General features: G+C 51.5%; 8 protein-coding genes across 18 annotated transcripts in view; 3 read left to right on the forward strand and 5 right to left on the reverse strand.

Moving 5' to 3' along the window:
* TMUB2 (transmembrane and ubiquitin like domain containing 2) overlaps positions 1–2,868 on the reverse strand; it is a gene marked incomplete at its 3' end in the record, with an annotated part of 3,883 nt that extends 1,015 nt beyond the window's left edge. The window contains exons 1-2 of one of the 5 annotated variants that reach the window (XM_079797983.1): positions 2,788–2,868; positions 1–46 (exon numbers count right to left, since the gene is read on the reverse strand). The exon at positions 1–46 is cut by the window's left edge and continues 521 nt beyond it. In XM_079797983.1, the coding sequence (XP_079654109.1) occupies positions 1–21 (21 nt within the window). In that variant the 5' untranslated portion in view covers positions 22–46; positions 2,788–2,868. The other 4 variants (XM_079797984.1, XM_079797986.1, XM_079797982.1 and 1 more) reach the window with 4 other exon arrangements.
* Positions 2,869–6,270: 3,402 nt separating this feature from the next.
* Positions 6,271–12,664, reverse strand: ASB16 (ankyrin repeat and SOCS box containing 16; the record flags this gene model as incomplete). The annotated part of the gene is made up of 5 exons (XM_079797011.1): positions 6,271–6,456; positions 6,943–7,056; positions 7,403–7,895; positions 9,840–10,107; positions 12,364–12,664. The coding sequence occupies 5 exons, from the start codon at positions 12,662–12,664 to the stop codon at positions 6,271–6,273; spliced, it is 1,362 nt and encodes a 453-aa protein (XP_079653137.1).
* Positions 12,665–17,007: 4,343 nt separating this feature from the next.
* HROB (homologous recombination factor with OB-fold) lies at positions 17,008–30,717 on the reverse strand. Its single transcript, XM_079798698.1, has 10 exons — positions 30,493–30,717; positions 29,514–29,564; positions 25,608–26,756; positions 24,066–24,149; positions 22,946–23,086; positions 22,247–22,355; positions 22,024–22,109; positions 21,538–21,663; positions 20,118–20,235; positions 17,008–17,751 (listed from the first exon to the last, which is right to left on the reverse strand). The coding sequence occupies exons 1-10, from the start codon at positions 30,493–30,495 to the stop codon at positions 17,660–17,662; spliced, it is 1,959 nt and encodes a 652-aa protein (XP_079654824.1). The 5' UTR covers positions 30,496–30,717; the 3' UTR covers positions 17,008–17,659.
* A 13,031-nt stretch (positions 30,718–43,748) lies between these two features.
* Positions 43,749–79,629, forward strand: HDAC5 (histone deacetylase 5). Of its 4 annotated transcripts, XM_079797679.1 has the most exons (26): positions 43,749–43,893; positions 49,270–49,483; positions 56,423–56,497; positions 66,623–67,123; positions 67,228–67,342; positions 67,604–67,734; positions 67,847–67,993; positions 68,081–68,193; positions 68,502–68,633; positions 68,833–69,055; positions 69,989–70,200; positions 70,461–70,763; positions 71,455–71,620; positions 72,447–72,580; positions 72,931–73,051; positions 73,550–73,599; positions 73,759–73,866; positions 74,285–74,340; positions 74,479–74,566; positions 75,706–75,825; positions 76,080–76,177; positions 76,345–76,463; positions 76,980–77,113; positions 77,381–77,465; positions 77,600–77,765; positions 77,845–79,628. In XM_079797679.1, exons 2-26 carry the CDS (start codon positions 49,462–49,464, stop codon positions 77,882–77,884), a joined length of 3,459 nt encoding a protein of 1,152 aa, XP_079653805.1. In that variant the 5' UTR covers positions 43,749–43,893; positions 49,270–49,461; the 3' UTR covers positions 77,885–79,628. The 4 variants fall into 4 exon arrangements, with proteins under 4 accessions (XP_079653805.1, XP_079653804.1, XP_079653807.1 ...); XM_079797678.1 differs by lacking the exon at positions 43,749–43,893 and having other exon boundaries at positions 49,405–49,483; positions 77,845–79,629; XM_079797681.1 differs by lacking the exons at positions 43,749–43,893; positions 49,270–49,483 and having other exon boundaries at positions 54,740–56,497; positions 66,623–66,882; positions 66,985–67,123; positions 77,845–79,629.
* Positions 79,630–79,824: 195 nt separating this feature from the next.
* G6PC3 (glucose-6-phosphatase catalytic subunit 3) lies at positions 79,825–84,944 on the reverse strand. 2 transcript variants are annotated; one of them, XM_079796957.1, is made up of 6 exons: positions 84,522–84,894; positions 82,110–82,216; positions 81,631–81,721; positions 81,031–81,149; positions 80,751–80,892; positions 79,825–80,522 (listed from the first exon to the last, which is right to left on the reverse strand). In XM_079796957.1, exons 1-6 carry the CDS (start codon positions 84,737–84,739, stop codon positions 80,159–80,161), a joined length of 1,041 nt encoding a protein of 346 aa, XP_079653083.1. In that variant the 5' UTR covers positions 84,740–84,894; the 3' UTR covers positions 79,825–80,158. The 2 variants fall into 2 exon arrangements, with proteins under 2 accessions (XP_079653083.1, XP_079653084.1); XM_079796958.1 differs by lacking the exon at positions 81,031–81,149 and having other exon boundaries at positions 80,351–80,522; positions 84,522–84,944.
* Positions 83,647–108,918, forward strand: LSM12 (LSM12 homolog). 2 transcript variants are annotated; one of them, XM_079796959.1, is made up of 6 exons: positions 83,647–83,766; positions 86,414–86,680; positions 88,716–88,849; positions 102,575–102,684; positions 104,302–104,428; positions 105,222–108,918. In XM_079796959.1, the coding sequence occupies exons 2-6, from the start codon at positions 86,455–86,457 to the stop codon at positions 105,312–105,314; spliced, it is 690 nt and encodes a 229-aa protein (XP_079653085.1). In that variant the 5' UTR covers positions 83,647–83,766; positions 86,414–86,454; the 3' UTR covers positions 105,315–108,918. The 2 variants fall into 2 exon arrangements, with proteins under 2 accessions (XP_079653085.1, XP_079653086.1); XM_079796960.1 differs by lacking the exon at positions 83,647–83,766 and having other exon boundaries at positions 86,457–86,680.
* A 9,705-nt stretch (positions 108,919–118,623) lies between these two features.
* On the forward strand, positions 118,624–122,714 carry TMEM101 (transmembrane protein 101). 2 transcript variants are annotated; one of them, XM_079798730.1, is made up of 4 exons: positions 118,624–119,420; positions 119,705–119,885; positions 120,613–120,759; positions 121,696–122,714. In XM_079798730.1, exons 1-4 carry the CDS (start codon positions 119,284–119,286, stop codon positions 122,002–122,004), a joined length of 774 nt encoding a protein of 257 aa, XP_079654856.1. In that variant the 5' UTR covers positions 118,624–119,283; the 3' UTR covers positions 122,005–122,714. The 2 variants fall into 2 exon arrangements, with proteins under 2 accessions (XP_079654856.1, XP_079654857.1); XM_079798731.1 differs by having other exon boundaries at positions 118,625–119,295.
* Positions 122,715–123,919: 1,205 nt separating this feature from the next.
* On the reverse strand, positions 123,920–127,985 carry NAGS (N-acetylglutamate synthase). The gene is made up of 7 exons (XM_079798825.1): positions 127,526–127,985; positions 126,726–127,000; positions 126,400–126,613; positions 125,991–126,171; positions 125,283–125,454; positions 125,024–125,206; positions 123,920–124,313 (listed from the first exon to the last, which is right to left on the reverse strand). Exons 1-7 carry the CDS (start codon positions 127,949–127,951, stop codon positions 124,160–124,162), a joined length of 1,605 nt encoding a protein of 534 aa, XP_079654951.1. The 5' UTR covers positions 127,952–127,985; the 3' UTR covers positions 123,920–124,159.
* Positions 127,986–137,233: the final 9,248 nt, after the last annotated feature.

The following is a 137,233-nucleotide window of genomic DNA, read 5'->3' on the forward strand; positions in this document are numbered from 1 at the left end:
GGTGACATCAGAGAGTCCCATGGCCTGGCTGCTGACGGGGTCCACACTGCAGGAACAAAGGGGGATAACATCAGCAGGGCCTGTGGGGTTGCAACCAGGTTTCTTTTTATTTTTTTAAATCCTCATCCAAGGATATTTTTCCACTAATTTTTAGAGCAAGTGGATGAGAGGGAATGACAGAAACATCGATGTGAGAGAAACACATGAATTGGTTACCTCCTGCATGTGCCCCAACCAGGGCCCAGGCCAGGGAGGAGCCTACAACCAAGGTACATGCCCTGGACTGGAATCGAACTCGGGACTCTTTGGTCCGCAGGCCGACGCTCTATCCACTGAGCCAAATTGGCTAGAGCGTAATCCGGTTTCTAGTTTGTTTCGCTTCTAACTAACCCAGCCCTGAAAGAAAATGGAGTTCATTGTCCTGCAGAAGGGGAAACCTTCCTAACACTGAACTCCCAACCTAAAGCTAAGGACTTACCCTTTATCTCTATTGTGAAACTCAAGTTCCACACCCTTCCTCTCTCACAATCCAACCATCCAATGAACATGGATCATAAGGAAAACCTTACAGCTTTGTTACTGCTGCAATTGCTTGTTGCTTTTTTGGTAGCTGGGGAAAACATTTGCTTCTTTGAGCCCTGAGTTTCTCTAGGACTTCTACCACTTAGTCAAGCAACTGTGCCTCTTTGAAGAGCCTCCAAGGTGGCCTCAGAGAGACCAAATAGCCTTTATTTTATTTTGGAGCCCCTTTGGAGGCATACTGCAACCACTCTTGCCAGATTGTCTCATTTAAAACCCCATCTCAAAAAAAAAAAAGGAAATAAAAGAACCTATCTCATGGTCACATATCTAGGTCCAGACATCAAGAGCCAAAGAAAATCAATTTATCATCAAAAGCAGAGTCAGCCCAAACAACATGGCTCAGTGGTTGAGTGTCAATCCAGGAATCAGGTGGTCACGGTCAGGGCACATGCCCAGGTTGCGGGCTCGATACCCAGTAAGAGCATGTAGGAGGCAGCCGATCAATGATTCTCTCATCATTGATGTTTCTCTCTCTCTCCCTTCCTCCCTCTGAAATCAATAAAAACATATTTAAACAAAAAAAAACCATAGTCAGATCTCCCCAAAGGGACAAAAGAGTCAGAAAACCTCACAGGCCCTATAGAGGTTATCAGCAAACACTATACAGCAGGCATTGTGTCTGCGTCCTAGGAATGTTTTCTGACAAGCTCTGGGGAGCAAAGTAGGACAGACATCAGACATACCACCCTATTGGATCACTATAGGCTCACAACTAAAAAAACCACTACCAGAGTAGAACAGATTTGGAAAGCTCCCAAAATAGCTGTCACAATCCATACCTCCATCTCTTTTCATATTGTGTAGGTTCTCCCTCAGCAGTTTCTTAGAAAGGCAAGGATCACGACTTGCTCCTTGGAGTACCTACTCTTTCCCTTGGAGGATCTGCTGCTTTCACCGTTGTCCCTGGGAAAATCCAGTCTAATGACTATCATTACCAGACTATTCTCACAGCAACTATAAAACTCATATGCATCTATCTGTCCATCTCTCTCTACTAGACTCCTGGAAGACAAGGATCACATGTATTTCTCTATGTGCTGTAGTGCCCATCATGTCATAGGAGTTGCTCCAAAAATATGTGTGGAATGTATCAACATCTGCCCAGTTTCCACATTCTTACTTATACATGAGCTCTGGAGTCCTGGAAAAACCCACTAATTTATAATCCTGGTCTTGCCCCTTACTAGCTCTGTAATTTCAGACAACTTTCTCAGAACGTCAGCTTTCTCATAAGTAAAATGGGGTTAAAAACAGTACCTACCTGCCCTGGCTGGGTGGCTCAGTTGGTTGGAGCGTCGTCCCTTACACCAAAAGGTTGTGGGTTCGATTCCCTATCAGGGCACATAACTAGGTTGCAGGTTTGATCTCTGGTTGGGCCGCGTAGGGGAGGCAACCCATCGGTGTTCCTCTCGATGTTTCTTTCTCTTTCCCTTCCTCTCTCTCTAAAAATCAATAAAAACATATCCTCAGGTGAGGATTATTTTTAAAAAACCTGATCCCATTATTGCCCTGCTAAAAACAGTACCTACCTCATAAAGTTGTTTTAAAGATGACGGGAAATTATCGAAGCAAAATACTTAGAGTGCCTGGCACATTGCAATTGTTCAATAAATAAATGGTAGTAATTATTTATCACTCCCACAACTAACCCCTGATGGTGAGAAGGTTAATGTCATTAACACCGATTTACAGAAAAGGAAACTGTGGCGAAGAGGCTAAAAAGACAGGCACTGACACCGGAAACTTTCGTGGGCAGGGGGCCGGGCAAGACCCCAGGCCTTCTGCCTCAGCGGCCTTCTCTCTCTCCCCTCAGCCTGTGAGCGACCCTGACGGGGCGGTGAGGGGGCGTCCCCTGCCTTTTCTCGAAGCGAAGGCTCCGCGTTTGGGCGGTCCTATTCTCGCGGCACTGGAGAGGGTTCCGTGGGCCCACCCGAGCCGAAAGGTCGCCTGGTCCCAGCCGCCGAGCCCAAGCCCACGTCTCCCAGCCGGTGAGGGGTAAAATCGGGTGAGTGGGTCACAAACCTTCCACACCCCTCAAACTTCGGGGCGGGGCCGGGGGGCTGGGGGCGGGGCTTGTGTACGCGGGGAGTCATGGGAAATTAAGAAGGGATTGGACCGGTACTATGCCTGGATAGGGAAAGAGGACCTCACCTGAAACGGCCAGACCAAGTATTTTGACTTCTCTAGGACGGCCGATGGACTCACCTTTCCGTAGGGGCCGGGGAAGGGACTGGCTACCCCCGATTCTGTCCAGGGTCCAGTCTCTTCCGGCTTTTCCCGGAAGCTGTTAGAACCAGAGACAGGAAGTCCCGCCTCCTCGCCTTGCACTGATGACGCAAACGCTACGTAAGGCGGGCTGGCGTAAACGTATTCTTTAAAAGGGACAGGTTTCTCAGCGGAAGGAGAGGCGGAGTCATTGTTAGCGGGATCTGGGCCCTCCCGGGGCAGGACCACGCCCAGTGGGCGGAGTCCGAGGAGCCCTGGGTTGAGGGGTGGGGTCAGGAGGGAGTTGGGGGCGGTGCTTGATAGGGGGCGTGGTTCCGGGTCTGGAAGATTGAGCCGGCTGGCACCGCTGGGCGGAACCGAGCAGCACTTCCCTCTTTCCAATCTTGTTCTTCCGGCCCTGCTCCTAGCCTCCCTGTCTGATAGGATTTATTACTGTTCCGGGTTAGCGGGATCTGTAAGGTCTGGCCTCTCTGAGCTCCAAGAATTCAGGGCTAGTCGGGAGACAAACTGGGAGACTAGTTACTATCCGGTGCTCCGAGAATGCGGCCTCAGGTAGCGTGGGACTTGGGTAAATTATGCAAGAAAGCATTTCAAAGAAGACACAGATTCAGGGGCGGTTTAGAACATAAGAAATGCAGGAGCCCAAGAAAAGGTTCAGCTTCCAAGAACTTATCCAGATTTTTGCAATTAAATTTTTTTCTAAAGACGTGCTGGGTTGTTTTCTGGTAAACAATTTATTAAAGTATAAATAATGCAAACAGGGGCAAACTCATAAGCGAAGAGCTCAGGTAATTTTCGCCAACAGAACACACCGGTGGAACTAGCATTTGGATCAAGAAATAGAAAATGGCCCGCCTGTGTGGCTCAATGGTTGATCTTCAATCTAGGAACCAGGAGGTCACGGTTTGATTCCCAGAGTACATGCCCCGGTTGGGGGCTCCATCCCAGTAGGGGGCGTACAGGAGGCAGCTGATCTCTCTCTCCCGCTCCCTTCCTCTCAGAAATAAATAAAAATATAATTTTTAAAAATACTCCTGCCATTAAAAAAATTTCCCCCAACCTAGTGGAATATCATATTACTGTTTTAATATGCACTGTAGAGACACCAAATCAACACTGGTAATAAAACAGATGTTATTCTTTCTCTCACAGATCAAGGGAATAAAATCTTTTAGCTGCAGTACATTTTCCAATATTTTGCCTTTTAGTTGTGTTTATGACTTGGTGTTTTCATTAAGCTTTTTCTGTATCCATATCTATTAATCTTTTCTTTTGTGCTTTTGCCCTACCCCCAAATAATATACATCTTCACATGTATCTTTTGTTTTATTTAAACAGATATCTTGTAGTTGTAGCTGTGAGAGGGTGGACAGTTCAGCATCCTCCCCTGAGAAGGAGGCTCCCAGCGTGGGCCCAGGACTAAAGAGGATTTCATTCTCTCCTCTTGGGCCTTTGGCTCTGTGAAATTAAAGCGAAAATGTCAAGAAAGGAAAGATTGTTGCTCTACATAAGGAGGTAAAAGCCTGCCTTTGTGTTGGTCAAAGGGCATCTCTGCAGATACAACTCGACATAGGAGGGGAGCCTGGGTAACAGCTGCAGGAAGCCAACTCCAGGTCCTGGCTTGTCTTTACCACATGACTCCAAATGGGAATGGCACTGGGGATCCCAGGGTCCCTCGGCAAAAGGACCGGGAGCCCCTCCTCAGTTCCCTCCCACAGTGGGTGCTTTAGGCTCAGGGGCTGGGATGGGGTCTTGTTGCTATCACAAGAGTAACAGCTGCTCAGTGCAGAAAATTTGGGAACCATGGACGAGGACAAAGTGGGGGAAATAAACATGGAGTGATAGGTATCTCAGTCTCATTCAAAAACCTAACAACAACTGGTGGACATTGAAATTGGTTCTCAAAAGAACTGTTGGTCCAGAAAGAAACTTACTACAGACTGATTCATTTGCCTGTCAGCATACCTATTATTGCTCGTCTCACATTTGGTTCTTATAAGTATATTTCTAGTAACACATGATCTCACTCATCTAGGGGAAATGATGAACAACATAGACTGATGAACAAGAACAGACCCAGAAACAAGGAGGCATCAATCGGACTGTCGGGCCTCAGAGGGAGGGGAGGGGAGGGTGGGGGTAGGGGGGAGAGATCAACCAAAGGACTTGTGTGCATGCATACAAGCCTAACCAATGGTTAAGGGCAACAGGGGGGTGGGGGCATCCGTGGGGAGGGCTGGGGGATGGGAATGGGGGGGATGAGGACAAATATGTGACACCTTAATCAATAAAGAAATTTAAAAAAAAAAGAAATTAAAAAAAATCCTAACAACATTCACACATGGTACTGTGCACGAATCATTTATTTGCTCTCATAAAAACTAGCTTGGCTTGAACAGCTTCCTCTTAAAGATGAATGGTGGTACATTTGACTCTGGAAACCAGAAGAGGAAATGGGGGGGGGGGGGCGGGGGACAACTGGTGGCTGGTCCTCTTGTCACACACCCTCAGAGATCACAAGTGTGGTGACCACTGTTTCAGACACCATGCATCACTGGGGTGTGGGGGGAGCACAATGCAACCATAAATGGGTCCCAGGCATCATGTATCTATTCCTCCAACAACCATTTACTGAAATACCTGTTCAAGCCTAGTTGAGATGGACACAGGCTCTTAAATAGGTATGATACCACCAGCCAGTGTGGCTCAGTGGTTGAGCATCAACCTATGAACCAGGAGGTCATGGTTTGATTCCCGGTCAGGGCATATGCCTGGGTCACGGGCTTGATCCCCATTGTGGGGTGTGCAGGAGGCAGCCAATCAATGATTCTCTTTTATCATTGATGTTTCTCTCTCTGTCTCTCTTTCTTCCTTTCTGAAATCAATAAAAAAAAATTTTTTTAAAATAGATATGATACCAAGGAAGGCTACCTGCTAGGTTGATCAAATAGTACTATTGAGCTGTCTTGAGGATATCAGCTTCAATCAGGGAAAGAAAAAAAAAAAATGTGGGGAGGGTATATCAAGGAGGATAGGGAACAAAGGATTTCAAGAGCATGGGTTTCAAGACCAGTCAGTGAGGTTTTCCCTTCAAATGACAATGACCATTTGGGCAGAGGCAGTACAACTAGAGGCAGAGTCTGTCATTCTTTACAGGAAACTGATTTCAAAATACATTGGTGGCAGAAGATGAGGGGTTACAACAATGATCATCACCTCCTGGCTTATGGCATCATCCACTTAGGCAAAGATGAGATGGATGAGGTCTGAGTCTGCAGACATTTCCAGCCAAGAGGGGAGCTGAGGCTCAGGTAAGGTTGGTCAGCAGCTGTCTCGGGAGTCAGTGGAGGGATGTGGAGTATAAACAGGCCCAGGGTCTGGTCGTCCAGGGTTGGGGTGGGCGGGGGGAGTAAGGTGGATGGAGACAGCAGGACAAGCTGTGGCAGCAGCCTGGCACGGTGCTCACTGGATGCGCCCCTCCACACGCAGCAGCAGGTAGTCCCTGAGGAGCTGGGGCAGCGGGAGGCGGTCGGCAGCCTGGCGGCAGCGGTTGCCCAGCTGAGCACGCACAGCCAGCCGGGCCAGGTGCTGCAGCCGCCGGGGCTGGTTCACCATCGCCAGGGCCGAGCCGTAGAAGGCTTCATGCTCCTAGGCCGTGAGTGGAACAGGGTCAGATGGCCCAGTACCCTTAACTCTGCCCTTCCAACTGGGGGCTACCTAGTGGTAGGGCTCTAGGGTTTTGCAACATGTAAAATTTGATGCATCCTGAAGGACTCAGATTCAGAGCCAGAGAGGCCCTGCAGGGATCATGGGAGTTGGAACCACACTGCAGAGCCCTGTCTATACCATGTCTGCACCCATCCCCGCTCCAAAGATGCTGGCACAGTGCACACGGAGTCAGGGATGCCTAAGAAATGTCTGCGCGGATGCAGGTAAGAGCCTGGAGAGGGGTGTGGAGTTAGAGGTTGTTCTGAGCTGCTAGGGGGTAGAGGGAACCTAGAATTCAGGGGTTTCACTCTGCCTGGCCTCCTCCAGCCCAGGAAGCCCATTCTGGAGGGATACGCCTAGGGCCCAGCCTTTCTTTCCATCTCCCCCAGAGCCCAGGCTGGATCTGTGCCCCTGGGGGGGACGCACCTGCCACAGCTCCGGGAGTACTGCCTCCACCCAGGTGTCACAGGATGGAACACAAGGGTAGGCATTAAGTAGGACTTCTAGTGCCCGAGGGAGGTTGGCACAGAGTTTCAGCATCTAGGAATCAAAAGAGGGTCTCAGGGGCACCATGCCCCTCCCAACCAGGGGCAGATGCAAATCCAGAGACAATGTCCGAGCCTCTCATACTTTCCCACGCTCAGTTCACCTTGCTCCACGACCTCCCGGCCCCAGCTAGCTTCCTTGGGACCCCTTTTCTCCTTTGCATATCTTCCCCCAGAGCCCTCACTGGTCTTTTCCAAGATGGGGACAGACCTCTGGCCACAAAAGGTGGGCTCTCAGTCTCTTGGCCCCCGCTCGTCCCCTGCGGTGGGGCAATTCCACAGGCACAATCCCCCCCCCCCCCCCCAACTGGGCCCTCCTCTCACAGGCTCTCCCTACGCACCTCAGGGTGCACTGGCTGGGCCCCGTAGTCCAGCAGTGCCCCGAAGAGGCCCTCGGGCTCCCAGTCGGGGGTGTCCTGGACAGCCTGCAGCACGCAGTCCATGGGTGTGTGGCCCGCTGCGTTGGAGACTCCAGCGCAGGCGCCATGGCGCAGCAGCAGCTCGGCCAGGGCCGCGCAGCCGTTGGCACAGGCGTTGTGCAGGGGCGTGTGGCGCTTGCGGCCGGCCGCCCGGGCATCAGCCCCGGCTTCCAGGAGCTGGCGCGCCACAGCCTGGCGCTTCCGGCCATCGCTGGGGCCCTCGGCCCCGGCGCAGGCGGCGTTCAGCGCGGTCTCGCCCTGGCTGGTGCGCAGGCCCACGTCGGCTCCGTGTGCCAAGTACAGAGCCACGTGCCCCTCCAGGCCGCGGGCCGCCGCCACGTGCAGGGGTGTCATCTCGCTGTCCCTCGCAGCCACGTTTACGGTAGCTCCGGCCTCCAGCAGCAGCTTGGCGCACCTGGGGGCAGGGCACAAGGTCCCAAGGCAAATCCTGAGGGACCAAGGCCGGGCCGGGCCGGAGAAGCCCTCTGTCACCCCTTACCCCCTTTCTTCCCACCCCCTGCACCCGAAGGCGGGCCAGGTGTCCACCCTCAGGCTCACAGAAGGCCCCACGGAAGTCACCAGGAGCATCTTCAGTTTTCACGTGAAAAAGCAGCCCAGAGAGAACACAGAGCAGCCGAGGACACACAGCCTGTTGGTGGCTCCCTGGGCGCTAGTCCTCACGGCCTCAGACAGTCCCTCCCCAGTCTCACCTGAAGCCCCCGTCCCACCGGGAGCTCAAGGCCTGGCTCTGAGTCATTGGCGAGTGGAGAGCGCACATACACAAAACTGAAAGCCCACTACTGTGTACACCGTGAAACACAGAACATTAATGAGTGTGAGTCAAAAAGAAAAAGGAGAAATCCTAATATTTTCTTCCTGCCTCCAAACCGGAAGACCACCCTTCCAGACCAGCCACACCCACTCCAACAAAAGAAGGCACTTGGGGACCCACCTACCCTGCTTTACTCTAAAGAAAACAAATAGCCCGGCCTGTGTGGCTCAATGGTTAAGTGTCAACCTCTAAAGCAGGGGGTCACAGTTCGATTCCCGGTCAGGGCACATGCCCGGGTTGTGGGCTTGATCCCCAGTGCAGGGTGTGCAAAGGTAGCCGATCTATGATTCTCTCTCATCATTGATGTTTCTCTCTCTCCTTCTCCCTTCCTCTCTGAAATCAATGAAAATATATTTAAAAACAAACAAACAAACAGAACCAGACAACAGAAAGCAAATTTTAGGAAGCGCAGATTTTTTAGTAGTCTAGTTCCTGGAAAAAATCATAGGCCAGAACACCATACAGGCAAATATTCATTATTAACCACTGTGGGGTAAGCCAAATACACAATAAACAATGATGAAACCAAACTAAGAGTAATTTAGCATTAAAAAGCCTGAATGGCAGCCACTGGAAGTCAGGAGCAGATCCATCAACTCCAATGAAACCCTGAGGACCAAATGTCCTCCCCCCAAATACCCAGAATTCCAGCTCTCCTTCAGTGCGCGTGTTCAGTAGGCACTTTGCTCAGTGGCCAAGAGCAAACAGTCATCCATAACTACCGAATTTATTTCCTCGGTAAGTTTCATCATGGGCTAAATTTTGTTTCCAAATACTAAATTTAAATAACACTGAAAAGCTCACTCGGTAGGTAGGATTTCAGTAAGTGAAACTGTTTTTCACTTCATTTAAAAGGATAAAGTCTACTGGAAAGAGTACCACGTGCCCATAAGAACTCAAGAAAGAGCTCGAAAATTTGCATCACTCTGGACCCATCACTGATCTAGAGCTAAGCAGAAGAGCTCCCAGCATGTGGGCTATGGAGTGTCTCCTAGGAGCCCTTGAGGGGTTTTATTATTATTATTATTATTATTATTAATTTCAGACAGGAAGGGAGAGGGAGAGAGAGAGAGAGAAACATCAATGATGAGAGAGAATCATTGATGGGCTGCCTCCTGCACGCACCCAACTGGGGATGGAGCCTGCAACCCGGGCATGTGCCCTTGACCGGAATCGAATCTGGGACCCTTCAGTCCACAGGCCGATGCCCTATTCACTGAGCCAAACTGGCCAGGGCTAGATCTTTCTTGATGCCTACCTCAAAACAGGTAGGAATTTGGCTACAGTGGGTTCAGAAGGAATAAGAGAGACTGTAGTTGGAACAGTGTTGTCCCAAGAAGCAACAGGGCTTCTGCCTTCAGGGCGTAGCTGATGTGATCTTGGACAAGTCACTACACCTTTTTGAGGCTGTTTTCTCATCTGTAGAATGAGACCTGTCTCCAGGCCGTGAGCTTCACACACATACACACACACACACACACACACACACACACCCTCCCCAAACCATCTCAAGCCCTGAGAACCTACTGTAAGGACTCGGGCGCTGTACAGAGGTGCAAGGGGGTTGTGCCTTCCTCAGACAACACATTGGCTTTGGCACCGAAGGCCAGCAGCAGCCGCACACAGTCGGAGTGGGCTTGGGCACATGCCTCGTGCAAGGCAGCCCGGCCCCCAACCCGGGCATCCAGCTCAGCTCCCTGACGGATGAGGTGGCGGGCACAGTCGGTATAGCCTCGGGCCGCAGCAATCGTGAGGGGCACTGTCTGCTTGGTCTTGGGGGTCAGTATCCAGAACCCTGTGGAGAGCAGACAGTATTGGGGGGCGGGGGTGGTGAGACCCGGAAGCAGGGCAGGCTGCGGTGAACAGCTGATGCCAGTTTTCCTTCTGTGCCCCTGGCTGAGCACAATCTCTGTGCCAGGTTGTACCTGTGGAGAGGGGCTCACTCAAGCCCTGATTTGGGAGTAAATCAGAACAGCCTTTTAGAACAGTTTGTCAATCTGTAACAACGCATAGTATGTGTGTCATAGAAAAAAATTAATTGCTCTTTAAAACCATAAGGGCAACTGCCCTGGCCGGTTTGGCTCAGTGGATAGAGCGTTGGCCTGCGAACTGAAAGGTCCCAGGTTCGATTCTGGTCAAGGGCACATGCCCGAGTTGCGGGCTCGATCCCCAGTGGGGGGCTTGTGGGAGGCAGCCCATCAGTGATTCTCTCTCATCATGGATGTTTCTATCTCTCTCTCCCTCTTCCTTCCTCTCTGAAATCAATAAAAATGTATTAAAAAAACAAAACAAAACAACTGCAATGAACCAATTTCCATATAAGGTCACATTCTAAGGTACTGGTGTTAAGACTTTAATATCATATAAATTAAAAAAAAAACACACATAAGGGCAACTAAGGAGGGTGAATTCTGTTAAGGGAACATCTGGGTCTTTGAGCTGCTGATGGAGTTCTTGCCTCGTTTGGTCCACTTGGGGCTCTGGCATTGGGGATGGGGACAGCTATGAACAGGAGGTCCTGGAGCTGAGCCTGGGAGTGGCCAATGAGCAGAGCTGGAGGAGCCATGAGCTTGGGGTTCTACGACACGACACTTCTGGGTGGGGAGGGTGGGGATGAAAGTGAGGGTAGAAGCAAGGGGGGAGGGGCTGGGAGAATGAGAGGTGGGGGTGGGGGAAGGAGGAGCGGGAGAGAGTTTGTTCATGGGACTGGTGTTGGATCCAAATTGTAGAAATGGCCAAGGACCTGTCTAAAGGACATAGATGCCTAATATCCAACAGTAAGTTACTATGCATTATGGTGAAGTAAGTCCTGGGTGTCCCGACGCTTGGATAAAGCATGTTTTATTTATTATTAGAATTTAAATAAGGCCAAGTGCCATTTGAGGGATGATGGACATGCTGCAGGATGAGACAGGGATGCCCTGCGCAGGGTCACATCTCTATTAGTTGAAGCCAAACAGGAATTTGGAGCCTGTGGTGACTGTGAGAACATATGCTCTCCAAGGATTTTGAACCCCAAATCCATGGGTGGGGTTGGAGGCAATATCTCTTTTTTTTATTTTAATTTTCTTTCTTTTTTTTTCTTCTATTGATTTGAGAGAAACATCAATTTGTTGTTCCATTTATTTATGCATTCATTGGTTTATTCTTGTATGTGCCCTGACCGGGGATTGAACCCAAAATATTGGCATATGGGGACAAGGCTCTAACCAACTGAGCTACCCTGCCAGGATGGAGGCAATCTCTTGTCAATCAAACAGGGCAATCTCAATTGAGATATTTGGTTTACAGGGGACAAACCCTTTGGTCAGAATAGATCCTAAGGAAATCAGCTGGCAAGTACACAAAGATGTTCATGATTTGCTATTTAAAATAGCCTTTAAAAAAAGGAACCCAGCCCGGCTGGTGTGGCTCAGTGGTTAAGCACCTATGAACCATTTGATTCCCGGTTGTGGGCTCAATTCCCAGTAGGGGGCGTGCAGGGGGCAACCGATCAATGATTCTCTCTCATCATTGATGTTTCTATCTCTTTCTCTCCCTCTCTCTTCCTCTCTGAAATCAATAAAAAATATTTTTAAAAATCATTAAAAACATATTTTTTAAAAAAGGAACCGATTCTCTCCAATCTATTTGGGGGCTAGTTATATAAATCATGGCATACCCATACAGGAGAATTTATGCCCCTATATAAAATATCATGCTGACTTATGGTTACTGACATGTAACATGAAAAAATCAGGTTAAAAAATAGCATATGGATTATAATTTCATTTTGTGGAAGAAAAAAATATTCATGTGTGAATATATATTCATAAAAAATTGCATAAGAATATAATTGTATTCTTATGTAATTAATGTGTTAATATAACTTTAATTCTGATAAAACATACAAACCACTAACCATGCCTCATCGCTGTTTAGCAGGGAACTAGAACGGGCAGTGGGAAAGGATAGCATAGTTTATGGTCTGGAGGGAGGGGTTGGGGCTCTCCCCCTCTCCCCACCCCCCCTCCCTCTTTCTCCCCTTCTGCCCACACCTGCTGCTCCCTACCCTGTTCAGGCGACCAGGCCAGCTGGTTGCTCACAGTCTCCACAATCATGTTGGCGGTGTCTTCATCTTGGAACAGGGCTTGGACCTGCTGCAGGTTGCCGGAGAACAGGGCGTTGTGGACCGCTGGGTCTCGGCAGGAGCGGCGAGGCCTAGCCAGTCGGGCCAGAGAACTTGGGGGGCACCTTTGGCTCCGGCAGAGCTGGGCTGCTGCCCTGCGCCTGTCCTCCCACTCCAGCCACTCTCGCTGCAGGCGGAGAGAGCGCAGCGTGGCGGAGGTAAAGGGGAAGGTCTCTTCTGCCATGGGAAGGGGCCAGGGGTCTGGTTAGCGGCAGGTGGGCAGAGCCAGTGACTACCACCCTTGTTGTGAGGAGCCACCCTGCCCCTCCCCCGTGGCCCAGAGAGAGCAGCAGCTGAGACTATAAATAGGCCCTCGGATCTCTGGTAAACACGGTTTGCCCAGAGTCCTGATCCTGGTGCAGAGGTGTTGGGCCAGCCCCTGCCCCTGCTGATACCCAGCAAGCCCTCAAACGAGGCCATCCCTGTACCCCAGGGTCCACATCCTCCCATCTCTTAGGAGTGAGCACCTTGGGTTGGCAAGGTCTGAGGTGAGAGCTAAGACAGCTGTGAGCCTCTCTCCACCCTTCTAGCGGGGACAACATGGTCTATAGAAACTACCTTCAGTGAGTCCCCCACCCACCCAGCTCCTAAAAGGGCTCACATGCCTGCCTAAGGGCCAAGGGCTTGACCTTGCAACTCTGGGGACTCAGACCCATGAGACCTTTAAGCCAGGGGCCTATTCACTCTCAGGAGGAAGTGGCTGTGCTTCCAGGAGCCTCTAGGGGGAGGAATGAGGCCATGAAATAACATCAGCGGATGTGGTGGCAAAGCCAGGCAAGCGGGATGCCAGTGCCTGCATCAGAAGCCTAGCCCCATCCTGCCTCGGCTGCAGGGGCTAGTCTGTCTTCCTCAGACTGTAGGCTCCTCTGGCTCCTCGGCCCCTGCACTTCCTCCGCTCCCTGGTTCTGCAGCAGCCCTTGCTCAGTTATCTCTGACTTCTTCCTCTCCCTGGTCCCCTCGCACAGAGAGGTCCCAGCTCCCGTCCTCACATTTTCAGTCGCCGTCTCAATGTCTTTAACCTGGGCCAGCCCAGCCTCCTACCAGGTGTTTCTTCCTCTGGCCACCCCCCCTCTGCTTCACTGCCTGAAAGGAACGATCTAATTAAAATGGTTAATTCCTAGCTTGAAAACTTCTGCCGACTTCTAACACCTCCCCTCTCCAACTAAGCCCCGGTTCCTTGGTTTGGCCTCACATCACATAGCATTCTCATCCTGGCTCCTCACCCTTCCCTGCCATTCCCTCTTCTTGGAATTCTCTTCTGACTCTTTCCTTAAAGTCCACCTCAAAGGTCACCCGCTCTGGGGGACATCGCTGCAGCAGCGCCAGGTCCCCCACTCTTCCGGTTCCGGCCACTCCCAACCCATGCACTTTGTGAAGCACCTGTCCCAGTGCACTGCAGAGGGGAGGCTGCCGTGCTGGATGTGGGCTCCAGAGGAGGCTCTGAATTTATATATTCAGTTAGGTTTCTGGTCCCAGCAGGGCCTGGCACACAGTAGGTCTTGACATGGTGTTTAGGGGCCCTTGGCACAGAGCAGGCTGGCCTCTTGTGTGTAGTGCATTGACTGAGGGCCCTGTTCTCTGCCAGAGCAAACACTCATCAGCCTGCCCAAGTGGGTGGCAGCAGCCGGGGCTGTTTCCGGCGCTGCCTTTATCCTGCTGTTCACCCACTCTGGCCTCAGCTTCTTGGTGGTGTTCCAGAGTGAGGGATCCCAGAGGAGGAATGAGATCATGCGCAGCGAGGGCTCAGCGATCCTCAGAGAAAGGCGCCTCTATAAACACAGCAGTGATTAACCCTGTTGGCACCCATTCAGCGTTTTAATTGCCCCACCAACTGCCCGGACTGAGCACCCACAGCTGGGTTCCCAGGGTTGGGAGTTGGCAAGGCCAGGTGGGGCCAAGAGGGGCCAAGGTGGGGTGGGCGTCCCCTCCCATGTGAGGTGCACAACAGTCATGGCGTGTGGGGCCCATGATCGTGCTGACCTTCCCAGCCTCTCTGTAACCTTCTTGTCACCCAGGCCTGGAGGTGCTCTGGCTACAGCTCAGTCCCCAGAGACACCATGTGTTCTGTCTCCTGTCCCTCGCCTTAACTTCCTAAGGGCAGAAAAATTGTCCTTAGGGTTAACTTCCCAAGACCTATACTTCAACCCACACATGAGCTCACAGGGAGCCCAGTTCCTCTGGCAAGGAGCAGGGCCAGGTGACTGGACACCCAGCCTGCCTTCTCGGAGCTCAGAACCTGTGGGGAGATGAAGCGCACCAAGAGAAACCAGGACCTCAGCCAGGACTGCGAGGGCAGGGGGCTGAACGGGGAAGGGCACTGCAGCCAGGGGTAGGGGGTGGTTTAGGTGCATGGAGACCACAGATCTCAGCTACAAAGGCAGAGCTGGGAGTTAGCAGTGGGTAGAAGAGAAAGAAGGGCAGGTAGGAGGACCAAATGGGAGTGCGAAGGGGCAAGGGTGCTGGTGGATTAGTCCTTTCTTGCTCCTGGGCTTAGAACACAAAAGCCTTCCAGAACAGGGCCCGAGTGCAACCAGCAGCTAACTGAGCATGGAGTTCTTAAAGCACTTGTTCACTTCAGTCTTGAGGTGGGATCCATGGGATCAGCCTCTTTGGGAAAAGGGAGATTAACACCTTCCCCCAGAACAGCACCACGCCCATCAGAGGTCCCTGACTCACAGCTGCTTAGTGAAGACAGGTGGAAACAGGGGAGGCTGGTGGTCAAACTGAGGTGTGTTTTTTTTTTTAATATATATTTTTATTGATTTCAGACAGGGCGATAGAAACATCAATGATAAGAGAGAATCGTTGATTGGCTGCCTCCTGCACACACCCTACTGGGGATCGAGCCCACAACCTGGGCATGAGCCCTGACCAGAATCGAACTATGACCACCTGGTTCAAAGGTTGATGGTCAACCACTGAGCCACACTGGCTGGGCCAAATTGGGGTCTTTAACCCACACCCCCTTACCCATGAGTTGAGAGAAGCATCCTTTCTTCCCTTTATTTCAGGAAAGGAAAACAAAGTTGGCAACTTGGTACCATTAGGCCTTTTACACCGCACCCATGTCCCTTGTGCAGCTCTGGCCTAAAAGGTGGTATAGAGAAGCTACAGTGACCAAGAGTTGCTTGACAAAATAAATAAAGTAGTATTAGGTTATAACCCAAAGCTTAGAATAAATACCCATGAGTCCATACTGATGCCAATGAATGAATAAAAAATGAGGGACAGGTCATTTCAAAGAGAGCTTATGGGACCAAAGCAGGAGCTCTTAATGCTGTGACCTAAGATTGAAGTTCTCCACAGGATGTACCAGACACTCAATGGTGCTATGTTTTCCTGAGGAGATACAAAATTTAGCTACTCATATCAGTGAGTACTGATGTGGGAAAGTAAATAAATGTTTTCCAAGTTTAAAAGAAAAAGAGGGAGAACAGGCCAATCACCCATGCAGAGGAATTCCAAATAATCTATGTGAATATTCTTCCCTTCCGGAGGTCAAGTATAACTCCTCAGGCCTTGTGTGGACCGCACAGTGACTTCCTTCCAAAGAGGACAGAACGGAGAGGGAGAAGGAAGAAGGTAACTTTACAGCGGACAAACCTGACAGACCCTACCTCAGCCAGGTGATCAAGGCCAACATCCACCCTTGCCATGATGTGAATAGCACATTACCTCTGTGGTCTTCCTCCAAAAACATATAACACCAGTCTAATCATAAAAAAAATCAGGCAAATTCCCGTAGAGGGGCACCCTATAACATGCCTGAGCCGCTCTCCTCAAAGCTGTCAAGGCCAAAAAACAAGGAAAGTCTAAGACACAGCCACAGCCGAGAAGAGCCTAAAGCAGGGGTAGGGAACCTTTCTTCTGCCAAGGGCCATTTGGATATTTGTAACATCATTCCCGAGCCATACAATATTATCAACTTAAAAATTAGCCTATGGCCCTCGCTGGTTTGGCTCAGTGGACAGAGTGTCGGTCTGCGGACCAAAGGGTCCAAGGTTCGATTCCAGTGTGGGCTCCATCCCCAGTACAGGGCGTGCAGGAGGCAGCCAATCAATGATTCGCTCTAATCATTGATGTTTTTCTCTCTCTCTCCCTCTCCCTCTCCCTCTCCCTTCCTCTCTGAAATCAATAAAAATATATTTAAAAAAAATTAGCCTACGTTTGGTCAAACATTTAATTAACTCACCCCTAATGCCTTGGCAGGGCCAGGCCAAATGATTTTGAGGGCCTCAGGGCCAGAAGTTCCCCACCCCGGGCCTAAAGAGACATGGTGACTAAATGTAATGCGGGATCCTGGAACAGAGTCAGGACATCAGGAGAAAATTGACTAAATCTGAATACAGTATGGAGTTCAGTTAATAATAATATTTCAGTACTGATTCTTTGTGACAAAGCTACCAAACTAATGTCTGATGATAATAATACGGGAAACTGGGTGTGGGGTATTATGGGAACTCCCTGTAATATCTTTGCAATGATTCTATAAATCTAAAACTGTCTAAAAGAAAGTTTATTAAAAAAAAAAAAGAGAGAGAAAACGAGTAGCCTAGCTCTGCTTGGTCAAAGCACCACTGGCAGAGTGAACAGGGCAAGGAGCAGTGAGGATGGCAGGGAGAGAGGCAGGTGAAGCAGGCAGCTGCTTTATTTCAGAACAAGATACCGTAGCCACACCCCTTCCCCCGCACCTGTGAACCTTGGACACAGGTAAGCTGGGCAGCTATAGGTCTCCAGAGACAAAGCAGAGGGAAGTCTGAGTGTGTTCCTTCCCTGTCCACAGGGACAGATCGCCACTGCTGTGGTGTGGCTCCGCTCAGCTCCTCAGCTGTACAGAGACTAACGAGTAAAGGGACCAAGCAGGTCCAACGTCCTGCAAAGTGAAGATGAGGTGGGAGGGCGACACACCTTCCCTGTTGGCAGGACAACGATGCGCCCAGGGCCTGGAAGACAACAGGACAGGAGAGCCAGTCTTGGCCCGGGTTCTGGTACGCCAACGAAGACCAAAGTGACGACAGTGCAGATTCCAAGGGACAAGGGTGTTCTTAGGGAAGGCATCCAGGGTGGGAGCGACCACTGAAGTCCCGAGCTTTGCCAATCTCCTTTCATGCCGGTCTTCCTCTCCTTGGGCATGATCAGACACAACCAGAGCCTTGCCTGGTGCTCAGAGGCTGCCTGCTCATGGTGGGTGCCCTGCCTTCGGGCAGTCCCAAGTGCTGGCTCCACAGAAGAAGTCCTCAGGGAGCTCACTCAGGAGTCCATCCAGGTCATCTGCAGGGGGTTGGAGAGGATGAGAAGACTGATAAGTCCAAGGATCTTGCCATTTAGGAGGACCTGGACCTGGCAGCACAGTTAGGAGGTGGCTCTCCCTGGGCAGTGGTGTCTGGGCCAATAGGCCTAAGGCTGACCTGACCTCCATCTTCCCTCTGTTCCCCACATACCCACAAATGGCAAGAGGCAGGGGCCCATTCTGCTGAGAAAAAGGCTCCCCTTGGGCCTCAGTGGTTCCTCTTTTTTTTTTTTTTTTAATTTTAAATTTATTGATTTGAGAGAGAAATATTGATTTGTTGTTTCACTTATTTATGCATTCATTGGTTGATTCTTGTATATGCTCTGACCGGGGACCGAACCCGCAACTTTGGCATATCAGGATGACTCTATAACCAACTGAGTTACCCAGCCAGGGCTGGTGCCTCTACTTCCATCCAGAGGCACAATGCCTGAACGGAAAGGCTTCCGAGGTCTCCTGGTGCAACCCTCTTACTGGACAGAGGGAGGAACAAGGCTGGGAAAAGCCATCAGATGTGTTCAGAATCACAGTTCATTCAACTGGCTTCTCTTCTGGAGAGTGGAGATAATATTATCCCGTCCCCCAAAGTGCCTCTGAGGAGGTAGGGAATAAAAGTAACTGTTCTTGCCAAACCGGTTTGGCTCAATGGATAGAGCGTCGGCCTGTGAACTGAAAGGTCCCAGGTTCAATTCCGGTCAGGGGCATGTGCCTTGGTTGCGGGCACATCCCCAGTGGGGGGTGTGCAGGAGGCAGCTGATCTATGTTTCTCTCTCATCGATGTTTCTGGCTCTCTATCCCTCTCCCTTCCTCTCTGTAAAAAATCAATAAAATATATTAAAAAAAAAAAAAGTAACTGTTCTTGACTAGTCCTCAGGTGGGGTGTTGTGAATGAGAATTTGGAAACTGAGCTGACCTCAATAATCGCTGTTGCTCCTATGATGGTTAGTAATAGCAGCTAACACTTAGTGCTTGCTCTGTGCTAGGCACAGGGTCCCATATGTTACACTCATCACTTCATTCACATCACACAGTACCCCTTCTCAGGGCATCACGTGGTAGTTCCTGTTTTAATCCCCTTTACCTGAAAGGACAGGGGTTAAAGAGGTCAAACTGCTTGCTCAGGGTGAGCATACTTAGGCTCCATCTGATGCCATAGTCACAGCTTTCAATAGAAACTCCTGCTTCCTGGACGGGATCAGGCAGCCGTAGGAGGAAGTCAGACTGGAAGCTGCACCGGCAGAGCCCAGCTGCCAGTCTGGCAGAGAGCACACGATAAACACTGCTGCTAGGACAGTCCGTTTGGGCACTTACACTTTAATTAAGTGACAGCATTGTTCTCAGAGAAGCAGGACTGGAATTTGATTATAACAAAAAAGTTGCCCCTCACTAGCTACATTATGACTATTTGAAGGAACACTATGTTAAATGAAGAGAAATGAATAGTCAGGAAACTGGGAATCAGAGTAAGAATTAGTATTTGTGTCTCCGAGCTTGGCCAGCCACCACTAGCAGCTGCCTGCTCAGGTCTGCCCTTAGAGTGGAGATGTGATACCAGCTGCAATACTCTACAGGCAACCTCCTCACTCTTATTCCATGACCACCAGAAACCTGATGGTGGTCTGGTCTGTCATCAAGCTTACTTACAAGGATAGAATGCAAGTTTCCAGAGAAGTCTCCAGTATAAGGAATACTTTTTCATAGGCTATAAGTAAATGGGCTTTGTTTTATCCATTGGTCTACTGTGAATTTGGTGAATGTGGAGACAGCTACCCAGAATCCCATGAGTTCTGGGGACAGACAGGGTTAAATTTATGGAATAAAAAAGCTAAGGACCAGATCGGGACTGTGCTGGCTTCATCTGGGTGATGCTGCCTCCTAAGGAGCAAGCTGGTCTCCCCCTAAGACATCTGTGTTTGGACCTCTCAAATCTGTATCCTGGTCCCACCCTAACCACATGGATGTGGGACTCCTCAGCACGGCCTGGAGAGCCTCTAACCTTACGATGGGGAAACCTGCCTCTGTGGTCTGGCCATCAGCCCACAAAAGACTCAAGGGTGGCACAAGGATGGTGCCAGTCCACCTCCTCCTTGTGGCTAACAGTACATGGCCTGGAAATGGGGGGTGACCAGTGGGTAACACTCTATTTGCTGGATGTGGCCCCTATCACACTGTTAATTATTTTGTGGCCTCCAGGTTTGCCAGAGCAGGCACCACATCTGATTTCTATAAGATTCCATAAGAGCCAAAGATTAATGGGAGGAACCAGATGCAGCCAGAAGAATCTGGCTGAGCAATGCAAGAGGAATAGGAGAATGTCTTCTGCTCCCGGGCTGGCTGATTGTCTTACCTGCTTCTGCGAGTACTTCTTGTGGGAATGCCCCTGCCTCTGGACTCTGTGCTGTTCTGAGGTCTTTCCCAGGCTTTGCAGGCTCATGCTGGAGGCTGCCATGGAAGCTACCTGGATCCTGGGGACACAGGATCTGGTTACCAATGCCCGGGCCCCTGAAACCCCTCTGGTTAGTACTATCTCCACGCAGACAACCTCAAAGGAATAGGTGGGGGCTTAGGAAAGACGGGACAAAGGAGTGTGCCTGAAACAACAGGCATCCAAAACAGGATAATTAAAAACACAAAACAGAAACAAAAAACCTTTCTGGCTGATTTTCTTTCCTAATTCTATTTTTATCTGATATTTTAGGGAATCTATATAACTGGAGCAGAAAGTAAAAGGGTCATTCAGAAATATGTTGAGCAGTTAGCCTGGGATTAAGTATTAGCTGTTAATCCCCAAACTAACTAATATATGGACAGGTAATTAAAACTTGTAACTAAATCATTAACCATGGTTAGCTCTTGGGAATGGGAGTGGAGAGGTTCAATTTCATGTTTTGCTTTATTCTGTACCATTTCGATTTTTTTCAGTGAGTATGGATGACTTTACATTTAAAAGAAAAATAAAGATTTTTTTGAAGTGAGGTGGAAGGTTAAACAGAAAGTTGAGGGAAATGGAAGTTGCAAGTTAGAACTAAGGGTGTAACTTGACTAGAAGCCACTGGTTCTAACCCACTCCTTTTACAGATGAAGCAACAGCAGGGGAGAAGATAGGACTTGCCAAGGTCACATTACAAATTACCAGCAGAGTGGGGACATGACCCAGGTCTCCTGACCCCTAGGCCAGGCCATGACACCAGCCCAGGATCCCAGGAAGGATGGGAGTGGCCACAGAGGAGATGCTGTGTGCCAATCAAGGCCAGGCTCTGTACTCACACCCTGGAGCAGAGCTGTCTGGAAGCCCAGTCTCCCTCAGTTCCCAAAGGGGTGTCCCCACCTGAGTTGTGTGTGGGTATCCCCACACTTAGCAAAGGGAAGATGCAGAGCAAGTGCTGGCTCACCGGACAGGCCACTTGCAGCTCACTGTTCTCTGCACTGCCACCTATAGTAGATCTGTCCCTCAGTCACTTACTGAGGGCCACCTCCCCTCCCCCCTCCCCCCGCCCGCCCATGGACCCTCAACTTGTTAGTTCTCAAGTGATTCCAGCCTCTCCAATGTTCAAGTCTGCCATTAGTCTCTCAGGGATCACTAAGAAGCCAGCTATTCTTCTAGGTCCTGTTACGGTGCCATCTGGCAGGCAGCTGAACCAGGGACAGGAGGAGATGGCCCTGTCCCTAAAGGCATCTCTTTAGCTCAGGGTGGAGGAAGGGAAGAAATCAGAAGACCCACGCAGAAAGTGGCTCTATCAGGCCCCATTCCATCCCGCTCTTCTTACCTTGGGGAAGGGCTGAGATGACCTGAGGAAGCTCCCATCCCCAGAATCTGGGCTATAAATATGGACCAGGTTGTTGGGCGTCACATTGAGGTAGTGGTTTCGGAGCGAAGGAGAAAACACTCCAATCTGGAGGCAAGGAAGAGGAAGGTCAGTGCCCTGATGAAGCACTAGATGCTGCCAGACAGCCACCCGGTCCCACTTATTTCTCCCTTGGTAGTTAGTCTTTGCACCAGGATCACACAAATCATCCTGCCCCAGCCCTGAGGTCAGAGCAGAACCACTTACCACACCCTCCTCCCCCAACAGCACAAACCCCATCCCATCCACCCCCAAAGAATGGGGTTGTGTCTTTACTCAGCTCCAGTAAGCCCGGGTCAGCACCAGCCCAACAACTCCTTGCCTAGGTCCTGGGCGGGAAGAGAGCCACACAGACAGCTTGGGGGGGCCTCCTCGAAGGCAGGAGGGGTGGAGAACAGCTCCCCATACCTGCTTTAGCAGCAGCACTGAGCCAGGCTTCAGCTCATTCTGGCGTGTCTCAAGCAGCAACCTATGCACCGTGCCCTGCATCTCTCCTGCAAATACATGGCCCATCAGTCTCGGGGTCAAGGGCAGCACAGAGACTGGTTGGGCCCTGGCTGGGAAGTGGGCTGCTCACTATTTCAATTTTCTCATCTACAAATGGAGACACTCCCAGGACCAAACTCCTCACCCGTGGGGTCCTTGAAAACCACACTGGCGTCCATCGTGCTCCGAGTCAGGGACTTGATCATCACTGCCATGTTGGGGACCTTGTTCCTGGGAAGCTGCTTCAGGGCTGCCTGGTTGCAAGGAGAGGCATTTGCTGAGCCAGCCATGTCCCAGTTGTAAGATTCCCAAGTGTGCCAGGGCAAACTGGAGGGTGGCGGGGGGAGGGGACAGAATACAGGTGGGGTGATGATCTTCCCTGGTGGAGGGCAAAGAAGCAGTTTAAAGGGCTCATTTCATCTCCCTCTGGCAGACCTTCATTTCTCTCCCCGCCTCCTTTTTTCATGTCTATGTATTTATGTAGAGCTCTATCATGGTAGGCCATGGGCAAGGATATGTTAGCACATGTACTAACATGTGTCTGCATGTGACCCTTGACCTCTGGGGAGCAGTGTGCTTACCACTCCCCTCAATCCAGGGCCTGACTGTGCAGAGACATGCCCCTAATGCACTCTCTCCTTCTGCTTGTGCCCAACACTGTGATGATAGTGGAAAGGTAGGTGAATGAAAGATAACAACTAAAGGGACTTCATGCTGCCATTCAGAAAAAGGCCTGGGGTAAGAGGAGCAAACAGAAGCCCCTTCGTAAGGTGGAGCAGCGCAGAAGGTTGGTGAAAAAGACAAAAATGGTCTTCCTTTCGTGTCTCAGCACCCAGGACCTTACCTTCCGCAGCACCATGACGATGCTGTAGGTACAGAGGAAGCAGGCGGGGTCTCTCTCATCCAGGCCCAGAGCAGATTTCATGGTCAGCCAGGGCCCTCGCCCGAAATCCTCTTCCACTGATGTCTGGGAACTAGTAACAATCTGGCACCACAAAGCAGAGGGGGAGCCTGCATGAATGGGTCCACCTTGCTACAGACCTCAGTTGAGACAGGATGGAGGGGTGGAAGAGGAAGGGCGCGTTCCCTGTAGCATGGTGGCCAAATGTCTTCTTTTGTATATCTCCCAGGTCAGATAACGGTATGTGAAATCTTGTGTATATCACAATAATATCATACTTAGACGCAATAGCAGAGGCACGCTTCCTTTTCTTTTATATTAAATCAGGTCCTGATTTTAGTTACATTGAAGCAAAAGGCTATCCATGCTTGTCTCTTGTATTAGACGTGAGAAGTCTCAGGGCTAGAGAACCCCACATACTTTTATAGGCTTGTAGAGCGCCCAGCGTATTTTATTTGGGATGCCTCTGGCTTTAACAATTAGCCTTCGTGATCAAAAAATGCTTTGATTCAGATGAGAATTTATTGCTTTGGATCTGAAATGGGCTGGCTGATCTGTGGAGCTGCAGCAAAGAGAAAAACTACCATAGAGAATCAGAAGCAAAAGTGAGTCTGAGGGCAGGGCAGGCCAACCAAAATGCCAGGGAGGAGGGAGGCTGAGTCTCACCTGCCAAAAGGGAACCCGCTGGAGGCAAGATGAAGGCAGATCCTTCTCAACTTAATTCTCAGAAACCCGAGAAGTGTTCCTGAGATACAATTTCCTAACACTTATTCCATGCTTCTCCCGAGAAAAGATGGAGTTAGCTGGGCTTTTCTTTCTTAGATGGGAAAGAAAGCTGGCTCATGGCATCGGCTATTACCCGGTTGGCATCAGGATAGGCTTCACCTTGTGCCAGTAAAATTGCCACCTCCCCAAACTGCCTTTCCCAGCTCCCCTTTCGCGTGTGACCCTAGGGGACAGGCCTCGCAGCATCAGCTCTGATTCTCAACTCCTCAAAGGTGCAGGGATGTCCCTCACTCTTAAATGATGCCCAAGAAGTTAACATTTGCACGGAATTAGTTACCTCTGTCTGGAATTTAGCCAGAGCACCATGAGTCGGAGTCTGGGGCGTGGAAACCATGATCTCCTCCAGGTTTTTCCCGCTGTACTACAAGGGGAGAGAGAAGACGGTGAAAGCAAGCTCAGCAGCTGTTATTTACAAGTGGAGCTTCTTGTCTGGGTTACATAATGAGTTCAGGAAACTATCAGGGACAATTAACACAGATTACATCTCTCCTAACAAAGTCTCAGGAGTCTCATTGGCAGCTCAAAAAAGACGCTTTGGGGATAGTTTTGGGAATGTGAGGAAGATGGAGCTGGCCCAGGAGCAAAACCCAGAGCTTCCTGAAGGGGGCACTGACCTGAATAGAGAGGCCTGTGATATGCAAAAGGCCAGCTTTCCCCAACTCCCTTCTCAGGGACCTAATCCTTCCCTGCAGAGATCCAACCCAGGAGGAATGTATATGGCCTCCTTGGATTTCTCTAGGAAAGAGAAACTAACAGGTAGAAACTGTTTCAAACGCCTTTAACATGCTAGGGAAGGGATGCACCTACCATGACCAGACCAGATCCTAATGGTCTAGGATCTGATGGGTCTTGTCCCCCCACCACTGCTGAAATCCAAACCATCAGCACAGCCCAGCTTCCCCACGTGGATCCCACACGCCAGTCACAATGAACTGCTCCATGGCTTCCCGAGAGCATCCTGCTCTCATGCCTCTGGACCTTTGCACATGCTCTTCCTGTCTTCCCACTGAAATGTCCTCCAGAGCCCAGCCTTCTGACACACAAACCTACTTGTCCACCCAAAGCCCACTCAGAAAGCCCAAGGAACCCAGTCTCTCTTAGCACCCAGAGAATGGCCTCTACTCACACTGTGCATTTTATGTATAATTGTTTGTTTGCACTTCTTTCTTCCCCTAGAAGAAGCTCCTCAGGACAGGAACCATTGCTATTTTAATCTGTATTCTGAGTTTCAAGCAAATTGCCCAACTTAGCAAATATAAGTGAGGGAATATTCCTTTCTCAGTGCTAGCAAACAGTAGTTACTCAACAAACGTATGAAAATTGTGAAGTTCTCACCCAACTGGCGTGGCTCAGTGGCCCACCTATTAACCAGGAGGTCACGGTCAATTCCCGGTCAGGGCATATGCGGGGTTGTGAGCTCGATCCCCAGTGTGGGGCATGCAAGAGGCAATCAATGATTCTCTCTCATCATTGATGTTTCTATCTCTCCCTCTCCCTTCCTCTCAGAAATCAATAAAAATATTTTAAAAAAGAAAATAAAATTGTGAAGTTCTCAGAGCCTTATGCACCCCTATCATGTGTGGTTTATCAAGCATTCAATTCCTCCTTCTTTTGATTCTGCCACAGATTTGAAGACCCTCCTCCCTCTGCCCACCCTTCCTTCTTTTCTCCCTCCCTCCCTCCCTCCCCCCCCCCCCCCACCAGGAGTGAAGATATTCTGGAACTGGACAGCACTGCAACTCTGCTTCTTTCCTTTGCGCTCCTTCCCCCCAACATCCTGGACGGCTCTGACTTCAGCCAGAGAGAAGCTGTCACTCACTTGGTGAGGTAGGATCCCTGCTGGGCCAGGGAAGCGGCGTGTTTTGGCTCGGGTGGTAGTGCGCGTGGGCTGCTGGGGAGTCCGGTTGGCAGCAGTGACCAGCTGTACCAGGTGGTTGGTGACTATGGGTGTCTGCAGAGCTGCTTGGGGACCCTTGGGGGTGCTGACAGGAGACTCAATTGAAGACAGTGGAGCTCGGGGTTGTGAGGGCCCCCGAGGGAAAAATCCAGAGCCAGTCCTTGAGAGAGTAGAACAGCTTGAGTTGGGAGTTCGTGGAAAATTAGGTTTGCCACTTAAGTGGGCATTTGGAGATTGGAATGGCTGACTGGGGACACGATTTTGAGGGCTGCTCTGAACAGGCCTCCCAGGAGCTTGGAGAGGCTGGAGTCCTCGAACTGGAGAAGCTTTAGGGCAGACTTCCCAGTGGGTTTGCTGAGCGGGAAGTGTTGAGACAGTTGGGATAGGCAGGTTACCCACGGCACCAGTCCTCAAGTGGGGCTGCGGAGTCCTACAGCAGACGACAGGATCTGGAGGCTGACCCTGGGCTGATGTGATACCAGTTATGTGGGTGGCAGGCATGGGGCCCTTTTGGCAAGATCTGCTCAGATCAGCTACCCGGGCCTTTTTAGTCCATGTTGAGCCTTCCTGCTGCCCGGTGGGCAGGAGTCCTGTTGCCTCACGGTTAACTCCAAGTTCCAGCTCCATGCCAGGCCCTTCCAGCTCCATGCTTGCCAGGACCTCATCAAATTCATCTTGCTCCGGTGCCTCAAAGCCGCCTATCACCTGCTGTTTGCTCTCAAAGGAAAGCAGGGGGTGTGAGGCCGAGGACTGTGGTCTTGCTGGTTCTTTGAGCACTTCTGTCAGGGTCACTCTTCTCTGATTGCTAGTCCAGCTGCTGGAAGTGGAGGCAGGCCTTAGGCGGGCTGTTCCTGTGGAAGCTGGAGCCCTGCTGGAGGTAGGAAGGCGGAGTCCCAGGGCTGGTAGGTCCACAGCCTCTGAGGAAGCAGGGGGGCATGATGGCAGCTGCCCAGAAGACCGTGCCTGCACAGTGTCTTGTGGCCTGGAAGAGACGGGTCTGAGGCACCCAGCATTCATAGGCCCTGAGCCAGCAAATTGGCTCTCTGCATCTTTCACAGCAGACAAGAAATCCTACGAAGAAGCAGAGACAGGGAGAAATCAAGAAACACTGCTTTTACTGTTTCAGGCACGTGGTGTGTATATATGTGCAGAGACACAAAAGCAAGAAACCAAAGCATGAAAGGCAATAGTGGAGTCTCTCACCACGCTTCATCTTGCCCATGAGTGCCCTACCTCCAGGCTTCTACCAGAAACACTCACAGGCTAAGTCTTCAGGTAGCTTTACTCTCTTTATTCAGTCTTGAGTGGGGGTTGGGAAGTGGGGGGTGGGCAGTGGTGGCAGTTGGGGGAGCACCAACGAGTCAAACAAATCCCCCAAGGTCACAAGGAGTCTAGCTTTCTGCTATCCAGTCTGTGAAATAGGGATGTGTCCAGCTGGTCATGCTGCTTGTCCTTACCCCCCCGCCCCACCCTCCCCACCCTCCCAACTCCCACACACACACACCACGGCCTTCAGTAAGCCAGAGAGGCCTAATAGGCAGCAGTTAAATATAGCTTTACAGGCAAGTTAAATTAAGTATGGGTTCCAGTTGGGAAGCAAGGTGAGATTGACATCTTCAAGAGCAACAGACCTGTTCCGAGGGTGTTTCTGAGTCAGAACTGCTGATTTAACGGACAGGAAGGTCCCCACCGCCCCCACCCCCTGCTGCGCACTGGATTGTCTGGCTAGAGAAAGGTGTTTTCCTGCTTTGTGTATTATCAGGAGAGTAGCATTCTCCAACAACACTACCTTGGGATTTAACAATAATATTAATAACATTAGAATTACTGTAGCAGTAAAATACTGATGACCTCGGGGGTTGATGGATCTCTTTTCCCAGGAAGACGTGATGTTATTTGCCTTGGGAAGGGGAAAAGGATCTGGTCATGGATCAGAAACTTGAGTTGTCCGAGTTCTTCACTCTTAATTTCACTACCGGCCTAGCAGTCCTACCATCACCCGGTAAGACTCAAAAGGGTCAATTTAACAGTCACCTTTTCAGCCTGTAATCACACATCTCTAAAGCTAAAAGACAAAGTCAAGGACGCATCTTCTTGACAAAGCTGGAAGTTTTGAATTATTTGTAAAAATAACTGTCAAGTCCCCAAGTGATAATAAAAACATCTAACATTTGAAATCTCACTAGGTGTCAGGTACCATGTAAATATTTTACCAGAATGTTCTCAATGAATTCTACATGGGCCCTATGAATAGGTACTGTTATTAGTCCTGGTTTTTGGATACAGAAACTAAGACTCAGAGCGGCTAAGTAACTTCACAGAACCACAACTAGAACCTCTATGTGCCCCTGTCACTATGTCCTAGGGCCTCAATGAATGATCTTTTTTAAAAATTTTTTTTTTTTTTTTAGAAAGAGAGGGAGAAAGAGAGATAGAAACATCGATTGGTTGCCTCCTGCACACCCCCAACTAGGGATCTAGCCCAAAACCCAGGCATGTGCCCTGAGCAGGAATTGAACCGGTGACCTCTTGGTGCATGAGAAGGCTCAATCCACTTAGCCACACTAGCCAGGCTGGACTGATTTTTACCAGGTCCGACAAAGATTATTTTCCCCTTCGAACCTCATGTCCCAAAAGCCTCCGGGGAACGAGTGTGGTGTTGGACTGCCACAAAGGTCCCTGAGGCAGCATTCACTATCACACTCAGCACAAATTTGGCATCTGGGCAAATTCTAAATGTTGATTTTTAAAGCAAAGTGCTGGGACACAAAAAGTAGGTTTGAATGGCTTGTCATTGATAAAATAGAATAATTTTATTCTATAAACGTAGTTTAGTAACTTCCATGTATGTTAAGACTTGAGTCAGGGGCCAAGACCTCATCCTGGCTATTGGTGCTTTATTCTTAAGCAGATTAATTTACCTTTTTGGACTTTACTCACTTGAGTCCTACTTCTTTGTGAAAAGGATTTGAGATGGAAATTCTGATTTAATTGGTATGTAACAGGCCCTCAACAGGGGTGATTCTAATGTGCCAGCTTCAGATCTAGTCTAATCCCTCATCTTCTGAGGAAAGAGGGGTGGAAAGAACATGTGAGGCAGAATGCCTCGCATGTCGCAGAAGAGAAAATGGAAGGCCAGAGAATGAAGGCCAGTTGGTGACACCAGGCCTCCTGCCGTCCAATAGCCATGCTGTGTCAGGCTCTCCATAAACTTCCTTCCCGCTTCAAGCATGTCATCAAGAAGATGAATCAGGCCTGGTCATATGACTCAGTTGGTTGGAGCATTGTCCTGTGCACCGAAGGTGTGCACTGGGTTTGATTCCCAGTCAGGGCACATACCCAGGTTTCGGGTTCAATTGTCCGGGAGTGAATGGGAGGCAACTGATTGATGTTTCTCTCTCCTTCTCCCTTCCTCTTTCTCTAAAATGAACAGAAAAGCATGTCCTTTTATGAGGATTGAAAAAGAAAAAGAAAAAAAAGAAGAAGGCAAATCAAATCATCTACAGACACAGCTTCCAGGCAGGGGCCCTTATAACTTAAAGGTATGACAATCAGGGAGCTTGTCTCTCTGGCTTTTTATTTATTTCTAAGACAGTTAAATAAGTTGTTTACATTTCTCATTATTCTTCATCTTTCACAGAAAAAAATCAATGTATGTATCAAGTAAAAGGAGACGGGGGAGTTGGGGGGGGGGGGGACAGGTTGCTTCAAAATGTTCTGAGCCTGGTGTTTACATTTTTTTTTTAAAATCTTTATTGTTGAAAGTATTACATATGTCCCTGGGTATTTACATCTTAAGACCTCCTCTGTTCACCAACATTTCCTTACCTCATCTTCAAACTCCTCTTCCACAGCAAATAGCTTCTGCAAACTGCATGCCTGAAAGGAAAACAAAGCAATTGAGGTTGGAGGAGAAATACCATTTGCAAGTACATTCTGTTCTCACTCTGCTTCTTCCCAATTCTAACAAGACCATCAGGTGTACTGTTTTTGGTTTGTTTGTTTTGCTAGTGTTGGGGGAGGAATAAGGGATGAGAAGAGATGGGGTTTACTTAAGAGACTTAGATGATTTCAAATCCTTTCTCCATAAAACAAGCCACTCGGGCCCATCTGCATTAATCTTGGAAGGGGAAGAGGCCAAGGAGAGGCTGCCAAAGGAAGCATGGGTCACTCTTTAGACTCAGCACTGCACGCATGGGCATGAGGATTTTGCAACATCCCAAAGGTCTGGCCTGAGCAACCTTTGTCACACATAAGACACAACCGTGAATCCAAACATGCCTAGCAGAGGGACCTTTTTTCCCTGAAAGCCAAGCCAGTGGTTTCCTTCTATTCTAATCCCATGCCCAAAGGCCAGGGTCCCAGGAAGGTGGGATGCCCCAGTCCACAGGTCCCTCTTTCTAGGCAGCAGGGCTGCCGTGGCCAGCTCTGAGACGTGTGTCAAACCCAGAGCCAAGGGCTGTACCTGCCCCCAAGTGTCCAAGGATCAGAGTGGACGGGCTGGGGGGAGAGGGTCGGGCTCAGGAGGCGTGACATTTGAGCGCATCGGGAAGGATGAACAGGAGTTCGCCAAGAAGAGATGGAAGGTCACAGGAGGGAAACTGAGGCCCGGAGGGAGGTGGGTGGAGAGAGAGCCTTCCCAGGGTCTCCGGGCGCGTCCATGCCAAACCCAGGTTTCCCGACCCCACCGAATTCTCACCCAAACCCTAAACCCGCCCTGCAGCTCGCCCAGTAGAGGGGCTGGAGCCTGAACGGCAGCTGTTGGGCCCCAGACCCAGAGGCCAGGAGCCCCGAGGCGCGGCATTACCATGGCGACGGCGGGTGCGCTTCCGCCAAAGGGTTAGCCGGGTAGGCCCCAATTCAAGTGGTCGCCGGGGCCTCGGACTTGGCCCGGGGCGGGAGGGTCGGAGTCCGGGTGACAGTATCTCTGGGGCGAGATCGGAGAGGTCCCTGCGACCCGGGCCGGTACCAAGACTGGGTCGCCGGGAAGGTGAGGGCCCGAGCCCTAGGTCGCATTCGAAGCCGCCGCCACTCCGGCGTCTCCGCCCTCTTAAAGGGGCGGGCCTATTTTATCCCGCCGACACAAAGGCACTACATCCCCCAGTCTTCCGCCCCGGCCTTAAAGGGAAACTGCTGGGCTCTCGGTCGCCCTCCAGCGGCCACTCGGTCTGGGTCGGCTGGTTCAATAAGCGTTCTGACGAGAGCAAGGTTGGCAATTTGGGCGCATTATGCCCAATCCTGCCCATCCTCCTCTATTGTGTTAAGCACACTAGGGAGTGGGTGCTTGAGCATGACTCACTCACACCAGAAGCCACCCCGTTGGTTTGTCTGTTCATCTTTCCATCCATCCATCTATCTTTGCAACACATTTATTAAGTAAAGATGTTCTCGGTCCGGCTCTTTCCATCCTTCGGTGTTTCAGCTGAGATCTCAGGTCTTCCCTGTCATCTATTCTCTCACGTAGCATCCCTCCACACCCCACCCCATCACTATTTTCTTCTCAGCACTTTTCATAGTTTATAATTATCATGGTTTACATCTCTATTATGTGTATTTCTCACTAGAATATGAGGTCCCTGAAGGCAGGGACCTTGTCTGGCTTGTTCAAGTTTGTAGCCCCAGCACTTAGCACAATACACAATAGAGTTATTGAATGACACAATGGCTGCTATGTATTGAGCACCATGCTTGATCCTGGGGATAGAGAAAAGAATGACTGCTTGTGTCCTCAAGTTCACACACCAGTCAGGGAGACACAGGTCCAAAAGAGTCCAGGAGATTTGTGCAGAGAGATGGACAGGGGCCTCGTGAGCTGAGAAGGCCAGCTTCTGTCCCTAAAGCCTGCTGTGGTTAATGACCCTTCCTCCGACCTCACTTTCTCTTATGCTTGTCATCACAGGGCTAGTCAGAATGACAGCTAGGGCTGCATCGTGTTGAGGATTCAAAAGGCAGAAGGAAGGTCTCTGACTTGAGTTCTTTTTAAAAAAATATATATATTTTTTATTGAGTTTTTACAGAGAGGAAGAGAGAGGGATAGAGAGCCAGAAACATCGATGAGAGAGAAACATCGATCAGCTGCCTCCTGCACACCCCCCACTGGGGATGTGCCCGCAACCAAGGTACATGCCCTTGACCGGAATTGAACCCTGGACCTTTCAGTCCGCAGGCCGACGCTCTATCCACTGAGCCAAACCGGCTTTGGCTGACTTGAGTTCTTAACCATCTGATCTGAGCCAGTCCTGAATCTTTCCTAGGGTTGTCTGGCCTGGCCTCCCCTCTGACGGCCTACGGCTTCTATCATAGCTTCATGTGGACCAGCTTTCTTGTCACATGTCAGAATGGAGGCCAGAATGGCACTGGGAAAGGGAACCTGGGCTCCTGACTTCCATCCAAGTTAGCCATCCTCTCAAGGCCTCTGTGCTTCTGATCTGGGGGACAAAATCCCAACCCTCCCATTTGCAGGCCTCCTCTCCTCACAGGAATCCAGGCACAACTCATCCTGCACCACTGTGGATAGTCCCGGAGACCCAGGTTTAGGGCTCCCTGTGACTCTGACCTCGGTCAGCTCAGGTTGACAGGAGATCACAGAGCCCCAAAGGCCAAGAGGAATAATGATAACTCCTATCCACACCATACTCTGCGGCTTCCAATTTTAACCAATAGCTCATTTTGTGGTCACAGACATCCGGTACAGAGTGAGGGGCAGGTATTGCTTTAAAGATTAGGAAACTGAGGCCCAGCGTGGGAAGGGATTCTCTCAGGATCACACAGCCACTCAGTGGTATATCTTCTGGTTGGAAATCCTATGCTTTTTCCTCCATCACCTTTCTCAGTTAAATACACTTAGCATCTGTTGCCGCCGCTTCCTGTTAGAACCTAGAGGAGGATGGGGCCAGTGGCTGGAGCAAATGGAAAATGTGGACCTAGGACATTTTTGGGGAGGGCCTGACAGGACACAATATGGAGGTTGCCTGTGATTTAAAAATTGGTCGGATAGCTCAGTTGGTTAGAGCATTGTCCTAATACCAAGGTTTCAGGTTCAGTCCCCTGTCGGGGCACATACAAGAGGCAACCAATGAATGCATAAATAAGAGGAACAACAAATCGATGTCTCTCTTTCTCTCTCCCCTCCATCTCTCTCTCTCCTTCTCCTTTCCTCTCTCAGAAATCAGTTAACAAAAACATATAAAAGTATTTTTAAAAATTCCTCAACTCTAGCCAGTTTGGCTGAGTGGATAGAGTGTTGGCCCACAGACTGAAGGGTCTCAGATTCGATTCCAGTCAAGGGCACGTACCTCAGTTGCAGGCTTGATCCCTGTCCCAGTCGGGGTATGTGTGGGAGGCAACTACTCGCTGTGTCTCTCACATTGCTATTTCTCTCTGTGTGTCTCTCCCCCTCCCTTCCACTCTCTCTAAAAATCAATGGAAAAAATAAAAATTCTTCAATCCCTCCCTGTCACCAGAGGTGACATATAAGATCCCCAGGGTCTACAATGCCCTGGCATCTGCTTCACTGCCCTATCCTGCCTTCAACCAACCTCCCAGTCACAGTCAACCCCTCTTCACCCCACTTATTTTTCACGCCCGAGGTCCCGGGCTGCCTCCGCTAAGAAGCCTTCCTTAAGTGCCCCGGGCAGACCCAGGTGTCCTTCTCCTTGGTTCCCTGCACTTGGGGCCTCGCTCCAGGTTGGCTTGGTTTCTTGTATGGCCTGTATTTTCTTCAGATTTCCTTCACACCTCCTTGCTGGACTTGGAATCCCTACAGGGCAACAATGATGGCTTTTCATTTCGTGAACCACACTTGGCACAGGACTGGCACATGGAAGACACTCAACAAGCATTTGTTGAATGACTTAATGCCATTTGTCAGGAGAGAGTGCGAATGAGCCTGGGCAACGCCATACTCGCTTACGCAAATGCCTGCAGTTGCTGGGTGAGGAGCTTCACCTTCTTAGGCACAAAGGAGAGCAGACCTGGTGTGTGTGTGTGTGTGTGTGTGTGTGTGTGTGTGTGCGCATGTGTGTGTGCGTGTGTGTACACGGCATTTTTCATTGGCTATGGAGCTAGACAAATCTTGGTTCATATTTGACCCTGTTGCTAACTGGCTGTGCAACTTTGAGTAAGTTACTTTATCTCTCTGAACCTTAGTTGTCTCATCTATGAAAATGGAATAATACCTCTTCCTCACAGGATTGCTCTGCGATTAAATAGATTAATGCACTGAAATGGCCAACTCCATGGCACGTTGGCAAGGGCTCAACCATGTGGGTTCCTTTCCCCCTACTTGAGTTTGCAAACATGTGCTGAGATTTGTTATGGGAACCACATGCTTTGAGTTTCTCTATTTCAGCATACTTGCCATTGCATTTTGTCCTAATTTGGACTTTTATCATATGTACGGTTGTATGCCAGTCAGTGTGCTGATGGCTGTCTTCATGTGTTTCTATTGACATTCACCTTGGTATGGAAAGTGGCATTCACTGGCGTGGTTGTACACACGCTGAGGGTCTTGCATGGTTGTGTTGGTGGGTGATGCATGTTGAGCGAGTGTGTGAAATGCGTGTGGAATAAAATGTGTGTTGTGTGCTGCCTCTGAGGGCGGGGGTCTGAGTGTATGGAGGTGGGGAAGGGCTGGTGGCTTTGTGTGTATGAAGGCTGCGCAGACCAGTGCGGTGGGGTAGAACTCTCTGTGTTTATGGAAATACTTTCTGTTTGCACTGTTCAATAGAGCAGCCACTAGCCACATGTAACTATTGATCACTGGGAACCTGGCGAGAGCAACGGAAGAACCAAGTTTTAATTGTATTTAATTTTAATTAATTTGAATGGCAATCGTCACAGGTGAGACTCTGGACAGAAACCTCCAACTTGTTCTCCACAGGCCAGTGGTGCGCATCCTCCTTCCTCTTAGCAGGGAAACCCATCTAACGTGTCCTGACCCCAGCAGCTCAATGGGCCCGCTGGAGCCCCGCCCGCGAACGCACGTGTGTGCGCGTGAGATGCACAGAGGGGCCCATCCGCCTCCCTCCTTCCCGAGTCCCCAGGCGAGCAGTGAATCAGCCTGACAATGAAGTGAGTCATTCATGAACTGCTCCGGCGACCCAGCAGGCGGGAAGCAAACGTCAGTGAGCCGCCCAGCCCTCCCCTCCAACCCCCCAGTGGGATCGCTCAACCCCACGCACTGCAGATGTTGAAGAAACTGACGCGAGCGAATCAAGGCACCAACGCTCATCCCCTCAACCCCTCCCTCTGGTTTGCAATCCATTCACCGCCCAGCCCCTTTCTCCCCTCCGGTGGCGTGTGAGTCACCTCAAGATCTACACCCCCCCAATCCAACCCGCACCGCCCTAAGCATCCCTGAGTTGGTCTTCCTCCAAAGCTGGGGGCGGGGGGTGGGGGGTGGGGAGGAGAGGCGGGGAGGCTGAGCCCCCGGTGGGGTGCCGTGCTCTGCCTTTGGAAGCCAGGCTGACCTACTCGGGGCTGCGGTGTGGGCGGGGCTCAGGGCTGGGTGCAGCTGGCTGGATCTTCGGAGCTGGCATCCAGCTTGCTTGGAGGAGCATCAAGACAAACATGGGGGCAGCGGGGAAGGAGTTGCTGGAGCTGCTGCCTGGAGCACCTGTGGCTGGTGGTGAGGAGGGGATTTGGAGAGGGCAAGAATAATCCTATGTTTTTTCAGGGAAGTCCCACACAGTGTCTCCCCAGTACCTGATAATCTTCAGAACCTGGTAGCTTCTCTCCTCTGCACTCCTTCACCTGCTCCCCACAACCTGTACCCCACTACTCCCCATCAATCAGCCTTCTTCTCTTGGACTGAACCTTAGTTGAGGATTCTGACTTGGACATTTGGGCCCATGGTGGTGTCCCTTACTCCGTCAGAAAAAGATCATCACCAGCCCTGGCTGGGTGGCTCAGTTGTTGGGGTGTCCTCCCCATGGTCCAGGATTTCAGGTTCGAACCCTGGTCAGGGTGCATACAAGAAACAACCAATGAATGCATAAATAAGTGGAACAACAAATAGATGTTTCTCTCTCTCTAAAATTAATAAAAATAGCCCTGGTGGGTGTGGCTAAGTTGGTTGGGCATAGTCCTGTGCACCAAAAGGTTGCTAGTTCAGCCAATTGATTCTTCGCTCTCACATAGATTTCTCTCTCTCTCCCTCTCCCTTCCTCTCTTTAAAAATCAATTAAAAATCCTTTTAAAAACACTAATGAAAAAAAGATAATAAAATCAAGTAAAAATATCTTCAAAAGTCTTAAAAAATGTGTGAACTCAGATAAAACAGCTCCACTTCTAAGGATTTATCCTAATAAAATAATAATTGATATATGCAGCAATTTACCTACAAGAATGTGCATCACAGCATTATTTAAAATGGTAAAAAATTGGAAACAATCCAAATGTCCATCAGAAGGGGACTGTAGTAGAAATAGAGAAACTGTAGTAGAACAGCACAATGGAATACAAGGCCACCAAAGAAATTGATGTGGAAGAAGATTCAATACCATGGGAATATTTTCATGAAAAATTAGATTGTAAGATATTTTGTCCAATATGATACAGTTTTTCTTGAAAAAAAAATATGAGCATGGAAAAAAGATTAGAAAAGTATTCACCCAATTATTAATAATTGCTCTCATTGGATTATGGATTTAGAAGTATTTAAGAGAATGCTGGCTATTAAGAGATGCAAGCATTTTGAACTGGGAGGAGATAAGAAGAGAAAGGGTCAAGTGATCCAGTTCTAAGGTTCATATTTTGTTTTATTATATGACAATAAAATCTTGATATGTTTACTTAAAAAAAGTCATGAATTCTTAATATAAGTACTCTACACAATTATTATTTATCTGAAACTCAAATTTAACTGGGCATCCTGTGTTTTTATTTGCTAATTCTGGCAACCCTAGTCTGGAGTCCTGGCTCTTGCTGCATCCCTGGGGCAGGGAAACATCTGGGGATGGCCATCTGGGCATACCTACTCCCAGGGCAATTCACAGAGCCTGGGAGAAGGAGATGGGGCGCTCAGGACCTGGAAACTGCAGGTGAGAGGGGGTGGGGGTTGCGATCCTTTCTAGTGTGGAAGGTGAGTATCTTGCTTGGAATGAAAGTGGTCAGTACCCTTTCAGCTGGTTCAGAATCAAGGAGTGGTAAGACCAAGGCTGGCAGTCAGGGTGGGGCTTACCCTTTGCCCTGCTATGCTAGCCCTTCACACATGGCATGCCCAGCAACCCACCGAGGAGGATGTCATTGTCCGTTGTTATAGGTGAGGAAATAGATTCTAAGAGATTACGGTAAGTACATTTCCAAGTTCACAGCTAAGTATAAGAGCATCAATCCAGGTCAAGGTCTTTACTCTCTCATTGGGTTGAAATCCAGTGGTTAAACTAAACAGGCTCTGGGCTCCCATAACCTGGGTCAGATCTCTGCATCTTCACTTACTGGATTTGTAGCTTTTGGCCAGTTCCTTAATTCTCCTGCACCTCAGGTCCTTCATCTTACAACTGGGGATGATAATAAGAATAATAATGCGTACCTTGTGGGGTTGGGAGGATGAAAGGAAAGTCTGCTGTCTACTGCTCTGTCTGTCCACTGGGCAGGAAGTGTCCTCATGGATGTGCCAGAGACCCTACTGCTCGAGGATGATGGAATGTGCCTCCTAGACACGTGAATCAAGGACTCCCTGTTGGGATGTCCTGGGTCCTCAAAGAGTTCCCAGGAGAAAAAGGACATGACTATCTCTGTCTATTTGGGGAGACCTCTCAAACCTAGAGAGACCTCATCTGGGTGCTGCACCCAGGGAAGAAAGGCAATTGGGCCAGTTTTTTTGTGGCTGTAGTCCATGCCCCTCCATATATCACGTAAGGACACTGCGTCTTATCCTCTATTATCTCATGACCTTAGGGACAAGAGGACCTTCCAGAATCACACAGCCCAACCCTCCAATCATAGAGGGGACACTGAGTCTTAGAGAAGGCCAATGACTTATCTGAGCTTCTATAGGCAGAGCTGGCCTCTGTCTCCCAGGCTCCTTCCTTCCCCACTGCTCAACCCTGCTTCTTGGGACTCGGTTGTTTCCAAAGGATCATAAGCTCCCAGAGGGCAGGCACATGTATACCTTCTGTCCCCTCCCTGACATGCATGTCCTGCGCAGAGACGACACTCTGGAGGAGCCTGTAGACATGTGGGATGTGACTGGCCATAGCTGTCCTTGCACCGTTGTGTTCGTGCGGCCTTGGCTTCTCAGCAGGCAGCCAGGGACCACATACAGTCCAGGGAATCCTGGGCCTCCGCTCCGGGTTCCAGTAGGAAGGTGGGGAAGAGAACAGGTTCCCTTTTCAGTCGTCCCTCGGGACCTCCTGCTCTTTTTGCTGTTAGAGGGGTAAGAAGGCTCCATGTGGGCCACTCCATGTCCAAGGATGAGAAGCCTTGTCCTAGGGTCCCACCTCTGTCCCAGGCCTTCTGGTCACCTGCTATCCTGTGGCTGCTGTGCGAGCTCTTGGCTGATGTGGGACTATAGACCAGGGGACTGTAGCTCTTCTCTGCTCTCTCCTTTTTTTTTTTTTTTTAAGGCACCATGAAAAATGATGATAACTGCATTCAGAATAGTCTTCATTCACAGCTTGTTCTAGGAGCTGGTTTTCCCCAGGCCTGGCCATTGCTGAGTGTAGAGACAGTAGCCTTCTCCCAATCTCTCCCAGGAAGGCGGGAGCTAGGAGGCCTGGGAAGGGACAGAAAGTGTCAAGGGACAAGTGAGGCTCTCAAGTGAGGAATGACTGAGGCTCTGTCTCCGACCAGGCCCTCCTTTCTTTCTTTCTTTCTTTTTCTTTTTAGCCACAACTCTAGAATTGTTAGCTATCAGAGCTAGAAAAATCCTCAGGAGCCATCCATCCAATCATACCATTTTACAGATGAGGAAAATGAAGCCCAGAGGGGTGAAGGTTTGCCTAGGAACCTATCAGTTGCTCTTCCTCCAAAATCTCAGTCAGGCGTGATTCTATGCTGGATGCTGGCTTGGAACCAGCTTCCTTCTGCCCTATGCCCAGAGGTAAAGGAGGAAGGAAGGAAGGAAGGGAAGAAAAGGGAGGGGGGGGGAGGAGGAGGAACAGTTTTGCCATCCTTCCTTTTCAACTTCATCCATGGTACCATCAGAACTGTCTCTAGCTGGAAGGAAGGAAATCTAGTCCAACCCTCTCATGCTACAGGTAAGGAAACAAAAGGCCCAGAGAGAGGAAGGGACTTGTACAGTGTCACACAGGGAGACCTGGGCCAAACTCAGGTATCCTGAGTTCAACTCGCCTAACTCAGTCCTCAAAGACACGCCTTTGCTTCGTGCCTTGGGCACATGAATTGTTTTTCCCTGAAATAAATTCTCTTCTGCACCTTCAGCATTTTGTAAAAAGCCTATTGACAGCCCTGGACCTTAAAGCATCCAGAAAGCATGAAGGTCCAGCTTAAACATGGAAGCCTAGCACTATGCTGGATATGATCACATCTGCCATCACATCTAAGTGGGAATTCACGAGTGTCAGAACTGAAAGGGAATAGAGAATAGAAGTTCTGTTTCCCAGATAAGGACACTAAGGTCCAAAGGGGAAATGACTCATCCAACAGCACACAGGGATGGAGCTGGTCCTAGGACCCAGGTTTTCTCATCTCTTGTCCTGTTTGTTTGATTATTTGTAGTCCCCACAGTACCTAGCATTGTGCCGGCCTCATAAATTTTCTCTCATTTTTTTTTTCTGTAGCAATACTAATGACCATTTATTGCCATGCCTGGTTTTGTGCTAAGCTTTTGTGTGTGTGTGTACTTTGTCACCACAGACTTATAAGGGAGGTACTATTCTACAGGTGCACAAACTGAGGTGCCTGAGATAACATAATTTGACGAAAACACACAGATAAGACGTGGCACAATCAGGCTCCCACTTACAGTACTGCGCTTTACCCATACTAAAAAAGACCCGGAACCCAAAGGCACCACAATCCCCACCACCTACCAACCTTGCCCCCGAGTCAATATAGATGTCAGACACCTGCAGACCCAGACCGCTGACCTGTCCTCAGAGATCAGAGATCATGGAGAAGTCCTCAATAGAGGCATCCCTAGCATGGAGCCCCAACCCTTGGCTGAAGCCATAACTGTCAGTATGCTCAATGAATTCTTGCTGAATGGAATAGGAACACGGTGCCTCATGTACAAGTTGCCCTCGGTAAATGTAAAAGCTTTAAAGAATGCATATTTCCGAGATCTAGTGATTTTCTTGGGTTTATCAGCTCAGTTCGTTCTTTCTATATATATATATATATATATATATATATATATATATATATATATATATATATATATTATTTTTTTACAGAGAAGAAGGGAGAGGGATAGAGAGTTACAAACATTGATGAGAGAGAAACATCGATCAGCTGCCTCCTGCACACCCCCTACTGGGGATGTGCCCGCAATCAAGGTACATGCCCTTGACCAGAATCTAACCTGGGACCCCTGAGTCCGCAGGCCGACACTCCATCCACTGAGCCAAACCAGTTAGGGCTCAGCTCAGTTCTTTCTTGTTCTATATTATTTTCTGAGGCTGTATTGAGGCAGAACTAGACTGTTTCCACTCAGACACTCATTGGAGGCCATCAGGGCCTCTTAAGTATTGTCCCACCAGAGAACGGAAATGTGAGCTAGACCACTCTGGCCAGAGGATCCCAGAGCCTCTGGAATCCTGCCATGGATCTGAGGATTTCCACCGTAGGAGAAATTCTGGGTGAGAGTTTGAAGGTGAGGGAGGGCACATTGGAACTGGGTATCCTGTCTGTTCCCCAAGCAATACTAACTTCAGAGGGCATAGACCCTGGGTGAGTGAGAGGGGGTGTGGAGGAGATGGGTTAGCTGTCAGTACAGCAGGGTCCACCAAGCAGGGAGGAACATTGCTCTCTCTCCTGCTCCAAGTACTGGCCAGGACTCTTCTCATGATTCCAGGCAGGAGTAGCAACTCCCAGAGCCCCTAGTGGTGTTGCTTAACACTCCTCATTCCCCTCCCCAGCCCCGATGCCTCTTCTCAAAGTCCAATAGTGCTTCCAACCTGCCCGGTTAAATATCTGGCTCTCCTCCAAGACTGATTTTCTTCTACCAAGAAGCCAAATTCACCATTGGGTCCCAGGGTCAGAAGTTCTACATTGGGACACTGAGGGCGTGGTTAACAGGACATCCCCAGGACACCTGTTTCCATGGTAAATGGTCCTAGCAAGGACCTACCCTAGTTACTCATAACAAAAGACACTTTGTTCTCTGTGAGGAACTCTAAGTTCCTTAAAGACAGATTCATTTCTATATTCCGAGCACCTACTACAGGCACTCAAGAAACATGTAGAATGAATGCAGAATTATTTAACACACACTTAGCTGAAAAGGGGAGATCTGAGGGTTAGTCAGGGCCCCATATGGTGAATTATATTAACTTCTAGGACATTTGATCACTGGGGACCAAGGTGACAGTCTCAGGGACCTCCAGAAAAGGGGGCTAGAGTGCTGGGCTTGGGAGCCTAGCTGCCCCAGGCCCTGTTCCTTGTGTTTAGGGGACAGACAGAAAGACCTAGATTTGAATCCCTGTTCTTGCTTGCATGAACTCAGTGATTTGGGGCAAGTTATTTATTTCTCTCATCCACGGAATCAGAAGTGCCTAGCAGGTGTTCCACAAGACAGTCATTGACATATGTCATACCAGATGGAGGATTCTGTCTTCACGTTCCGAGATCTCAAGAGAAGAAATTCCAGTCTTCAGTATCCCAGAGTCTTTACGGAATACCTGCTATGTGCAAGATGATGAAATAGGTGCTGGAAAGGCAACAAGAAATATGATCTTACCTCTTTTCTCAAGTGGCTCATACTCCGTTTGGGGAGCCAAAACATAAGGATGGAGAAAGCAAAATGCCAACCCAACCCAACAGGAGACAACATAGGTTGAACAGAAGTAACAGCAAATGGGTGGCACCATCAATACAGAACAGAGTCAGGAGGACCCCTGTCTTGGAGTGACATGGGGTAACTTGGTGGGCGCAGGCTTTCTGCTCAGAGTCCATTGTCCAGTCAAAAAAATGCTCACCTTGGCTTAACCTTTTAGTACTCCTTCATTTCATTTAATAAATATTCACTAAATCTTTTTTTGTTCCAGGCACTGCTGGGTGGAAATGTGTGGATTCTGTACTCAAGAAGCTTACAGAGGTGGACACTGAACCAATAACGCCATAAATAGATATATATTTACAAAGGGTTATCAGAATCAATAAAAGCATATATAAAGTTAGTTCTGGAGGTGGGGTTCAGGAATTAGCATTTTGAACAAACTTCTCAGTTAATTTGTAAGAACCCTAAAGTTTAAAAACCACTTTTCTGGGCCAGATACAGATTTCAGTGGGAAAATCAGAAAGGTTTTAAACCCTCTCTTGGATTAGATTTGTGTTCTAAAAACAGTCACTCTGGTTTTGGGAGAAGGCTGGGATGGGTGCAGGGAGTGGACTAATTGGGGAGGCAGCTATAGTATCTGAGCTGAGGGGTGATCTGGCTTAGTACTAGGGGTGGGGCTGTAGATGTGTCTGGGGCTGCAGCGGGAACTGATTTATGAGATACTTTGTAGAAACAATCTTTGTCAGTTTGCTCCAGAAATATTTATGTATGTCACTTACTTTTTCTTATTAGATGGTACATGATCGTTGCAAAACTTCAGGCATACAGGAAAAGATAAATGAGAAAACAAAGGTAAATATTTTGGTATTTATTCTCCTGGCTTCTTTCTATACACACATACTCAGACATATGGATCTAGTTTGTTGTTTACAACAACGGAGCAATTCTATAGTTACTAGTTTGAATCCTGATTTTCAAGAAAACAATATAGCATAAGCATCTTTTCAGGTCATTATGGACATATCATTTTTATTTTTTAAAAACATTATTTTATTGATTTTTTACAGAGTGGAAGGGAGAGGGAGAGTTAGAAACATCGATGAGAGAGAAACATCAATCAGCTGCCTCCTACACACCCCCTCCTGGGGCTGTGCCCAAAACCAAGGTACATGCCCTTGACCAGAATCGAACCTGGGACCCTTCAGTCCGCAGGCCGACGCTCTATCCATTGAGCCAAACCGGTTAGGGCTGGACATATCATTTTTAATGTCTGGATAGCATTCCACTGAATGAATGTCCCCTAGTTTATTTGCCAGTCCCTTACTATTGATGGATATTTAGGTTGTTTCCAACTTTTCACATCATTATAAACAACCTCTTTCCTTCCATATTCATTTTTGGAGACATATTTATTTCCTTAGAATAAAATTTGCTAGTGGAATTACTGGACTATTGACAAACTGTCTAGGTTTAACCACACATATTCATATGGTGTCCTAAGGAGAGCTGCAGATGAGAATGGCACCAAAGACGGGTTGTAGATAAGGATGGCATCAGAGACCGGAAGTCTTCCTTTTCAAGGCCTTGGACGGTTACAACCATATCCTGGCTTTTCCCCATCCCCCCCCCCCCCCACCCTGACACGGATGCAGTGTGTGAGGTCAGAGCTCAAGATCTGTCCCAGCCATCCATCCCCAGCCTGGCATCTAGGCAGGGGCCTCCGAGGACTCCCCTAGACCCTAGTAATCCGCCCCCCCACCCCAGTTCCCCTCCCCCACCGCAGCAGGGCGTGTTAGGAAGAAGCTTAGGCAGGCGACGATTGCACCATCCACGGTTTGAAAAGGAAGTCGAGGAAGCGCGGGGAGGAAGATCAGGTGTCCCAAAGGCTGAGCCCCAGCAGTCAGACCCGGCCGCCTGCAGCGCTCCTTCCAGCACGATTCGCTGGGCTCGATCCCTGGCCTCCCACCCCCTTCCCAGCCCAGCGCTACGCGGGGTACCGGCCCTTTAAGGAGCTGCTCCAGTGGCGCCGCTGGCCCCGCCCTGCAGGGAGGGCCTAGCGGGAGGGGAGGGGTTGGTGGTAGATGAAGCGGCGGGAGGGGGGGGGGGGGAATGTCTATTTTTAGCTCTGGGTCGGGTCACGTGACGGGAGTGACGTCTCCGAATGTTGTTGTTGGTGGCGGCGGCGATCGGAGCCGGAGGAGCCGCCGCAAAGATGGAGGAGCCGTCGGGGAGGCGCTGCCGCTGCCGCCGCCGCCACTGCTGCTGTCGCCGCCGTCCGCGAAGCTGGAGCTCGATCCACAGGGGGTGAGCTCACCGCACCACCCGGATCCCACCTCCCCCGGGCCCCCGGGACGCGAGGCGGCGCACCTTCTCCTGCCGTCGCTGTCCGCGGGCGCCCCCCGCGCGCGCGCCCCGCGCTCCGCGCTCCTCACCCCGCGCCCCCTTCCTTCCTCCCGGCTCCTGGTGCTGGCCGGCGTCCCCCGGGAGCATCGCCCGCCCGGGAGCTGGGCCTCGGGGTTACTGCGCGCGCCCCTCCCCGCCCCTCCCATGCAGGGGCGCCTTCCTGCAGGTAAGGGAAGGGCCCACCTTCCCGTGACCCGCAGTCCCGAATGGCCTGGACGCGGCCGGATCTGTCTGATTTGCCCCCTACCGAGTGGCGCATGTTGGGTTGCAGAGCGATTTTGAGCCCTGCACCCAGATTCTATGCAGACCCCTCTTCGCTGGACACCCCTTTCTGGGTACTCTGAGCAGCGCTGCTCACCTCCCAGCGCTTCTACCCAGACCCAAGAACGCCTTCTTCATTTTGTGTCCTTGAGTTCGTGCAAGAGGAGGGGGCCTACGGGCCCACCTTACTTCTCTCTCCCATTATTCTCATCCACTCCCCCGTGAGGCCTTACTGCGTTTGTTCCCACCCTCTTCTCCCGTCTGACACCCTGAAGCCAGAGAGAGAGAGAGACACAGAGAGAGAGAGAGAGAGAGAGAGCTAGGAGATTGGAGCTCCCGGCTTCTGGTCTGGGGTGGATGCCCCTCATTTTTCATCCTGGGTCCGTATCTCATGGAGGCGGTGAAATCGCCTGTGTCTTTTAACTTGGGGGAGGCTGCTTCGCTACCTCACCCTTCTCTGGGGCCCTGGGGAAGATGAGACTGGTTGGGTGATAAGTAATTCATCTGGGAGTCTGGTTGGTGGGGGGGGGGGGGAAGAAAGGAAGATGGGGGTGCCCCATTTGGGGGAGGAGGTGACCACCTGATACCCCCACTGTTGGCCGCCTGAGATGAGGTGATGAGTAGCAACTGCAGTTGCTTTTGGGGGATGCTCAAGTGACCACTGTTCTTCTGGAGCTTGGAACTAGCTTTGGCTATTGGGGGTGGTGATTGGGTTCAGGGTCCAACTGGGAGGGGAGAATGGAGCCAGATCCTAGGAACAAAAGGAGGCAGGGGGTGGGAGATCCAGGAGTCTTGGCCGGTGGACTCTTGACCAGACTGACTTGCAGGACTTGAGCCAGGGCCTGGGTCTTGCCCTGGGCCCTTCCAGGTTCACAGGATATAGGCTGAGAGAGGGTCCTCAGTGTGTGTTCCAGGTACCAGGGCCTTTGAGTCTCCTAGCTTGGAGATGCTGGGCTAGGGATGGTGGGTGAGCCATGTTAGGGGCTGCCTCCTCCTTCATTCCAGTCTCCCCTCCTTCCTCTCCCTCCTGAACACAGAGCTTGGGGAGATCTTGGTTTGCCTCCTGCCCCTCCTCTTGAATCCTCTCTTTGCTCTGTCCCCCCTTGGACTTGGATCTGGGCCATGTCTTGACAAGGCAGACAGGGGTCTGAGTTAGGGGAGTGGGCCCCCAGTGCCTCCACTCCGTCCTGTATGCGCACCAGGGGCCAGAGAGACATACCAGGTGCAAGTTACTTGGGGGCAAGGATGGAGGACGTTAGCTCTGTGCCAGCCTTTCCTTCCTCCCCAACATTTCCTCCTCTGTGGCTGGATCCCGTAATTTGGAGGGAGTGGGGGGGCCGCAGTATCACATGCCCCACCCCCTCCAAGTAGCTGCAGAGACAAAGGTTTGCTTTCCCTTCCCTAGGGGTGGCATCTTAGCTGTGTGTTTACAAATGGGGCCCAGGATTGGGAGGGGGGGTAGTTTGTGTTTCTGCTAAAGGGGGAAGGGGGACCAGCTATAGACGCTGCGGGGGGGGGGGGGGGGGAGTACAGTCGGTGCCGAAGTACCAGCTGCTCTTTAATAATTAATTCTTCCTACTCACATCCCTTTGAGGAGGGATGTCTGGAACACGGCATCAGGCTCAGCCAGCCTGCTAGAGGATGCACTCCTGTTGGGGGGGGGGGGAGAGACTACAAGGGGGGGCGGTTCTTGGCATTTTTGGAGCACTGTCGCTTGCTCATGAATGAAAACCTGATGCAGCCTGTGAGGGGGCCTGTTGTAGCCTATAGCCGACTTTGGCTAATTAAACTTTCTCTGCCTTTCTTCTCCCCTACCCCACCTCACCCCAGCCCCTGGCCCAGCCCTCTCTGGAATGGGGGACCCTGTCTGGTAGTGCTGGGAGGGGATATCATTCTGCCGGAGGTTTTAGGGCAAACAGACCAGGTCTTCTGCCCTCTGCCTCTGCCTCCTCCCTCCCTCCCATCTCAACCCCCCCCCCTTTTTTTTTCTAGAAATAGCAGCCTCCTCCATCTGGTTGGTGCAGATGCCTGGAGCTGCGTCTGAGCAGACAAACAGAAATGGGCTGATTGCAAAAATGAATTTGTCAGCCTGGTGCCTTTTTTTCTCTCCCCTGTTGCCCGCCCCCCGCCCCCCCCCCCCCCCGCCTTTCTCTTAGTTTGGGGCCTGGACATCCAAGTCAGCTACCCCTCATGGCTCTGATAATCCCAGGCTTCTGGCCCAGTTTGGGGAAGGTACACGGCTGTGGAAGCTCTGGGAGGCTGGGGAAATGGTCTCCCGTGTCCAAGTCAGGAGAGGTCCTTTGCGCCTTGGGATGGGATGTCTGGGCTTGTAGCTTTCTGGTGAAGTCTTTGGAGGCAGATAGCAGATTGTGGGCAATTTTAGGTTCACAGGATTTGGTTCAGACAGCTCACCTGGCCGCCTGTGACCTGGGGAGGGACCCTGGCCACCGTGCTCAGAGCTTGGGCCAGAGCTGGTGTGTTCGAAGGCTGCCAGATGGTGCTGGTTCCAGAGAGGCCCTCAAGTGGACACCTGACGCCCCAGGAATTCTGAGGGAGTTGTTTGAGGGACAAGATCCCTGCAGGGCAGCACTATAAACTTGTGGCCTTTGGGGCATTACATTACTCTGTATCTCCCACCTGTCTGCCCGTCTCTTCCCACCCTCTGCCAGAGTTTTTATTGCTCATGATTGGGGTGTGGGTTTTTTTTTTTTTTTTTTCCTTAACTGCCCTGGCTTAGCCGTGAGCTTGTAGGGTGAGCTGCTTCCTCATTCCTTGCCCTGCCATCCTGGCTGGACGTTGGAGGTGGGTTTGGATCCTGGGGTCTGACTGAGAGAGTGGATGGGGTGGGGACAGGGCCCTGGGGTCTGCTTACTTATGTCAAGGAAGCTGGGCTGCTCCCTAATTTGCCATTCAGGAGCCACACAGCTCTTGGTCCCCCCAACTGCCCACGGAGACCCTCCTATAACAATAGCTAGCACTGATTTTTCTCTGGCAGAGGAGGGCCCAAATAGCTCAGGTTTTAGCCATCACACTGCCCTTTTTCCACTGCATGCCCCACCCCAGACAAGAATCTACACTTGTCCTGATGAGGCAGTGAATGCTGCTTTGTTTCCCATGGAGGCCCCTGTTCACTGGGAAGGCTTAATGGGGGTATTGGCAGACACTCTACAGGTGGACAGGGCCCAGGGGTCTGCTGCATCCTGCAGGGAGGGGAGGAATCCTGAGCTCTTGGGTGTTCTAGGAACCCCTCCTTTTCTCCCCAGGGGGTGAGGATGATGGGGGCTCAGGACTGACATTGACTTAGTGTTTGTACCTTTGAGGCTGTGCCCCTTCTGCGCCTCCTGCTGTGGAGGTGTCTTTTATTAGGCAGATGGGCTGGGCCACTTGGGCTGTTGGGAATCGTGGGAATTTCTGAAACTGTGTACCACAGCCCACGGGAAAGGGTGTGAGCAGGACTGGGCGCCAGCCCGGGTGGGCACGGGCTGGGCACGGGCTGAGCTGCCTGCCCACGCTGGCCCTGCCACGGCACCAACAGCTCCACCTGCTGCATTCCTGAGGTTGGCCCCAGCCCTGCACAGCCTCTTTTGTCCTTGCCCCACACCTGTGCCTGTTGGGAGCCATTCAGCCCCTTCTCTCTGCCTCCTCCCACCTCCCCAATCTGAGGGCACCTTCCTCCAGCTACAGAGTCCAAACCCTGTGGGTAAGAGCAAGCAGCAAGTAGGCCTATGAAGACTTGAGGTCTTCCTAGTGTGTGTGCATGCGTGCATGGGCATGTGTGCATGCGCGTGTGTGTGTTCTGTGTCCCCGCCATGGCTGACTGCAAGGCTGCTCTGCTCCATATGGACCCTACTCCTGGGAATCCTTGGTGAGAATTCAAGGCTTTCTGAGAATGTATCTTGCCAGAAGGTGGGGCTGTCCAGAGGCAGGGCTGATGGCTGGGAGCATTGTTAGAGCTTAAACATCCAGCTCCTCTCAGCCTCATCTGATCACTTCCTGCTACCTCAATTTCACTGGGTATTAGAGGGCTTACCTTCACTTGGAAGAAAATGAATGAGATCATGTCTGGGGTGCAACGTGGGCCGTTTAGGGATGGGCTCGGGGTGGGTGAGTGTGTAGTATCTGAGGCTTGAGGACTAGCTCTAGAGGAGGAGTGGAGACAGGTTGTCAAACTCACGGTCTTTTAATCCTGGGACACCCTCTGTTACTATATTGGCCTTGGCAGGCCTACAGCTGGGCCTTTTGGTGCCTTTGTACAAACTGGAAAAATGTGTCCCTTATTCTGGTTGGACTCAGCCTGGGTGACCCATACCCTGGCAGGTAGACTATAGGCTGGATTTCAGACCTTGCACAGGGCACAACCCGCACAACACACACAAAGCCCTGGGCTTCGGCCCTGGACCCAAGTCTGGGGGGCGCTGGATGTGGGGTGAACACCTCTGCCTTTCCAAATTCCTGGAAACAGCGTGGGTTATGTGTAGAAGAGGGTTTCCCTCTTTCCCTGACCAGTTGTTAAGTGGGGGAGACCAAGATAGAAGCACATCACATTTCAGGAGTTGGCACAAGGATTGGAGAGGAGGAGGAGGTGACACTCACCTGGGAGCCCCGACTCAGGCCAGTTTCTCCCGTAACCAGGGACCCCAGGTCAGCCCTGCATCTCCCCGCTGCTGTGGACAGAGTTCGAAGCCTCCCTGCACTTTCTCCTTTGGGCGCCTCCAGTCCCACTTGGGCACCCTTGGGAGCCTGTCAGGTCTCCCCACCTGGCGGTGGGCACTGTCATTGGAAAAGGAGTTGATTTGGGTGGGACTACTGCAGCCATTTCCCTCCCCTGAGTGCTGGCAGCCTCACCAGTTAGAAAGAGAAGAGACCGAGGTTGGTCCAGGTCTGCCGCTTTCCTCCGTGCCCCTGGGCAGCTGTCCCTCGTCTCCTCCCCAGGTGTAAACTGACGAGCGCTGAGGTCTTCTGCAGCTCCCAGATTCCTGAGTTGGGGACCTCTAACCCTGCTCCATCTCTCCCCAGGGATGCCGTTTTGAGTGCCTGACTGCCTCCTCGCCCCGAAGGATGGCCTCGGATGGGCATTAGAGGCACAGCGGCCCCGGGCTCCTGTCCCGTCCGTCTGTCTGTTATCGTCTGTCTTTCTTGACATCACCGCAGCTCCATTCCCTCCCGTCCCAGCCCCCAACGCCAGCTTCCTGCAGGCCCAGAGCCGGCATGAACTCTCCCACCGACTCGGGTAAGAGCTGGGAGGCTGGAGCAGGGCACCCCGGGTGGCTTTGGCTGCAATGGGCTGTGCATGTTGAGAGCCTAGGCCAGTTTGAGCTGTACGGGAACACGGGGGTCCGGAGCGGAGAAGCATCGCAAGAAAAGACAGAGGTGAACCTGAAGTTATTGATCCTGGGTTACACCTGAGAATCGATGGGTCGACAGTCTGGACTGGCCCTCGGAGGGCATGGGTCCAGCTCTGTTCCCCATGCCTACCCTCTCAACTAGGGGGCCTTTAGTTTTAGCTGTGTCCTGTCCTGTTCACCAAGGCCTGAGAGGGGGCGTGGGGCCCTGAGCCTCTCCGGGCGGTCTGGAGATGCTGTTGGAAGAAGATCCTACAATAGCTGAATGCCAAGCTTCCTTTTTGTGGTGGTGGCTCTCTTCCTGGTGGCGTGGTTCTCTGTGACCCATACTTTCTCCTTAGGGGAGGTTTGCGGGGTCTTTGGCCTTGGTCCGTGTTGGGGTGTGTGGTATTGGGGTGGGTTAGTAGACTCTTGGCTCTCTCCTTTGAGTCAGGTACACTACCCCTTTCCCCCTTGGGCCCTAGACATGGTAGATGCCTAATTTGGGGTCTTGACTCTGAGATTTCCTATTCCTCTCTGCTCTCAGGAGCCTGCCTCAGGCTGCCAGAAATAGCCTCTGGGTGGGACGCAGGCCGCTTTCAGTGTGGGTGGGTCTGGGTGTATGCCCATGACGATGTGTCCAAGTGGCCTGAGCTGGACCCTCAGGAGTTTCACAGGAGGGTCATGGGTCATTGTGGTCAAAGTAATAACTGCCTTCTCTCCGTGGCTGTCTTCTTCTGTACAGTCTTAAAGGGTCAGAGCCCTTCTTGCTCAACAAGCCTATCCTAGGCCCCCCATCTTTGTCTGTAGAGGTGGAGGGGTATTGTTTCTCTTCCGGAGATAGGGAAACTCGCCTAGAGATGAAAACCCATATGCAGGAGAGACAGAAGCAGCACCAGGGAGGACTCCAGGCCCCTTCTCACCTCCTTCCCCTTGGTCAGTTTGCTGGCCTGGTGCTTTCTGTTGTGGGGCCCGGGTGCTGACGATAGGTGGGAGGTGCCCTGAGCAGGGTCGTGGGGGGTCCAGCAGACTCAGGAAATCTGGAAGCTGGTGGGGTTGTTTGGCTTTGTGCCATTTGTTTTGGTCAAGGCTGCGCCCCCTTTCCTTCCTTTCCCTTCCCAGCACGACATGCCCAGGGCATAGGCTGCAGGCAGGGTAGAGTGCCCGCTGCAGGAGGCTGGACTCCTGAGACTCACCCAGTCAGCTCCGCCTGAGGAGCCCCCTCCTGGGGGGGTTGTGCTTCCCTCTCAGATCCTCCCACCTCTGCAGGCTCAGCAGCAGCTCAGCAGCAGCTCCCAGGCTGCCTGCCTCCTTCAGTCCAGCTGTAGGGGCCGTGCCAGCTGTTAGATGCGGAGAGGTGTGTGTGACTCCCATGCTGGAGGGTAGGCTGTTGAGCTCTGACTTCCTGCTTCCTCCTCTGATACTGGGCTGGTGAAGGGAGAGGAGAGGCCTGGTGGGTTCTCATGAGTCTCTTGCCCATCTCAGCTGGACACTGCCCCCTGGCAGGGTTACTTGTGCCTGGGAGTAGTGCCATCTGAGCTACTATGCTGACCTGTCCAGGAGCCACCTCCAGTCACACCAGGCCTGGGGTCTAAGCCATGGCCAAGGGAACAGAGCTGCCCAGAGGCCTCTGTTGATGGCTTGGGAAGGACATTTCCCTTAAGAAAAGGGTAAAACAATCAACCTTGGATTGGTGAGGTCACTGGGCTGCCTTTTCAGGTTCTGGTGGTCCCAGTTCCCCTTGCAGCTACTTCTGCCAGGGTTGGCAGGAGTGTGGTAGGAGCTGGAGGCTTCCACCAGCCCAGGAGGCAGGCAGCCTGGGAGCTGCTGCTGAGCGCTGCCAGGAGGAGCCTCCTGAGTGCGGCCTATAGAACTGGCTGTGCCTTCTGTCTGGCCTTCCAGCTCCCCCCAGTAGGGGGAGATGCTGTCTTCTCGTGTGTGGGAAGGAGGGCGAGAAGGAGGGGACTAGGGACTGGGGACCTCATTTTAGGACTATGGAGAGGCCTCAGAACTGGGGTCATTCCTTGGGAGCACCCCCCCTGAGGCCCTTTCCTGCTGAGTTTTCCTGGGGCTCCAGGACTGGCTCTCCCACTTGTGGTTAGAGCTGCTCGGGGGACAGCCACCTCCACACAGCTCGTCCTCTTCAAGGGGCCTGGCATCTGCTATTCCCGGAGCTCAGGGTGGCATCTGGGATGGGGCTGCAGGTGCCTTGCGCCAGGCAGAGCCTTGGATACCATGTGCCTTTGGACTTCACAGAAGTAAAATGAAACCACGAATTGTAGCTGGAGCCTGTGGTGTCTGCCTCCCCTGTGAATACCCTTCAGAGAGGCCCAGGAAGAGCAAGGGACCACGAGGCTGGGAGAGAGGTGGGCACGATGAGAATGGTTAGTCCCCAGGGCCTGGGTGGCCCCGCCCCTGAGCACTCCCACCCTCTCCCGAATCCCCAAAGACTTGTTCCTCTTTCCTTAGGACACAGAATAGCACTGTTTTGGGGTTCCCCTAAAGTTCTCTCAGTGCAGGAGCTTTCCTATTTGATAAGTCCTTGCTGACTACGCCCAACATGTGAGACCCTGAGCTCAGCCTGTGGGAAAACAGAAGACAAATAGAAGGCGGTTCATCTCTGCTCTCAGAGCAAACACGCCAGTGAGAGGGAGTTCTGGGTGAGGGGCGGCAGGTAGAGACTCGAGGCTGCTTACTTCTGGGGCTTAACTCCCCTCCCTGGGTAGTGGGAGCTGACCAGCTTACCTCCAGAGTGGGCCAAATGCCAGCCTTTCACCTGATTTGTCTCTTTTCCCGTCCGGGGTAAAGGCAGAGCCCATCGAAGGGGCTGCCTGCTTCCCCGAGGAGTCCACTCCCGGGTGTCTGGCTACTCTTCAGGAAAAAGGGGGCTTGAGGAGTTAGGCTTTCTTTATTTCTCTGGAACTGATCACGTTTGCTCCCCTCAGTGGGATTGAAGGACTGGCAGAATCTGTCCCTTGCCTGGGGTTGACCCGAGACCTGGGACCTAGGCCTGCTCTGGTCACTGCCCCGTCGTCTGTGCTGTTGCCCAGAGGAGAGGGCAAGAGTGAGGCCCGCCATGTGAGCCAGTCTAGATGTGACAGGGCCCCAGGAGAAGGCAGCCCGGTTCCTTATCCACAGCGTGGGAGGGAGACAAGCTTTATGACAACACCTGCCTGCCCAGCACCTCCCAGCATACTCCACACTTTCTCTCCTTCCCTTTCCCAGGAAGGAGGGAGGGAGGGAGGGAGGGCAGCTGCCCCCTCCTTTCTTGGTGACCAGAGAAACTGGGGCATGGGTGTGGGGTGGAGCCAGGAACCTCGGCGTCCTGCCTCCCAGTCTCCAGCTCGGGCTCTGCCTCTAAGCCCCTGGGGAAGGAGCCAGCCCTGAGGAGGAGAAAGTGGGTCAGTGCCAGTGTGGGGTGGGGGTCTGGGAAGTGGACTCCTGTTGTCACTTCTCCACTTAGGGGCCCCCAGCGCATCTCTGTGCTCGCTATAGATTGGGTCTGCTCGACTTCCTCTCCCCTGCTCCATCATTCCAAAGGGATTGAAGGCTTAGAATGGGATGGTGGGAGGAGGCAGGGTCAACCCTGAGGGGATGTGAAGATGCCAAAGTAGGAGTTTATGTTTTTCCTGGGCTTGGTTTCAAATGAGAGGGTTCAGCCAGCACCTAGCATGGGACCTGGCATATGGCAGCTCCAGGCGATGCCAACGGGCTCCAGCATGACTGGGCTCAGAGGGCAGGAGAAAACCGGAGGGCAGGCAGGCCTAATGTCTCTAGGACCCCAGGAAAGCTGGCACCCCACACTCCATCGGGGTGCTCTTGGGTCAGCCCTTGGCTTTCGTATTATACACAAAGCCGACCTTGCCTTCTTCCTTGAGGTCAGGCCCCACCCCAGACTTGGGGTCCAGGAAATGGAAGCCTGGAGGAGCACAAGGAGCCAGGATTGGGTTCCCTTCCTCGAGATGTAGGGGGTTAGGAGGCCTGACCCAAAGCCTCCGAGGGACGGAACAAGGTCATTGTGCTGGCTCCGAATGAGGCTCAGATACCCCATGTTTGGTGGGTGCTCTGTCAGGTTTGTAGGGTGACACATGGGATGAGTGGGGATGCCGAAGAGACATGAACCACAAGGAAAGGGGCGATAGCGCAGGAAGGATTGAGGTTAGGCCTTAGGAAGATATTGTTGCATCATTTGAATCTCAGAAGTAAAAAAAGAGACTTGCCTCCATCCCAGTCCTCCTCTCCTGTTCCCTTGGAGCTGCACTGAGGACTGTCTGGCTGTGTCTGACACTTCCCTTCCCACCTCTTGCTGTTACTGTAAATCACAGCAGTGCTGGGCATTGCCCTAAGCCCCTGGCTTTGGCCACTTCTGGATGCCCGGTCTCCTGGGTGCTCCTGTCTTCCCTAAGCAGAGAGCTTTCTCCTTAGGTTTCTGGCTGCTCCAGGTTCTGGAGGCCCTGCTTGGAATCCTTATAACTGGTGACTTCCTCTCTTCCAGAGCAGGGCTCCCCTGCCGTACTCTCCTGTGCCTGGGGCAGGCAGGAGAGCCAGGACAGGGCTAGCCAGCCCTTCCGGTTGCTCCCAGCGTGGGTGGGTGGAGTCCTGGGTTGGGAGGGGCTATTTCTGGGCTCCCTTGAGTCTGCTGCCCGTCACCCCATTGAGGAGACCTTGGCCTTCCCTTCTTGTTTAGAGAACCTGGTTGGCCAGGATGAGTTTGTGGTTGGGGGTGGCAAACAAGGTCCCATGACCTACCTTGGGGTGTCCACCAACTTTAGACCCCTGTGGGGGCCCTGCTGTATCCCCATTTTTCTAGAACCTGCCTTGGCTAAGAAGCTGAGGCTCCAGATAGTTGTTTAGGTCCTGTACCCCCTTACCCCCCACATAGACATCTTGCCAGCCAGTCTGTAGCCTGGGAATGCCCACCTCTGCCACCTCCCGTGTCCGTGTGCACCCCGCCTGAGGCAGGAGGCACCTTGGCTGTCCCTGGCTGGCAGAAGCTGGTGGGAAGATGGGCTTCGGGACCCACAGCCACTGTGTCCTTGGTTGGCCAGCTCCCCCCGGGCTCCCGACAAGAGGGTGAGGTCATCCAGTCCAGGGAGAGGACAGGTGTCCCTGGCTCCATGCCTGGAGTTGGGGGCAAGAAGGGGCCAGGAGGGGGCTCCAAAATAGCAACTGTGACATCAGGAAGGGGGAGGGGGACCCAGACCCAGGAATAACCAGGCTATTAAAAGGCTCCAGTGAGGTCAGGGGGCCAAGTGGGATCTCTGTACCAGTGGGAAGCACAATCTAAGGAGAAGGGATGGGCCAGCAGTGGGCAGGGTAGGTAGGTATCACCAGTTCTCATGGGGCACCAGCCCTCGGTCCCAGTGGCACCCCAGAACAGGAGCTGTTCTGTGAGGTCTGGGGCTGGTGAGGAAGGCTGGATGCTGGCAGCTTCTTGATTCTTCTTAGAGGGCCTCCAACCTCAAGTCTGTTCCTCCCTGGGTCCCTGTTAACGGAAACCCTGGGGCAGCTTCGCTCTGCTGTGCAGGAGGCAGTGGGCTGTGGGAGTTAGCGCTTAGACTGTCCAGCTCTACCATGTGAGCAGTTATATGACCAAGGGTGAGTGACTTCACCTCTCAGTGCCTTGGTTTCCCCATCTGCACCTATCCCCTGAGGTCATCATGCGGAATAAATGAGGTGATGTATGTGCTGCTGTTAGCATTCCACCTGGCACATTGCAGGGGAGAAACCACCCGTGCGCTGAGAATGGGCAGGTGCGCCCAGGTCCCCTTCCCTGGGCGGGGATGCGTCCTGTCCAGGAAGAGTCTCCTGCCCCCTAGAAGGAAGCAGAGCAGCCTCCAGAGGTGGCACCCCCATATGTTGAAGGAAGCTGCCATTTAGCTGCTGCCCAGGGATCTACATGTTGGTTGAGGGGCTGAAGGGGCGCCTCTCAGCTCCGAGGGAGAGCAGAAGGTAAACAAACTTCTATCCGGCTTTTAGAAGAACTCCAAGAAAGATGCAAGGTTAGGCCAGGTGGCCCTGTCTGCCCTCTTGAAGACCTCTCCTGTTCCTAAACACGCTCTGGATGCAAGAGGGAAGAGAGAGGATGGAATTGTTTTTTGGTCTCCAGCCCCTCGCCTGCCAGGAGCAGCACCAGAGCTGTCCCAGATGCACGGATCCTCCGGTGGTGCCCTTCCCCAGCCCAGCCTCTGGCCACCAGCCTCTGTGGCCTTGGCCCTGAGTGCAGGCCCTCCCCTCTTCCCATCCCCCTGCCTGGCGCTTCCTCCTGGGGTGGAACGCGCCTCCCCCCATGGGGCCTCCGCCAGGCCCTGGCTCCTGGCAGCCAGCCTGCAGCTCCCTGAGCATGCTCCACCTATTTATAGACAGGGCCCTCCCCCAATTGCTATTTCAGTCTCCTGCCAGCTGCCGGCGGCTCATTCGGGAAGGAGGAGCAGGGAGCCGGTCCCAAAGCTGTCACCCAGGGCTGGGAGGGAACACAGAGAGCCCGCCTGCCTGCTGAGCTCCCCTTCCTGTCCCCTGAGTGCTTTGCCATACTCCAGCTCCTGAGAGCTGGGGACAGGCCGGTGGTCCAATGCCCCTCTAGGGGCCAGCTGGGCCCGTAGCTCCGGGGCCTCCTGGCTCCTCCCGCTGCCAGGAGTGCCCAGGCCGGATGAGGCACCTCCCCAAGTGCGGGTCCCGGCAGCAGTGGCCTGAGGGAGCCCTTGAGCCGTGAGGGCCTGCCCGACCACCTTCCCTTTGGCTGATCCCCGCCTCTGGCGGCCCCCTCTCTGGCATGCTGCTGGTGCCCAAGGCTCAGGGGCTCGTGGAGATGCTGCAAACCATCTATGAGACGGAATCCTGTTTCTCAGCAGATGGGATGTCAGGCCGGGAACCATCCTTGGAAATCCTGCCTCGGACCCCTCTACACGGCATCCCTGTGGCAGGTAAGTGCCTCGGCGACCCCACCTGTCCCCTGCCGTTGGGCATCCTTGTCTCTGGGGCTGAGTGTCTGGCTCTGAGCCTCGCCCAGATAGGGTCTTGCTTGGGACTTGCTTAGGGGCTTTGTGTTGAGACTATGGGTAGTTCGGGAGGTGGGGTTTCCTGCCCTCCCTTCGGCTGCGCTGGGCCGCATCTCTTCCAGCCCCTTTGGCCTCCGGCAGGGTCAGCATTGCCTGCTGGGGGCTGTGGATTGCTAGAGGATCCTGGCCTAGTTGGCACCGTGGTCCGAGGGGAGGAAGTGGGTCAGGGACCTGCCTCCAGGCTGCCCGCCCCCCAGGTCTGGGCAGGAGAAGAAGCCATAGCTGAGTGTGCACACAAATAAAGGCTCCCTTCGCTCCTCCGGCTGGGTTCTGAGGAGCAGAGGGTCCATGCAGTGATTTCCGCAAGTCCCTCGTCAGGAGTCCCCTGGGAACCAGACACCTAAGGAGGAGGCTTGTGCAGCTGTGTAGACTTAGGCAGAGGCTGGCAGCTGGGATATCAGGGGGCCTTTGCTGCCTTAGGTCTTTGCTCCCCCATATGTCTCCTTCCCCCAGGCCTTGGTTTGTTCCCATCTCATGAGGGCAAAGAGATGCCTTCATACAGGCTTGGGACCCCCCCTAGCCCTGCCACCTTCTCAGCAGGGACTTTTTTGGCTCTTGGCTGGGGGTGGGGTGCCCTAGAGCTGGGCCACTCCTTCCCTCCCTCCCAGGAACCTGTTGGCAGCATCAAGGCCTTTCTGGCACAGCCTTCCCACCAGGCCGGCACCACAAGATGCTTCCTCGAGGGAGGGGCCTGCTGGATCCATGCCCGCGTGGCCCCTCCTGACAGTGGCTTGGCACTTGGGCGTGGGTGTCTGTGTGTGTATGTATGGGGAGTCTTTGCCTCTGGGTACGTGGGCGTGGGTCCCAAGCTTTGAATTGGAAGGTGGGAGCTGGTGTGATTTGGCTTTAAACCATCCAGGGATAAGGTTGCAGCTGAATTGAGATGTGTCAGTGGGTGACTGTTTTGGGAAAATTAGGAAAACCCTTGGAACAAGGCTTGCCATCTGCCTGGGCAGGGATGCCCATGTAGTCTCCTAGGGTAGGGGCATAACCCTGGGCACCAGCCCTGCAAAGCCCCTACACAGCCCCCTGGGAGGGAGTCTAGTCTTGGTCTACTTGAGTCTGTAGCTCTAGCTAAAGACCCTACCTGCTGACCCCTATCCCAGAGCCTGCAGCAGTCAAGGTGGTCTCTTGGGAAGTCAAGGACTGACTGCAGAGCATCTGCTTGGGGGCAGCTCTACCCCATTTGGCAGATGCCATATCAGTTCACCCCTCCTGCCCTGTTCCCACTGTCCCTTGCCTTCCAGCAGCAGCTGGTGGTCGGGCTGAGGTTACCTCCTCAGCACGTTCTCTCACCTTCTTTCAAGTTAAACCCCAGAATCCTTGCAGGCTGGAACCCCGCTACCCACATCTCTTCCCTAAGGCTGCCTGTGCCTGCATAGAACCCCCCGCCAGTTTCTCTCTCCAGATCCCTGTCTCCCCTTAATCCCCCCCGCAACACACACACTGCCTAGCCTTCTGAGCGGCGGCGTGGTCCATGCTGGCAGGAGGGAGGTGTGAGTCACCTCGGCGGCTCGGGGAGAGGGCTAAGAATGTTCTCCCCTGCGCAGCTCTGATGCTGTGTCTGTGACGCGGCTGGGGACAGATATAGGCCGGGAGCTCGGAGGCCTTGTTTTTTTTCTTCACTCTGGAATGTAAATAGATGTTTCAAATAGAAACACTTTAACCTTTGGGTTAAAAAAATTCCACCCTGGATAAACATGGCCATGAGGGCCCAGGCACCCTGGTCTCTCCCTCTCCCCCCAGTCTCTTGACACAGGATGCAAGAGCCGGAGGCTAAAAAAGCAGGTGTCCAGGGATGCTTTTTGGGCAGTGTGTGTTGCCAGTCCTCTGCAGCATGAGGGGCTGGGGAATGGGCCTTTCCGGGGTGGGCTCTGCCTGCTCCAGCAGCAAGTGTGGAACCCCATTTTAGGGGCATCCATTGCTCTCTGGCTCTCCTGTTCACAGCCATTTCCCAGCTTTAGCACAGTGCCCGGCACACGGATGAATGAATGATGCTTGAGGGGCTGGTGTCCAGGACTGATGGCAGGATTCCTAGGCTCTAATCTGGGGCGTGGCCCTCTGGGTAAATAGACAGATATGGTTGCCCCAGTGGGTGAGCCAGAACCTTGGCAGACGGAGCCCATGAGGGATGTGGGGTACTCTCTGCTGTTCTTGCTTGAGGAGGGGGACAGATCCCAGCTCAGGTCTAGCGCCATCCTAGGTCTTCCTTGAGGGCACCTCCACAACAGCCCAGCACACAGTGGGCACCCCCTCTTCTAGGCCTGGTCCCAGCTTGGGGAGTCTGGGAACTTGAACTGCAGGGTGGGATTCCCCAGAATGCAGTGCTGGGGCATCCCCTGCCTCCCTGGGAGCCCTAGATTCCCCTCCGGCCTGGACTGGGCAGGATATTATGAGCAGGCACGGAAGAGGAGTCTCCTTTCCCAGTGAGGAGGGTGTGCATCCTGTCTGTGCCAGGAAAAGATGCTGTGCATATTGGGATTTTGAGCAGTGCCGTGGATTGGCATTGGAGTTTCCCCTGGATATTCTTATTCACATTCTTCAGACCATACCAAGCTTGGCTGGGCGTGTGGGTGTGTAGGTGTAGGGTGTGGGGAGGGTAGGAAGGGTGAGACTGGTGGGAAGGGAACTAATATAGTGTACTAAGTGACGGGATATCAGGTGCTTTCCTTACCTTACCTCTTCTAGGGAGGTATTAATAGCCATGTTTTATAATTGAGAAGGATCAGAGAGGTTAAGGAACTTGCCCAAGGTCACAGAGTAAGAGACAGCTGGGATTCGGACTCAGGTCTCTAGGTAGGGCCACTGCCAACCCACACAAGAAGAGCTCCAATGTGCAAAATGTAGAAAGTGGCCCTTTCTTTCAGATGGATATCCTCATGCCAGAGTGCATGGCCTAGCAATTGGACCATGGGCTGGGTTTCAGTCCCCAACTTGTCCCTTCAATCAGGTGCCCTTGTGCCGTGTCTAACCTGCACAACTGTATGTGGTAAGCCTGCCTTTGTACCTCCAAGTTGTGCTCCTAGACAATAGAGGCCAGTCTGGCCTTGGGGGGACTTCTGAGGTTTCAGAGAGGAGATTGTTTTCTATAAATACTGGGGACCACTTGGTCACCTGTTTCCCTTCCTGCAGGGAGTTCAGCCCGACAGGAGAAGGGAGCTCAGGAACAGAGTTGCATACCCCGTCCCTTCAGACAGCCTCCCCTGCCCCCATTCCCTCCTACCTCATCCCCTCTTCTTGTTTTTGAGACCCTCAGCTGTCCCTTCCCGGCTGCACAGCTGCCAGACAGGAAATCAGATTAACTGTGTCCACACACACAGCTGTAACAGCTGTCAGGTTGGCAGCAAAAACGAGTGCAGCCGCCCCGGGACACTGTGAGAAAGTAGTTCTCAAACTTTCAGTTGTATCAGAATTATCCAAGGAATCTACTAAAATGCAGGTTCCCAAGTCTTGCCCCTCCCCCTCCCAGGTTCGGATTCTTTAGGGCAGCCCAGAACCAGCATTTTAGCACATCTCAGGTGACGCTGATGGGAGTAGCCCCACACCATGCTGGAGTAAAGGCTGTGTGGCGAGGGGTCATGTGGACAGGGGTCATGGGGCCTAGTCGCCTGCCAGTGGGTGTCACCAGCATCCCTGGAAGGCCTCCGTGGGCTTGAGGATTCTTGAGAGAAGGGCCTCGTGCAAAAGGAGGGAGGTTGTTACCCCAGTCAGAGTCAAATCCAGCTCTTAGCAGCCTGGCAGTCTGGAGAGGGAGAATGTCTTGAGACGCTGGGGAGCAGGTGGCTAAACCCCAGCTGGGGTGGGGGATTTTGGCAAGTGGCCAGGTGGGCAGGTGGGCAGGCTGCTCTGTTGGACGTTCAGGGCTGGGTTACGTCCTGAGGCCCCTGTTGTCCACCCCAGGTGTGGAGTGCACATTCTCAGCAGCAGCTGCGGACTTTGAATGGTTATCGTGCCTTTTAATTGCCTCTAGCGTGGTGCCCAAGTGTTTCCTGGAAATGGCTGGGCTGGGAGAAGTGAGTCTATTTCTCCCTCACATGGCAGCCCAAGATCAATGCCGAACTCCATTCTCACCCGTGAGAGACGCTCTGTACCTTCCCCTTGGGCTCTGTACCCCTAAGGCTGTAGAGGCACGGTCTGCCTCGGGGTTTCTGGGGGTTCCATCCACTTGGCTCCCTTCTCCTACGTGCTCCTGGTCTCTGGTGTTTTGGGGGCCCCGAGATCCCTGGGTCCTGAATACTGAGTTTGGCTCCTTACTCCATCGCTCCTTACATTCAGGAGCAGCCTCAGGATTTCTCCTGTGTTTTCAGTGGGAGGTAGAGAGCCAGAAGGGAGAGCCAGAGCCCTGGCTGGCTCCTGCACCTCCTTTCCAGGTGTCGTTGGACCCATTTCTCACATCTCGGGGCTTACTGTCCTCCTCTGTCAACTGGGGACGTTAAATTGCTGACTTACAGGCCCTTCCTGCCCTGTCATTCTAAGAGTTTCTGAAGTCAGTTCATGTTGCTTCTGCAAGAAGAGGGGCCCAGGAAGATGTGGAATAGTACCGGGGAGGGAGGTGTTGCCTGCAGCGGGCACGGTAAGGCTAGATACCAGGGAAGACCTTCTGGCTGCTCGTAACTGGGGCCCTGAGAGCAGGGCTCCAGACGCATGCTCATCTGGGCTACATAATGCTTTTGAGGGGAAGAAGGGATTCCACCGCTATGGGCCGAGCCGCAGAGGACAGAGTGGCCTTTCTTGGAGGTAGCAGGGCCGGAGGAAAAGCCTGGAGGAGCCACCGTTGGGAAGAGTCTGTTCCCAGAGATGCCTTCTGCAGCGCTGGGGTCCAGCGGCTGGTGAGTCCAGCTTGTGCTGTGTGTGGCCCCCAGGAAGGGCTTTGATGGGGACAGGACCACAGCGGCCTTGGGGCAGTCTAACACGAGAGAGCTGAAGCCTCCCTCTGGTAGAGGTCTGAGCCTGACTTCCTGGGAGTTCAGGTGGTCTGCGAATTTGACCCCACGTGATTCTAAGTGTTTGACTTCACTCACTTTAGAAACATTCTGAGAAGCGGTCCGTAGGCTTCACTAGACTGGCAAAGGGGTCCGGGAAATGTCAGGAGTCATTAATAACAGCCCCGACGAGCACCTCCTGAGGTTTCCCCAGGCCCGGTGCCAAGCCGCGCTGCCTGTGTTCTCTCTCCCGAGCCCAGCAGCTCTGGGCGGTGGGTGCTATTCCTGCTCCCATTTCACAGATGCCTGCACGGGGCACAGGGAGGTGCTCAGTCCCTTGTCCTAGGACGTGGCAGAGCCTGACTTGAACCCTGGTCTTGTCTTACTCCAGCCCTTGTTCCTACCCATTATGTGATGCGTGTGACATGAGGTGTTGTGAAAATTGCTAGGTGAGAGTCATCCCAGTTTGCACATGTGGAAATGCTGTCTGAATTGTGGTAGAACCTGTTGAGCCTAAATTGGCCTCACTAATCACGTAAGAGCACAGAAATAGATCATGGGAAACCATCCTTCGTGGGGAGGGGTCATGGGCGTCGTGGGGAGGAGTGTGAAATGCTGTTCTGTGCCTCCTTCCAAAATCCCTCAAGACCGGCAGAGGGACAAGGGCCTTCTCCCATTCTCCAGAGGGACAGAGTGAGGTCATTAAACATTTAAGGAAGCTGCTGACTCCCCGACCTGCTCCTGAGGGTATTGGTGCTGGTAGAAGGTGCTGCCCTCCAGGGCAGGCTGCCAGCCTGCTGCTCTCCAGAGAGGTGGTTACCTAGGTCTGGTGGGTGCTGAGCACCGGGGTGCCCGCCGTGGAGCCAGGCTGCACAGGCTGCCTGAGCTGGGAGTCAGGACACTGGGTTTCGAGTTCCTGCTCCTTAGCTGGTGGGATTTCCTGCACAGGAGCCTAAGAGTCTTGGTTTCCTCATCTGTGTAGCAGGGGGACTGAAACAGATGATCTCAAAAGCCCCTTTCACCCCCTCTCCTCTCTTGTTAGGGTAGCCCCTCAGATCCAGGGCTTGTCAGCAAAGGTCTCGTTTTGGTCCCGTGTAGACATTCCAAACAGCTATTGCACACCTCCCTCGTATTCTACATTCACGTGGTCTCCTCTTCTTCCCTCGACTTCTGTGGCTGGTATTTCCTGGGAGGAGGGTCTCTTTAGAGCCAACTGTTAAACTTTTTAGATCCTGCCGGGCAGGTCCATACACTGTGCTGCCCCGCTCCCTCCAGGGCCTCTCCAAGGGCAACTAAAGGCACCATTCCCTGCTGCCAGTGCTTGGGTCACAGGGGTTCTGGAGTTGGTGACTTCCCCAAGAGCGGGCTTGGAGCTGGAGCATGGCTTGTGGTGTGTTCAGAGCAGGAGGAAGGCTTGGCCTGGACCCTCTTTGTAGTCTAAGGCTGTGCTGGCATTTGTCCCAAAGATTGCCCATGAGTACCTGCCTCGTCTCCCCCCAAGGATCTAGGCTATCCCTGGTTGTGCTGCTCAGATCTGCTGTGGGACCCCCGCTGTACTAAAGGGGGTCCTGGAGAGGCAGGAGGCCCAGCGAGATGGGAAGGTGTCACTGAGATCTCACCATTGCCCGGGTGTGCCCAGGAGCTGGGCAGGGAGCTTCCTTCTGAGCCAGAGCCTGGTATAAGTGGGGTCACTGTGATGGCTAGAAGTATCCAGCCCTGCCCACCCAGCTACCTGCACTGGGTTTCTCCACAGGGGTGGTGTGGGTCAAACCCACAGAAGGCCAGAGGACAGGATGGTGTTACTGTTGGTTCCCGAGGCCGCCACTCCCAGGATAAGGGTCAGAGTCCCCAGGAAGGAGAGAGTCTGGAGCGGGGTAGACAATGCTTCCCCTGTAGGAGATTGCTGCGTAGGCTGTCCGGCTTACTTTCTGTTACCTACAGCTCTCTGTCAGAAGGAAGTATGGGGGGAAACGGAGGACCCAGGGCCTTGCCCTTGTACGTGACCCCACACTTGGCCTCTCAGTGGTCTCCTTGCTAGCAGATTCCCAACTGTCCTCTTAAGGAACAGTGTCCTTCCGTCTCCCTCCCTTTCCAGAGGTGCTCGCACCTTCCTTGGTCCACTGGGAGGCGATCAAGAGCCTCTTCTCATGGCACACCCATTTCTCTTCCAGGCGCTTCGTGCTGCGGGCAGCCATGCACCTACCCTGCTCGTGCCAATTTGGCAGAGGGCACAGATCCTTGAGGGGGTGCAAGGCCAGTTAGCCCCAGGTCTTGTGCCCAGCAGACTACATGCAGGGGCTCAGTGCCTACCCCCTACCCTTTCTCTGATTCCGGCTGCTCCGCTGCAGCCCCTTCCATCTTGGCTGGAGCCAGGTGACTACCTGGCAGACCCCTGGGGCGCTGTGTCCTGTCCAGGCTGCACAGGGCCTGCGGATTAATAGTCTCCAGTCGCCCGTGCTTCCTGCTTGCGTGGGAACAGTGCTGTGTGGCGGAGCCCGCTGGCTGCCCCGCCACCTGCATACCAATGGGGCTGCAGCTCTAACTGCAGCACGGGGCCTGGCGTTTTGGTGGCAGCCGTGATGGCGGCTGTGAGGGAGCCCTTGTGGGAGGTTCCCCTCACCTGAGCCCGTGCCCTCTCTGCAGGGCTCCTGCAAGGGAAGCCAGGACTGCGAGGAGCCAGGATAACTTGGACCCCTGCCCTTCTGTGGGCGGGCGGGCTGGCATTGGCTCCTGCAGCCCCGACACTGCTGGGAGCAGCAGGTTGAAGCTTGTCTACCTTTGGCTGAGTGGTTGGAGTGCCCGGGCCTAGCCAGGCTTACCTAGGAACAGACAACTCTCCAGCCAGCCTGGGCCTTTTTTGTAAAATAAAAAGTTTTTACTGATTTTAGAGAGAGAGGATGGGAGGAGAGAGAGAAATATCCATCTACTGCCTCCTGCATGCCCCCACAGGGGATCGAACTGGTAACCCAGGCATGTGCCCATCCAGGAATGGAACCGGCGACCTTTCGGTGCATGAAACGACCCTCAGCCAACTGAGCCACACTGGCCAGGGCAGCTTGGGGCCTTGCTGGGTGTTTCCAGAGCTGGGGAGACCTGAGGCTGGCTGCTGGCTCTTTGCTGCCACCCTGGTTTGCCCCCTGGATGGTGCCGGCCACCTCCAGAAATGTCCTGGTGCTGGGATAGAACGTGGGTTAGGAGGAAAAGTAGATGTGTGTGTGTGTGTGTGTGTGTGTGTGTGTGTGTGTGTGTAGCCCCACCCTCTGGCCACATCTGGCCACTCCTACAGATGTGGCTCTGGCCTTCTGGCCGCAGAGTCGTCAGTGTGGCTGGCGGGCAGACCACAGAGGAATGTGCCTCGCAGTGCTTGGGGGAGAAGGGACGATGGGGACTGAGAGAGACATTCTGCTCAGGCTTCAACTCCCCTCCTCCAGTGGGTCCCAGAGGCCATATTACGGCCTGAGGGTCTTCAACAGGCCTAGCCCCTGCCTCGGTGACATTCTTTCAGATCTAGGCCCATAGGCTGACTGCACAAGGTGTGGGAGCCTCTCTTAGCTCAGCCCCTCACTGCCCCCCCCCCCCCCCGCCCCTCTGTACTCCTGATGAGGGGTTGGGGGAACCTGGGCAGAAGCCTGTTCACGAGGGCAGGAAACACCGGCAGCCGCACGGATATTAGGGTGCTTTCTTCTCCAGGCCTGGGCAGGAGTGGGCTCTTGCCATAAGAGTCTTCCCCACGCCCTGGGGCCTCCCGGGGCTGGAGTGAGGAAAGTGAGGGCTTTCTTTGGAGAAAGACATGGAAAAGAAACAAGATGGGTTGGCCTTGCCTCTCTCACTTCCTCCTTCCCAGGCAGTGGGTAGCCTGCCTTCCCCTTCCTGCTGGCGTCAGGAGGCTTTGTGGGGTGTGGGCTGGGTTTGGGGCTCCTTGCTGGTGCGGTGTTTGCCCTGGCAACCACAGGGCAGTGATGGGAAGTGACATTCAGTGACCAGAGGACAGTGTATAGGGATCAAGAGGTTGAGGCTTATCCTTCCCATTGGAGCCTTTTGCCACTCCCTGGGGCCTGGACCCAAGGTCTTGGGACCCAGCAGGCCCCTGGACTCTTCCCTTCCCAGCAGGTTGTCCCTGGGACTGCAGTTCTGAGCTCTCTGCCTCAGCTCCCGTCCCCCCTCCGCCCCCTTGCTATTACCTCTTCCTGTCTGATTCCCTTTCCTTTCCTGTCTCCTCCTCCCACCTCCTCTCTGCGCCTGCCCTCCTATTCTCCCATTCTCTCATTCCCTCCTCCCCCTAGGCACAGCTGCTGTTTGGCTCACTCTATATATAGCGGCATTTTCAGGGTAATTACAATAAAACTGTTGAAAGGAGATAATCCAGCAAAGGAAGCCAGTCTGATTCCCAGCCCCCTCCTGTCCCTGGTTTGGTGCAGCCCTGCACCCCCTTCCCCTGAGGCCTCCTGCTTCCACCTCACCCCCATTCCCATAGCCTCTCCTTTCAGCTTCCATAGTTGGGTGTGGGGAAGAGAGAAGGGAAGTGGGTAGGGATGTCTAGAGGGTCCCAACAGGGCCTCTCCTGGGTTCACTGAGGGCCTGGCTGCCAGTCCTGTCATTTCTAGAACTGACCCCTGCGCCTCAGTGTCTCTTCTAGTACAGACTTTTTGGCGGGGAGTGTGTGGTGTTGAGAGGTGAGGGAGGAGGCCCAAGGACAGTAGTTATATCCTGGTTCATCGGTCACCTGCTGTCTGTGGTCATATTACTTAAACCTCTTGAAGCCTCAGTTTCCTCATCAGTAAAATAATTCATATAAAGAACCCAGTGGCATTAACTATCAATGACAGTAACACGTTTTGAGCACTCACAATCTTCTAGGTACTGTGCTTCATGCTTATACGTCTTATTGAAGTTTATGGCTTCAACCTCATTTAACTGAGGCACAAGCTTGTATCCCCAGAGCAGAGGGATTTGACTTCCCATCTCTCCGTTCTCTTTTGGTCTAGTAGTCCTGCTTGATAGCTCTCTGGGTGTCAGGCAAGGCTGCCAGGGCTTAGTGGGGACCCCTTTCTGTCTCTTCTCCCCACAGTGGAGGTGAAGCCGGTGTTGCCAGGAGCCATGCCCAGCTCCATGGGTGGCGGGGGTGGAGGCAGCCCCAGCCCAGTGGAGCTGCGGGGTGCTCTGGCAGGCTCTGTGGACCCTGCCCTGCGGGAGCAGCAGCTGCAGCAGGAGCTCCTGGCGCTCAAGCAGCAGCAGCAGCTGCAGAAGCAGCTCCTGTTCGCCGAGTTCCAGAAACAGCATGACCACCTGACACGGCAGCATGAGGTCCAGCTGCAGAAGCACCTCAAGGTGAGCGAGGGGGGTGCGGGGGGGCCACCCAGACCTCTGACCCCCGCCTGGACCTGCTCACCCTGCCTCCCCCTGCCCCCCGCCCCCGTGCCTTTGCAGCAGCAGCAGATGTTGGCAGCCAAGAGGCAGCAGGAGCTCGAGCAGCAGCGGCAGCGGGAGCAGCAGCGGCAGGAGGAGCTGGAGAAGCAGCGGCTGGAACAGCAGCTGCTCATCCTGCGGAATAAGGAGAAGAGCAAAGAGAGTAAGGCCTGGGGCCTCCTGGGGCCAGCCAGGACTCCTGTTCGTTTCCCCTAGGCTGTGGGGTCCTGGCCCGAGCACCCAGGTCAGCTGTGCTCTGTCCCACAGGTGCCATCGCCAGCACCGAGGTGAAGCTGAGGCTCCAGGAATTCCTCCTGTCGAAGTCAAAGGAGCCCACGCCAGGCGGCCTCAACCATTCCCTCCCGCAGCATCCCAAATGCTGGTAATGACCCTGGGCAGGCATGGGTCCCAGAGGTGCCCTGCTCAGGGGCTGCCTGCCTGCAGGCTAGAAAGAGGTTCCTGGCCTAAAGCCATATATGGGCCCTGCAGTCCCTCCTAGGAAATCCCACTCCTGGCTTCTCTCGCTTCCCTCATCAGGATCCATTTTTCTATCGCTGCACACAGTGGATATTTCATAAACGTAGAATGCTAGGTGACAGGTGATACCTTAAATCTGTCTCTATCCCCGCCCTTCAACCCCTAGGGGAGCCCACCATGCTTCTTTGGACCAGAGTTCCCCTCCCCAGAGTGGCCCCCCTGGGACGCCTCCCTCCTACAAACTGCCTTTGCTTGGGCCCTATGACAGCCGCGATGACTTCCCCCTCCGCAAAACAGGTAAGTGCCCAGCCTGGCCTCCCAGCATATGGCTCCTGGGAGGTGGAGGGCTGGGCTGTAGTATGTGCCCATTTGCGTGGATGTGTCTGAGCCCTGGCTACCTTCTCCCCAGCCTCTGAACCTAACTTGAAAGTGCGTTCAAGGCTAAAGCAGAAGGTGGCCGAGCGGAGAAGCAGTCCCCTCCTGCGTCGAAAGGATGGGACTGTCATTAGCACCTTTAAGAAGAGAGCTGTTGAGATCACAGGTGCTGGGCCTGGCGGTAAGGACTCCTCTCCTGTCCCTGTTCTGAGGGCCTGGAGTAGCGGTGGCTCCAAGCAGGCCTAGCTGACAGCCACTTCTCCCATAGTGTCATCTGTGTGTAACAGCGCTCCAGGCTCTGGCCCTAGCTCTCCCAACAGCTCCCACAGCACCATCGCTGAGAACGGCTTTACTGGCTCAGTCCCCAACATCCCCACCGAGGTACGGGCCTGTGGGCGGGGAGGGTGGGCCCGAGGTACCCCTTTTCCCTTGGAAGGACAGCAGCTCCTTCCCCTCTGTCCTGCTGAGAGTGCCCAGCAGGGACCTCTCTTCCCATGTAGACAGGCTGGAGAGACCTGTTGCCCTGGAGTGGGATATGCCCCACGGGCCCCTGAAGGGCTGTGACTCTTGGCCCGCCCCCAGGTGGGGCTTGGTAGGGGGGAGCAGGGCACCATTCATAGCCCTCAGTCTCAGCCCCAGGTGGACCCCTTTGCCTGCGCTCATGCCTGTCTCTCCTGACTGCTCCCCAGATGCTCCCCCAGCACCGGGCCCTCCCTCTGGAAAGCTCTCCCAACCAGTTCAGCCTCTACACGTCTCCCTCTCTGCCCAACATCTCCCTAGGGCTGCAGGCCACAGTCACTGTCACCAACTCGCACCTCACTGTAAGTACGGGCGCGTACCCTGTTAGTCCTGGATGTCCCCAGCTAGAGCTTTTGTCCTCCCAAGGCCCTGAGGGAGATCACATACACTACCTCAGAGCTGGGAGGTGGGCAGAGGGTAGGTGAGGGATGCTGATCCGAAGTTGGCAGGACGGGGGCAACATAAGCCCCTCCCTCATCTGTCTCCCCTCTCCATCCCCAGGCCTCCCCGAAACTGTCAGCACAGCAGGAGGCTGAGAGGCAGGCCCTTCAGTCCCTGCGGCAGGGTGGCGCCCTGACTGGCAAGTTCATGAGCACATCCTCTATCCCCGGCTGCTTGCTGGGTGTGACACTGGAGGGCGACTCGAGCCCCCACGGGCACGCCTCTCTGCTGCAGCATGTACTGTTGCTGGAGCAGGCCCGGCAGCAGAGCACCCTCATCGCTGGTGAGTGGGCAGGCAGCTGTGCGAGGGAGGAGGGTCAGGCCCCACTTCTGGGGCTCAAGGCAGGACCAGCAGGGAGAAGCAGTCAGGGATTCTTTCCAGCCCTGCCACAGCTTCCCTCAGTGGCATCATTGATTCCTTCCACAACCTACAGCCTGCGGGTCCTGGGCTCCGCAGCACCTGCTGCCATGATGGAGCTCACGTGCCAGAGCAGCGCTGTCCAGTAGAAAGATAACACAAGCCACATCTGTAATTTAGTTTTCTAGTGGCCGCATTAGGCCATCAAAAGAAACAGGTGGAGTTCATTTTAATAACATATTTAACTCACTATATCTAGAATATTATCATTTCAACACATAGTCAATATAAAGAGTTATCAGTGAGATACTTTGTGTTTTACACTCTCTTGAAACCTGGGTGTATTTCACACTTAGAGCATATCTCAGTTTAGGCCACATTTCAGGTGCTCAGTAGTCAGTGTGGCCGGCAGCTGTGGGATTGGACAGCACAGCTTGGGACAGTCAGCCCTTAAGTAGCCAGTGGCATCAGAAGAGGTTCTGCTTAAAAGACACGGCTCCCGGGCTCCCCAGCCCAGGATCCATGTTCCTGAGCAGGGAGGTCTTGTTGTAGATGGGAAGAACTAGTCACTGTTTTCACTCCCATGGAGGGCCCAAGACTACATGTGCAAACATAAGTGAATCACAGGGAGAGAATGGAGAATCCAGGAAGGCTTGCTGGAGGCAGTGGCTCTTAGCTGTGAGACTGTTTCATTACGGGGAGGAGGAAGAAGGGGGCTCAGATTTGGGGGCAGGGTGCTCCAGGCCCCTCCACAGTTTCTCCTGAGTGTATAGGTGGTGGTGTTTTAGGATGGGGAGAGTCTTGGGATGAGATGAGGGGCCTGACAGTAATGGTTACTGTCCTCCCCGCACCTGACAGTGCCGCTCCATGGGCAGTCCCCACTGGTGACGGGTGAACGAGTGGCTACCAGCATGCGGACGGTGGGCAAGCTCCCGAGGCACCGGCCCCTGAGCCGCACTCAGTCCTCGCCGCTACCCCAGAGCCCCCAGGCCCTGCAGCAGCTGGTCATGCAGCAGCAGCACCAGCAGTTCCTGGAGAAGCAGAAGCAGCAGCAGCTGCAGCTGGGCAAGGTGAGCCGGGAGAGGCAAACGCGCAGGGCTGTGCCGGGGGCAGGACCAGGCTGACGGGAAGGCCGAGGGGGCTGACACCGAGGCCACTCCCTGGTGCCACATCTGCTCAAGGAGCCACCTTGCCTTTTTCTAATTCACACAGCTCTGTAAGGGCTGGGTGGCTGCCGGGGAGAGGGGAGGGAAGGATGGACCCTCCTGGGCCACAGATTGCCCGGCGGCTCCCCCTCCCAGCTGATGCGCTCCCCCTGCCCTGCTCCCAGATCCTCACGAAGACGGGGGAGCTGGCCCGACAGCCCACCACCCACCCCGAGGAGACAGAAGAGGAGCTCACAGAGCAGCAGGAGGCCTTGCTGGGGGAGGGAGCCCTCACCATACCCCGAGAAGGCTCCACGGAGAGTGAGAGCACGCAGGAGGACCTGGAAGAGGAGGAAGGGGAGGAGGAAGAGGAGGAGGAGGAGGAGGAAGAGGAGGAGGAGGACTGCATCCAGGTCAAGGATGAGGAGGGCGAGAGTGGCGCTGAGGAGGGACCTGACTTGGAGGAGTCCAGAACTGGTTACAGAAAGGTGCCCCCATCCCCCGGGCCTCGATCACCATCCCTCTGTCCTTCCTCCTTTCCACCCTGCCTTTCCCTCTCCCCAGTCTGCAGTGCCCAGGCTGTGCAGGGCCAGCTTGGTGAAGAGAGCAAACGGAGTAGGAAAAGACAAGGAGCTGTGGAGGGGAGGGACTGCTGGTGTTGGTCTCAGAGCTGTCAACACCAGTCGCCAACCCCTCCCTGCCTCTGTCTGTGACCGCCCGCCTGTCTGCTTGTGTGTGTGTTTGTACGTACGTGGCCGTATCTGCATTTCTGCCTGCGTAGGGTCAGTTGTGCGATGGTCCCTGTGCGTGCATGTGTGCGTGTGTACACACACACCCTCACTGTTACTACAGTATGCCCTGTGCCTAGTGCGCACTTCATTCATTGCGGCCACAGCTGAGCCCTCGGGGCCTGAGTCATCCCACCCCTCCCACACACTTACCTCAATGCTACTCTGGCATGACTCATCACTGTCCTCCCATCCCTCCCCTTCTCCTGGGATATGGAGACAATGAAGGCTGGAGTTTCTTCTGTTCCTGGAGGGAGTGGGGGGGGGGGGGGGGAGAGGAGGTTTAGAAGGGCTGGCTTGGGGACCCCCCTGGAGGCCCCAGGACACCTGTTCTCACATCCATCTCAGGCTACGCCTCACCTAGGCTCCCTCCTACTCTCCTCCTTCCCAGGTGTTCTCAGATGCCCAGCAGCTGCAGCCACTACAGGTGTACCAGGCACCCCTCAGCCTGTCCACTGTGCCCCACCAGGCCCTGGGCCGAACCCAGTCCTCACCTGCTGCTCCTGGGGGCATGAAGAGCCCCCCAGACCAGCCCACCAAGCACCTCTTCACCACAGGTGAGCCCCACTACTGCCGACTGTCCTTCCACCGTGTGCCAGGGGCCTGTGCATGCATTCAGCCTGGTGGGAATCGTGAAGAGATACAGCCCCTGCCCTGAAGGGATTGCCAGGGTCCCTCAGAGTGCCCTGAAGGGAGGGAAACAGGCCTTCGTCCTCTCCCTGTGCACCACCAGCCAGCCACCTGTGGTAGTGGGGGCATCCTCTGCCCCACCGCGAGGGAGCGTGGCGATCCCCTGTCCATACCCACTGGGGCAGCATCTTTTCCAGGGCCCCACCCACTCCTGCCGAGGGACCCCTGATTTTGTGCCATCACCGCACAAGCCCTCCAGTGGGTGGAGAAAGCTCACTGTCTCAGTCGGATCCTGCCCTTCCAGCTCCCCCTGTCTCCCTGTGAGGGCAAGCGTGAGGCCTCTGTCCATTCCAGAAAGCCCTTCCCCTTGACGCTGCCCTGTGCTGGGGCCACAGATGCCTGAGGATGGTCTCACCTCATCAGTGGGGAGTGGGGGGTGGGGACAGCACACAAGGGCTGTGACAGGAGCGGGGAAAGGAAGATGTGCCACGAGGGTCCGGTGCTAGGGGCGTAGTGGGCAGAGATAAAAAACCAGGGGGGTGTCGAGGGCAGTGAGGTGAGGTGTGAGGAGCAGGGAGGCTGGACAGGCAGTAATGGAGGAAAAAACTTCCGGAGGAGAGAAGAGGGGTGGGTGTGTGGGAGGGTGGCTGGGGTGGGCTGGGGAGAGCTCAATGAGCTCTTCTGAGGATTGCGGTGGCCAGCCTGTCACATGGCCCAGAGCAGAGCTGACGGACAGGTATGTCTCTGGCTCAGGCGTGGTTTACGACACATTCATGCTGAAGCACCAGTGCATGTGCGGAAACACACACGTGCACCCTGAGCATGCTGGCCGGATCCAGAGCATCTGGTCCCGGCTGCAGGAGACGGGCCTGCTCAGCAAGTGTGAGGTAAGGGAGCCCCTCCTTCCTTCAGCCCCCAACGCAAACCCAGCGAAGGCCTTTGTGCCTCCCTGTTGGTGAAGCCTCTTTCCGTGTCTCTGTACAACCCCTGACCTCAGGGCCAGTCCCCCCATCCCTTACAGCCTGTTTTCCCCTTATGGTCCCCCGCAGAATCGGGGAGGGTCCTGGCCTGGGGTCCCCAGGCGGGGGGGGGCCAGGTTATATTTTCTCAAAAGCCTTTGGATCTCCTGAGGTCAGAAGTGGCTCCATGTGCCCCAGGCTGTGGTGCAGAGAGAGGGTCTGGGCTTCACGGAGAGCTGGACCTTCAGTGCCACGCTTCTCCTGATCTCCCCTGCCAGCGGATCCGAGGTCGAAAAGCCACACTGGACGAGATTCAGACGGTGCACTCTGAATACCATACCCTGCTCTATGGGACCAGCCCCCTCAACCGACAGAAGCTGGACAGCAAGAAGTTGCTTGGTGAGTGAGCAGGCTGACGGGCAGGGTGTGGGCCAGGCCTTGTCCACTGCCTGGGTGGGATAGGGGGCTGTCAGGAAGACTGCTTGGCCAGGGTAGGCAAGTGGGTCCTGTTGAGCACAGGTCATCCCCAAGGCAGAGGTGGTACAGTGCCATATTGCATACCTCCAAGGGACTCTGTTCCTGTAGAATATGACATTATCAGAGCATGCTGGTGGGAGTGCATTGCAGAGTGGAAGGTGAGGGGTCCGGCTTGGTGATGGGGGTGTGTTTTGCTCTTCTTCCAAATGATCCTGCCCCTTTTTCCCTGCTGTCTGCCCCAGAGGCAGGATGTACCCCCAGAACAGGGGACAGACATCTCCCAACTGGTATGGGCTGCAGAAGCCTGTCCTGGGCTTGGGTCTTTTTCTATGACTGAACTCACTGCCCTCTGCACACCCCAACCTACAGCCTTGGCAGTGGAGGCAACTTCCAGAGTAGCTCTGTTTCTCTTCCCTGCAGGCCCCATCAGCCAGAAGATGTACGCCATGCTGCCTTGTGGGGGTATCGGGGTGAGTAGGGCACCTGCCAGTGGGGGTTGGTGAATGGTTCTCCCAATTTTGGCCCCTCCCTTCCTGCCCAACATAGCTGCTGGCTGTCCAAGTGTCCATCCCCATTCTTGCCCTCCCCCTGCAGGGGGCACGCTGAAGCCTGCTCTCCTGCCCCTGCAGGTGGACAGTGACACTGTATGGAATGAGATGCACTCCTCCAGTGCCGTGCGCATGGCGGTGGGCTGCCTGGTGGAGCTGGCTTTCAAGGTGGCAGCTGGAGAGCTTAAGGTGAGTACTGGCGGGGGGAGCTAAGCACTTATTGCCTTGGTCTCGTATCCTCAGGAGCCGAGGATGGGGCAGCCTTAGCTTTCCCTTCAGTAAGGCATGGTCCTTTGCAACTTCAACTTTCAGGTGCCAGAGTTGGGAGGAGGTGACAGTTCTAAGGCCAGCTGGGGGATGAGGGGTAAAGAGGGACCAACAAAGTGGCACTAGTGTCTGGTGCTCTCATGGGCATCTCATGACCTGGGATGGTCTGCCTGTCTGCCCATGTGGCCCACAGCTGGCCACAGGTGTGTATGATACATGTTTCTGATCTGTTTTCTTCCCTGCTTGGCTTATGTTTCTGTCCTTCTGTGTCCACCCCTCTGTGGCCACCTTGCCTGCCTATCTGTCTCTTATCTCTGTCCCTCTGTCTGCAACTTTTCAGAATGGATTTGCCATCATCCGGCCCCCAGGACACCATGCTGAGGAATCCACAGCCATGTGAGTGCCACCCCAGCCCTGCACTAGACCCGCAGTCCTCACCCTCTTTCCCTCTCAGCGAGGTGATGCATGTATCCTGCTCATGGAGCAAACCACTGCTAAAGCTGACCTCCCCGCCCTTTCTCCCCCTTCCCTCAGGGGATTCTGCTTCTTCAACTCCGTAGCCATCACAACCAAACTCTTGCAGCAGAAGCTGAATGTGGGCAAGGTTCTCATCGTGGACTGGGTAAGCAGTGAGCTGCTGGGGCCAGGGTCAACCTTCAGGAAGCCCCCACCCAACCCTGCCTCCTCTTCCTCAGGTGCCCACGCTGGAGCTGGGCCTGATGGCTTACTTTACGTCCTTCTGGAGCATTAGCCCAGCCCTCCATTTCCTTGGGACTCCCTCCTCACTAGGAGACTCGAAAGTGGTTTTAGCCCCTGGTCCATCTTGGCCCCCTTCAAGTAACTGAAAGGACTTCCTACTTTGAACAGTAGAGACCAATACCATCGTAATATCACGACACAGTGTACTTACGCCACCTTATGTAGGAAGGAAGAATTAGGATGTCCGTTTCTATATATGGAGACACTGAGCTGTTGGGTGACTTACCCAACCAAGGCCGCTTAGTTTGGGATGTTGGCACTGGCTTTCAAATCAGGCCTTTTGGCCCCAACACTTGTACTCTTGCTCCTGCACAGTGCTTCTCAAACCCTGTCTCTCTTGGCAGAGGGAAAGGCACCCACCACTCCCTGTGAGCTGGGGAAGTAGCCATGAGCAATCCTCATCAAGGGTGAAAGCTCTTTGAAGACCAACTTTGGCTTAAAAATTAATGTTAATGTTGGATTTTTCTTCAGAATGTATCTGTGTTTTTTAAAAATATATATTTTTATTGATTTCAGAGAGGAAGGGAGAGAGAGATAGAAACATCAATGATGAGAGAATCATTTGATTGGCTGCTCCTGCTCCCCCCCCCCCCCCCCCCCCCCCGCCCCTGGGGATCCAGCCTGCAACCCGGGCATGTGCCCTGACCGGGAATCGGACCGTGACCTGGTTCACAGGTCGATGCTCAACCACTGAGCCATGCGGTTGGGCTATATCTATTTGTTTTCCAAGGCTTACTAGCCTTAACGTTGCCCTCCACACTGTTGTATAGAATGGGCCCTGGGGAGAGTAGCCACATTCGCTTCATGGCTTTGCATCTACCCTGCTCCTGGTTAGAGAAGCATAGGGTGATACTGTTGTGAACAGAACACAGATGCCCTGTAGCTAGTGGTGGGTTGTACCCCAGGCTTCACCATATTGGGGGGGGGGGGGTGACAAGTGGAATTTTTACCTTTGGGCTAGAGCCTGGGCCATTTTCCTGATGCTTTCACTCCTCCCCACAGGACATTCACCATGGCAATGGCACCCAGCAAGCTTTCTACAATGACCCCTCCGTGCTCTACATCTCCCTGCATCGCTACGACAACGGGAACTTCTTTCCCGGCTCCGGGGCTCCTGAAGAGGTACAGCTCCTGGGTTCAGATGTGGGGCCCCTTAGGGAGGCAGCAGAATGGGACCTGGCAGGGAGTCCTGGAGGCCCTTGGTGGTGCTGGTACCTGGGGAGTCTGGGCTCCTAGTGGGAGGACCACACCGGCCAACTGCCCTTCCATGCAGAGCAGAGGTCAGTGGAGTGAGGGCTGGAGGTAGGGCTGAGGGTGGGGGCAACTTCTGGGATCCCTAGGCAGTGAGAATAACCCCTCCCCCACCGTGCTGCCAGGTTGGCGGAGGGCCGGGCATGGGGTACAATGTGAACGTGGCATGGACGGGAGGTGTGGACCCCCCCATCGGAGACGTGGAATACCTAACAGCCTTCAGGTGAAGACTGAGAAGGGCCAAGGGAGGGGTGGGAGCCCCCGGGCCCTGCCGTGGGAGGGTAGAGACACTCAGTTTGGTGTAGGTGGAGGGGGTTGTCTTGGGGGGCACAGTGGGGCGAGGCCTGGCTCAGCCTCCTGCCAGGGTCAGCTTGGGCCCTCCCTTTGCAGGACAGTGGTGATGCCCATTGCCCACGAGTTCTCACCTGACATGGTCCTAGTCTCCGCCGGGTTTGATGCTGTTGAGGGACACCTGTCTCCGCTGGGTGGCTACTCTGTCACCGCCAGATGTGAGCCTGCTGGGGGGTTAAGGGAGGCTGTGGAACAGTAAGGATGGGGTCAGGTGGGGGTGTGGAGCAGTATAGACTGATGCTGCACCGTTGGGAGGAGAGCTGGGGCAAGTCCAAGACTTGCAATAATCCTGGCAGTGCCCCCTAGTCTCCCTCTGCCAATCCTGGCCTTGAGAGGCAAGCAAGGAGGGAGGTGGGGGGGGATAGCAGAGGGTGTGTCTCCTCCCGGAGTCCTAGGCTTGGAGCTTGTTGATCCATCCTGTGTCAGTGGTGTTCTTTAAAAGACATCTAATTGCATTTCTAAAGCTTGTCTGTTAGGTTTTGTCTTTAATGGAGCATTTAGTCCATTGACATTAAATTTTATTATGGATAGATACACACGTTTGAGTTTAAGTCTACCATCTTATTTTGTGCTGTTTGTCCCACCTCTTGTTTCTATTTCTCTCCTTTCTTACCTTCTCTTGTTTTTTTTATTTTATTTTTTACCATTTCATCTCTCGTCACTCATCCCTAAAGGTTTTGGCCACTTGACCAGGCAGCTGATGACGTTGGCAGGGGGCCGGGTGGTGCTGGCCCTGGAGGGAGGCCACGACTTGACCGCCATCTGTGATGCCTCTGAGGCCTGTGTCTCGGCTCTGCTCAGCGTGGAGGTGAGGGGTGAAGGGAGGGGCTGGGGGATGTGGGCCAGTAGGCCAGGGTCTGAGAGGCTGGGAGGAAGGGCCCCTTCCTGGGTCAGGCAGTACCGAGGGCCCTTGGGAAGGTTTTCCTGGGTCCTCAGGACAGCTAGAGGCCAGGAGAGCTTTCTGAGTAGGGGCTCCCCCTATCATGAGAGATGTCTGAGGCTGAATGGGGTGGTTAGAACGTCAGGCACCACCACCCATTCCCCACCCTAAGCCTTCTCTTCTTTCTGCTGCCAGCTACAGCCCTTGGATGAGACAGTCTTACAGCAAAAGCCCAACATCAACGCAGTGGCCACGCTAGAGAAAGTCATCGAGATCCAGAGTATGTGGGGACAGGTGGAGGGGCTCAGACCTTACCAGAGGGGCGGAGCTTAGGGGTGTGCCAGGGCTGGGGATGAACAAATGCATATGGTGGTTTTCGCCCTCCCTGATCCCCTGCTCGTCTCTCATCCACAGGCAAACACTGGAGTTGTGTGCAGAGGTTTGCTGCTGGTCTGGGTCGTTCCCTGCGGGAGGCCCAGGCAGGTGAGACGGAGGAGGCCGAGACTGTGAGCGCCATGGCCTTGCTGTCAGTGGGGGCCGAGCAGGCCCAGGCTGCTGCAGCCAGGGAGCACAGCCCCAGGTGAGGTTCCGCCCACCTCTCTGCCCTCGCCTACGCTGAGGACCCCACTCAATGCCCCTCCATGTGCTTGTCCCCACAGGCCAGCAGAGGAACCTATGGAGCAGGAGCCTGCCCTATGACGCCCCGGCCCCATCCTCTGGGCTTCATCATTGTGATTTTGTTTATTTTTTCTATTAAAAACAAAAAGTCACACATTCAATGACGTGTGCCGTGTGGGTCTCTCAGCCTCGCCCCTCCTGCTCCTCTAAGCTGTCTCAGGCCCCTTCCCCTGTGGCCCACATCTCAGCTCTAAAAGTTTGCTTCCTCTGTAGGATATGGGGCTACCTTTTGCAGCCTCTCCCCATATTGTATCTCACACCCTTTCCCAAATTCTATCCTTTCCCCCCTTGGAGCCTGGGCCAGCTCAAGGTGGGTAGGGGGCCAGACAGTACCTTTTGTTTCTGGAGTCTCCCTGAGTGAGGACGGAACAGGAAGTTTGGTGCCTTGGTTTCAGCTGACTTGGGGGGAAATGCCTTAATTTCACCCTCCTCCTCTCTGGCTTTGGGAGGTCCTGAAGGGTCTCTCTACCGTCAAGGATGTAGAGTGGAGGGGAGGTGGGCTCCTGCCCAACGATTCCCCACCCTTTTCCCCACTCTGTTGTCCTCGCCATCTCTGCAGACTTCTTTCTCCTCCGCCTTCCTCCTGGCCTCAGCACCAAAGGGAAGGCTTGTGCCTGGGATGTGGGCCTGAAGTCTGTGGGCAGGGCTGTCCTGCTTTACATTCCTTAGGGGCTATTTCCCCTTCCAGGGGCTGGAGTGGGTGGGAGGGATGGGGCTGGACTCCTGGGTTATGAGGGGCCTGGAGGAGCCTCAGCTCCAGGCCTGCTTTCCAGCTTACTCTGTTGGCCTTCCTGCCTCTCTGCTGACACAGACTGGGGAGGGGAAGGAGATGGTCCCTGCAGGGGGCGCTGTAAGCTGGTGAGAGTGCCCTTGAGTTCAGGACCAGATTTCCCCAGTCATCCAGCATGCTGCAAGCAGAGTGGCCCACCTCTCTCCTGGGACCTTTTGCTTTGAACCCTGGGGATGGTGAGAATGGGGGCTCTAGAAGGGTCGAGGCCAGAACCCAGAAACATAGAAGTCTGCCCTCAGCTGGAGCTTCCATTCCTCCTGGGCTTCCTTTGCTGGAAGCTAAGATCAGGAGGGGGTGCCGCCCTCTCTCTTTCCCAGAAGCCCAGCCTAGTCCCATTTCTGGGGCTGGGGGCCCACAAGGCTTCTAGGGAATGCTGTCCAGCCTGTAGGAAACCAAAGATGGGAAGTGGCTCCCAGGGGGCTGAGTCTTCCTCTCTCCTTCCCAGTACCACATACACTTTCTTCTTCCCATCCTTGGGCCCCACCCATCTGTTTACATATTACCCTGATGGGGCCTGAGCAGGGTGAGGGAGCCAGGGGAGGGGCAGGAGTCCCACCACCATCAGTTCATTGTGCACTTGTCTTACGTGTTGTTAGTGTGTCCTAGATCCTCCTGGGGGCTGGGGGCTGGGCTGGGCTCAGTGTGTCAGGCCTCCCCGTGCTGAGCCCCAGCTCTGGACCCCTTACCTCCCATCTTCCAGTGGCTGGTCTGGTTCTCATGTAAACCCACTCCTTGCTTTGTCTCCTGGATATGGTTTTCAGTTAAGTATTCTGTAACCCATAACATTGTGTGTCCTTGTATAAATAAATTTGTTTCTGGCAGTGCCTTCTGGAGCCAGTGTCTCTGTCCTCTGGGCTCCCAAATGGAGTAGAGGTTCTTATTTCCCCTCTTGGCCAAAAAAACTGCTCTTCTCTCCAGCTCCTGGACTAACCAGTTTAGGAAACAGGAGGCTGGGTGCATCTCTGTCCAGTAGGTTAAAGACAAGGTTTCACTGAAGGTAGCCACAGCGCCACAGAAGACCTCTCGGATGGCCGAGGTGGGGATGGTGCCCAGGGCTGAAGGTCTCAACTGAATATTTACAGCCCTCCCCTCTCCTTTTGACTCTCTGCCTCTGTGGAAACAGGGTTGGAGGCGGGTGGAGAACAGGCGGCCAGGCAGGATCCCACTCGTGTGCACACGGACAAGTTTAGTGGATATGCACACATAGGTAAGAGAGTCCAGAAGTGTTTAAGGGCTTTATTGGGGCCACTCTGAGCCCCTCACAGTGTTGCAGGAACCCACTGGTCTTGCTGTTGCCTTTGCTGTTTGGGGACTTGGAAAGAGGGCAGGAGGAGGGCCAGCCTTTCTGGGAAAGGGAAGGCCTTCTTTGGAGCTAAGCCCGGTGGTGGGGGAAGTGGGAAATTCAAGATGAGTAGGGCCTTTTGGGGGCTGGAAGAGGATGGGGCTGCCTCCTGGAGTGTGGAGGTCACGGAGTGTTGGCTTTGTAGGAGTGGAGGCACCTGAAGTCAGGAAGAGTGGATGGGTGGTGCTTCCTGGGCACTGAATGTGAGCACCACCCAGGGCACAAGGGCCAGGACCAAGCATGGCCAGAGGGTATATTTGAGGAAATTGAAGATGTAGAAAAGGCTGATCTGAGGTGGGTAGCCCAGCCAATTCAGGGGGCCCAGCAGCCCCATGGCCAACACAAGGCAGGCGATCTTCTGTCCATTTCCCAGGTATGCTCGCCGTACTGGGGCATAGCAGGGGGAGTGGAGGGCGATGCCCAGACCCAGGGCGGCCCCTGAATCGCGGCTCAGAGAGGCAAAGGGCCGGCTGTCCAAGTGCACCCACTCAGGCCGCTCACACCACTTGGAGGCCAGGCTGATGGACCTGTTGGGAGGAAAAGTCTTTGCCAGGAGAGAGATCCCCTAGAACCTAGAGAGCCAATGGCTCTCATCCCCATTGGGGCCTACCCCTATGTTCTTCTGAGACCCCAGGACAGACTATGTTTGTGAATAGGTAGTGTGTCCTTTAGTATAGTGAACCAGAGACCCACCAGGCTAGCTACAGGTATGGCAGGACAGGCTCAGCCTGCCCAAGCTTTAAAGCAGGACTTACCATGAAAGATCCAGGCCCAGTGTAAAGAGGATCCAATAGATGAGGCTGGCACCCAGCAAGAGGGCCAGAGAGGTCAACCCGTAGAAGCTTAGCTCCCGCTGTGCGGGCACCCGGGGGGTCATCAGCCAGCCCAGGGCAGCACCTGAAGGAGTGGGGTGACAGCAGCTTCAAGGAGTTTGGGGACATGACCCACCCTGAGCTACAATGCAGTTTGGCAAAATAGACTGGTCTTCCCACTGCCGACAACACCCCCTGGGCCCATCCTGTTCTAGTTGCTCACCAGTTATCAGGCCAGCCAACACCTGGTGAGGGAAATGTGCTAAGAGGAAGATTCGGGACAGACCGACAGCCAGTAGGAAGGTGCAGTAAGCCAGGATCGGCATCACCCTCACCCAGCGGCTAGAAAAAAGAGAGGCAAATGGTCTAGGGCAACGGTCGCCAATCGGCGGTCCGCGGACCACTGGCGGTCCGCGGACCACTGGTGGTCCGTGAGGTGCGAAAGGTTGGTCTAGAGCAGTGGTCGGCAAACTCATTAGTCAACAGAGCCAAATATCAACAGTACAACGATTGAAACTTCTTTTGAGAGCCAAATTTTTTAAAACTTAAACTTCTTCTAATGCCACTTCTTCAAAATAGACTCGCCCAGGCCGTGGTATTTTGTGAAAGAGCCACACTCAAGGGGCCAAAGAGCCGCATGTGGCTCGCGAGCCGCAGTTTGCCGACCACGGGTCTAGGGGATGTCTGGACACAGTTCAGTTGTCCACAGCACAAATGCCCAGGGTCCCCAGAACTCCAGCTCCCAAGCTGCCCTGTTGCTGGGCCTTCTGGGTCCAGGGTACCATTGCCTCTGACCCCACTGGTGGGCCATGCCCAGGTGTACCTGTGTGCCCGAGTGGCCAGCTGGGAAGAGATGGCTGTCATTATGGGCCAGAGGGCTGCTCCTGTGATCATGCAGTGTCCAGAAGGGCTGCCTGTGGGGGAAACAGAAGCTTGTGATGAGAGGATGGGGGCGGAACCCAGGTGCCCCTGGTGATGGTTCAATAGCGCTACCTCCCCGTGGCTGAGAAGAGAACTTTCCCCAGCACAGCCCACAGCTCCCTCCACCCCGAAGCTTTCTTCACCCCTCCCTGAGGCCACTGCTCCCAGGTTTGGCTCTACTCTAAACAAGGTGGGCAGCTGGCGCACTGGCATAGGTGCTGTCCTCCTAGAATTCAACGTGGTCCTCCTAGAGCTTCTTTATTCTCCGGCCCAGTAACTGTGAGGCGGGCCTGTTGGTTGGGCCACCCTGGCTGAAAAGGACTCTGAAACACTCCCCCACATCCAAACTACACAGGAAAAGGGAGGTTTGAGGCTTCTTACCTGGACCAGTTTCACAAGTAGAGGGGAACTGGTGAACCTGGGCTGGGGCCTGGCTGTAGTACCCAGACTCATGGACCCACCAAAATGGCCTGTCTCCAAAGAGGAGCCTAGAAGAGAACAGATGCAAGATGATACTGTGCTCACACAGAGCCAGGGGGACAAGAGAGGGGCAGAACACCTGGGGGTACTCTAGAGGTAGAGTCAGAACGAGAGTCCAGGCCTAGCTGGTTTGCTCAGTGGATAAAGTGTCAGCATGCGGACTGAAGGGTCCTGGGTTTGATTCTGGCAAAGGGAACATGCCTGCTTTGTGGGCTTGATCCCCAGTGTGGGGCGTGCAGGAGGCAGCCGATCAATGATTCTCTTTCATCATTGATGTTTCTATCTTGCTCTCCCTCTCCCTTCCTCTCTGAAATCAATAAAATATATATTTTTTAAAAAGGAAAAAAAAGAAAAGGATTCCTATTCTGTGCTGTTACATTGCCATGGATTTTTACCTTGGAACAGAAGAAAGCACACTATTTTAAAAAAAGTGATAAGGAGCCTGGCCGGCATGGCTCAGTGGTTGAGCATCAACATCAACCTATGAACCAGGAGATCACGGATCGATTCCTGGTCAGGGCACATGCCCGGGTTGTGGGCTCAATCCCCAGTATGGGGCCTGCAGGAGGCAGCCAGTGATTCTCTCTCAGCATTGATGTTTCTATCTCCCTCTCCCTCGCCCTCTCACACCATTAAAACATATATTTTTTTAAAGTGATAAGGCAGTAAGAGATTGTGAGGGGCGGGTGTATGCTCTGAGATGCTCAGAAGTCCTACTTTTACCCCTCCCACTACAGGACCAGCCCTGCTCTTCTAATCCATAGCGAGCCCAGGACCTCTCACTGGGCTCCTCCCAGAGCCTCCTGCTTCTCCCTCTCTCTCCATTTCCCAAATTCCAACCTGAATTACCTCCACCTGAATTACTTAGGTAAGTTTCTGATGTCTGGAAATGGGAGGGGGAATGGGCAGAGGAGACAGAATAAGGAAGACAAAATATTCACAATCCCCTGCCGAGGAGATGCTTGGCCGGACCCTGTGAAATCACACAGTGAGAAGGCTGCTGTGGCCAGAAAGAGAAGAGGTGGGAGAGCAGGAGAGAGGCCGGCAGAAAATCAAGAGCTGGGGAGGGACTTACAGGAGGGACTGCTGCTCTCCACCAAAAACAGCCTTGTTCTCACACCAACCAGGTGCTCAGTACATACTTAGCAAATGAATGGGGGATTTGTCAAGGTGGGGGGGGGGGAGTGCTTATGAGTGTCTACCTAAGGAAGTGGTCTGATTCTTAGGGGAACAGGACTAGAGGGGGATGCTTATACAGACTCTGAAGAGGAGAGAACACAAAGCAAAGGGCAATTAGGTTAGAAGAGAAGTATCAGACACGGCTTTTCCGTTTCCAGTAGGGGCGAGAGCCTTGCAGAGCAGAGTACAAGGGAAGGTAACTCCAAATCCGTTATTTAGCAAGACATTCCAGCCCAGTCACGTGTCTCCTATGAGCCTCCCTTCCCTCTGCCAGGCTGGGGATCTGGCAACAGGGGCTGAGGTGAAGGGAGGTGCAGCTACACGCCCAGTAAGAAGTATAACGACCTTCTACACCCAAGATAGAACAGGTGGCACAGAGGTAAGCCCCCAAAGCCCCACCCACTTGCCTGGGATTCCTGGCATATAAGTCTGTGTGAAGAGCTTACTAGTGAATGAATGGAAAAAGAAGAGAAAGTGCTCCCTGGATGGCAGTGCTTGAGTTCAGGGCTTTTCAGACTTTACTGTCCACAGGAGTCAACGGGGGTCCTTGTGAAAATGCAGATTCTGATACAGCAGCTCTGGCCCCAGGCCCGAGGTTCTACATTTCTCTCACGTTTCCAAGTGCTCCCTATGCTGCTGGTCATGTCCTGGGGACGACACCTTAACTGGCAAGCCCTCTCTGACCTCAGCAGTTACTGCGCAGCCTGTCACAAAGCATGCTTCTTAAAAACGATGTCAAACGGATGAGTGACTAGATGACTGAAAGGGAGTTGAGAAGCAGGACTACAGGCGACTTAAGTCACCATAGATATTTGTTAAAATACAGACTCCCGGCCCTTGCGCTGGAGTTTCTGAATCAGTACGTCTTAGGTGGGATGGGGTATTTGCATTTTTAAACATTGCCTTCAGGGGGTTTCTGATAAGGGCCTTTTGAGAAACACTGGTCTACTCTAATGAGGATGTTGGGGATTCGGAGGTCTGAGTCCAAGATGGGAGGTTTTAAGGCCACGGAGTTCACTGGTGAGGGTGGGAGGTGGGGACCTTTGAGGCACCTGCTGAATGATCGGGGCTAGCGCAGGACTCGGGGCCCCTGGGGGTGGGAGAGCAGGTCGCCGGAGGGCTTCGCTAGCTCACCACTTGAAGATGAGGTTGAGCCACTCGGTGATGAGGCTGATCCAGAGCACTGCGACGCCCACGCGGCGGGAGGCATAGTAGGCCGCGGGGAAGTAGAACAGGAAGAGGCTCTTGGGATCGCCCAGAAAGGTAACCCAGAGCCACACTTTCTCCAGCCAGGGCAGCTGGTTCTGCAGCGCCTCCGCCATCGCGATGCCAGCGGTCAGCATGGACTCCATGGCGACCTAAGGAGCCGGCCGGGCTGGGGTTCGCTCTGGCGCAGAAGCTGAGGAATCCCGGCGGCAGGGAAGTGCCTACCAACCGCCGTCCAAAGCCCACCCTGGGAGGCCCAGGCCCCGCCTTTTTCGCCGGTGGCCGGCACAAGCCCCGCCCCCGCCCGCCCCGCCTTCGGCCGTCCCCGGCTCCCGCGAGCCCGGCCCTTGCCTGGAGCGTTTCCTCCTGCCGTCTTCTTGGGCTTTCCTTTCTACCGGGCAGCGCAGAGGACAAATCTCTGCGAAGGCGTTTCCGCAGAGCCCCACGTGGCCGCTGCTGCCCGCACGTGGGTTTCGGGAGCAGAGGTGGCTATCGCTGCTGTTCTGGGTGGAGGGATGGGCTAACCGGCGTGCTCACGGTTTTGCTTTGCTGCTGCGAAGATGGATGTGTAATCTCCAGGGCCGGATTCCTTCCAGATTGGACCTCCCTTCTCCAGTACCGCTACCCCCCAAAGATATTCTGAGATCTCTTGAAGAGAGTGCTACGAGCACCCTCTCCTCCGGGGAGCCAGGCATATTCCCTAGGCGTTGAAGTGGGACCTCAAATTTACATACACCGCTATTCAGTCCGTGACTTCCTCCGCAAGCCTGATACGCTCGGGTCTGAATTAATTCACTGTTGATTTGGTGGCTGACAGATAAGCCTTTTGATTTTGCGGAGTCTTTCCTAAAGACTTGTGAATTCTTACACACGGTACTAAGTCATAATTCCAGTTCTAAGTTTGTCTTGCCCCCCTCCTTGCATCCTCTTGCTTTCCAAAACCATGTTGGAAGAAGAGGGGACACACACCCACGACAAAATTTGGAATAATCTTTTGGAGGAACACATACAGAAAATTAGAAATCTCCGCTATTGTAGGTAATGCCCTGCATATAGAGGCACAAGGGGGTGAGGGAGGAGGCTGTTGAAGTGACTCCTCCGTTCCTTCCAACCTCAAGCAACTTTGTTCTTGGAGAGTTTTCTAATGAGTGGATGAAAACGAGAGTGCAAATCTGGGTTCTTCTTGGAAAGACATTAATTTCATGAATTAAAAAAGTTGTGGGAGCCCTGGACGGTGTGTTCAGTGGTTAGAGCATCAGCTCACACACCCGAAGGGTCTCGGGTTCCATTCTGGATCAAGGGCACGTATGTCTCTCTCACATTGATGTTTCTCTCTGTTCCTCTCTCTCTTCCTCTCCCTTCTTCCCCCTTTGTCCCTTCCTTCTTTCCACTCTCTCTAAAAAGCAATGGGAAAAATATCCTCCAGTGAGGATTAAAAAAGTAGGATCAGTAATTTGCTCAAGGTCATGTAATTTAGCAAGTGACAGACCTAGGATTTTGATTCCGGTTTAGCCAATTCTATAGCGAATATTCTTGACACTACCACTTTGTAACTAGGTATATTCTAATCATTTGGGCAAGTTTCCTGTTACGTCGTTGGGGCCTCGGATTCCTCACGTGTAAAATATGGAGTTCATGCATCAAACTCTTGTGTCGAGGTGTACATATAATGAAGACTGCAGCTCCCTCCTCCTTCCCCTTTTCATTCCACATAGGTCATTTATCTTTAACTTCTAAAACGGACCCTGCAACCATTGCACCACGGCTGTACTAATATAATTACTCAGTCTCTTTTATTTCTCCCTTCCTCTTCCACCTAGGCTCCCGCCCCACCCAGCACCAGGCCACGCCCCGGCGTGTGATGTCAGCACGTCCCGTGCGTCGCGGCGCGGCGCTCACTGGGCGCCCGGCTTTCGCCGCTGCTGCCGCCGCCGCCGCCGCCGGCCGCGGCTGCTCTCCCAAGATGGCGGCTCCTCCGGGCGAGTACTTCAGTGTTGGGAGCCAGGTGTCGTGCCGGACGTGCCAGGAGCAGCGGCTGCAGGGCGAGGTGGTAGCTTTCGACTACCAGTCCAAAATGCTGGCTTTAAGTATCCTTCCCTGCGCGGAGCCCGAGGCCGGGCCGGCGTGTCTGTGTGGTGGTGGTGGGGGTGGGGGACGACGGCGGAGGCTGGGGCCCTCTCCGGGCCTAGGGGCGACCGGCCACGGCGGAGCCCGTAGCGCATGCGCACGGCCCTGAGCTCCCCTCCCCCTCTCGGGGCTCCCTCGGTCCTCTTTGGGGACTCTGTCTCCCACCCCGTGTGGGAACTGGGCCCCGTGCGAGGGTCGGTGGGTGGAGGGGGGGCTTGACACGCGGATGGCTTTTCGGGATGGCTTTTCGGTGGGAGCGCTCTCAGAGGGGACACAGTGATCAGGAAGAGGAGGTGGTCGTGGGAGGAGGGGGTTGTCGTGGGAGGGGGTTCCCGGATGGAAGGAGGGCTGATAAAATCAAGTGGGGAGGGGGGGTGTAGAGTAAGGAACTGCTTAGGACAAGGGAAGAGTATGGAGTTTAGGAGGGGGTGTCTACTGATGGGTTTGGTCCAAGGAAAGGCGGTGGGGTGTTGACGAAATGGGCCTCACCTGTTTGGAGGTAAAGTAACCTTAAGGCAGAGTTGGTGTCTAAATTGGGGAGAGGGGCTTGCTTTGCTGGTTTGTGTGTGTATGCGTGGTGTCATGGTCGGGGGAGGATTTTAGGTTTCTCAGTCATTTGGAAATTGCTGTTTGGGGGATGTTTGCATTGGAAGACTGGTCCAGAGAGCGGAACACGTTTTTCAGGGACTTATGTAGGGATGTGTGGGTTACAGGTGAAAGAGTAAGTTGTGTTCTCTTGCTCAGCCGAGCACACATGGAGTCCTGGCTTTTCCATAGAAATCGCCTCCCCTTTTGAAAGGAGCAGTAGTTTTAAACAGAATGGAGAAGGTGGCCTGCTTTCTTGGGGTGGAAATGATTTCTGAATTACTCCAGGAAATGCAGTCTTGGAAACAAAATGCTTCCTGGTTGTAATAAATGTGCCACCCTTTTGTCTTTTATTTGAGCCACAGGTGGGTTTATTTGGATTTTTTTATTTTTTATTTTTGAGGAGTAATCCTTTATACTAGCATCTTTCAAAAGGAAGTTTTCTACTGAGTCTGCTGCATTTGAGTGGCAAGTATTTTAATTAGTTTACCACTAGTCGTAGATTTCTAGCTTAGGAAGATGGCCTCTGAGACTAATACAGCAAAAATAGTTGCATTTAAAAAAAATTTGTTACCGATTTTAGAGGGAGAGAGGAGGGGTGGGGGAGAGAGAAACATTGATTTGTTGTTCCACTTATTTATGCATTCATTGGCCGATTCTTGTATGTGTCCTGATTGGGGATTGAACCAGCAACCTTGGTGTATCCAGTTGAGGCTCTAACCAAATGAGCTATCTGGCCAGGACGTTTTTTGTTTGTTTGTTTAAATACAAGAATTCATACCTGGAACAGATAAAACCTTTTTACTTTTTACATTAGTGGTTTAGTTGGAAGGGTTTGGGAATGAGGAATTACTCTGCTTTTAATTGGCATACAGTGTGCCAATACATGGTTGGAGAATGAATGAATGAATGAATGAATGGTTTAACTTGCTGGGTCACCTTGAGTCAGCTTCTTTTCTAATGCTGTAGTTTTCTCCTCTGCAAAATGGGAAATGTCAAATATGAAAAGTGACAAGTAGTGTACAGATAAAAGCAGTATTACACCAAGAGCAGAAAGCACTGCCTCTTCTGGTTCATTCGGTTCAAAACAAACAGTATTCATGGGCATTAAAACTGCATTACGCGTCTCCATAAAACTGGTAGCCAGAAGGTGACAGCAATCCTTTTGAGGCTTCCAGTTTTGAATTGTATATGGCTTCGAAAAGCTTGTGATCTTATGAGGTAGAACAGGAGGAAGGGGGCAGGCAGAGATTTCCTGGGGAGAGTTGTGATTCTTGTAAGGCTCCCCCCTCTTGCTTGAGGCGCACCTTTTACACAGGCCTTGTGAGAATTGTGTGTTTTTATGCTCCTTTTGGTATGTTGTCAGTGCTCTGCTTGCCCCTGTTTTCCTTAACTTTATTTTTTCACCAGAATGTCCCTCTTCCAGTGGAAAGCCCAACCATGCAGACATCTTGCTCATAAACTTACAGTATGTTTCAGAAGTGGAAATAATTAATGACCGAACAGAAACCCCACCTCCCCTAGCTTCACTCAATGTTAGTAAGGTAAGGACTTGAGGGTAGTTCTGGTTCTCCAAAACGGTGGGAAAATTGAGTCTCATTGACTCTTGGAAATACATACATTGTCCATTGTTTTTTATTTTGTCATTGACTTACAATTGCATGTTCTGATACTCTTTTAAAAAATACTTTCAGTTTTATTTCTGGATGTCTTCAGAAGACTTTAAAAAACATATTAATGCCCAAATAGAGAAATAGAGTTGAGAGCTTGCTTTAGTCTTTTGTGGAAGAGGGCTTTTAAAAAAACCCTGGAGTCTATGAGTGAACTTCTGGAATTGGTGGGGTTGGGTAGGGGTGTGGCCTGTGCAACCCGAAATTGCATATGTGTGCACACATGAATATGTATATGTTTGTCCTGGGTGAAGATATGAATATTCTTCAGATTCTCAGGGATTCATGATCTATAAAAATTTGAAAACCACTGCTTTAGAGCTTCATTTTGGTCTTTATGTTTGAATTTTGAGGTCTAAACAAAATTAGAGGTTTAGGATATTTTAATTTTAGATGTACAAATTGATCTCTGGGAACCCCCAAATTACTTTTTTTTAAAAAAATATATTTTATTGATTTTTCTACAGAGAGGAAGGGAGAGGGATAGAGAGCCAGAAACATCGACCAGCTGCCTCCTGCACACCCCCTACTGGGGATGTGCCCGCAACCAAGGTACATGCCCTTGACCGGAATCGAACCTGGGACCTTTCAGTCCGAAGGCCCACGCTCTATCCACTGAGCCAAACCGGTTTCGGCCAAATTACTTTTTTGACTCTTCAATTCTATCAGTCAAAGGTCATGTTGATTAATAATATTATCGCAAGACTTGTTGTAGCCTTTGCTGTCCCCTATACTTGGAACACTCCTTCCAAAGCGTCTGGAGCTTTATCCATCAGGACTTAAATGGCACCTCTTCTAGGAAGTCTTTGGTTACCCAGGCTAAAGTAATTTGCTCCCATTATTCTCTCTTAGAGTACCTTATCCTTCAAGCTAAGGTGACATATCTTTAGAGTCCGACCTGTGGCATTTCTTAGAGTAAAGGGGGTTGCTTTTGTTTCACACTGGGACAAGTATAGATAGCGTGCCCTGGGCACATTGGGACTGATGTAGCCTATTCATAGCCTTTTTGTAATTATAATTGTATACCATTTGTTTACTTTTCTATCTCACCAAACTTTCTTTTGTCAGGATGGGAACTATACCTGTTTTGTTCATCACTGAATATACAGAGCCTTGCACAGAGTAGGTGTTTAATAAATATTTGTTGAATGAATAAGTTAGGCTTTTGATTTTAGTAGCAGCTGCCTTAAGTCTCTTGAATTAGTGTGGTGGAAGTTTTTCCCTCTAGAGGAGTCTTGTAATAATGTATGTTCTCTTGCCTGTCTTGGGAATATGGTGTGTTTGCTAAGAATTGAACAAAGCAAGGGAATACTCGGGCAGTTGAAACAATAGAGGGTAACTGAGGCTAGCAGAATGTAGTTACCGCAGATACAGAGCTCCCTTTCCAAATTCCGGGGAAGTACCACATGTTTTTTAGTGATGGCTGAGGACAGATTCAAAAGGGTCTTAGGTTTCATATTAAAGGTTGTTGTATATGTAACATCCCATTCTTAGAAATAGAACGATTTTTGAAACCCTGGCTTAGTCAGGTACCTCCTACTAGAGTATAGGAACTCTTTGGGTGTTTTTCTATTAGCTGAAGAGATTTTAAAAGATTCAAGTGAAATAGTTTATTCCTAGTATGTTGAGAGAAATAGGCTCTAAGTTATTCTTTAGTATTTATTTATATGGTATATGAAGTCTGTCACTAAATAAATGGACCTTTAGTGAGTAGTAGAGGAAAGATTACCTGAGAGATGATTTTTTCAAATTTACAAGATACTATTTTCTGCTCTGTGACCTGTAAGTGCCACCAATTATCTGAGAGGGCTTGGAGTGGTATGCGTAGGATTGTTAAGAAGTTCTCGTATATTTTACCTCAAATATCAATACAGGGTGGAGCAGAAGTAATTTTACAGTTGTTCTTGTGGAAAATAATACAGTAGTTAATAAATAATAATATGCCTGGCCGGCATGGCTCAGTGGTTGAGCATTGAACTATGAACCAGGAGGCCAGAGTTTGATTCCTGGTCAGGGCACATGCCCGGGTTGCTGGCTCCATCTCCAATGTGGGGTGTGCAGGAGGCAGCAGGTCAGTAATTCTCTCTCATCATTGATGTTCCAATCTCTCCCTTCCTCTCTGAAATCAATCTTAAAAAATATTTATTTATTTACTTATTTATAAGTAAATAAATAAACTGTCCAATCTCCTGATTAAAAAAATAATAATAATAATACAAGAATAAACGCTGTTTCGCATACTTATAACTGTAAACTTGCTTTTGCCCCACTCGGTAGTTTGTGGTTATTGAGTTTGTGGATTATCTTTGCTTTTATGATTTTGCTTTCTGCTGGTCAGTTTTAGTTGTTTGCTAGTGCTGTAAACTAATAGTTTAGCTACTCATTCAAGAAAGAAATAGGAAGTAATAGATTGAGGAATACCATAAATCTTTACTTTCCTTACATTGTAGCCTGCTTGCCAAGTCTTGAAAATAGTTTGCTGGGAAGAAAAGTCAGAAACTAAAAACTAAAATTAGGTTGGAGGGTTGTCTTTGGATTTCTTTCTAATTCTTCCATTTGTAGAAATGTTTATGAGTAAGCTATATTGACTTTCCCTTGAAACCAACCTTTGAAGCTGTTTTGTGATTCCTTCTTGAATTTAGTTAGGATTAGAAGAGCCTGCTGGGCTGTTACTGAAAACAGCTAATCTGGGCAGCTGTTAACATGTTGCTTAGATGACATGAAAAGTCCATCTCATTTAAGAGCATGGACTTTGGGTTTTTTAAAATGGAGGATTGTTTAAGCCTGTTAGACGAGAACTAAAGTGCCCTGAGACCCCCTGAAAGAAAACTGTTGATGCTCATAGTCTAGGGAAGCACTACCTGTGACTTCCACTTCCAGTGGAAGATCCATCACATGTTGGCTCATCTTGCTGACGTAGTAATTGCTCTGTTTAATTAAACCTGTTGATATAAACTGTATATTTGTTTACTCCGACCCAGCAGGAAATGGAAGAGAAGGCCTTTTAAAGGAAATACTAAATTCCAGCCCAACTAGAGAAGGTATGAACTAGCGATTGGAGATGAGCCTGTTTTGCTTTCTATTGGCAGTTCACTGCAGGCTAAGAAGTCCTATGTCTATCCACAACAGTGGGATGTAAGAGGAAGCTTGGAAGAGGACAGTGGAGTTGCAGAAGGTGGAAGTTTTGAATATCATTTTCTCCACAGTAACGGAAGTTTTGAATATCACTTTTATCTTCTCCACAGTAACATTGTACCTCTTAAAATGTTCCATTTCTGACTATAAGACAAAAGCATTTAAATAAAAGTACAAAAGCACACCAAAGCCAATCATAAGTGAGGTTCAGTTTATTTGCCATATAGCTTATTAGTTTACTCTGTCATGAGGAAAGCTTAAATATTGCTTGAGGATGAGAGCCCTAGGGTCCTCATGGTTGGGTGAATTAAGGTGATTCTTAAGGTCCTTTGAATTGACTTCGCTTCTTGTTCTCTGGGGATAGGTTGTGCATGGGTTGATAGTGCTCTCAAAAGATGATTTAGGGGCATGCCAACATGAACAGAGTTCTCTTTCATGTAGCATTTATCAAATATTTACTGAAATCTCTTATGCAAGGCATTGTGGTAAGCTCTGATGGGGACCATACCTTATGTTTTTCAGTGCTAAAGTTTACAGAGAACTTTGACATCTCTTTTCTTTCCATATTTCTTTCTTTTATTTAAAAAATTTTTATGATATATCATTTCATCCTCACAACCACACTGTGAGCTTTAGAGTGTATTCTTTTCCTTATAACAGATGAAAAAATAGTCTTACCCATTTAAGTGACTTGTTCGAAGTGATATGGCTAATAAGTAGTGTGGGAACTAGTATTTTCACATGCCACCCTCTGAACTAGCAATCGTTAGACATCTCATTTAATCCTCACAACAGAGGATGAGTTACTTGCTTAAGGAAATACAACTAGTAAGTAATAGAGCTGGGATTTGAACTCTCGTCTGATATTTTAATGGCAAAGTCCCATTGTTTTTTCTACTTATGTGTTTTTAGCCTAGGGAGCTTATAGAGTAGTTTAGTAAAATGAAATGAGTAACTAAATATCTGTAATCCTAAATAATGTTTCTAAGTAAAGAGAAACATCTGTGTTGTGTGGTCAGGAGTAGTGTGGTCTAGTAGAAGGAACGTTGGGACCAAGCAGAGTTTTTAAAGTCACTTCTCTGCCATTTAATCTTAGCATAAGTTTGCCCACTGTAAAAATGGGATGTTAGAACCTATCTCATAGAGTTGTTTTGAGGATTAGGTCAAGTTGACTAGCCTTGGCAGATGTTAGTTTTATTCTCCCTCATCTGCTCTGTGTAGCCAGCTGATGTTCCTTTAATTATGGGAAAAGGGGCAAGATGGGGGAGGGGAGCAGAGCAGTATGTTAAAGGGAAGACAACCAAGAACATTGGTGCTATTACCATGTCAGTCTTTCCTGGTATTGGATCTACATTTGTTCAGATATTGGAACTTGCCAACCCCAAATTGGGAAAAGTCAAAGTTGTATTAGATACCATTAATATGTAATATCTAATAATTAGAAGATGTTTTTAAGAGACCTCTTGGTGGTGTCCAGAATTAACTTGAATTTCCAGTGCAATGTTATGAGGTGCCATAGTTAAGTGAACACTTGCCTGAGTACTGGAGGTTAGAGTGAGCAGTCATAGAACCTAGGAGGCTATGCTTTCAACCTCTGAGACTCGTAGGAAGGAACTCATTGACACAGCACGACAAGTGGATGAATTCATTTGTTTCGATAAATGGATCCAGTGCATTGAACGAGGTGTAAGTCTTCTTATCACTTTGCTGAGTTGGAGAAGACTTTCTGGAGGAGATATTAGTGTGTTGGGGGGCGGGGCAGGAAAAGGGACAAAGCATAGAAAATTGAAATCCACAGATAAACTGTCAGCCTCTTACAAACATAAAGTGAATGATCACTTGGAACCAGGAAGAGATTCAAAGAGCTTATCGTAAGTTCCTGGTAATGAAGAATGAGTTGGCTACTTTTGGCTAAAAATGTATTTGGAGATTGGTCAGTGAGTGGAGGGATTTGGTAAGGCTGAGAAAGTGGAAGAGACAAAGTTCACTTTTAAAAGAAATGGACACCCTGGACAGTGTGCCTCAGTGGTTGAACATCAACCCATGAATCAGAAGGTTATGATTTGATTCCCCCTCAGGGCACATGCCTGGGTTGTGGGCTCAATCCCCGGTAGGGGGCATTCAGGAGGCAGCTGATGGATCTCCCTTCTTCCCTCTGAAATCAATAAAAACATTTAAAAAAGAAAGACGATACACGAAGTTCATTTTTAAAAGAAATGATGCCCTGGCCAGTGTGGCCCAATGGTTTAGAGCATTAGCCTGTGCACTGAAGTTTGATTCCTGGTCAAGGGTGTGTACCTGGGTTGCAGGTTCAATCCCTGCCCTGGTTGGGCCCATGTGGGAGGCAGCCAATCCATGTGTGTCTCTCACAATGTTTCTTTCTTTCCTCCCTCCCTTCCACTCTCTCTAAAAATCAATGGAAAAAATATCCTCAGGTGAGGATTAACAGTAACAGCAAAATAATAATAAAAGAAATGGACATGAGTGCCTTACCTTTAGGTAAGATGTCACACTGAGGGAAGTATGAGTTCCACCATTTTCAAAGCTAAGATTTAGCATAATCTGACTTTCTGGTTATTTGAGGATTAATCCTCAAGCATGAGTAAATTCCTGGGGTAGTTGATAAACACTGCATTGTGGCCTATATTCATGGATCTATATATCTTGACCCTAATGTGTTGAGATATGGAGTTATCCCCAAGGAAAATCAGATGACTTAGCCACCTTATGTTTAGGTATGTGTATATTGGTAGGAGGTAGAAGGTGTTTATATTATGTGTAAATGTGGGAAGGGAAATAACTACTGTCTAACGAAAGCAAGACTTTTTTTTAGATAAAATTTTTCTGGCTTCTAGAAGCTATACTATATAACCTGTTGGTTCACTTAATTAGAATATGTTGTCAATGCCACAGTTCCAGGTTAGAGTCCACCAGTAAGTTTTGCACCTGGCTTTGAGCAGATGGCTCTTTCCTTAACAGAAGTATTATGAATATACAAGTGGGGGGTGAAGAGGGAAGAGTTCATCGCTGCTGAGTGATGGGGCATGATAAGTAGTGTTTGTGTCAGATGAAGTCAGAGAGGTAGAATGGTTGCCATTTTAAAAAAGCATTAGCCTTTTGAAGCAGGTCACACTCGGTGGCATTCCAACTTTGGGGTCAACCTGACAGCCATAGTTGGGGGTACAGTGCTTTAGGGCTCATGACTAAGTTCAGTCTATAGTGCATGGCAGCCAGCTGACTCAGTACTGAGGGCTCTCCCTCATTAGGTCAAGGATTTGGTTCTGAAGGGAGCTTTCTTGATATTATGGGGATCTGGGAAGAGCAACTGTCTGCCTGAAAAGACAAGTTGCTGAGCCCAAGTACACTGGGTGCCGTAGGTGTGCTGTTGCAGTCACCTCTGCACTCTACGTCTTTGACACAGAGATGAATCAAAATAAGGACTTTACTGTTGGGTCAGTAGTGGCGTCTCTTTCAGTGTTAAGAAGGGGGCATTTAACTGGTTTAATTTCCCTGGCAGAGAATAGGCATGGAGGTTGGAATTTTGAGACTAACTTAGGTAAGTACCAGAAACTATCCTGGAGAGCAAACAAATTTCACTTCAACTAAAAAATTAAAGGACCTACCTAGTACGCCAGGAGCTAACAGTGGTGTGATAGAATGTGGGGAGTATGAAGAACTGGGTTCTTTTTACAACTGGGCTGCTAATGAATTGTGTGACCTGTGTTAGTCACTTAACTTCTGAGAACTCTTCTATGAATCACTAACAGTCATGGTTTCTCTACCTTTTATCCACCTTCCCTCTCGCTTCCCCTCCCTTCCAGGTGCTAGGAATATAGGATGAATAAGTCACTGCCTTTGCCCTTAAGAATCTCATGTTGGGAGTAGTGAGGGACAGCAACACTTATCTTAATGGTAACAATATGGCAGGATCAGTGTTAGTGGAGGTGTGAGCAAGGTGTTATGATAAGGGAAGCAAACTTTTTCTATAAAGATCCTGATAGTAAATATTTTAGGCTTTGTGGACTACACATTATCTGTCAAACTACTCAACTTTGCCTTTGTAGCAAAAGCAGCCATAGATAATCTATATATATAAAAGCCTAAGTGACTGTTACTACCAGTCAACCATTCGACTGGTCACTATGACGTGCACTGACCACCGGGGGCAGACACTCAATGCAGGCGCTGCCCCTTGGTGGTCAGTGTGTGCCCACAGCCAACCTCTAGCGGTCCCTCCTCCTCCCTTCTCTCCCCCCCCCTCCCCCGCCGACCCTGATCAGGTTGGGACTGGGTGAGAGGGCCCCGATCTGCCCCAATGCCAGCCTGGCTGAGGGACCCCACAAATGCATGAATTTGTGCACCGGGCCTCTAGTATGTAAGTGGGCATGGCCATTCCAATAAAATTTAACTAAAACAGGTGGTTGACTCAAGATGACTCACAGGCTGTGGGCAAACTACCTGTGAAAGTTAAAACTTTGCTTATAGCATATGCAGACTGACTAGAGGCTGGTCGGTATTGTACGGCAGCAATATGCTGGTTTGACAAGTATCGTGTTAAAGTCTGGAGATTGAGGTGGTGCTGTAGCCCCTGGATTTGAGCTATTCATCATACCTAAAAGCACTCAACATATCTTAACATTCTAGTTTAGGAGAGTTGTTTGACTTCTCTAGTCTTGGCACATCAGAAAATGATGGGTCCAATAATTTAGGCTTGTTTAGGGAATGCCTATCAGTATTGACTAAAAATGCGTTCTTACACAGGATCTGTTCTTGAAAGCATTCCTGTGAATTAACCTTTAACAAAAGAAATAAAGGATGTCCTTGAGGTTTAGGGTGAGATTGGGGCCCTTTTCAGAAAAGAGAGGCCCTTCACTGAGAGGCAGACAATTGTGTTCTGTACTGGGGACATTGATGGAAATGCCAGAATTCACTGATAAAAAAAGATGATGGCAGCTGAGTCTTCAGATATTTATTCTCGCCCTAGCCGGTTTGGCTCAATGGATAGAGTGTCAGCCTGTGGACAGAAGGGTCCCAGGTTTGATTCCAGTCAAGGGCACATACTTCGGTTGCAGGCTTGATCCCTGGCCCTGGTTGGGGCGCATGCAGGAAGCAACCAATCGATGTGTCTCTCTCACATTGATGTTTCTGTCTTTCCCCCTCCCTTCCACTCTCTCTAAAAGTCAATGGAAGAGTATCCTCGGGTGAGGATTAACAACAACAACAAAAAGATATTTATTCTCTTAAAAATATTTTCTTTTGATTCAAATTTATAACTATTTTCAACAATAATTTAGGCTTGTTTCTCTTAGGGGGAACTGTTTGAGTATAGTACAGGGTTAAGAACACAGCCTCCAGAATCAGACTGGGTTCAAATCCATTCTCCCACTTGTAGCTTGGTAAACTTGGGCAAGTTCTTAACAGCTGTGCCTACTTTCTCCATCTATTTGGTAGGAGTAATTTTAGTCCCTATTTCATAGGATTGTTGTGCAGATAAAACGCTTACTACATGCCAAGTGTGTAGCTTGGTGCCTACCATGGAGTAAACTCTTGTTCAACAAGTTGAGCTCTTAGAATTTTAGTGTTCACTATCAGGCCTTTTTTGCTCCACCATTCCAGTGTTTGATTCAATGTTTTGATTAATTTTTATGTGTTCTAGAGCACAACTTAAGGTGGGGTACTCGATCTTTTAGTTCCCAACTGTCCAAGGTTGTAAAGAATAGTTTTATTAGAAACTTTCAGACAGGAGCTTTCAGTTAGGGAATAAGAAGACTTGGAGATATTGGTAGTTGGAAGAAATACATTTAAAAAAAAATCTTTACCTGAGGATATGTTTATTGATTTTGAGAGAGAAGCAAACAAACATCGATCAGTTGCTTCCCATTCACACCCTGACCAGGGATGGAAACCACAACCTAGATGAGGGCACTCTAATCAACTGAACCATCCAGCTGGGTTGGAAGAAATACTTTGTAAGAGACTGCTTGTTGCTAAGAATGAGGGCTTTCCAGGAGTGCACCTCAGAATTGAAACAGTAGGAGCAAGCATGGGCCCTTAGGATGACAGTTGTTGTTGGCTGCTCTGGTCCGCCGTCCTTCAGCCTCCACCAGCCTTGCAGGCAGCACCGGCAGTTCCAGGGCAGCAGCTGCAGTGCTTCCTAACCCTTCTGTGAGGGCAGCTGGTCGGAAGGCCTGGATGCACATAGAAGACAAACTGAGTGGCTCATTGGAGTCAGTAGGTCACGTCGGGCAGGTTCCTCTCTGGGCTCTCCTTCTCATGTTGTATCAGCTGTCACAGCCTGCTAAATATTTGCAGGAAGAATCCCTCTGGATTTCCCACAGCACCTGTGCTCTCCTGGACTGGGTGTGTGGAAACAAAATGGCCTAGCTGGTTACTAAGTAACAAGATGGAGTGTATATTGTTTGGATTTTGTTGTGTCTGCTTCTCTTCGTGTCACTGAGTGCAGGAAGAGATGTGTTCCGTTGGTGTTCATTAATTCATTGACTCAAGGGGTAGCCAACAGCAGGCATCACTAGAAGCCTTTTAATATTAATGTGCTTTGATATCAAGTTCATGCACTTATCTCCGTTGCCCACATGAAGGTGCTATATGTAAAATGGCCACAGGAAGAAGCACAGGTTAGTAGACTAGGAATAACTGTTTTTACTGGGGAACACAACATAAAAAGAGAGGCAGGTAAGTACAAGCTGTCTTGTGCAGTCGTTTCAATTAATCTACATGCACATTAGTAACAGATATTGGTAGGTTTGTGTTTCTCGGTTGCCTGAACCCAGTGTACTCTTAAAGTTGGTGCCTTTAATATTCTTTGAGATTCTAACCACATAGTGCTTCAGTTTTGATTGGGAGAGCCAGCAGCCTACATATTCGCATTGAAACTGAATGCAGTATGGTGCTAGCCATTGAATTTAAAAATTGTCATCTTGCCTTGTCTAGTGTGTCTCAGTTGGAACGTCGTCCCGTACACCAAACTGTGATGGGTTCAATTCCCAGTCAGGGCACATATCCAGGTTTGGGGGGTGGTTGACCCCCTCCCCGGGGCATGTACCAGAAGCAACCAATCAATGTTTCTCTCTCTCCCTCTCCCTCTCCCTCTCCCTCTCCCACTCCCTTCCTCCCTCCCTCCCTCTCTCAAAAAAAGAATCAATAAAACATATCCTCGGGTGAGGGGGGGAAATTGTACTCCTCATGATTGACCCACCCTTCCAAGCTAAGGTGGGTCCTGATGACCCTTCCACCTTCTCTACTAAGTGCAGCTTATTGGTTCCCTTTAGCAGTTTGACAATGACCATAAACTTATTAACTTAGAATAAGTGAACCATATAAGATATGTGTTAATTTACAAAAATAAGATGTGGGGAAATTTAGATCTGTATAACAGCTAATGAGTGTAGAGTGATAGCCACTTGCTTTACCAAAGGAAGCTTATCCACATTTTTCATCAGTTTTTAGGAACATGTTATAAAAGAACAAAGTAATGTCCCTCTTACTCCCAATTTTGAGAAGAAACACTTTTAGATTCTTTTTGTGAGGATAATCTTCCTTGTGCCTAGCCGATGGGGTCCTCTGTGGAAGAAATTTACCCCGTACAACTTCCTGGTGAAAGCTGAATCTCAGATACAAGCATTTTTCAGATTGCCATGAAAATATAGTCTGTAAACTGACAACTGGAGTTTTCAGGGTTTGCTGTGAGTCCAGTCCGCCCAGAGCACAAATGTAGGTACAGGTAGAGGATATTGGAGCAAATTTAAATACAGTCAACTTATACTGATTTCTGCTGACTTTTCCAAGGCTCTCCCTTATATCATTTAACATTTGGGATCTGTTTGCACTATGAGTTGACATGGAGAATCATCTATTCTCCTTTGCTTTCAGAGCCTTTAGAAGAGATTGTGCAACTGGTATTTGGTTGGGGGGGGGGGTGTATTTTGAAATAATTGTTCTGTAACCATTGTGTTGCTGCTATTCAGGCTGTCCAAACTAATCGCTTCTGGCTGAAATTTATATCCATTTTATTCTGCCTCTACCAAAAAATGGCTCCCCTCCCTGAAATTCTTTTGGCTTGATTTATGAGTTCTATTCATATATATATATATATATATATATATATATATATATATATATATTATTGATTTTTAGAGTAGAAGGGAGAGGGAGAGAGAGATAGAAACATCAATTATGAGAGAGAATCATTGATCTGCTGCCTCCTGCACATCCCCTACTGGGGATGGAGCCTGCAACACAGGCATGTGCCCTTGACCAGAATCGAACCTGGGACCTTTCAGTCCGCAGGCCGATGCTCTATCCACTGAGCCAAACCAGCTAGGGCAATGAATTCTATTCTTAAACATTCTGCATAAATGCCTGGTTTCTCTGAGCCAACTCGTCTCTCTTACTGAATGGGTGATGTTATGTTTTTAACCTACTATGGAGGTGGCAAGGATATTTTACTTTGAGTACCCAGACTATGTAATTATCACAAGCTTTATAGGAGCGGCTTTGTCTGACCCAACATTGGGAGATGCTTTGGTTTTCAGGGATAAACATTTTTAAAAAGACCTCAAAGTGAGATCCTCCTGCATGCTCATGGGGTGAACATCTGCCTGACCACCAGGCGCTTCCCAGGAGCTCTGCAGGAGCTTGGTTCATCCAGGGGAGCTCTGCTGCCCTTGTGATTTTCCTTCTTTCCTTGGAGACTTCAGATCTTCTGCAGGGTTGTTGGGAAAGTGAGGCTCAAGAAAACCGTTACCAGGGTTTTCTTGGTGACTGAGTAAGCTTTGCTTGTTGTCACTGAAAATATACCACCAACAGTTCTTTCCATAGAAACTGGGTGCTTTCTTGCTACAGGTGGGATTGTCACTCCTCAGAGAATTGCTGTCAGCCTGTGCATTTATTTCTTTGTGAAGTTGTAGCTTGGTGGGGCCAAATGGCAGGACTGGGCTTGAAAGATTATTTACTGCTGCTCGCTCCCTCTCCATGTCCTGGGAACCATGTGAAATGGAGCTCTGGCTTCAAATCACTGCAGAGTCTTGGCTTTTCTTCCCTTTCACTGAGGGAGACGGAAATGATAGTGTTTCTGAGATCGCTCTTCTGTGCTCACTTCCCTCCTTCCTCAGCCAGTCTCTGAAACTCAGATGCAGGGATGAGACTCCCCAGTTCCTCATAATCCAGTTGAAGGCCTCCTTTTCTCACCCTCAGTCAAACCCATGCCTCAATAAAGTGCTTCATTTTACCAGCAAACAGTTAGATACTTTGCTTACTTTTCCGCCAGTAGAACAATATTTGGTTTATGGTTTGAAGGGTCACTGTTAAAACAGAATACAAATGTTTAAGAATTCCAAGCATCTAGGTACTTTGCGAATGTGCTGGAGGTATGATTACCTCTCTTTGTATTTAAGGAGCTAGTGTTTCAGGACAAATTGTGTGTTTGCACATGTCTTTAATGTGCTGCAGCATCAATATACTAAGCTGTTCATGTGTCTGAAAATCTCAATCATTTGACTTTCAGATGCATTATCTGTCTTTTGTTTGTTTTAACCATCTTGTCCAGCCTATTTGTTTTGTCTTATGCTCAAACAGATTTGTACTCCAAGTCTCTAACAACCAATAGTGGTGGGGTGGGGGTAGAAAATGTATTAGAGGACCAACAGGATCAATAGGCATCCCACCCCTGTTCGGAGGAATTTCCTATATTTTAGTAGAATTTTGTTTGATCAGTTTGTGATTGTTTCACTAGATGGCAGGTAAGGAACTGACATGAAGTAAAATGCTGGCCCTTTTTCTAAAGAGCAGGACCGCTCTTCAGCTCAAGCTGAAGATGGACAATATCCAGGTTTAGGTTTATTTGAGTTTTGGTTCCCTGTATGAGCACAGATAATGGTGCTGGAAAGGTAGAGTCTTTTGTGCTCAGTTCCCCTCCTCCCTCAGAGAGTCTCTGAAACTCAGAGGCAGGGGTGAGACATTAATTTCTAAACCCGACGCTCTAGCACAGTAGCTGATGAATATTCTTAATTCTCTCCTTTCATAAAAATGTTTGTATTACCTTTTAACTCTGACTACCACTTTCCCATCAGGTAGCTCCACAATCATCTATCACATTACCCTGCTCTGTTCCCTTCCAGCACTTAGCACTGTGTAAAGTTAACCTTGTTTATATTTTTGTTTATAGTCTTATCTCCACTCCCTCTCTTCAGTGCTGTATCTCTAGCTTAACATAGTAAATGTCTGGCACATGGTAGACATTCAAAACATTGGGAGGAAGGAATATTTGCCAGGAAAAGCAGTAATTATTCAGGTGTATTGTGTGTATTTGTTTCACTTTTGATCTCTGAGAAAACTGAATCTACCCAAACCTGTCTTTTCCGGCCTCCTTTCCTCAATTTTGGCTTGACTGTTGGGAAGAATGAAGGTGAATGCTTTTCTGAGTCTCTTTCCTCTCCCCCACTTTAGCTTGCCAGCAAAGCACGGACAGAGAAGGAGGAGAAGCTGAGCCAGGCCTATGCAATCAGCGCTGGTGTCTCCCTAGAGGGCCAGCAGCTCTTCCAGACCATTCACAAGACGTAAGTTGGGGGAGCATAGAGATCCCTTATCCCGGGGGGTGATGCTGCCTGGTTGTGCTGTCTGGTGGCTGACTTTCGCGTAGTTGTGTTCCTGAAAGTCATCAGGGAAGCTGGGTAGTGGTTAGCAATACCTCGACATCCAGGGATATGAGTACTTGTGCCTTTCCATACAGAAAAGTGGGGTAATTGTGGACAAATAGTCTTCTCTGGGCTTCAGTTTCTTCATCTGCAAGACTTAGTTTTCAATTAGGTTATCCCTAAAGGTCCCTTCCATACCTAGTATTCCATAATTTAGAACTAGTGATCTATTTGTCTTTTATTATTTTATCTTGTACCTTTCTCTAAAAGCTTATGCAGTTTTATTAAGGAAAAATTATATCTCTTTTGCTTGTCCCAATGGTACATTGGGGTGAATATAGGGAATTAGGGAGAGCAGAAGGCCATTTTATTACCACCTTCTAAAAGACATTTTGTCACAGCAGAAGTCATTTGACTCCACTAGCTTCCCTAGTTGCTGAAAAACTGAACATTTGACACTCCTCCTCCCCCCTGCTGCCTTCTGTTACCCTATTTAACCACCTGGGTCTGGTGCACAGATGGCAGCTGGCATCAGAGCTGTTTGAGTCCATGGTGTGAGTCTCTGAACATTTACAGGTATGTGAAGGAATTCTCTTAGTAGTATCAGCTGTCCTGGGTTTCCCAAAGTGTGAACTGGAATGGGTTTTCCCAGTCTAGCAAGTGCCCTGCTGTCTGATAATTGAGAGGGACCATTTTGAGGAGCAGCTTCCATTTTAGGTGGCGGGCAGAGTACAGATCACAATAAGATGGGGCATTTGTTCTTTCTTTCTAAAGGTGCCATTTCCCCGTAGGCCAAAGGTTGGCAAACTACAGCCAGCAGGCCACGTCTGCTTATTTGTTTATATATCATTTGTGGCTGCTCTTATGGTACAGTGACAGAGTTTAGAAGTTGTGACAGAGATTGTATGGCCTGCAAAGCTTAGAAATTTGCTATCTGACCTTTTATATAAAAATTTTACCAATCCCTGCTCTGGCTGCTACTCAGGTTGAATCTAGTGGCCTGAGCCTAGCTGAACTCAATTTTGTTTGGACTTCTGGAGCTGCCACTAAGTTTTCTATGTGTTTCCAGGTCCCTAATGCTTCAGAGCAACTTTTCTGGGTCCTCCTCAGAGTCAAAGTGCATCCGTTTCATTGCTTTTCCTAGCCAGTGACTTTTCTGGGTCCTCCTCAGAGTCAAAGTGCATCCGTTTCATTGCTTTTCCTAGCCAGTGACTTTTCTGGGTCCTCCTCAGAGTCAAAGTGCATCCGTTTCATTGCTTTTCCTAGCCAGTGACTTTTCTGGGTCCTCCTCAGAGTCAAAGTGCATCCGTTTCATTGCTTTTCCTAGCCAGTGACTTTTCTGGGTCCTCCTCAGAGTCAAAGTGCATCCGTTTCATTGCTTTTCCTAGCCAGCGATACCCAGAGGTGTTTCTGGGCTCCTCCTCCTCATGGGCTGCTGGCCGCTAGTGTTGCCTGAGTGGTGAGCTGGGAACTTGGGGTCAGCAGGAGGTGTGGGATGCCTGCAAGAGGTAACTTTCACCTGTTCTCTTCTCCTTCCAGCATTAAAGATTGTAAATGGCAAGAAAAAAACATCATAGTCATGGAAGAAGTTGTTATTACACCCCCATATCAAGTGGAAAACTGTAAAGGCAAAGAGGGCAGTGCACTGAGCCATGTACGCAAAATAGTAAGTATTAAGGAGCCACGAAACTTTAAGTAGAGAATGATTCCTTGGCCTTCACCCTCCAGCATCAGGCAGGACAGTGTGCTGCAATCCCTGCCTCCTCTGATACAGCCACCTTGTGAATAGCCTTGCTTTGCCACCTTGCCTCCAAGCAGTGTGCTGCTCTGCAGCTGTGGCTTAGACACTCCTGCAGGGGTGGAACCACTGGGTAGTGTGGAATAACTCGAGTGGTCATTTGCATTATGGTCCTTGGTAATGTGTGGCTTTTTGAAATTGCATGATATTGGCCTGAGCAGTTCCTCTCATCTCAGGCAGGGTTCTTCTCAGGAAGGGCTGGTTGGTATAAATCAGTTGCCAATGGCGTCTCTGACCCTGCATATGTCACCTGACTTTTTAGATTGAGTTGTAGCATTTATAAAAACAAACAGCATTGAAAGACCAACATTGTGAATGTAAAAAGTTTAAGACTAATTCCCCACCAGCTTTCTGTTCTGTACTTGTCTGAAGAGAGGAGAGGGATTTTTGGATCATGATAATCTCTTTTCAGTTTCCATTTTAGTTTATAGATTCATCTTATTTTAGCCAAACTTAGCTGAAGCTGCAAAAATTGTGGCTGAAACAAGTGACACCCCCCCCCCCCCCCCCCCCCCCCCGCAACAGACAGCAAAAGCAAAGGTGCCTGAATAATCTGTGGGCTGGTCAGCCAGGAGGGGGCTGTCAAAACCTGGCGTGGACTGTTTGAGAGGCCTTGTGTGCCTAACTCCTTTTCTGACCTCGGCTGACTGGTCTCTTTCAGGTTGAAAAACATTTTAGAGATGTGGAAAGCCAAAAGATACTGCAGCGTTCACAAGCCCAACAACCACAGAAGGAGGCTGCCCTGTCATCCTGAGTCCACATACATGGAGGACTCTTCCAGCATCCAGCCAAGGAGGCGATGGTGGTGGCTTCGGCGGAGGCAGGCCGGGGGAGGGAAGGGATCCTATATTTCCTGTTGGCTCTTGTTAACAAAGGGTCAGCGTTTCTAAATCTTAGACTTGAACAAACAAAACACCCAACAAAAAGAACAAGAGAATAATTTAAAAGTTGAATCATTACTTGACTAACAAGACTTTGGTCCACCATGTCCTTTTCACAGCTCCCTTCTGGAACAGTCACCTTGTTAATTTTATTTTTGAAAATTTCTTTCTGGCTCTCCCCTTTCACCTCTGACTTTTCATTTCCTAGTCTGTCCATGTCATTCTGTTGTTACAAGTGGCTACACTTACCTTGTGAATGATTGAAAGAAACTTTTACATCTTCCAAAATAAAAGTAACAAGCTGACTGTGATACTTAAGTTGAGAACAGCAGACAGAGGTCTCACTTTAAATTCCGCGCCCCCACCCCCCTTTTTTTTCTTTTTCTTTTTTTGCACAGGGCATGGCTTGAATTAGTTTTATTTTTCTTAACTTTAAATATATATATGAAAATATATATTAAAATGTTCTCTAAATATTTTCTGCTTCTTGCAGGTCTCTTTTTACTAGATCATGGCCACTCTTCCCACCTCATCCCTCTGAAAATAAAAATGTATTGCCTCCCCACCACCCATAGCCAGGCAACTAACTTGACTTAGTTCACAGCAAGAATCTCCGGCAGCGCTTTGTAGAGCCAGTGTGTGCAGGTGGGAGTTGGCTTTGAGGGTTCCTGATGGCTTTTAGTCTGTGTGTGTACCAATCTCACATTTGGCTGAAACCTCAGGATTCTCCTTCTGCCTTTTGTCTTACTTCACGGTACTAGAAGAACCTCCTCACTACTCTCCTGTCTCCTACATGAGAGCGTCAGCTGCCCTTTTCTCCAGTGTCCTCTGCAGAACTATTTTGCATGGCACATTCGGCTCCTCCTCGAGGGATGATATTCTTTTATCAGAAACCTGGAGTCCACCGATCTCCACCTCTCTTTCAGTGTGTATCCAGAGTCAACAGCCCAGGAGAAAGCTTGGGTTGCCTATAGTTTCTCTTCTGACAACCTCCTACTCTTATGCCCATGCCCACCCCCTTTAAATTTTACAAGCTTATGACAGTTTGTATGTGCTCAGCCATTGGGCAAAAAACCTGAAAAGAATTCTGGACTTTAGCCCACCAGTTTGTCTGGTTTGATAACCTGCTGAGAGCCAAAACTGGCACCTGTTGTCCCATACCTTTAGGGCCGTCCAGTGGGGCAGAGTGTGCCATCATCTGAGTATCGGGCACTGAGTGGGATGTGGGTGATGCTCATGTGACTGGCTAGAGCTTTGGGGGTGGGGTGGGGGTTAACTACTATTTTTTTGGCCATGATCTTTTTCCCCTTCCTTTTTTTTTAATTAAATAAATGGATCAAAATTAAATAATTCAAGCCCTGCCTTCAAAATGAAATTTTTTTTAGTATTGTTTAGCAAAAAACAATAAAAACCCAAATTTTTTTAACCATCACTTACGTCTCGGGTTTGTGTATCTTCAGAGGCCCCAGAGGAAGAGGATATGAGAGTATGTGTGTTTGGTTTGACTTTTCCATTTAGTTTCTTTGCTTTCTACTCTTAACCCTTTCTCCTCCACTCCTTGAGAATTCATCCAAAAATATGGTACAAAGTGTGTAATTTAAGAAGGGCATCCACGGTTGGGAGTTGTGGGTAAATGGAGTAGCAGAATAAAGAGGCTGGGTACATGCATAAAACCATTTGAAGTACCATGCCTTTGATCTAGTATGCACAGAAATGTAGACTTCTGGAAAAGGGAAAAGAGAAGAGACCTTGCAAGATCTAGAGAACCTAAGAGGTATGATTAAAGGAGTCAAAGTGATGAGGGAGAAATAGCAAGCCCAGAGGGAAGCTCTCTGTCTCATGCCTGTGTTATCATTTCCTCCCTATTAGTCTCTAGGTCTGTGAGTGGGAGACAGTACTGTTTCTGGTAGGAAGCACTTTTTACTCTTGTGTTAGTTTGTGAAGTTGTGTGTGGGGACTTGAAGCAATTCAAGCGATAGAGTTAGTATGGTGGGAAAGACAGGCAGTGAGGTGTAGGAGAACAAGGGCTTTGGAGACAAATAGTTTGGTTCACATCCTTACATCTTTAAAAAAAAAATACATTAAAATAGATTTTTAGAGAGAAGAAAGGAGAGAAAGAAACATTGATGTGAGAAACATAAGCCGGCTGCCTCTCACATGTACCCAGATCAGAAATCGAACCCACAACCTTTTGATGACAGGATGACACCCCATTCAACTGAGCCACACTGGCCAGGGCTTACATCTTTATTTCCTCACTTTGACTGTAGATAAGTCATTTCACCTGTCTGAACCTTAAATATGGAACTAATACCCATCTCCTAGAATTGGTGTTCAGTGTTAAATAAGATATTTAAAATGCCTAATTCTTAGAAGGTGCTGTGTAAATATTAATATAAATGTTAGGTTGGTCCTGGGATAGTTAAATCTGGAGATGAGATTGGATTAGATGATTTCCAGAGGCTTCAACTTTGTTTTAGAAGTCTGTTTAGATGGCATTTTAAGTAAGGCTAATATGTAAAAACACAACATTTGGGCAGGGGTAGGGGCATCAGAGCTCTACCCTCTCGTTTCTCACAGATCTCATCCCTACCTCTTCCCTGAGTCCGTGAGGAATTTCTTTGATTATAATTTGAAAACCACTCATAGGAAGAGCTCCAACCTGGGTGAGGGACCTGTCGAGAGTACCACTGCTGCCTGTGGTGGCAGAGCTGGAACACAATCCGTGTGCTCTTACTATTGCTTTGTGAGTTTCCAAACTATTGGTATGTGTACTGCTCACATTTGTTTGCCAGGTTTAGGGTAGAACACAGAGGAGACAGGAGAGTGGCAGAAATTGCCCCCTAGTTTGAAAGAACATTGGACTGTTGAAGAGTGTGGTGCCAGAAGTCTTCCATTTATGATGAAACATACACGTAGTTTTGCACTGTCTTCTTGGCTTTGAGACATTCTCCTTCTCCAAATACACACACAGCTCTATACCCCAGCACCCGATTACCTCCTCATTGCCACATAAGCCTTTACTGCTGTTTAGAGCATCCAATTCGTTTGTTATAAACAGCCTTACCACACTGAGTTGATACAGAATCTGCCAAGTAAGTTGAGTAGCTCATTACTGATTAGTGTTGAAAATATGAAGATTGTTCAAGCACTTCAATATTAGTTCAGGGGCTCTAGCCTGGGAACCACTGATAAAAGGTAAAGGTTCCTTGACATTTTTGAAGCTAAGAATGTGTGTGTCAAAATGTTCTTCTACCTGGCCTGTGTGCTTAGTGGTTAGAGCACCGATTCACACAGCCAGGGTCTCGAGTTTGATTCCTGGTCAAGGGCACATACCTGGGTTGCAGGTTTGATCCTTGGCCCCCGCCCCGGCCCCGGTTGAGGCGTGTGTGGGAGGCAACCAATCAATGTGTCTGTCAAATCCGTGTTTCTCTCCCCGTCCCCTTCCCTTCCATTATTCTCTTCCACTCTCTCTAAAAAAATTCAATGGAAAAAATATCGGGTGAGGATTAACCAAAAAAAATAAAAATCTGTTCTTCCTTAAGATGTGCTGGTTAAGGAAGGAGTAGAGAGAGTTTTCAGTCATATACATAAATAGAATCTATTGTCCTGTTGACAGGATACTGTGGTGAGAATGTAGTGTTAGAAGCTACAATGTATAAGATGAGGGTTGGGACAAGGTCAGCTCCTTTGGAAGATGATCATTGTTTACGTGGTGGATTTGTTTTCCCATCATTGCTGCAGTCTGTGGGTGCCAGAGAATTCCCTTTTAAGAAACTTGAAATCATTGGCCTGTACCACCTAAACTTCAGGAGTTTAACACCATGAAGTACCTTACAGTGAGAAAGGGGTGCTATTGGGCTGCTATCCACTGGTGGTGGACTGCTGCTGGGTTATAAAGTTTCAAAACAAGTTCTTTTGTGTTCTTATGTGGCTTATTACAGGAAAATTAGAAAATAAGGCAAAAAATTTCATCTATCACCTAAGACATTGTTAACATCTTTCATATCGTCTAGGTTCTAAGATGCTTCTTCCTATCTCTTGCATTGCTGAAAATGCAATGCACTTCACAATGTCAGGAGAAACTTGTCAACTCATTCCTTAATTTCTAGCCCACAAGGTGCACTCTATAATGTGTTGGCATGTTAGATGTTATATATAAAAGGTATGAGGCTGGGTGATCTCTGAGATTACTTCCAACCTCAATAATTACTTCTGTCTTCTTTGTCTTAACTTGTAATGCCTTGGTCCAGAGTCACCTCTGAAGTCATCTTTTGACAATTAAAATGGAAAGTGATTCCTGTAATTTGATATCATACTAGAGGCCTGATGCACGAAATTCGTGCAAGAGTAGGCTTTCCTTACCCTGGCTGCTGGCACCGGCTTCCCTCTGGCACCCGGAACCCGGGCTTCCCTCGCAGCCCCGGCTTCATCCAGAAGGTTGTCCGGAAGGACGTCTGGTCTAATTAACATATTACACTTTTATTATTATATAGTGACATGTATGACTTGTAATATAGTTACTTGTTTAGGTTTATCTTTAGTGGCCTAATGGGGATTTTGAGACTCTTAAGGCAAGGATTATGGCTTACACCTTTTTGTATTATTTCCTACTAGTAGCCCTGCGTACAAATCCATGCACCAGTAGCTCTCTGCGGGCCCCAGAGGCCCATCTGCGCCCTGGCCTGGCCGGCGGCCCATCTGTGGCTGGGCGCAGGACACTTGCCTCGTCGCCGTGGCAACGAAGCAAGCATTCCACCAGGCCACTCATGCTGCCCGCTCTCAGTGGCCGCCTCCCTGGGACTGGGGGACTCTGGCTGGGCTGAGAGGACTGGGAGCTGCCATCTTGTGGCTATAGGTACCGCCATCTTTGTGATGGAGTGACGGTTAATTTGTATATTGCCCTTTTATTAGATAGGATAACCCAGCCATGGAGATAGGACTGAAGGTAGAATTTTGAAAGTCATCAGTTTAATAACTTGAGTTGCCTGAGCCACAGTAAAAAGTGGTCCAGGATTGACTGGGTTTTGAAGAAAGCTTGAAATCAGGTTTGGGAAGAGAACAGGAGACCAGTAAAAGACATGGGAGGGGATGGGAAGGAAAGCATCTCATTCCAGCTTGAGAAGCAGTGGGGCTTTCCCCCAGGTTTCTCCAGAGCAGATTTGGGCAACTGGGACCAAGGCTGGTCAGATTGTAGACTCTCCCAATTTTTATTGATTTCAGAGAGGGAGGGAGAGATAGAAACATCAATGATGAGAGAGAATCATGGATGGGCTGCCTCCTGCATGCCCCTACTGGGGATCGAGTCCACAACCTGGGCATGTGTCCTTGACCAGAATCGAACCTGGGACCCTTCAGTCCGCAGGCCTACGCTCTATCCACTGAGCCAAACTGGCGAGGGCTCTCTTTTTTATTTTTATTTTTATAAATATTATTGAATATTACATATGTTCCCCCTTTTCTTCCCCATTGACCCCCTCCAGTTCACCCTTGACCCCGTTCCTTTAATTTTCAATTTTGTTGAAAAGTCTAAAGTGGAACAAAGTTTCTTTCTGAACTGGTGAGATGAAGGTAAGACATATTTCTAGTGACTTAAGTAACCTCTTCTCCCTTTTCCCCAACTAATCATTCTGATGCTAATTCCAGCAAGTAGTCTTCAGTGGAGGGACTAACAAGTGGTTTCTTTTTCTAATCTGGTCCCCTTTATTCTGATCTCTGGCTTGAAGTAGTTGCTTATGCTTTAAGAAAGTGTGTGTACTGCTTTAAAGAATATTCTGGGATGGCCTCTTAAGATGTGATTTAAGCTGAAATTTGAAGAACAGGTGCCTGCAAAGTGCTCAGATAGAAGGAACAGTAAGTGCTAAAGTTGAGGTTGGCAAGAGCTTCGGATGTTTGGGAACTGCTAGAAGGAAGGTGGCTAAAGCATAGTCAGCAGGACGGAGCAGTGGGCAGGAGCCACTTCATGCAGGGCCTTGTGGCCATTGTAGGGCCTGGAATCTGCTCTTGGCACAGTGGGGAAGCTGTTGGAGGGTGTTAAGCTGTGAAGGGATTTAATCTGATGTTAGGCAGCAACAGTGGAAGCAGGAAGATGGTTGTGTTAAGAGATGGTTGCAAATCTAGGCAGGAGATGGTAGTGACTGAAGTGATTTCAGGACTGATAGATCTTGCTGATGTATTGGATGTGAAGGAAAGAGAAACTAAGAATGACTTCTAGGTGGATGATGACAAACAATGGGAGAGGAATAGCTTTGTGGAAAAACCAAGAGTTCTGTTTTGTTATTTTGTCTAGCTAATGAAACACGGAAGAGCAGATGGCAGCTGGGCAGCTGGATAATGAGCCTGGAATTCAGAGGAGAGGACTGGGCTAGAACTAGACATTTAGTTGTTACCTTGTTATGAACTCCACGAAGATGGGGGATGAGATCTATGGCCACAGTAGATATTTTGGCCTCTGATACAGGAGGCCCTTCATTGTAAATAGGAAGGAAGAAGATAGTAGTACAGTTGAAGGTGAGTTTGCACATTTAGCAGGGAGGTGAGGTTGAGGGAGGATGTGTCCTAGACACATAAGGAAGTACGTAAAATTGCTGAGTTCCCTTTAGAGGTTTGTGCTCATGCATGTAGGTGCAGCCAGCCAGGTGCCCATTGTGTGACTTGTGTCCAGTGACTTGGCTGAAGACACAGAAGGTGGATTGTTGGGTACAACCAGGGTGTTAATCAGGTCTATATAGAGGGAGAAGGGATTTCAGCTGATGGTATTTGCAAGGGAGTTACAGTGATAGACCCTTTATCCCTACAGATGGATACTGTTGTCAAACATTTCGTTTTTGTTCAGATTAGCCATTCTGAAAGTGTCTTGCTGTCATCCCCCCTGTACTGGCTACAGGAAAGATATGCAGCCATGTAAATCCAAGAGTCAGTATGTGAAAGTGTGCAAAAATATAGGATGCTTCTAGTGCCAGGGCTGGTGCAGGTGTGGTATGGGAAGCTCAGCACAAATATCCCAGCACTTAGAGATGCCCGGGATCTTGGAGCTCATGTGAAACAGTCCAGCCTCCCCGTTCAGGTATCTCTGTAGCTTCAGCCACAGACTGCCCCTGCTTGAGCACTTTGGTTGAGGAGGAGCTTACTGTTTTGAGAAACAGCATGTGATGGCTGTATTGTGCCCATTTGTCCTCCAAGCAGCTGCTCATTTCTAGAACTGCATGCAAGTACTTGCCCTTTAGGATGGTTCCTTTTGTCTCGCAGCTCTTGGGTGAGGGTCAGAGGAATTGCTACACTGGCAGATATGACTGGGAACTGTCTTGTCTTCAGTTAAATGGCTTATTTTTAGCCAACTATTCCAACCTATTAAGAGCTTTTTACAAATCTTGATTCTGTAATATACTAGTTATCCTTCCCAATGTTGTGTTAGTTCGAATTTTTATAAACCGTCTTCCAAAGGGATATCATGAAAGACTTTAATAAGATCCAGATGTTTGTCTATGATAACCATCCAGTAACCCTGTTAAAAAAGGAAATCAAGTTGTTTGAGAATCACTTATTTTTAATGAAGGCACGTGGCACCTAGTGGTCATCATGTTTAGCTCACTAGTCAACATGTTTAGTGAGCCCTTTTTGAATTTTGTTAATTGTTACACTTACTTGTCTGACTTGAAAATTGGAACTTTGGCTGAGCTCAAGTCTGGCAACCTTCTGTTTGTAATGTTTTCTCAAAGAATATTGGCAGTGATTCCTCAAGCTTTTCCAGTATAATTTGCTGAACCAGATTACTTGAATTAATTCAGAGCAGCTCAGTTTGATCAACCAGAGGCTCAGATTCATATCCTAGGTTGGTGGTGGCTCAGCTGCTCTTGCCATTCAGGGGACAATCTGTGGACACTAGAGGGCCAATGCACGAAATTCATGCAAGGGCCTTGGCCCTGGCCCCAACTGCCGCCCTGCAGCTGGGGGTCCTCTGCTGCCTCTGCCTCAGCCCCCGCCCGCTGCAGCTTTGTCCAGAAGGAAGGACGTCTGGTCTGATGAGCATATTACGCTTTTATTATAGACCAGAGACCCAGTGCATGAAATTTGCGTGGGGGGAGAGAGTGGGATACGGGTCCCTCAGCCTGGCCTGCACCCTCTCACAATCCGGGATCCCTCGGGGGATGTCCAACTCACAATCCGTGACCACTGGCTCCTAACCGCTGGCCTGCCTGCCTGTCTGATCATCCGTAACTGCACGCCTGCCTGCCTCATCGCCCCAACCACTACTTGCCTGCCTAATCACCCCTAACTGCTCGCCTGCCTGCCTGATCGATCACCCCTAACCACTCTGCCTGCCTTTCTGATTGCCACTAATCACTCGCCTGCCTGCCTGATCGCCCCTAACCACTCGCCTGCCTGCCTGATCCCCCCTAACCGCCTCTGCCTCGGCCCCTGCCACCTCGGCTTCGTCCAGAGGTCATCCGGAAGGACGTCTGGAATGATGTCCAGAAGGTTGTTTGGCTGCCGGTCTAATTAGCATATTATACTTTTATTATTATAGATGGTTTCTTAGAGGGGTGTTTGGCTGGCATGAGGGACATTGGCCCTATCTTTGGAGCACTGTAGCTTAGTGGTTAGGAGCATGGCTGGATTCAAATAGGTCTGAGTTGTGTCAGATTTCATCTCTGCCACTAATTAGCAGTATGACTTTGCATCTTAGCTAACTTTGCCTAGCATCAGTTTCCTCATCTGTAAAATTAGTGTCTCAGTTGAGGATTAAATGAAGCCTTTAATGAGATGCTTGGCTTTGAGTAACCATCTCCAAATGTCATTCTTTGAAGAATTTGCTGGATGGAGCTAATGAGCACACAGGGGAACATAGAAAGTAATTTGTGTGGTCTCCTGGGCCCAGGCAGAAGCACTGGGTACAGACACCTGGCCCCAGAGCTCTTTGTTTCAGAAGGAGATGCTGGGCTCTTTGAAAACCAGAGTAGAGTATTTTGACCTTTGAACTAGTGAGAACAAGAGAGCATGCCCTTCCATTGTGTCTAGACAAGACTTAGGTGAATTTTATAGATGATGGCAGATTTATGAGAGGCAATATAGAATGAAAGACACCTGGCTCCTTCCTGATTTGAGAATGGGCTCCAAGGAGCCTCAAGTTGCTACTCTGATATGAAATAGAGCAGGGTGTAGGGTTCCAGAAGGGAAAAAGGGGCGGGGGGTGGATCTGTTCTTAGAACAACAGGGCAGGATATAAGAACACCAGGCCTTGGCGATTTCTTCAACCTGTATCTCATCCCCACTCTCAGGGCTATGGCTTCCCTGAAAGCTGACCTCTCTACTGCTTTTGGGGGTGAGGCTCCGGCCTGAGGCCAAGAGGGCAAGTAACTAGAGCTGAGATTCTTTCCATTGTAATTCTTGGGCTGGGACTGCATTCAGCAGGTGGTGGCAGGAATACAGGTGAATGCACTGGGTTTCTGAGGCCTGACGCCTTGACCTCAGTGGCTAGATTAGGCCAGGATCTAGCCAGGGCTCTATCCTGCAGGCAGGAGAAGGCATTTCTACTGGGACTGTATGGGAAATAAGTGAGGTGAAGTGTGAAATTGGAGTGAAAAAGGGATCCAAAGCATTAAAAAATCCATCTTTCCTGATCGCTTTTCATTCTAGTAGGAATAAGGGAATGAGAAGTGGCTGGGGGTGGGGTATCAGGATGCTGGGGTTTCCAGCTGAGATGACTCTTGCCAGAACCTAGGTAGGAGGTAAAATCAGAGGGGATGGAAGGAAGATTCCTCCAGTGGGGGGGCCGGAAAGTGAAAAGACACCTGATGGTGTCTGCTTTTATTTTTCTCCTAGCTTCCATGCTTGCCCAGGGTTCTGGGTGGAGGAGTGAAGCATAAAGGTCTCAGCATCCATGAGCACCTGAGGCCATCCTCACCCCAGCCCCTCATGGGGCAAGGACAGGGCAGGTGTGGCCATTCCTTCCATGGCTACAATAGTAGCATCAGCCTTGCTTGGGAATCTGGTGGCAGCATACCCAGTACCATGCACCTGGCTAGCCACTGAGTGGTGGACTGTGGAGGCCTCCACCTGCTCAGTCTCCCTCCCAGGCATCCTGACAGTCTGGCTTTTGGAATTGAGCCACAGTAATCCTGCCACCTGCCAGGTGGCTCCTTCCAGGGCCTGTGGGGACTGCAAGTGCTGCTGCTTTCTCACAATGTCCTATGGGATCTGGGTGGCCTGGGTTTTTCTGGAGCAGCTGGATATCAGCTACAACCAGCTGGTGCACCTGTCCATGGACTTCTCAGCCACCCTGGGCTCTGCTCCGCCTACACCTCTCACAACCCTGCAGCCTGTGGGGCCTGGGAAAGCTGGAACAGCTTGATCTGAGCCACAGCCTGGCCACAGTTTGGGGGCCACTTCTGCCTACACTGACTCTTGCTTGCTGGGAACCAGCTGCAGCAAGTTGGGGATGTAGCCCTGGCCACCACGCCAGGCCTGGAGCTCCTCGCTGGGAATGACATCAGCTGAAGCCTTTGCAGCTCTGTGGGTGCTGGGCCTCCTCTCCAGTAGGCAACAGCACCTCGAATTTAAGGTGATGACGGGCATCCAGACAGCATACACACAGCTGCTGCTGGCCAGTAATCTCTGCAGCAGGCCTTCCGGAAGCTGGACCATCTGTGGCACTTGTATGTGGCCAACCTGGGCAGTCTGACTTTTGCTGGACCTGGGAGGCTGGTAGGGGGCACAGCTGAGCAGTGTGGAGGCCTGGCTTTGCTTGTCTGAGACAGCTACTGTGCTAGGTATCATGGGCACCATGCTAGTCACCATGGTGCTGTGGTCATGGCCGAGGGCAAGTGCATGTGGGGGTGCCCCAGAAGAACAGGGAAGCCCTCTGGAGAGGTAGGGTGTGCTGTAGAGAGAAGCTGAGGCAGTTGGATTGGGGAGGGCAGATGGACCGAGGAAAAGGAATGTTCCTCAGAAGTCTTATGGGCTGTTGTCTGTCCAGGCAGGGGTGGAGGGAGGAGGGACAAATGGCTATGTTCATCTCAGGTCTCAGAACCCCACTACTCACTTATTTACCACTTGTGATCTAGCACAATGCCAGCATCTTTCCTAGCCCTATAAAGAGGGATTTGGCCCCTAGTCCTCAGTACCCCTCTGGGGAGAAAGCAAGCCTACCTAATAAAATGGTAATATGTAAATTACCATCACTCCGCTACGCCCACGATTGGGCCAGCGGGAGGCGCAGGGGGCGGGACTCGGGGTGGCCGGGGTAGCCGATTGGGCCAACGGGAGGCTGAGCTCGTGTCGCCAGTGGCGGCGCGAGCTCAGCGTCTGCGTCTGCGCCATGGCTGTGCTGCAGAACAGAAGGGGCCTCTGGGGCAGTGAGCTCATATCCCACCGCGGACCATCAAAAGTGGGGGAGCTGGGTGCCTGTCCGCTCCGGCACCAGGCCTTTCAGAAGCCTCCGCCCCACCGAGGCTTCCGAAAGGCCTGGTGCACCAGCGGACAGGCACCCAGCTCCCCCACGATCGAAAGCGAAAGCGTGTAGGGGACTCTACACGTGCATGATTCAATCATGCACTGGGCCTCTAGTAAAAGATAAGAGACAACACCAGAGGGAACTGGGATGGGATGGGATGGATACCAAGGGAAAAAATTCATTAATCCTATTCTCCTTCATTCATGTCCCTGCCGTCTGTTTTGGGGGACTTAATCGGAAGGTGTGGTCTGGGGTAAGGGTTTGTTCCAGGTGCAGGCTCCTAAAACTATTTTATGGACATGTATGATCCCATTTCCAGTCCTCAATACCTTAGCTCCTTCCCAAGGTTGTGTATCTTGTCCCATTTGAATCAGGGATGGGTGAGGAGATTAGGAAAATAAAGTCAATTGGAAAGTTTGTACTATGTGCTTGTGTTATGGTGATGAAAACTTACCTCATGTAGTTGTCACTGGTGGGCAGGGAAGGTAGGCAAAATGACTTTTTTGTTGTTAATTCTCACCTGAGGATATTTTTTCCATTGATTTTTAGACAGAGTGAAAGTGGGGTGGAGGAGACAGAGAGAGAGACACCCATTGGCTGCCTCCCGCTCTTGCCCCAACTAAAGTTTGCAACTGAAGTACATGTCCTTGACCGGAATCTAACCTGCCAAAACCAGCTAGAGCCAAAATGACCTTTAATCCAGACTTTTTCTCATTCCTCTTACCTAGAGACCCTACCTTCCCACCCTCTGTCCCACCATACACCTACATGATTCCATTCCCTAGGGTTTCTTGTTTTTGTTTTTTTTGCATGGATATATCCCTCTCTCACATTCTTTCTAACATACCTAGACTTTATCCTAGTGACTTTGTAAAAAGTTAAGTATGAAAAAGTGTTTTGTAGTCTAGCTTTTACTGGCTGATCAGAAGTTTTTATTTTTTTAATAGAATTTTATTGATTTCAGAGAGGAAGGGAGAGGGAGAGAGAGATAGAAACATCAATGATGAGAGAATAATTGATCGGCGACCTCCTGCACGCCCTGCACTGGGAACTGAGCCCACAACTTGGGCATGTGCCCTGATCAGAATCGAACTGTGACCTCCTGGTTCATAGGTTGACCCTCAACCACTGAGCCATGCCTGCGGGGCTGATGGGAAATTTTTAATTCACATGGTCAGAATGCTGTTTGGACGTGAGGCCCCTTTTCCCCCAAGGGAACTAGAAACAGACCTGAATTAAATGGCCTAGTGGGAGTGCTTATAGAATCTTAACTTCAGTATTAAAAGATAAATTTGTATTGTAGGGTGGTGGGATGGGTGCAGGAAGATATGTGTGTCGGGGGGCAGCTTTGTGGTGGCAATCCCAAAATGCTCAGAACTTTTGCCTATTTATTCAACAAATAATTACTAAGTACCTACGATGAATAAGATAGTGGCAACATCTTTTGTTCACTTTATTCAGCACATATGTCCTGAATGCATCTTGTATACTAGGGCCTGAGAATATAGTAGTAAACAGAAACCAGACACTGTCCTTGGCCTGGGCCTCACAAACTAGTATTAATATAATCATTAACAGAAGAATTACAAATATATAATTGCCTGTGTGCCCAGTGATTCAAAGGAAGGCTACTTGATGGTTATGAAAATGAAATAGGAAGCTGAGAACAAATGAGACCAAAGGAGAAGTGGGTGAGACCAGTTGGAAACCTGCTGCAGTTAAACCTACAAAAGATGGTAGTTTGGGCTAGACTGGGAGTATGGCAACTGAAGAAAATGGACTGATTTGAGATGTCCCATGTATACACCTCAGATCTCTCTCTTAGGGGACATAGGAAAGGCAGACCAAGACCATACTTCTTTACAGGTGACTTGGGAGAACCCATTACTTTGAATTTAAACCAAAGCAGAGTATTTCCTCAGGCTTGAGTATGTACACCATTTACTGAACCCCTATTATGTGCTAGCACCAGCATTGTCACATTTAAACCTCACAGCAACCCTAAAGTAGAAGTCATTTTTATTTCACAGATGAATCTTGGAAGGTATAGCCAATATGCCCAAAGTAACAGGGTTGGAGTTAGGATCTAGCTGCATTCCAAGACTAGTTCGCTACATTAAGTTATGACTCAAGGCTTCCCACTGTTCCTTCCTTTAGTCTAGTTTTCAATTTTGCATCTACAGAGAGGGGGCCGTAAGCCTCCATGGGCAGAGGGAAAGGCTGAACTCTGTTGCTAGAACATCTCCTTCGGTCCAGAACTACAGGACGAGAGCCTTGTTTCCCAACGGAAGAGGTAAAAACAAACCCCGCGAGACCGGAAGTTGCGTGTCGCACCTCCGCGCCGGCCTCCCAGACCCGGCTGAGGCCGTGGCGGACTGCCCTTCCCCAAGATGGCGTCGAAGGTGGGTTCGCGACGGTGGCTACTGCAGCTGCTCATGCAGTTGGGCTCGGTGTTGCTCACACGCTGCCCTTTCTGGGGCTGCTTCAGCCAGCTCATGCTGTACGCCGAGAGGGCCGAGGCGCGCCGGTGAGCGGGCCCCCGCGGTGGGAGGCGGTACAGCGCATCCCAGGAACGGGGATGCGGTGAGGTGGGGGAAAAGTTGGGCCCTTGGGCTGGGCGGACCTGGGATCTCAGACTTGTTAGGGGCTCCGGTCCCGAGCACGGTGGACATCGAGCATAGTGCGGGGGTCATGGCCATGAGAGGGGGCTCCGGTTTGGAGGAGCAGTGGGGCTGGCGGGAAGTCAAGGGGTCTCAAGGCTCTTCTCCCCTCTTCATTCTGACCTCTTTGCTTACCCCTCCCGGCTCGCAGGAAGCCCGACATACCAGTGCCCTACCTGTACTTCGACATGGGGGCGGCCGTGCTGTGCGCGAGCTTCATGTCCTTCGGAGTGAAGCGGCGCTGGTTTGCACTGGGGGCCGCACTCCAGCTGGCCATTAGCACCTATGCCGCCTACATCGGGGGCTACGTCCATTACGGGGACTGGCTTAAGGTGAGCAACCCGGCCCCGAGGAGGACTTTGCCTGAGTGATGGGGAGCCTTGGGCGTGTGGAGATTTTACAGACTGCAAGAATGGAAGGACCTTAGAGACCACACAAATCTTCCTTTCAGAGTGTGGAAACTGAGGTCCACAGATGGGAAACAGACTTACCCTAAGTCACGCCACAGTTATCATCACAGGTGGAGGAGCAAGGATCTAGGTCACCTGGTTTCCAGAACCCTTAAAACTGTTAGTTTAGTAATCTCAGACTCATAGGGCTAAAGGAACCTTGGAGGTGTCTGGCCCAAAGATCTAATTTTGTGAAATTTAAGTAATCCTAGCGCAGCACATAGCCTGTAAATGACAGACCCCTGCCAACAGAGGCCCGCCAAGATGTGTGAACAGCTACAGGAAAGTGAGATCAATGGGTTTTATGGAAGAGACTATACTATAGAGCAGAAAGAACATTGGGATTCTAGTCGGCAGGCCTGGGAGTGGGAAGGAGACACTTGGTAACTGGGTTCTGCCACTTTCTGTAGGATCTTGAACAATTTAATTAACCCCTTTGGGCCACTTCTGATAAAAAGAATTCTCTATTTCTGCTGTACCTGCCCACCACACTTGGAAATGGTAAGAGGGTTCATCAAATGGACGGGAATGTATAGAGAGGAAGTTCTGTGCAGCCAGGAAATATGTGGCAATTGCAGTTCCTGACGGGGGTCCCCTTGCCTTGGCCTAGGTCCGTATGTACTCACGCACAGTTGCCATCATTGGTGGATTTCTTGTGCTGGCCAGCGGTGCTGGGGAGCTCTACCGTCGGAAACCCCGCAGCCGTTCCCTCCAGTCCACGGGCCAGGTCTTCCTGGGCATCTACCTCATCTGTGTGGTAGGTTGAGGGACTGTTGGCTGGAGGTGCTTGACTGGGAGTAAAATGTGAGCCCATGCTTGGCAGAACTCAGGGAGGTGGGCATGTAGATCCTGATGGCCATGCTCTGGGAATTGCCCCTGCCAGTTTCTGGGCCTCAGAGGCCCGCCAAGAGCCTGAGACCTGGCCAATATTCTTCCAACATTATTGCCACCAGGGGGAGGAAAGGTTGAATTGGCCATTTACTCCCAAGCCTGAGAGGCAGGAGAACAAGATGGATTGTTCCTCTCATAGCTCCAGCTCCTAGAGGACTGGGAGAGGAGACAAAGGAGAGGTTTGGTGGGTTCAGGCAGCAGCTGGGACTCTGCCACTTAGAACTGATGGGGATGAAAAAAAAAAGCCTGGGCCAGTTGGCTCGGTTGGAGTGCTGTCCTGTGCATCAAAAAGGTGCGGGTTCAATTCCCAGTCAGGGCACTTACTTAGGTTGTGGGTTTGATCCCCTGTCGAGGCACGTACGGGAGGCAACCGATTGATGTTTTTCTCTCATATCAATGTTTCTCTCCTTCCCTTCCTCTCTCTCTCAAATCAGTAAATATATCCTCAGGTGAGGATTTAAAAAAAAGAACTGATGGGGGATGCCTAGTTAGCCAATTGTGGTCGTCCCTAGGATCCTTAGTTACTGGGCACCATATTCCATGTGCAGAGCTCTGGATTCAGTGGTGAGAGCCCCCGTCTATCTTCTGAGCTCCCAGAGAGAGGAAAGACATAGACCCTAATTTCATGTAGCTCCCTAGTCTGAGGGGGAGATGTATGTAGGTCCTACTTTCAGAGAGCCCCGGTCTGAGAGAGGAGTCAGAAGCCCACCTTGCAGAGGCTGACTTGCAGGTGCCCTCTCGGGTGGGCTTCCGACAGGCTCCTCAGCTTGTTGGACAGTCTTAAGAGATGGTTTGTCTCTAGGCCTACTCACTGCAGCACAGCAAGGAGGACCGGCTGGCATATCTGAACCATCTACCAGGAGGGGAGCTCATGATCCAGCTCTTCTTTCTACTGTACGGCATCCTGGCCCTCGCCTTCCTGTCTGGCTACTACGTGACCCTGGCTGCCCAGATCCTGGCTGTACTGCTACCCCCGGTCATGCTGCTCATAGACGGCAATGTTGCCTACTGGCACGACACACGACGTGTTGAGTTCTGGAACCAGATGAAGCTCCTTGGAGAGAGTGTGGGCATCTTTGGGGCCGCTGTCATCCTAGCCACCGATGGCTGAGTTGCATTGGGAGAAGCTGAAATGGGTGCAGGGAGCCACTGAGTGCCACCCTACCTTTCTTGCTGGCCCAGTTACGTTTATTTATGCTTTTTGGTCTGTTTGTTGGATCCTTTGCTCTGTGTGTATGTGTGTGTGTGTTGGTAAGAGACAGGTCTGTTCCCCAATTCCTGGGCTCAGCCCTTGATGGGGAAGCCCTGATGATGATGCCTTACAGGGTTTTTCCCCCTGGTTGTTAGGAGGAGAGCTGAGGCCAGCTGCTCCCCTGGGTCTTATGTCCCAGAGAAGAGAGTAAGGCGGCACTAGGGTAGGGGTACTGAGTGGGAGACAGAGGAAGGAAGACCTAAGAACTGGAAGTGAGCAGAAGTGAAAAATTGCTTTGAACTGGCAGATGCAGCTAGGCTCTGCAGTGCTCTTGGACACTGAGAATGAGTATGCGTGCTGATCGGTGGACCAGGCCCTGGAGGAGCAGAGGAGCTGGTCTCCACAGAAGTCACAGGGTTCTCAGGATATGCCAGGGGCAGAAATAACACTAGTTGTCTACCTTGAGAGCAGAGCAGGCCACAGCCTACTCGGGTGTGAAGGGGTGGGGCAGGCAGCGGCCAGCTTTCCACTTCCTGCCTTCCGTTTCCAGCTCTGGATAGCCTGGTGGGGGTGAGTGCCCTCCCAAACACCAGACCACACAGTCCTCCAAAAATAAACATTTTATATAGACATTTGGCTTTGCTTCTCTGTTCTCCCCATGGGACACTTTGCCATTGGCTGGGATTGATCTGGGGTTTCTTGAAAGAACATATCTGGTTAAGCTCCATCAAGGCCCTCCCGTAATCTTTCCCCTATTCCGCGAGTTCCCACAGTCCTTTGGCTCTCTTTTCAAGGATCTCCTTATCCTCCCTGTAGTATATTCTTCTGACCTCTCACCTCATTCCATCTTGTAGCTTATTTTTCCTCCCCATTTGATGTCAGCTGTTTTTGATAAATCCTTGGTGAGAGCAACCTTGAGGAGGAGAACTAACATTAAGTGTCCACTATGAGGCCAAGGGGTTTACATTTTACAGATAGAAAATGGAGACTCAGAAAAGGTAAGCAGCTTGCCTCAAGTCACAGGGCAAACCCAGCCACAGAGCTGGATTGCAGGTCAGGCTGTGTAATGCCATCGCCCAGATGGATACTGAACATCACCCTTCTGAGGGAAGACAGGCTGCTCCTGGGGTTTGGTTCTCACGTCCCTGCTGTGCTATGGTGGCCTCTTAATGGACCCTCTTCCTACTCATCCATGCACCTCCTGGCAGAAGGTAGTCCCAGCAACCCGTGTGGTACCTGGAACATCATGGGCTCAAAAATATTCAATGAAACCTCCGGCTTTGGGCTACTGCCTGTCTGCTCCCACAAAGATGGGGACACAACCTCTAGGGGGCTGTGGGGGGCAGGGGGGAGGGAGCTGTGCCCTGCCTGAAAGGGAGCTGGGCTGCTGGCGGTCTGGTCTGTGGAATGGAGGATGTTTCCCAACTTGGGAATAGGGGAGCCCCTTGGGGTTGCATTGAGGGACATGGTGGCAGCATTCATCGTGGGGGCCCTCCATCTCATTTAGCTCCTCTGGTCTCTCTAGAAGCCCCCTGGGTCCCCAGCCCACAAGACTTGCTCCCAGAGAGCCACTGCTCCTTTCAAGTGTGAGCTGACTCTCAGACAAGTATTTTCATTTTAATCAAGGCCTCCTGAAAAGTTGTAACACCCAAAGGAATGAAAATGAGTGGTAGAAGATCAGGCAGATAGGGCCTCTGTGCTGTGTGGACAAGGGAGCCTCAAAACACAGCACAGAAGCCACAGAAACTGACCTACCCTAAGTTTAGCCCTGAGTAGAGCCTGGGAAGGCAAGCCCTCCCCTCCCCCCCCCCCCCCCCCCCCCCAGATCCCTGGACTGAAAACCGAAGGCCATCTGGTGGTGGCTTTGGAGCAAGTGGAGGTCTTGGATGGACTCTGCCTGTGCTTGTCCCACTTCGCCTCCCACCTTGGGCAGAGTAGAGTAGGAGCTGCTTCCTCCTCCAGATCATTCCACCAACAAACCTGGTCCAGCCTGTAGCTGCCTGGAGTCACCTCCAGCAGGCGTGGCTTTTGGTCCACCCTGGCCGTCCCAGGGCTTGCAGGGCTGGTGTGAGGGTCAGCTGCCTGGGTCAGACGCTGGCTTGCAAAAGGAGTCCGGCAGCCCCTTGGCGTGGTTGACCAGCTCATAGGAGTCTCGGATATCAGCCAGGCCAAACCAGAAGAAGATCCACTGCTTGTTGGAAAAGCTGCCATCACTGTGCTTGAAGTACCTGGTGGTGGTGGGAGCTTTTAGTGCAAGGCCAGAGCTCATTTCTCACTGGTTCATTCATGGAGGACCTCCTACATACCAGACCCCTGCTAGGACTTGCCGTCTGTTCCCTGATTTTATCCTCAGCAGCGAAGAGCCTGGCGCTGGCATGCTTTCACAGAGAAGCAGCCAAGGCTCAGAGAAGTGAGGCAGCTTGCCCGTCCCACAGCTCGGGTGGGAAGGAGGACATCCCCTGCTCCCGCCACACTGCCTTGGCTGTGCAGCCAGGGAAGAGGTTCTTGTTCACCACTGGGTGCCCACAGAGCAGAGGAATGGGGAGTGAGGGGATAGTTGCTGAAGGAAAGAGAGGAGTGGGGTTCTGCTGGGCCTGAGGTCCGAGTGGGCAATTGGGCCTGGAATAGAGCCTGAATGATCAGAATTTCTTATGACCCTGGGAGAGATGGGGTGGGGGAGGGGCTGTCACGTGCTCCAGGAATCCACTGGTGCAGGGCGGGGGTGGGATGGGGGTCGTTCTGTGTAGTCTGCCTGTGAGGAAATCTCAGGCTCCCTGTGTGGTCCTGGACAATGGGCCAGTGGGCGGGGCCTCTCCCGGGGAAGGACAGGTAGTGCCAGAAGGGGACGCCTAGCCTTCCTGGCTGGTGGGCCCGAGGTGTGTGGCTGGTGAGAGAGGGGTATGGTGCCCAGCTCAGGGCTGAGAGGGGCAGAACCTACCAAGGGTTGATGGGGTTAGTGACTCTGGAGCGCCAGAAAAGCGTCTGCAGGTCCCGCCGCAGACACTCCCACAGCATCTGGCCGGAGCCTTGGCCCTGGCGGCTGGAGTTCACCACAAACTTGTCCAGATACGGGGTGCCCCCCAGTACGGGCTCCGTGGTCAGAATGGCGGCAGCGTTGTACCTGGCGCAGCGGGGGAAGTCAGGCGAAGGGCCGGGCTCTGTCCCCGGCCTCTGCCCTCTGGGGCCCACAGGCTCACCCCTCAGAGACGTAGACGGAGTGCAGCCGCGGGCGCAGCGAGGCCAAGTAGTCCTCGCGGAGCTTCTTGCCGAAGCTGGTGTTGACCAGGTTCACCAGGCGGCGCTGGTCCAGGCTGTCCAGGCTGCGCACTCGCAGCATCCGCTCCACATTCTTGAAGAGGGTCCCGGACCCTGGGGTGGGGCGAAGGAGGCGGGGTTAGTTCAGCCTGAGCGCGAGGTCTCATCCACCCCTCCGTTTGGGCAGCCTGGGGGGTTCCAGATAGGACGGGGCTGATGGAACAATCACCCTCTTTGGGAGATCTCCCCGAGGAAATGCTGTCAGTGGTCTGCATAGGTTTGAAGGTGATTTTCACTCAGGGAAATGCATTTCCCAGGCAGATTGTGCCTGAAGTTCAGCCCACCTTCTTCACCTAGTCCGCCCCCACCTCTCCTAGTTCGGCCCATTCCACCCGGTGTCGCCCGCCAAGCTCCGCCCTCCGCGGTGTTGCCACCCACGCCCAAGCCACGCCCACCTCTCTGGTTCCACTCAACTTCCAGCTCGGGCTGGTGCACACGGCTGACCTCCACCAAGTCCCGCAAGAGCGGAGAGCCGGTGCTGTGGAGGCCCCCTGCCCTGCTTCCCCCACCCCAGGGCCCAGTACTCACTCCCTGGACCCAGCCCTCTCTCGCCCCGCCCCCCCCCCCCCCCCCCCCGCCGCTGCCTTCACCCTTGTTGCTGAAGAGCTCGGTGAGCAGCGTGCTGGCGGCAGTGATGGCGGCCGAGGAGTGGTGCGGCAGGCGGCTGAGCACTTCCACGATGAGCCGAATCTGCCGCCGCTCCTTGGTGCTCACCCACTCCGCGCTGGTCACCAGGTCCAGATCAGCGGGCAGATTCACGTTACTCAGGACCTGCGTCGGGGCTGGGAGTTGAGCCTCCGACCCGCAGCCGGCCGTGGGTCCCCCTGCCCCAGGGACCTCTTCTTGCCGACCCCTGGACCCTCACCACCTCCCAGAACCCTTGGCCAGAGAAGGCTCCCATCTGGGCACCGCGACGGGCCGAGCCCCTCCCTGACCCTCCATTCTCAGCTCCCTCGGCTTGAGGGGGCTCCGCTAGGCCAGCAGTGGCGGGTGACGCACCTTGTGGCTGCCGTCGCGCAGGCCGCCCGTGGTGTTGAGGAAGATGATCTTGGTGGGCTGCAGCTCCTTGGCCAGCGCGGCTGTCACCTCCAGCGAATCCAGGAGCACGGAGCGGCGCGCCGCGGTCTCCCCGATGGGGCACAGGATGGGGATGCTGCCCGACTCCAGGCACCACTGCAGCAGGTCGGTCTCCACCGAGATGGTGCCCCCGTAGCTGTGGGCCAGACGTGGTGTTCAAGAGGGCCTCCTCCGGGCCCGCTGGGCTGGGGCAGAGCCGCCGGGTCATGTGATCTGCGCACCGAGGGGCAGGCAGGGCTGGCACTGACCTAGCGTGAGGGGCCGGCTCGGCAGCGCTCAGCACCGACCCGCCGCCGAAGAAAGGCACGGCTGCGGCGGCGTTCTGCCGGAGCGCGTCCACCAGCACCTTGCAGCTCTGAGCAAGCTGTGCCTTGGCCTCCCAGAAGGACAGGCAGCCAGAGGGCGCTGTGGGCGCCGGCAGCCCCAGCACCACCAGCGGCTTCATGTCCATGCGCTGCAGGAAGGCCAGTGCGAAGGCCAGGCTGGACACGCCCTCCGGACACTTGAGCACCTCCTCGTCCACCTGCGGAGGGGCGGGCGGTCAGAGAGCGCGGCCCTGGCCCAGGCTCCTGCTGCACCCGCTGGCTCCTGCAGCCTGGCCTGCCGGGCCCTCCAGGTGTCCCCACTGCCCGCCCGGGAGCTGTCAGGCCCCACGGCTGGCTCCCGGGGCCCACCTGCTCCGCCCTTTGCCCCGTCGGGTCTCGCCATCCCCTTATCTCACATTAGTGTTCCTCTCTCGCTCCTCCCTGCGACCTTGGACTCTGGGACACTGGGGGGAGGGGTGACGGAAGTGACTCCTGCCCAGGTTCCCCACTTGCCATCTGAACCCCTAACGGTGCCCATGGTGGGGGGCCTTCTCCAGCGCATCCCACTTGGCGGTTCCGCACTCGGACTGGGCAACAGACTGGGAAGAGCTCAAAGCCTCACCCAGTCCTGGGACCCCCGTCCCGTTGTGCAGAGTCTGCTGCCGGTCCGGCCTGCCCGGCGACACGTCGCCACACAACCCCCTGCCCTGGCGGTGGCTCGGCCCGCGGCCGGCGCCTCTCACCTCGATGACAGCAAAGGGCTTGTCGGCGGAGTGGTGGCAGGTCTGGAACTGCGAGAGCCAGTGGCGCGCCTCGCCGGGGCTGGCCCCGCACTGGTTCAGGAAGGCGTGGATGTCCCGCTGCACCAGGGAGCGGCCACCTGGGGGCCCGGGGGGTTCCGGGGGTTCCGGGGGTGCGGGAGGTGGCCTCCACGACGGCTCTTCGGCTGCGGGGGATTGCGCGTCGTCCTCGGCGCCCACAGTCTCCTCTAGAGCTGGCTGGGCGGGTGCCCAGGCGGTGCTGAGCAGGCGCCCCGGGCTGGCGCCCCTCGCTGCCCCCCGCCGCGTGCTGCTGCTCAGCCTCCGGGCTCCCCCAGGGCCGCGGGGACTGCGCAGCCTCCCGGCCGCAGCGGTGGCCCGCACGGCCCAAGCCCACCGCATCATCGCCATGGCATCCAGACCAGCTCGCCCCCCCACGAGTGGCCGTCTGTCCCGAGCTTTGTGCTAACCCGCTGCGGGGCGGGGCGGGGCGGGGCGGGATGGGGCGGGACTGGACCGGACCTGCCCGGGCGGCTGGCGGCGGGGGGCTCGGTGTCGCCTCTGGGTGCGTTTGAAGAGGGTCAGACCTGGGGTCAGGGGGCGGGCCCACAGGATCCCCCGCCCCTGCGGGGGGAGGTCTGATGGAACCCATTGGCAAGGGTCACATGACCGAGATAAAGGGTGGCGGCGTCTTTAATCTGCGGCCAAGGCGGGTTTCAAGAAGGGCTCAGCGGACCCAGGGGTGACTTGGGGGGCCTGCGGGGTCTTGGATGATGAAAGGGGAGTCTGGCCCTGACCGGTTTGCTCAGTGGATAGAGCGTCGGCCTGTGAACTGAAGGGTCCCGGGTTCGATTCCGGTCAAGGGCATGTACCTTGGTTGTGGGCACATCCCCAGTGGGGGGTGTGCAGGAGGCAGCTGATTGATGTTTCTCTCATCGATGTTTCTAACTCTCTATCCCTCTCCCTTCCTCTCTGTAAAAAATCAATAAAATATATTTAAAAAATAAATAAATAAGGGGCAGTCTGACTGAGGCAAGAGGGGAGAGCAGGTGGCAGTTACTCCTTCCCCCGCCTGAGGGAGGGGACTGAGGTGGGGAGAGCCGGTGCTGCTGGGGGTCGGAGGGTCCGTCCTGTTGTCTCAGCTCACAGAAGTCTGGAATCATGAAGTTACCAGGGTTATTCCACACCAGCCGCTGAGCACTGCCTTGAATATATATTTTTTTAATTTCTCCATTGATCAAGGTGTCACACACCTGTCCTCATCCCCCCACCCCCATCCCACACCCCTCCCCACGGATGCCCCAACCCCCCGCTGAACCCAACCACTGGCCAGGCTCACATGCATGCACACAAGACCCTTGGCTGATCTCCCCCCCTCCCCCCACCCTCCCCCATCCTCCCCTGCCTTGAATATTTTTGTCATATCCTCAAATCACTCCTTAAAAGCATTAAATCTTTTCTTTAAACTTTAAACTTTATTCATATCAAAACTGTAACTAAAAGGCAAGAATCACTGACCATATACAGAATAGCCTTTTTTTAAAATATATTTTTTATTGATTTTAGAGAGAAGAGAGAGGTAGAAACATCTCAAACCCTGACCTCCCGGTTCACAGGTCGATGCTCAACCACTGAGCCACACCTGCCGGGCCAGAAGAAAGTCTTAAGAATAAGAACAAAACAATGTTATTAAATTCCAGCTCGAACGTGTTACCTACTCTCTTGGTAACACAGGGTGGGTGTTATTATCATCATCCCCGTTTTACAGATGAGGGATCTGAGGCACAGAAGTATGTGAGGGCCAAGGTCACTCCGCTCATAAGCCGTGGAGCTGGTCTTTGAAGCAAAGCAGTTCTGCTCCCGATCCACGCTCTGAGCGAGAATTAAAGAGGATTTACAGACTCTCACAGGATGTGATCCATGGTTACCTATTACTGTCTCCTTGTGCCGCTCAAAGCACCCGGTGTACTTCCCATTGTGCACATCCTACACTAGGTACACTCTGGTCCATGAGTCCCACCCTCTGCGTTATAGAGGAGGACAAGCACCTGTAGAGGGGTGCTGTCTTGGCCAAGGTCACCCAGCTGCAGTGCCATGGCCAGATCCTAGGCATCCTCCGTTCCCACCCCCGGCTCACTCCTCCCCTGTGCCCAGGCCTGTGCTCCCCCTGCCAGGGGCTCTGCCTGAATGGGGAGCGATAGCCTGGGCTGTTGTCTCTCCTGAGTATCCCAGAGGATGCTGGGAGAGTACACCGACCCCCTCTGGAGATTCCCCACCCACACGCACGTGCATGCATGTGTGCACATGCACTCACAGGCAGACCTTTGGCGGGGGGCTGACCTTTGCCGCCTCCTCCATTAACTTCTTTATTTTCCTACTTAGAAATCCTCGGTCCCATAAGGAAGTGAGGCAATGGTATGGAGGGTCTGTGCCCCTACCCTGTGGGGCCACCTCCAGGGCCCCCTTTTTCTTCCCACTTCACTGCTGCTCCCCACTCCACCCCAACACACACACACACACACACACACACACACACACACACACACACACTCTCTCTCTCTTCCCAGAATCCACCAGATGAGGTGGTCCTAGCCCCGGGGGCACAATCATTTTCCTCCCCGCTGCCCTCAGAGCCCCCAACCTCAGATGTGCCCCCTCCTAGGCTTTCTACTAGAGCCCCTCACCAGAATGCCCATCCTCCCTGCCCCCCGCCCCCCAGGATTCCTCCTCAGCCCCTCCCCTTTGCTTCTCTGGGTCTCTGGCCCTGCATGGCTTTTCTCTGCTCCTTCCCACCTAAATGTACGCCCCTTCCAGTCCCTCTCCCCAGCTGTGGCTGAGTCCCGCCTCCTGCCAACTCGGGGGTCCCAGTGAGGGCAAGGATGGTCTCTCCCTTCAACCTGGGGCTCCCTGAGGGCAGGGTTGATGTCGCCCTTCTCAGACTGGGGGCTTCCCGAGGGCCCACCCATCTCACTAGCCCAGTGGTCGGCCAACTGCGGCTCGCGAGCCACATGCGGCTCTTTGGCCCCTTGAGCGTGGCTCTTCCACAAAATGCCACGTGCGGGCGCGCACGTACAGTGCGATTGAAACTTCGTGGCCCATGCGCAGAAGTCGGTTTTCGGCTCTCAAAAGAAATTTCAATCGTTGTGCTGTTGATGTTTGGCTCTGTTGACTAATGAGTTTGCTGACCACTGGCCTAGCCAATGACATCAGCCCCATTTCCCCGGGACATGGGGCGGACCCTGGCTGGAGAGCTCCTTCCCACTCTGGGCTTCAGCCAGAGGGCTGTGGCCCTCGGCAGCCAATGGGGCACAGGGATCCCCCAAGTAGATGATTAACTGAGGCCCAGCAGTGACCCTGGGTCCACTGTGTCCCCACTGCCTCTCCCTGGAGAAGCCAGGACCCTGGCTGGGGTCCCGGCCCGCTTTCTGGAGGAGATGAGCGCAGGTATATGAGGTCAACACCCAGCCCGGACCACGCCCCTCTGAACGGCCGGCCTGTAGGATCCGTGTTGGGCTGCAGTTCCACGCTAATTGTTTCCCTCTCTGACGCTGGCGGTTGTTCTGTTTTTCAGAGCAAAGCCTGTTGTCAATGTGCCCCACATCGGGTTTCTGGCTTTTCACCAGGCTGCCCCCAGGCCGTGGGCGTTGGAGATGCTGGGAGCAGACACAGCCTTCCAACGCCTCCGGACACCTCCCCTCAGAGGGACCTCGGCCCTGGCACAGGAGCTGCTGGCAGGGCCCGGGCTCCCCTTTATTAGAGCCTCCTTGCTGCCACGCCGTCCAGGTGGGCATGGAGGTGACAGCATCTGGGCGGGTGAGGGGCCAGGTTGACAACCGAGAGTCCCGATCACAGCACCTGAGGGGAGGCACAGCCACAGGTACAGAGCACACAAGCGTAGAGACCCACACCAGCTACTGAGACGCACACAGCTACACAGGTGTGTGGACACACAGGTGTACAGAGACACACAGACTGCATACCATCTACAGTCACGCAGACACTCGTGCACATAGAGATGTGTGTGTAGATACAAGCTGTACAGACACAGGTTCCCTCAGACACAAGTGTGCATACAGACCTGTGCACGTCTACAGAGGCTTTCTCAGCCACTGTGTCATACGTAGGAACCACATGCACATACATGGAAAGATACTGAGAACACACACATGTACACCCAGCTGTAGTCATTGACAACTACAGGAACACTTAGATCTGGGGACATGAATGTATACTTTGTAAACACACACACACACACACACACACACACACACCATACAGCGTTAGAAGCAAACACATCCCCCCTGAGACCATACCCATCTGTCCACGTACAGAGGCACTCGGCCACACGCATGCACATGCCAGACACTCTCTGGCATGTGAGCGGTGTTCAGTAAATACTACTGAATGAATGAATGAGGAGAGGACAGAGAGAGACGTGGAGCCTGTGGGCAGGGGAGCTTGGCTCTGGTTTGCAGGGTCTGAGAATCCGTGTTTGTGGGGTTGGCCCTTCCCAGCTGTGAGGAGGGGGAGGCCAGCGGGCACTGTGTCAGAGCTGCACCTGGACGGTGTGAGAGGGGCGTGTACGAAGGCCTTTCCGCTCAGCCACAGCTGTTTGGGCACACGCCGTGTGCGGTGCCGCGCCGAGTGCTCTGAGGATGCAGCCTATTTTTCCCGGCGGGAAGCCAGAAGCCTGGGCGCTGCCACTTCCCAGGCTGCCACGGTTTGGGCAAGGCACTTGGCTTCTCTGAGCATTTAACTCCTCAGTTTTCTCACCTGTGAAATGGGGGGAAGAGAATAAAACTTACTCTCGTTGCATTGCGGTGGAAAGAAGTTCTCCGTGGGCATGCAGTCAGCAAGTCTGGACTGTGGGAAATTTATAGGACAAATGATCTGGTTTCTTCAACAAACATATTACAAAAATAATAATAATAATAGGAGTGGAAAAGATGAATATGTATATATTTAAAAATGTGTTTTTAGTGTGGCTCAGTGGTTGAGCATCGACCTGTGAACCAGGAGGTCAGGGTTCGATTCCTGGTCAGGGCACATGCCCGGGTTGTGGGCTCAATCCCCTGCGTGGGGCAGTAGGCAGCCGATCAATGATCCTCTCTCATCATCGAAGTTTCTATCTCTCTTTTCCTCTCCATTCCTCTCTAAAAATCAATAATAAAAATAGATTTAAAAAAGATCCTCACTGGAGAATATTTTCCCATTGATTTTTAGAGAGAGTGGAAGAGAGAGGGAAAGTCGGAGAAACACATTGATTGGTTGCCTCCTACACCAGCCCTGACCAGGGCCTGGCCAGGGAGGAGCCTGCAACCAAGGTATGTACCCTTAACCGGAATCGAACCCAGAACCCTTTGGTCCCCAGATCCACGCTCTATCCACTGAGCCAAACTGGCTAGGGCCCTCTCCACTTGTATATATGCTTCAACATCTTCCAAATAAAACGATTCAAAGAATTGCTGTGTGTGGAAGTTCCCAGTCTGACATAATGCAAAGCTAGCTTGCTTCTTCGAGGTACAGTTTTCCCCCAAGTCATAAACCTGTGAAATACTAGATATTGCACAAATACAGAGTGCAAGGTAGAGGAGGGAGCCCTCTGATTCACCGATTTAAGATGTTCAGTTCCAAGAGTGCTATGAGCCTCTTGTCCAGCAGGCGGCTCCCTACTCTCCTCTTCTCTATCTGGTTACTGCCCTGGGGGTTGTTAAAAGGAAGAGATTTTCAGAAGTGTAAGAGAACCCTAGCCAGTTTGGCTCAGTGGATAAAGTCAATGGGTCCCAGGTTCGATTCCCATCAAGGGCACATGCCTGGGTTTCGGGCTTAATCCCCAATAGGGGGTGTGCATGAGGTAGCTGATCAATGATTCTCTCTCATCATTGATGTTTCTATCTCTCCCTCTCCCTTCCTCTCTGAAATAAATTAAAAAATATATTAAAAAAAGAAGTGTAAGAGAGATATTGCGGACAGATTAGCATCTCAATAGAGACCTCTCAGAGATATTTAGGAGAAAAGAGACATAAATAGGTAGGTAAAAGAATTTGTCCAGCCCTGGCCAGTGGCTCAGTTGGTTGGAGCCTCATCCCATACACCAAAAGGTTGTGGGTTTGATCCCCGGTCAGAGTGCATACCTAAGTTTTGAGACCAACCCCCAGGCGGGGCAGGTATGGGAGGCAACTGACCAGCAACTGACCAATGTGTCTCTATCACATCGATATTTCTCTCTCTCCCTTCCTCTCTCTTTTTTTTTTAAAATATATTTTATTGATTTTTCACAGAGAGGAAGAGAGAGGGATAGAGAGCTAGAAACATCGATGAGAGAGAAACATCTATCAGCTGCCTCCTGCACACCCCCTACTGGGGATGTGCCCGCAACCAAAGTACATGCCCCTGACCGGAATCGAACCTGGGACCTTTCAGTCTGCAGGTCGACGCTCTATCCACTGAGCCAAACCGGTTTCAGCCCTTCCTCTCTCTTTAAAAACCAATAAACATATCTTTGGGTGAGGATTTAAAAAAAAAAAAGAATTTGTCCACAGCCCTAGGGTAGGAAGGTCTTCCTTCAGGTCACAATCTCTGGAGATTTGGGGTACTTAGCAAAGGCTACTATCTTGAAGATAATAATAGCAAACTCATCCTCGAGTACTGTTCCAAGCACGTGATATGTATTAACTTATTTAATTCTCTCAATCATGCCATGGAATAGGCGTTGCCATTATTACAGCGATCCTAGGAGGCTGGTCTTAGACAAGTGGAGGTAAGGAGCTGTTAGGGCACAGGTGGAGCTTCCTAGCAGCCCCTGCGTGTGGGCCTGAGCTGCCACAGAGCCCACAATGGGCGTCAGAGGGATGCAGAAAAGGAGGCCCACCCGGAATCACCCAGAATCTGCAGGTGGAGATGTTTCAGGCAGGAAGGGGCAGCCCAAATGTAGACACCTCAAAGCCTGAGGAGAGGCCACTGGCTTCACCCATCAGTGACTCTTTTGACAGATTAGCATCTCAATAGAGACCTCTCAGAGACATTTAGGAGAAAAGAGACACAAATAGGTAGGTAGGTAGGTAGGTAGGTAAAAGAATTTGTCCAGCCCTGGCCCAGTGACTCAGTTGGTTGGAGCCTCATCCAGTGGGCTGGTGGGGCGCTGGGGTGGGGAAGCCAGGTGGCAGAGGGTGGGGAGGGGCCTGGGATGAGACCATCGCATGGAACTCCTGGGGGAACTGTGGCCAGAGAAAGAAGCAAAGCCTGGTGACTCAACGTGTGGTCCATGGCACCACCTAAGACCTGCTTAGAAATTCAGAATCTGGGGCCCACTCTCGGCCTACTGAATGAGAACCTGCATTTTAACTAGACCCCGGAGGGGGGCGTTCTATGTGTATTAAGCACAGAAAATAGTGGAGCAGAGATGTGGGCTGGTCCCTAGAGATTAAAGAGGTGGTATTCAATATGGGGATGTCCCTAGTGAGTTTGAGGCCACGGAGGAGGTGGAAGGGGAGAGGTGAAGATGCTGCAGTGGAGCTGGACGGAGGGGTGCTGAGTGTGGATGAGGTGGTGGTGAGGGAGTGTAGAGCTAGGTGGTAGTTCCTGTCCCATGGCTGAGAGCTCTCTGAGGGCTATCCATCTGTGTGCTCCCCAGAGGAGAGGAGTGTGCTGAGGTGCTGCATGTCTGTGTGGGTATGAGGATGAGGTCTGGGGCAATGTTTGTGTGTGTGTCTTGTATGTTTTTGTGTGTTTTTACATGTTAAAAACTAACGGTCAGCTACTGGAAAGTTCATGTGGTTAATCCTATTATGTGCATATCCCAAGGTCAGGTTAATGTGTAGGTAGGGGGTTGTGGGGTATCAGGGCTCAGGAAACTGTCATAGTTTGATGAACAGTCAGCCTCTTGGACGAAGGGAACTATCTGTTTTGACTTCAGTGGGTAGAAGACGAAGATTCCATCCGGCATCCGGCAGGTTGTAGTTTCACACTATGGCCACAAGGGGGCAATGTCGGCCTGGCCACGCGGTACCAGGCCCGGGTGAATCCCCAGCGCAGGAGTGGTCAGTCAGCAGTGCTGAGATCCACACCAGCCCGGCTCTTTATCTTTTTATCTTTACAATCTTAGCCAATCAATGATTCTCTCGTCATTGATGTTTCTATCTCTCCCTCTCCCTTCCTCTCGGAAATCAATAAAAATATATTAAAAATACTTATTGGGAAATGCAAATCAAAACAACAGTGAAGCCGAAACCCATTTGGCTCGGTGGATAGAGCGTAGGCCTGCGGACTCAAGGGTCCCAGGTTCGATTCCGGTCAAGGGCATGTACCTTGGTTGCGGGCACATCCCCAGTAGGGGGTGTGTAAGAGGCAGCTGATCGATGTTTCTAACTCTCTATCCCCTCTCTCTTCCTCTCTGTAAAAAATCAATAAAATATATTTTTTAAAAAAACAAACAAACAACAGTGAAACGCCACCTCACACTCATTAGGATGGCTACTATCAAAACCCCCAGAAAATAACAAGTGTCGGTAAGGATGAGGAGAAACTGGGAACCTTGTGCACTGTTGGTGGGATGTAAACTGGTAGCGCTATGAAAACAATATGGCAGTTCCTCAAAAAATGAAGATGGTGAATTTTATGTAATGTGTATTTTAACTACAATTTTTACCAAAAGCTATGTAATTGGAAAACATAACAGCTATCCACCAAAAAAAAAAAAAAAAGAAAAGTGACTGAATTCCACGCTGTATAAAGTATCTCTGTGCTGGGCATGGAGAACATAAAAATGATAAGATGTCAAGGTGCCCATGGACCATGAAGATCGAAATAGAAACCAACATTCACAGCACAGTTTCATCTTTGCTTTGTTGGGGATTCGAGCAGCGGTGCAGGGAGCCCTCAGGGGCAGCAGACATCTCAGAGTCTTGAGGCAAAGGGGTGGGGGTAGTCATGGAGAGTTCCTGGTGGGTCTGCATCTCGGACAAATTAGGAGAGGTGGGTCAGCTCCTAATTGCAGTTTTGTGCTTGTGCCCAGCACACACCTTTAACGCTTATGCAGGAAGACAGTTGACTTTTCGCTTTGTGATTGCCTTTAGTGTTTGTACATTCATAAAGGTGCCTGATCATTTTTACAGAGAGGAAGGGAGAGGGATAGAGAGTTAGAAACATCCATGATAGAGAAACATCGATCAGCTGCCTCTTGCACACCCCCTACTGGGGTTGTGCCCGAAACCAAGGTACATGTCCTTGACTGGAATCGAACCTGGGACTCTTGAGTCCGCAGGCCGACGCTCTATCCACTGAGCCAAACCGGTTAGGGCAAGGTGCCTGATCATTTTATTTCTTCTTGGTTTTCGATTAGTCCTTTTATTTTTACATTTAACTCTTTAATCTGCCCAGAAGTTATTTTGGTGATTGGTAGGGGGTAAGGGACGATGGTGGAAGGGTGGAGAAGCATAAAGGGAGGGCTGGGCCCAGCTGGCTCGGCTCAGTGGTTGAGTGTCAACCTATGAACCTGGAGGTCACGGTTCAATTCCCTGTCAGGGCATCTACCTGGGTTGTGGGCTTGGTCCCCAGTGTGGGGCGTGCAGGAGGCAGCTGATCAATGATTCTCTCTCATCATTGATGTTTCTATCTTTCTCTCCCTTTCTCTCGGAAATCAATAAAAAAAAATATTTTTTAACAAAGAATTCCTCTTTAAAAGAAAGAAAAAAA

Source organism: Cnephaeus nilssonii (genome assembly GCF_951640355.1).
Source record: "Cnephaeus nilssonii genome assembly, chromosome: 19".
NCBI lineage: Eukaryota > Metazoa > Chordata > Mammalia > Chiroptera > Vespertilionidae > Cnephaeus > Cnephaeus nilssonii.

Bases quoted from the DNA above. Each gene is read 5' to 3' on its own strand.
- HROB (XM_079798698.1), bottom strand. The intron at 23,087-24,065 runs GTAACTAATTCC...TTGTGGTGCCAG, and splicing joins TGGCTAAATTCCAGACAGAG to ATTGTTACTAGTTCCCAGAC. The intron at 22,110-22,246 runs GTGAGGAGTTTG...ATGTATTTGCAG, and splicing joins GGTTTTCAAGGACCCCACGG to GAGAGATGCAGGGCACGGTG.
- LSM12 (XM_079796959.1), top strand. From the start codon at position 86,455: ATGTCAGCACGTCCCGTGCGTCGCGGCGCGGCGCTCACTGGGCGCCCG. The intron at 102,685-104,301 runs GTAAGTTGGGGG...TTCTCCTTCCAG, and splicing joins TTCCAGACCATTCACAAGAC to CATTAAAGATTGTAAATGGC. The intron at 104,429-105,221 runs GTAAGTATTAAG...GGTCTCTTTCAG, and splicing joins TGAGCCATGTACGCAAAATA to GTTGAAAAACATTTTAGAGA.
- NAGS (XM_079798825.1), bottom strand. From the start codon at position 127,951: ATGGCGATGATGCGGTGGGCTTGGGCCGTGCGGGCCACCGCTGCGGCC. The intron at 127,001-127,525 runs GTGAGAGGCGCC...GCCCCTCCGCAG, and splicing joins AGCCCTTTGCTGTCATCGAG to GTGGACGAGGAGGTGCTCAA. The intron at 126,172-126,399 runs GTGCGTCACCCG...GCCCCGACGCAG, and splicing joins TGCGCGACGGCAGCCACAAG to GTCCTGAGTAACGTGAATCT.
- HDAC5 (XM_079797679.1), top strand. From the start codon at position 49,462: ATGAACTCTCCCACCGACTCGG. The intron at 73,600-73,758 runs GTGAGTAGGGCA...CTGCCCCTGCAG, and splicing joins TGCCTTGTGGGGGTATCGGG to GTGGACAGTGACACTGTATG. The intron at 74,341-74,478 runs GTGAGTGCCACC...CCCTTCCCTCAG, and splicing joins GCTGAGGAATCCACAGCCAT to GGGATTCTGCTTCTTCAACT.
- TMEM101 (XM_079798730.1), top strand. From the start codon at position 119,284: ATGGCGTCGAAGGTGGGTTCGCGACGGTGGCTACTGCAGCTGCTCATG. The intron at 119,886-120,612 runs GTGAGCAACCCG...GCCTTGGCCTAG, and splicing joins ATTACGGGGACTGGCTTAAG to GTCCGTATGTACTCACGCAC. The intron at 120,760-121,695 runs GTAGGTTGAGGG...GTTTGTCTCTAG, and splicing joins GCATCTACCTCATCTGTGTG to GCCTACTCACTGCAGCACAG.
- G6PC3 (XM_079796957.1), bottom strand. From the start codon at position 84,739: ATGGAGTCCATGCTGACCGCTGGCATCGCGATGGCGGAGGCGCTGCAG. The intron at 81,722-82,109 runs GTAAGAAGCCTC...TTTCCCCCACAG, and splicing joins TACTTGTGAAACTGGTCCAG to GCAGCCCTTCTGGACACTGC. The intron at 81,150-81,630 runs GTACACCTGGGC...TCTTTTTTCTAG, and splicing joins CTGGCCACTCGGGCACACAG to CCGCTGGGTGAGGGTGATGC.